This window comes from Electrophorus electricus, chromosome 22 (genome assembly GCF_041902795.1).
Source record: "Electrophorus electricus isolate QZ-2024a chromosome 22, ASM4190279v1, whole genome shotgun sequence".
Classification (NCBI taxonomy): Eukaryota; Metazoa; Chordata; class Actinopteri; order Gymnotiformes; family Gymnotidae; genus Electrophorus; species Electrophorus electricus.
Genome location: NC_137518.1, coordinates 7,478,612 through 7,600,507, shown reverse-complemented (window position 1 = coordinate 7,600,507; position 121,896 = coordinate 7,478,612). Strand labels below are relative to the sequence as shown.

General features: G+C 37.8%; 2 protein-coding genes across 22 annotated transcripts; one reads left to right on the top strand and one right to left on the bottom strand.

Annotated features, from left to right (window-relative positions):
- Positions 1–211: 211 nt before the first annotated feature.
- On the top strand, positions 212–60,654 carry elmo2 (engulfment and cell motility 2). 10 transcript variants are annotated; one of them, XM_027002010.3, is made up of 23 exons: positions 212–333; positions 2,063–2,130; positions 12,457–12,559; positions 14,055–14,095; positions 24,433–24,505; positions 24,665–24,715; positions 25,147–25,316; positions 25,569–25,668; positions 32,211–32,356; positions 32,596–32,674; positions 37,201–37,236; positions 38,475–38,525; positions 38,818–38,940; positions 39,215–39,334; positions 44,445–44,549; positions 45,363–45,471; positions 45,553–45,689; positions 47,288–47,451; positions 52,067–52,179; positions 56,220–56,327; positions 56,461–56,543; positions 56,998–57,075; positions 57,767–60,654. In XM_027002010.3, the coding sequence occupies exons 3-23, from the start codon at positions 12,461–12,463 to the stop codon at positions 57,965–57,967; spliced, it is 2,187 nt and encodes a 728-aa protein (XP_026857811.1). In that variant the 5' UTR covers positions 212–333; positions 2,063–2,130; positions 12,457–12,460; the 3' UTR covers positions 57,968–60,654. The 10 variants fall into 10 exon arrangements, 9 of the variants coding, with proteins under 9 accessions (XP_026857811.1, XP_026857807.1, XP_026857809.1 ...); XM_027002006.3 differs by having other exon boundaries at positions 32,211–32,362; XM_027002007.3 differs by lacking the exon at positions 212–333 and adding an exon at positions 366–498 and having other exon boundaries at positions 32,211–32,362.
- An 8,190-nt stretch (positions 60,655–68,844) lies between these two features.
- On the bottom strand, positions 68,845–109,576 carry itga7 (integrin, alpha 7). Of its 12 annotated transcripts, XM_081705110.1 has the most exons (27): positions 109,115–109,576; positions 98,348–98,475; positions 97,738–97,817; positions 96,956–97,211; positions 95,121–95,252; positions 94,523–94,627; positions 91,961–92,168; positions 91,530–91,723; positions 91,307–91,395; positions 88,307–88,434; positions 86,757–86,852; positions 86,132–86,193; positions 85,849–86,018; positions 85,484–85,633; positions 84,902–85,017; positions 84,516–84,699; positions 83,764–83,838; positions 83,485–83,564; positions 82,724–82,801; positions 82,454–82,556; positions 82,145–82,348; positions 80,494–80,616; positions 77,600–77,713; positions 77,380–77,478; positions 73,777–73,902; positions 73,155–73,313; positions 69,881–70,018 (listed from the first exon to the last, which is right to left on the bottom strand). In XM_081705110.1, the coding sequence occupies exons 1-26, from the start codon at positions 109,360–109,362 to the stop codon at positions 73,200–73,202; spliced, it is 3,462 nt and encodes a 1,153-aa protein (XP_081561236.1). In that variant the 5' UTR covers positions 109,363–109,576; the 3' UTR covers positions 69,881–70,018; positions 73,155–73,199. The 12 variants fall into 12 exon arrangements, with proteins under 12 accessions (XP_026857850.2, XP_026857851.2, XP_026857853.2 ...); XM_027002049.3 differs by lacking the exon at positions 73,155–73,313 and having other exon boundaries at positions 68,845–70,018; XM_027002050.3 differs by lacking the exon at positions 73,155–73,313 and having other exon boundaries at positions 68,845–70,018; positions 80,494–80,613.
- Positions 109,577–121,896: the final 12,320 nt, after the last annotated feature.

Here is a 121,896-nt window from a genome sequence, read left to right as displayed (position 1 = left end):
TAACACGAGATAATCATTACCTTGGATTCTACAAGAATAATCTCAAAATTAAGAAATGCTTCTTCTTTGCTAATGCGTTATTCCCGGTGCATAAGTGCGTAAAAAACCCTCTTAGCATACTGAAGTGACATTAAAAGCAACCTATAGCAAAGAGCAAATGATAGGCTCCCGCCTATGAGGCGCGTTTTTCCCATAACGCCGCGAAGGAAAATCATCCATCCTTAAAGAACGAGGAGAGGATCATAACGGCGGAAAAGGAATTTCGTAGATTATGCAATAAGACCGCTTTTTTTGGACACCTTATGTCGATAGTCAACTGATAGAACTAGAAAGGTAATTATACATTTTTTTATTTGCAGAAATGAAATCAAAAAGGCCTATATTGTTCTTGAATAGATGGCAGGTCAGCCGAAGCTATTAGAATCCGTTGTTGTCATTTGAGACATATTTTGTATTTCAAGATCGAGATAAATCTAAGACTTGCTGAGCTTCTGAAAGGTACCAATTAGTATACTATAATGCGTTTTAAACGCTCATTTGATAAATTTGTTTCTGCATGTGAAGTCCTAAGCTAACGATAGCTTAAACTGAATCAACGCCAGTGATCTCACGAGTCTCACTAGCTTGAGTCGTCCATTCCAGCAAGACTGTGAGGCTTACCGAATAATGGAATGCATGCGAATACTAGGTTAATATTCTTGCTCAGGTAGCTATGCAGATAAGAACTGTTGTAACTGTCATAATGACTTATTTAATTAGTTTATGAGTATCATTGGATTTTAAAATAAATATTCATACCGCCTAACTGCAGTTTAGTTTAATTGTTAATAATTGGGTATGTTGGCAATAACCTGTAACCTAACATTTCAACGTAAATTAAGCCTGCTTTTCAGATCTTGTACAGAAACTCTTAACCAAACCTTTCAAAGCCTGTATCCTATCTTATCTAAGATATCTGCAATGGATGACTCAACGTGTTGTGCACGTTAACCCATTATTTAAAAGTCAAGGTCAGTTTTTTTCCAAATCTACATAGTCGTTGTCACAAAACAGATTGACAGATGACCGAGCCAAAACCATTGTTTGATTACTGTCATATTCTAACTGAGACAGTAAACCTATGTTATGCATCCTCACTTTTGGACTGATATGAATGAAAAACAAATGAAGTTAGAAATCTGACGAGACATGTTAAAAGTCCTGAAAATTTTAATTTGTAGTGAAAATTATGGTATCCTACCTTAATTTGTCTGTTTCCTGGTGGGGAACTATACCATAATTCAAGAAAATATATTACATTTTTAACATAGATATGTGAAGATATTATTTGATGTTTGCATTTCATCTGTAACGTCGACATAAATGTCAGTTATATTATATACTCATTTTTTTTAATAAAGACCATCTCTTTAATTTGGTTTTCCTTTTTTCCCTTTTTTGTGTAACCTTATTCATTAATTTTGTCCACCATTACTGATCCCAAAAGCCATCAAATTATGTCTGTCATTTAGTATAACAATCAGGCATCACGAACAGTAACAGATTATGCATGGTGAACACAACAATCTTGAATTCCGCAATGATGTATGGATTTACTACAGTTTTACTGTGGAACTCACTGGAGTTATACTGATTGTTTGCAGGCCTGACAGGAAAAGCTATCAAACCCTTATTTCTCTCATTTCTGAGTCATATTGTAACAAATTTATTCTTCCCCAAATGTTACTGGAGTGCCTTTGGAAGCTATGAGATAAGGGCACCTAAGAATTGGTGTACTGCCTAACTGCTTTTTTGTGTGTATGCTGTGATCTCACTGTGCAGTTTCACATACGCTAACTGACTGTTCTGTTAAGTACTTGGGAGTATGAGTAGATGACTATGAGTGGGTGCACACTACAATCTTCATAAAATTCTTTAAGATGTTGTCTGAATTATGTACTCAATACTATGACTATGAAAATCCATCCGTCCATCCATAGCTTTATGGATATTCTGTTCTAGCAAATAAAATGTGTGAGTGAATCTATGACTTCATTAATGCTTCTGTATAATTTTCCTTTAGGGGTGTCAACAATAGATTTAAAGGCTAGGAAAAACTGGAATCGGTCTCATTCAGCAATTTCAATTCAGGTAACTTTAAAACATATCAGGGGGCTTTTGTTGCTAAAATAATGGGGTTGTTTTTAAATTATGTCAGTAGATTTAATTAAGGATTATAATACGAGTATGAGGGAAACGTACCTAATTGTTTTGTTTTTTTTGGGTTTTTTTGAGGGGCGGTGGGGAGGTTGGTGACAGGGATCTGTAGATTTGTGTGCGCAGAAATATTAACTACCCTTCCAGGACCTTTGAGGGGAACTTTATATGTTAATATCAAAAAGGTTCATAGAGGTCATACATTGCATGTGTGTCTTCACCATACTGTGTAGTCATTGCCATCACATGACAGTTACCTGGAAAGGTATTCCATTCCAGCTGTACTTTATGATTTTTAAATAACACACATGGATTCTATAAGTTCATAAAACAATGCAGGAGTTGTAGGCTGATGGGCCATAATTTATATATCATAAATTATCCATATTTGTGTACCGCTAGGATCTTAGATGTGTTGTGTTGTGCCCTGGAGTCTTTTGTTGGAGGGAAGAGTGTAGCATCCCCTCATTCCTAGATCAAATGCAGTGTTATTTGCCCATTTTCTTTTAATGTTGCACACCTTTTAATTTGTTCAATGTGATGCTTATACTGATAGTATTTGTAAGATGCCGTGATCTGCGATAACTTGATATTTGATAGGCATATATATTTTATCAGTATGTTTTCTTGGAATCAAGCCCACAACCCCACCACCTTGCAGGTGAACTTTATCCATAACAGTTGTGCTGTGAGAGGTCAGTAATAAATTGCTGACTGTACTTTTGCTCATGGTTTATTATTTATACTTCTTGTAAAAGAAGCACAAGACATTTTGTTTTCTGTGTATTTAGGTTCAATGATTTCAGTAAACCAAAGCATGACCTGGAAGTGTAACAGTGCATTTACACTGTTCCAGCACATTAATGCTATTCCAGTGTATCTGCATTTGTAAATTGTCTAATTTACTTTCTAATGCCTGATGGTAGCTGTGTGGAAAATCAGAGGTTGCAGCATGTTGAAAAGTTGATGAACTAGAGGAACTTTAAATGAATCTGTCAAACATGACGTAGTTGCGCAGTCAGAGAACAGCAATTGTGTGAACATTATCTCATGTACGAAACATTAGTTTGGCTTATCAAAGTGTCCATGTAGATTTTGAAGAGGAGCTAAGTAGTTCCCAGTTTTCCTTTGCTTTATGATGCTATAGCATTTTAGAAGGAACGAGACAAGAGGCAGAATGCAAATGCAGGAGGTACTTTAATGATCGAGAGAACAAAACACGGGACAAACTGACACTGAGGCAAATATACACATGAACTAAGCAAACGGCAAAACATGGATGATGACGGTGATAGCGACAAGAACTCTAAACATGACCGAACATACTAAAATAACCTACAAACCGGAAGACAAAACCCAGACCCAAGAACCAAGAGCAGAGGCAGGAACAGAGAAACCGAGGGAACAGGACAAGGACCAGGAACAAAACCCACAATGGCAAAAAAGCCAAGAGGGAGAATGAGGAAATGCAACAAGACAACGAATGACGAGGGAAGACTGGAGGCACAAAAGGACGAGGAAAACAAAACGCAAAGCAGACCAGGCCAGGGGCAAAGGGACAGGAACAAAAACAGACAAGGGCACTGGAACGGACACACGGATGAGTACAGGGGCAGAAACAAGGGAGAAACAGGAACGGGCACAGACAATACAACAGGGGCAACATGATGGGCAAAAGCATGTCACTGGATGACAGGCGAAGCAAGTTCTGGGGCAAGGTGAGGAGCAGGAGTCAGGTTAGGACCGTAGAGCCAGTACAGAGACAAGGTAAGGCAGGGACCGGCCACAGGACCAGGGGTGATGCAAGCAGCTGGGACTGGAGACGACATACGACAAGGAAGTTCAGGCAAGACAGAGCAGGAACAGGAGTACTACATGAAGCATAGACAGGGACAGTACGAAAAGGAGGAGCTAGGGATGACTAGGCAGGACAGGAAACAGAACCAGAGGATGTCAAGGAAGCCGATCTGGACACAGAAACCTGAGGGACACAGGCGGGCACAGAAACAGAACCTGGTTAAAGAGTAGAAACGGATGAGGGGACACAAGAAGTAAACAAAGAAGAAGGGACAGGTCCAGGGGCAGGACTACAGACAGACATAGGAGTCGGGGCAGAACTACAGTCATGGATTGTGACAAAACTAGAAGCATGTATGGGACTTGGGGCTAAACAATGGACAGGCACAGGAGTTGGGGCAGATCAAGGGACAGAAGCAAGATGGGGAAAGTAGGACCAGTAGCATGGCTGTAACAGTAGGCAGGCACAGAGACAAGAGAGGAGAGGAGAGGAGAAACATTGGTCTTAGGCATAGCTGTGGAAATGGGAACAGGAACAGAAGCAAAGTCAGAGGTAAGTATTTTCAGCACAACTGAGACAGACACTGGAACAAAATACATAACAGGCATGGCTACGGGTACTAGAACAGGTAATGGGATATTGATACCATTTGGCGCACAGGAGAGCCATGAGGAACAACCAGGAAGAGGAACAGGACGGGCGGCATCTCTCACGCTGGTAACAGGAACTGGATCAGGACAGGTGGCATCCACTATGATGGGAACAGTTACAAGACACGCAGCATCTCTCACGTCGGGAACAGGAACTGGATCAGGACGGGTGGGATCCACTTTGCTGGGAACAGGAACAGGAGCAGGAGCAAGCTGGGTGGAGTCTTCCACGGTAGGAACAGGAACATGAGCAGATTGCGTGGCATCTTCCACGCTGGGAACAGGAACATGAGCAGGTTGGGTGGTGTTTCCCCACCGGAGACAGGAACAGGCAGGGTGTCTAAGAGGGCAGTAGCTACAGAAGGCTGGTTAGGTGAGGTTGCAGCAAATGGTGCTGTTAACAGCTGAAAGAAGCCTTCAGCAGTCCTTGCCTCTTGAGCTCTGAGTATAATGTCAGCCCACTCTTGTGCTCTTCCTCTGAGAAATGTTCTCATGAACAGTACTTTAACTAGCTATGGCAGATTAGGGCAGGTCAGGTTCTGAAGGTATATAAGGCATTGCATAATACATTTCCCAACAGAACTGTCCTCCCCATCATATTCACTATGAGTTGCCATCAGTGAAGGAAGAACCAAAAGCTTTGAGATAATCAAACTCCTCTCTTGGGAGTAAAACAGTGTCTCTTGTAGCGTCACGTGAAGGTGGCTGAGCTGAAGCGGATGGAACATGTCGCAATTCAGTGAGGCCCCCCTGCTGCATTCTTGTTTTAGCGGTCAGTTATTCTATAGCATTTTAGAAGGAACGAGGCGAGAGGCAGAATGCAAATGCAGGAGGCTCTTTAATGATCGAGGGAACAAAACACGGTACAAACAGACACAGGGAAAACACTGAGGCAAATATACACATGAACTAAGCAAACGGCAAAACAAGGATGATGACGGTGATAGTGACCAGAACTCTAAACATGACCGAACATACTAAAATAACCTACAAACTGGAAGACAAAACCCAGGGCTTATATAATCAAGACTGATGAAAGCTAACCATACATGGGTGAACATAATTACAGGTGGGGATACAGACTGGGGATGGAACAGAACGAAAACAAAACAAGGACCGAAAAAGAGGAACAGGTAAAAGCAATCACAGGCATGGAGAAAACAAAACTAAAGACTGGAGCAACAAGGAAGTAAAGGAAAACAGAGACAAAACAGGGAAACCATGGAAACAGGGATGCCAGGAGGGTGACCAGTCGTGACAGATGCCTCTTTGTTGACCTACAGAGCCAGCAGACAGAAAGTTTGGGCAGAGGAAGGTATCAGAAATTGTTCAGAGCTTAGTTGAATTAAAAAGGTAGCTGAAGGATGCTCTAAGGATGACAATGCAGTACTCTTATAGACAACTGTTGCTCTTCCAAAAATGTAAAAAGCACCTGGGAAGAAACGTGGCAAATCACTGATTTTTTGGCAAGACACTGTTTGTCCACGCTCATTTAGTAGCTTGACAGCATTTTCATTGACCAAAAAATCACTAGCCCATTTGTAAATGTATGTGTCAATTAATTTACTAATTATTAATTAATTACTGTGTCTGTGTGCATTTTTCAATCTTGCTAAATTGGACTTTAAACAGCAACTGTGCTAAATTCATAAAATGTTATATCTTGTAGTTTTACCCTGTCCTATAAGAGTGAGTGGAGTACTCCATAATGTAAAAAAATATAACTTTCTTTGACATCAGTATGAGAAACCATCACTTCATATTCCTTGCCTTTAAAGCTGACATGGGAAAGTTCTTATGTGACTGACAGAAGCACCATGGCTCACATATCTAGTATTGTTAAGTTATTTTGTTAAATATAATTATTTAATATTTAATAACAATATTTAATATTGTTATTGAATATTATTAACTGAGCTGCACATTACTCTGCTCCTCTATGTTAAAAGCTATCCTACAGAGATACATCTAGCTAAAGCTAATGGTCATATTTTGAGTGTGTGACGCATTATCTTTGCCATTATTAGAATTTTGCTCTTCAGTTCTGAGATTAATGTCATTCTTGGGATCTTTAGAAGCCACTATTCCATCTTAGGTGTTGCAGTCCCAACTGCCCCTACTGGGTTAACTTGTGTGTTAGCTTTCCACTCTCCACTTCCTCTTTCAGTCCATGGTATTTCTCCAACTTTTTATATTTCTTCCTTATGATGTTTCTATTACTTGGGACTGCCACATATATTAGCACTGCCGGGCTTGTTTGCCACTTCTTTGTTTTTCTGTGTGGACCTGGTCTGAGCATGATTCCATTTGGACTTGGGGGTGTTCAGCCCATATGCTTTGCAAATTTTCCTGTATATGATCCCCATCACTTGGTTGTCTCTCAGTGGATGATTTTCCCACCAGCATCTTGTATCCTGCTACTAAGTGCTGGATTGTCTTCTTTGCATAGTCTGCATTCTCACATGTTATACACCTCATGCTTTAACTGACCTTGCACTTAGAACTTGACTTTGTGCTGCCATTATCAGTGCCTCTCTGTTGTCTTTCAGTGCTGCCTTTTTCATCTATTGGTAGGATTCATTTATGAAAGCCACCTTTGCTATCTGTTAGTTGTACATTCCATGGAGGGTGTTATCCTGCCAAGAAACCATCTCTGCATCTATGGTGACCATGTCGCCGATCTGTTTGAGGCACTCTCACATCAGCTCAACCTTGGATTTATTCATGGATGTATTCATTGCTTGGATTTATTCATGGATGTTTCATGTTTCATCCTGGACTGTGAATTTTAAACTTTATAGGCCCCCTACCCTTCTCTTCTGTTTGGTGGACATGTTGGAATTGAATGCGCATGCAAGCAAACACTCTCTCTCTCTCACACACACACACACAAAACAAACAAACAATAAAAAAAAAACATGAAACATTTTTGAACAATATACTGGTTCTCTACCCTTAAAATATCTGAAATACGCTGATAACATATTTTTTTTTTTTTGGTATGGCTACATGCACATTTCAAGAACTCCCACTGTTTATTTCTTCCTTCTCCAAGTTTCAACAAGCTCTGGAGTATACATGAAATATAGTATGAGGATAACTTTTTAGATGTTTCAGCTAAGTCTGAAAATTCTGGTTTAAATACCATCTATCATAAACATATAGATTCTCATTCTTATTTCAGTACAACTTTTCAAGGCCTGCAAAACTCCATCCCCATAGCTATTAAGATTTAAATGCATTTGTGAGAGCGCAATGAGTGAGAATGAAGATTTCCTACAAAATAGTATGGAAATATGTGAATATTTTCATAACTGTAGATTTCCTAAGGAAGTCAGTTGATGCCTGTGCTCATGTTTTACTTGTTCAATGGATGCACTCACCTATAAACAATCTGCTGTTAAGCCAACAAAAATTCCTTTGGTGCTAAATTGCCATCCTACTAATGAAATAGGCTAATAATGTACTTAAACACTTAAACACAGAATTCTCCAGGATGATTCCAAGCTTTATTGGGGAAGCTTACTTTCCTCAGCTTTCACTGGAGCTTTCACTTTGACAAGGATCCAAATAAAAATGTAAGAAGTACTGTTCACATAAAAGCTAAGACCTTTTAGTCACAGGATCTAATGTTCCTTCTACCTACTGGTTGCTGCTCTTGTAAAACTGCTCAAATTTGTTCTCAGATTCCTTTAAAATGTTTTAAGTCATTTCTCATTTTGCCCTAAATGCTGGTTCTAAAGACTAATCTGGTTTTAATTCCTAGATATGGGGAAATGGAATGAAAGTTTCAGCAGTAATATCAAGAGTTACCAATTGAGGACCAATGGTAAAAGAACTAAGGAAGTGGTAGCTCAGTAGTTATGCTACTTGACTTGTAATCAGAAGGTTGCCAGTTCAAGCGCTGCCACTGTTGGCCCCTGAGCAAGGTCCTTAACCCTCAAGGTGTATTTAGTCATAATTGTAAGTTGCTTTGGATAAAAGTGTCATGTAAATATACCACTAGCCTATGCTTTCCCCAACAGCTATACCTCTTCTCAAATAAAATTAGTATGAATTTGTCATTTATACCTCACTCCTGCATCACTATGTCACCAAATGCTACATGCAGATGGTGACAATGAATATGACTGGCTGTCACTGTTTGAAGAACTTGGCCCTAGTGATTGGCCCACCTAGAGCCAATGGTGTGGAACACACTGTAATGAGGAGTGTAACAGTTGTTCACCAACGCACTCCAACAGCCAGCCCCATCTGGTGGCTGATAGGTGGGCTAGTTTTCCCTTACCTAAGGGGGATATAAATCAAATCAAAATGTATTTATATAGTGCTTTTTACAACAGATGTTGTCACAAAGCAGCTTTACAAATGTCCAAGTCCAAGCCACCAGTGAGCAAACCAAGGGTGATAGTGGCAAGGAAAAACTCCATAGAGCATGAGGAAGAAACCTTGAGTGGAACCAAGACTCAAAGGGGGCCCCATCTTCCTCTGGCTGACAATGGTCACCACAATAATAACAATAAAAACAAAACAAGCAATTAATATCTAGTCCAACTTTCTAGAGGTCCTAGTCTTGTCCCAGAGTGTGCATGTGTCCGAGACCCATCCCGCAGGAGAGCGTCCATTAAGGGCAACAGAGAAGTAGTTGTATAGATTGGTGGGCTACAGGAAAGGACATCAGTCAGCTGAGACAGACAGAGGCTCAGTAACATGATTATACAGACTCATCTCATCCCTGCTGAAAATTCCACTGCAGTATCAAAAAGGGTGTCCAACTGTGCATTTTCTTAAGGTTGGGCTAGATATCACTCCAAATGTCTGCTGGTAGTGTAAATGGATATGTTTTCCTTCTCTGATATGTGACTTCAAATGACTAATGAAACTGGGTAAGCTTTTATATCTGACTTGAAAAAATGCCATGTCACATTTTATAAGGTAATGTGAATGCTCTTTTTCTAGGATATCTCTCTATGTGGGCTGTAAATGTAGTAAAATTAATGTCTGAAATTCAATAGAGTTCTCATATCTTGCTCCTGCCTCACTATGTCACAAAAGTTTTAAAGATACATTTAAACAGAATTCAAAACAGTCCCGTGTATCCTTCTGTGCAGAAAAATAAAAATCCTTATTGGAGGTACTCAAAAAATTGCAAAAATAGAAGTAAAACATTGTCGCATGGACACAGCATATGTGCTTGAATAAATGTAGAGTTGAAAGTGCATCTTCTCTAGCTATGTCATAGCAGTTGTAACGCGCGGTGGCCCGAGTGCCGCAGGGCGCGCCCTGGCAGGACGCACAGACTCCTCCAACTGGGACGAACATTTATTAACATTTAAAGATATAAAGGCACTCACACTTATCACAAACAAGAAACATGAAACGGTTAACGCTAAACAAACACGATACACAGGAATATATCTAAAAAAAACGCGTTACATCTAGACATTATGCCGACAATAACGAACACCCTGCACACTTTAACAGGGTTTTATATACATACTGACGAACAAGGTGCAGGTGTGGTTACAAACAAGACCGTCCTCCCACTACACGTGGCGGGCCGAACCACTCGCAGGAGGCAAGCGTTCCGTGACAGCAGTTATCTTGCTTACTCACAAACTGTTAAAGCCTAGCATTTGGTCAGTGAAATTCCACAAGTGCAAATGTCTGTTAAATATATTAAAATAAAACCAATAGTATTTCAATTGGATGTGCTTAAAAAAATGCTGAACATTGTTCCTACAGTTAAATATCTCATAACTCTTATTAGCTACACAGTTACAGCACAGGCAAGACAGCTAATAGTTAAACACTAAATTAATACTAATTAAAAAAATGAGCTTTAACCTTAAATGTGAAATTATTTACTGTCATATATAAATAAATGTCCACTGTTTTTAGATAATCCACTATCTTGAGCCGATTCAGCCACTGTTGACACATTTGAGTGAACTAATGGTCATTACTTTAAAGTCTAAGCACCAGCTAATATGAAAGTGTCAAACTCATAAATACAGTGAAAGCTGAGTTTCTAACTTGTGATTATTGATAGTTAGATTTTATTATTATTATTATTTTACAAACTCGAGGAATACGGCTTAAGCATTGTTGGTTAGCCCCACCTGCTGTCTTTGGAGTCTCATAAACATCATCCATGTGACGCAGATGGTGGATAACAACACAAAAAGTTGAATTGTAGTTGAATTGTAGGTGATGGAAATTAAGAAAAGGGTGCATCTTTGGCTGTAATAATAAAGTGTACAGTGAGATCCATGCACAAATAGCCTAAAGATCCCAAAATATCCAATAAATGGACAAAATATGTAAACTTTAAAAAGGCACATTGGAAAAGACCATCCACATAGTTCGTTATCTGTAGTGCTCATTTCACTGTGTGATGTGGAAAGCTGGGCTCACATGACTTGATCATAAGAGTGCTGCTTTTCCAAAAAATATGGGCATGTAAAGACACTAAAGAGATGTGTTGAAGAGCTTCTGTGTGCATGGAAGTAAACAGGGTAAGTGCAATTATTTTGCCTATTTTAGTTGACATTAGCTAACATTGGCTAGCCTTCCTAGGTAGCTAGGTTAGTAGCTAACTGAGTGATTTGCTCATCTTGGTGGCCAAGCCATACTAGGCTAAAAACTACTCCATGTAGTTGCATTACGGAGATTTATAAAGTATCTTATGAATGTGAATTCGACGTAGATCGCTTTTACAGCAATACCGGTAACTGAACATTTGCGATTAGCTAGATAGCTATTGTCATTAATAGCTCAGTATGACGTTTGTAATGTTCGTTATTTAGCTAGCTAGCTACATTTGTTATAATAATCCAGCATCTTTCCGAACACAAGTTGACACATTGTAATTTATTTCATTTTTTCCCCCTAACGAAATTAGCACTAGAAATTCACTGGTCAGCCACACAGGATCGAAGGTAATGGTAATGCAAACAAGGCTAGACACATATGATTAACCTACCAAAAAACAGATTACTAAAACAAATGCAGTAGTTAGCTATCTTAGCTAAGACATTGATTATTAGCAAAAGGGAGTACTGCTAACTATTTAGTTACGCTAGGTTAGCTACATGACAAGTTATTAAAATGAGAAATATCAGTAGCTAGCTAGCTAATCAAATGGCCCTGTTATAAATAATTGTTAATAGACAAGATTACTTTTAGTAGTACCTTTTACTTTTAGGATCAATTTTCATTATAATGGCTAACATGACTGGGTCATGTTCGTTACTCTGGTGCAGCTTCTTTTAACTCTGGCTCAAATCGAAAGGGTCGAATTTCACTTTTATGACATACAGTCACACCCACTGTCACTGCAGATTCATGATCTTCATCAAATTCTAAAATATCTGAAGAACGAGTACTGGAAAATTCACAGTCCAAGTCAGTCATAATGGTCTACGGAGTTGTTCACTGTTGTCCACCAGTGACGTCACTCGGTAACGTTCTGGAATGTCCAGAGGCATCGGGTTTTTCCCTTGAATTTGCTTGAATTCGTCATTTTCAAAGAAACAAACATGTTATTTTCATTTTAATTCACATAACCATTTTATTTTATTTTTATTTTTATTTTTGTAGTAACTATGATGATGTGAAATCTTCTGGGAGGTCCATTAGCTAGGTTTTATTATACAGCTGCTAGTCAGTCAACATTCTTTATTATTCTGAACTTTCACATTTAACTGTTTCTGTGTATAGCACTTTTGTGAGATTTTGAAGCTAAAATGTATATACATTTAGTGCTATAGTTGAAGTCCTTGTCTGTTTTCTTTCCTCCCTCTTTTCTAGTGGCATGCCCGAAAGGAGAGCAACTATGCCACCACCTTCGGATATTGTAAAAGTGGCCATTGAATGGCCTGGTGCTAATGCTCAACTCATTGAAATAGACCAGGTTTGAAGAATTTATTTATTGTTTCTAAATGGGTGTCTGGGTGTGGGTGTGTGCGCGCGCTCTTGTGTGTTTCACTAATTCTGTTCTTGTCATATGATTTTAGTGTTTTTAGATTGTTCAGGTAATATAAGGATATTTTTCAAGATCTTCTGAACTTATGCCACATTTACATATGGTATTAACATGCATCTCGAGTGATTGGATCAAAAGTTGTCAAGCAAGATGCTGTTTACACCTGGACTTTTCATGTGTCTCACATGTGTCTGGGTTGACCACATTTTGGATTTTTTGCTACTTGTATAACTTCCACAGGTGGGTCAAAGAGCAACATGTACATTTTTGTTTTACATTAGTAAAGACAGTCCTTGGTTTTCCATTTTGAGCCCTCATCCCAAATTGAAATGAGGTATCTACACGCAGAAGGGCTTCAGCCACAAATGTTGCACATTTGACATTGGTAATTTTTGTTTTTCAACATGGCTAATTAGTAGGTTTAAATTTTCAAGTAGCTGCCTTTCTCAACCATGCTTACATTTTTACACTGGGATGCATTAATATGGATTTGCATTTACAGTACAAATGCAATGTGCCCATGTGTGTCCATGACCACATGGCTTAAGTGATCATAATTTTTCTGAGATGCATATGACTCTTTTCACACTTCTGCTTAGGGCTGACCAATTGAGATGCAAGTTGGCTGGGATGCATCAAGGTTGATTTGCATTTATAGTACAAATGCAGTGTGCCCGTGTGTGTCCATGACCATGTGGCTTAAGTGATCAGAATATACATATAGATATAATTTCTCTGAGATGTATATGACCCTTTTACTTAGGGCTGACTATTTGAGATGCACGTTAATACCTGGTGTAAACAGGGTCAAAGACATGAGCATGTGGCATGACAGGGTTTTAGGGACATTCCAAAAACATTTTAAATAACATTTAAAATGATATTATGAGAAGAAGGTTGTAGTTTTACTAAAACCTAATTACAACAGCATTTTAAGGTTTTAAATAAAGAAATTATCTGATTAAACAGTTGAGATGCTACAGAAACAAAAATCAACTTGAAATGTCTAACTTCTTGAGAAATAAAGAACACTACACACTATACCTATTTTAGAGAATTTGTATAATTTTCTTTTTTTGGTCATACAGAGTGAGGTCTTCTGTGGAGCATTAGCTTTTGCACTAGTGTAATTTACCTAATTTCAACACCTCTTCTGCCTATTCTGCTGTACCTTAAGGTTTAATAAGCATGATCAGTCTAGTTTTACCTTTCTATATTATTCCTGTAATTATAACAAGCCATGGCTGTCCATCTTGTTCTAAATCTAAATTTTTAGTGGCTGCTGACAGTAACTATTGTAGGTTATTAAAATTTTGAACAGGTGCTGAAATTTTCCAGAAACATTTTTGTTTTCATGTTATTTGTTCCTAAAATGGTCTATTACACAGACTCTGTCTGTATGTATTTTTGCTCTGTCTTGCAGAAAAAGCCTCTCTCCTCCATTATAAGAGAAGTTTGTGAGGGGTAAGTCCACATTCTTCCACATATCTCTACATACATCCGATTTTGCATTTTTTAATCTGTTTTCTGTAGATGTACGAAACATTGTTTGTGTGTGTTTGAGACCTACTATCTTAAAAGTGCTGGTAAGGAAGAAGTCAGAAATTAATGCTCACCCATCAAATGTCTATGGGTACTATGGTGGCTTGGTAGTTAGCACATTTGCTTGTCAGGGTCTTGAGTACGGGTCCCTATCTGAGTGGAGTTTCCATGTTCTCCTCGTGTCTGTGTGGATTTCCTCTGGGGTCACTGGTTTCCTCCCACAGTCCAAAAACATTAGGTTAGGTAAAAATTGGCTTCCTTAAATTTGTCCTTGTGTGTGTGTGAGAGAGAGAGAGAGAGAGTGAGTGAGTGAGTGAATGCTTACATGCCCACTGTTAGATGATGCTCTGTCCTCTGTGTTATCCTCTCTCCACTTTGTTTCCTATGTTGACTAATTTATTGGTTTTTTTACCTTTCTGTGCTCTTCTATGTTGTTTCCTCCTACCTCTGGTTCTTGAAATACTGTTTCTCCTAGACTCATAAAGGAGAGCTAACTGCCCATAGATCGTATCCAGACTACACCCTGGAAATCTTTAGTACTTATGTAATAAGTCTAATTTAATTCCACCCATTCTCTCGCTCTCTCTCTCTCTCTTTCTTTCTTTCTTTCTTTCTTTCTTTCTTTCTTCCTGTGTGTGTGGGTCTGTGTAAAACTGGATTACTGCACCTCACTCTTGGCAGGCCTCCCTGCAAGCACAACTAGACACTTGCAGCTGATCCAGAATTCTGCTGCACGACTCATATACAATCTTTCCAAGTTCACACACATCACTGCTGCATTCCCCCCACTGGCTTCCTGTAGTTGCCCACATCAGATTTAAAACCCTGATGCTAGCATTCAAAGCCAAAAATGGTTGTGCTCCTTCCTACCTGTAAGCAGTTGTCTCCCGCCCACATCATATCTTGCAAGGGTGCAAGAAATGAGTCTTGAGGCCTGTCTTCCCAGTCTCCTAATGAAGGGTCATTAAGAGACTGGGAAGACAGGCCTCAAGACTAATTTCAGTACTACTCATTTTGAAGATGGTGGAATGAACTCCCACTACCTGTCTGTACAGAAGAGTCTCTTGCTGTCCTTAAACTAAAGACACACCTCTTGAAGAAGCACTTGAATGATCCATAGACATTTGAATAATCGCCATTCCTTTACTTCTGTACATTAAACATAATAAATGTTTTGTGCCTTCTTTGTTTTCCCTCTGGCAAGGTTCTGGCTCAATGGTATCCTTAGATTCAGGACTATTATACTAGCATAAGTATTTCTTCCAACTAAGTACTATTTTAAGATGAGCATGTGTGAAATCCTGTAAATGAAAATGATACTGTCCAAATACAGCAACTGCTGATGCACCGTCCATGGAAATACCAGATCTCAGGAATTTCAGAGTGTATAATGAACACGTTGTGTAGTCCATCTGTTGACAGTTGATCATGACTAAGCTAACTAGCAACAGCTGTAGGCTCTCCTGACTTAGTGGCAAACTACCTTGAGACAGTATGCTAGCAGATATGAATGCAGTAATAAAGGCAATTCCAACAATCAGTATAATGGAAACTGAAACCTACAACCTGGTATATGTCATTGCAACAGTTCTGCTTGATCTACTGCGATACAAAATACAAGCAAACCGGTCATACTTAGTGATACCAGATATAATATAGTAAACAGCAAACCTCAGTTGGGAAGAACACACTACTAGGAATGGTGAAAACACTGCTCCACTCCCAGGCCTCTAGTAGAAGGCCCAAGTGTGAGGGAAGTTATGACCTCCCACTGGAAGGGTGACAATTTTTTAATTGTCTCATGGACGTGCAGAAAGAGAAGTGTTTAAATTATATACACTCACCAACCACTTGATTAGGCTCACCATTGTGTTTTCAGTGGAGAATAGGAAATGGTATGTGCATTTAAAAAATATGGCACAAACTTTTCCATCCATTATGGGTTATGCCAAAAACAACCAGAGGGCATAATATGACATGAGGTAAAATGTACAAAGTACATGACAAGTCTTGTGTCTGTAAAAAGTATGAGGCCTGGTGGATGAAAAAGCATGTAATGAAGATATTTAATCCTGTATTCACTTCTAGTAGAACGCCATTTACAGTAGTTTGGCATTTGCAGTATTAGTTGTCTATTCTCGTAATGGGGCTTGAACCCAAGTCAGATAGTTGATGACACCAACATTCCACTGGGTGAGTTACCATGCTTTAATGAGAGTGGGCCTATGTGCAAAACAGTTAGATCTTAGAACAGGTAAAACAAGATAAGTAAATACCCAAAGGTGGGGAGTCAAACCCCAGCTGCTTTGTTGCAAGGCAAAGGAGCTCCTGCTAGACTGTGGCAGCCATTAAACAACCTGCGTGTATATCGCACGTCAAAGGAATGGAGGACGAAAAATGGGTGGGAAAAAAAGTTTTTCACGCCAACCATGAAAAAAGGGGAAAACAAAAGGATGCCATGGGAAGAATGGCAGCCCCGATGCACTGGGGAAAACAAAACTCTAAAACTTCCCAAACAAAACCAGAAAACAGGGAGGTGCTTTAATGACTAAGGGAAACCGAGAGAGAGAGAGAGACTTGAGAGGGAAAACTGGAGAAGAGAGGAGCTTGGCTCCTTTAGCATAGACCCAGCACCAAGTGACTGGGTCACTGGGCATATATAGACCTAACACAGCTGTTGGGCATCAAGCCTGATTGGTAATGTGCCTGACTCGAGGCCTCCCCATGGTGGCCGGAGGGGGCGTCAACCTGGCACCAGCCCTTGCAGGACCCCCCCCGGATGGGGCTGCTCCTGATGTCCCAAGGCCAGCCACACGATCCCACTGAAAAGCCCGAATGAGTTCATGGTCCAGGATATAACTGGAGGGAACCCAGGACCGCTCCTCGGGCCCATATCTCTCCCAGTCTACCAAATACTGGACTCCACTTTGGCCCTGCCGGACATCAAAGAGATGTTTGACTGTGTATGCTGGTCCACTATGTGCGGACCAGGCAGGTTGGAGGGGCACACTAAACACAGTACGGACTTAAGACGAGACACGTGGAAAGTTGGGTTGACTCGTAACGACGGGGGAAGGGCAAGGTGATAAGAAACAGGGTTTATGTGGCAAAGAACCTTGAGTGGCCCGATGTAGCGAGGAGCGAATTTGCGATGATAACCACGCAAAGGCAGGTCCTTGGTCGATAGCCAAACCCGCTGTCCTGGCCGATAAGTAGGCGCTGGTTGCCGTCAGCAGCAGATAAAAGAGCCCTGCGTGCCCTTCGCCAGGCTAAGCGCCAGTGCCTGACTGTCAGCATCTTGGTCGGGGAACATGGGCGGAGCATACCTGAATTGGCATTCGAATGGTGAAATGCCTAAGGAGTGCCACAGGGCGTTGTGGGCAAACTCCACCCATAATAGGTGCTCAGACAAAGAGGATGGACAGGAAGAGGCCAGACAGCGGAGGGTGCGCTCCAAGTCCTGGTTAACCCATTCGATCTGACCGTGGGTTGGGGACAGAAGCCAGAGGACAAGCTGGCTTCTGCCCCCAACAACCGACAAAAGGCCCCCCAGAACCGGCTAGCGAATTGAGGCCCATGGTCTGACACAATGTCACTAGATGAAAATGGACAACTTGTGTAAGTAATAGCTGTCTCCTTCTCAGTAATTAGCTGTCTCCTTCTCAGATGGCAGTTTTGGCAGTGCAAAGAAGCGGCCAGCCTTGGAGAACGACTACCAAAATCACCATGTTGCCCCTTGTTGGGGGCAGAGCTGTGATAAAATCAAGCAACAGGTGAGACCAAGGGCACGAAGGGACAGCCCGTGGGTGAAACAGACTAGCGGGCCTTGTCCTGGGGTCCTTGCACTGAGTGCAGGTGTGACAGGAGTTCACAAACACTCGGACGTCTGGTTCCATGCAGGTATGGCCTGCTGTATGTAAGCCAAGTTCTTGTGGTCTGCCTAGACCAGGAAGGGGTGTTTTACTCCCTCCAGCCAGTGCCTCCATTCCTTGAGTGCGAGCTTGACCGTCAGTAATTCGCAGGCGCCTACGTCGTAGTTCCTTTCTGCAGGGGACAGACACAGAGAGAAGTAGGCACAGGGATGCGGTTTTTTTGTCCTCTCCTGATCGCTGGGACAGAACTGCACCAACACCCACCTCAGATGCATCCACCTCAACAATATATGGAAGCTCCGCATCAGGGAGCTGAAAAATAGGAGCCGTGATCAGATGGCGCTTTAGTTCTTCAAATGCCTGCTGGGCTTCGGTGGACCAGCAGAACCAACCAGATGCCTTCCTGGTCAATGCGGTCAGTGAGGCTGCAACTGTGCTAAAGTTCTTAACAAACCTGTGGAAATAACTTGTGAACCCCAGGAAGTGTTGGACCAGACGCATTGAGGTGGGTCTAGGCCAGTTCTCTACAGCCCGTACCTTGGCGGGGTCCATGCATACCTTGTTGTGGGAGACGACATCCCAAAAAGGAGATGGTTTGTGCACGGAATACGGACTTCTCCAGCTAGGCGAAGAGGTGGTTCTCGAGTAGAAGCTGGAAGATGCGCCTAACATGGATAATATGTTCGTCTACTGTTTGGCTGCATATTAAAATGTTGTCCAAGTAGACGAACACATACCTGTCAGGGGCTTCCCTTAGGACCTCGTTGATGTACCATTGGAAGACGGCAGGTGTGTTCATCAACCCAAATGGCATGATGAGACATTCGTAGTGCCCAGAGGGGGTGATGAACACTGTCTTCCACTTGTCTCCCTCTCGGATACTAACCAAATTGTAGGCGCTGCGCAGGTCCAGTTTTGTAAAAATGGAGCCCTGCTGCAGCACCTGAAATGCTGAGGTCATGAGGGGCAATGGGTAGTGGTCCTTGACAGTTATTTTGTTAAGGCCCCGGTAGCCTATACAGGGGCGTAGGTCGTCATCTTTTTTCCGGACAAAGAAAAACCCCACACCAGCTGGGGGAAGTAGATGGCCGGGTGAACCCTAGGGCTAAGGCTTCCTGTATATCTTCATACATTGCCTGACGTTCAGGCCCCAAAAGAGAGAATAAGCGGCCTCTAGGTGGACTGGTGCCCGGGTGGAGGTTTATGGCCATGTCATATGGCCGGTGGGGAGGCAATAGTTTGGCCTTCTGTTTGTTAAATGCTTCCCTCAGGTCCCAGTATTCCTGGGGGACTTGAGACAAGTCCAGACCATAGGGATTATGACCAGCCCCAGACCGAGGCTTGGGTAGTTGTAGACAGGAGGTCTGACATGTCAAACTCCAAGACAGCACTGACTGACTCAGCCAGTCTACATGAGGATTGTGTCACTAAAGCCAGGGGTACCCCAAAATCAGTTGGAAGTCGGGAGCATGGATAACAAACAGTACAATCTATTCGGTGCGTGGGCCGACTTGCAACGTGACTGGACGAGTCTGAAGGCTAATAACCCCTGGCTCAAGGGACCAACCATCAGTGGTGGCAATGTAGGGGTTCATCCAGTGGGACCAGCGGCAGGGCTAACTTGTTGGCTAACGTAGCGTCAAGAAAGTTGCTCACTGCTCCCGAGTCCACAAATGCCTGGAGACGTGTTTCAGACATTCCTCAAGGAATCGTGGTACTGAGGGACAACCCTTGAGCTCGGGGAGGACTGGTTGAGTCTGTCAGAGGTCCTCCCTCGCCTGACGGATGTAGTCTTTTCTCCTGGAGCTCAGGACAAGCTGGGCGAAGATGACCCAAGCTTCTCCAGTACAGACACCTCCCTTCCCACATCCGAGTATCATGCTCACTTTGAGAAAGGCGGGTGTGTCTGAGCTGCATTGGCTGGGCTCTGGACTCTCCCTGCTTGTCAGGCACATGAACAGGACTAAGGGTGTGCAGAGCTCTGCGAGAGCCTCGACTGACCTCTGGTCCCCGTGCTCTGCGCCTTACCCGTATGCGATTGTCAATTCGCAACACCAGATCGATCAGGTCGTCGAGAGAGGTAAACTCCTTGCTGAGGCCCTGGTGCAAAGCAGCCATCAGCGCTGTGGGGTTCCATCCACCTTCGGCCGCCATAGTGAGAAAATCAATGGCGTAATCAGCCACCGCTCTTTTTCCCTGACGTATATTGAGGAGACGGGAGGCCGTCTCCCCTCCAGCGACTGGATGGTCAAAAGTCCACTTTAGGGTATCAGTGAACTCTGCCGCAGTGGAACATACATCAGTTTGGTGCTCCCAGACCAGGGTGGCCCATGCCAGAGCCCAACCAGTCAGAAGGGAGATGATGTACGCCACCTTCGCATGCTCTGTGGGGAACTGAGAGGGCTGTTGCTCAAAAGCCAGTGAGTATTGGAGGAGTATATTTCACTTCAAAGGAATGGAGGATGAAAAACAGGTGGGAAAAAAAAACAACACCACCATGCTGAGCATGGAAAAAAGGGAAAAAAACAAAGGATGCCACGGGAAGAATGGCAGCCCCGATGCACTGGGGAAAACAAAACTCTAAAACTTCCCAAACAAAACCAGAAAACAGGGAGCTGCTTTAGTGACTAAGGGAAGCTGAGAGAGAGAGACAGACTTGAGAGGGAAAACTGGAGAAGAGAGGGGGAGTGTAAAAACACCAGCACCCTCGAAGAGCAGAAGGGAGGTGTAGCACAAGTGCTCACAGACATCAATACCCAGAGTTACTGGCTAGGCGCTAGGCGCTTGGCTCCACACTTTAGCAATGACCCAGCACTGAGCAACTGGGTCACTGGGCTTATATAGACCTAGCACAGCTGATGGGCATAAAGCCTGATTGGTAGAGTGCCTGACTTGAGGCGTCCCCCTGGTGGCCGGAGGGGATCTCGACCTGGCACCAACCAGTTATTGTAGAAGTCTCATGTGAATTGTACCCTTTGTCTAAATTTATTTAAGGAAACCTTTTACCGTTATTATTTTTAATAGTTGTATTTGACATTACAACCTTTTCACATGATCCAAGGGTTAAAAAAACTATTTTATGATTCATGGGTGTTATTTTGAATTTCTGGTTTCTCCATTCATATTTTAGTAGTTATACCTCTAGGTGAATTATATACTTGTGTGCAATTGCAGTATGATGGTTTTTTCCATGTATGCGTCTTCAATTTACCATCCTCACAGTTATTGGCTCCACCGCATTCATTATCATTCTTCATTTTTCAACTGTTTCCTATTGTGTTTCTAATGTGCCTGTGTAATTAAATGCCAGCATTTCCCCATGTATTTCCAGAACTGTGGGTGTGTTCCTACATGTCTGGTTTTGCCTTTTATTTTCATTTCAAGAATGTGGAGGTCTTTGACTTGGAGGACCTCCTCTATGAGTTGGAACCTGAGGCCATGTACCAGCCATGGGCATTGTGTGCATTTAATAAAGCCTCTTTGCCATTCTGTTTCCTGCCCTCTCCTGTTTTTATGTCTGGCTACCTCTAGCTAGTGATGCTGACCATGGCACACAGACTGTATTTGATTATCCATATTATTTCAGCAACTCTCCATCCCTTTTTTACTCATTTATAAAACCTCCAACTACACTGCAATTTCTAATACACTTATATCAGTGAAAAAAACTCACTACCTCCACTCTACCATGCCACAACTATTGCAGATGAACTTTACATTTATGGAATTTGGCAGACACTCTTATCCAGAGTGATTTACATATTTATCAGTATGGCAGTACTTACACTTTCAGTACTTCCATCCATTCATCATATGGAGCGACCTGTGGCATATGGGGGAGGAGGAAAGCTGATACATTGTGTGTAATAACTGATCAAATACAGTTTGGAATTTTATATATATATATATATATATATATATATATATAGAAAGCACCTATAATATAAACGTGCCTATTTAATAAAACAGCAACTATAGGTTGGGGTTCCTGTAACGTATATGAAGGGACGAGGCGAGAGGTAGAATGCAGATGGAGGTTTTTTTCATAAATGAGGGAAACTAAACAAGGGAGGTAAATAAAACGGAGACATGGGGAAAACACTATGGTAAAGTAATACACGAACTAAGCAAACAAAACAAGGAAGATAACAACAACTCCACACATGACCAAACTTACGAAAATAACTGACAACATGGGGATCCAAACACAGGGCTTAAATAAGTAAGACAATTAAGCACTAACCAGACACAGGTGAACATATGAACAGGGAAAACCAAAACAAAGACTGGAATTAAGGAACAGACAAGGGGTAGAGAAAACGAAATCAAGAAACAGAACAAGGAAGTAAAGGAAAACAGACATGACAGGGAAACTATGAAAACATGGACACTAGGAGGGTGGCCAATCATGATAGTTCACAAATTGCTTTTTTAGCTTCAGCCTCATATTATTTAATATTATTCAGTAATTCAACAAGAGAAGTGACAGTTGTGGGCTGAAAACGAGACCTGAATTTTGGGTTGTGCACTATTGTAGCAATGCAAAAACACTGATCAAGATGTACACTGGAAAGTCTGTTCCTGTTCTGGCTTTTGTTAATGTTCATTGTTAAAAACGCTGGTTCACAGATACAAATGGAGGGAGATATTGTAAGAAGCAGCATTGCAGTCACTTTTGCATGTCTGAACTGGGTAACCATGTTTATCCAGAAGGCATTCACACTAACACTCTTGTTTTGCTCTTTGACAAAATCTGATTTGGATGTTTCCAAGATTTCCAGTTGAAGAGATGATTCCTCCAGAGATAGAAGTAGCCTTTTGGCCTCAGCAGTCCACTGTCCATCTGCATAAATGGAAAATGGCTGTTGTGGAATCAAGAGGATTTCACTTGAGAGTCTGAGACTCTTGAATTGCCGCTTGAAATTCTCTATCACTCTCGTCATGAATACTCACATCAGGGAATCTTCCCACATTTTCTTTCTCTTGCAGTGTTGCTGCAGCTTTGGAAAGTGCAAATCTTTTGGAAAGATTTCTTGCCTGCACATCTTGTTCAAACATGGCTAGGTTTAAGATAAAAACTTCAGTTATGTCAGCAATGGTATGGTTCTTGCCTTGTAGTGAAGCTGATTTTGATGACACATGATGTCACATAAAAAAGGCACATATGCCATTTCTTTGTTGCTGTTCTCAAAAAATTCTGAAAATCTCTGGCCTTTTGGCTTTTCATGTTGCCAAGAAAATAAGAAAGCTACTCTTGTAATTCATACACTCTCTCTAACATTTAGCCCTTGCTAATCTGCTGCACATCATTATGCAACAACAGATCATGATGTTATTCTGCCATTTCCTCCACTAGAGCTCTGAAGAGGCAATGCAGCAAACTAGAACTGTTGTGAATGACGTTCACAAGCTTCACAGTATCCATGATGCCTTTTATTTTCCCACACAGTATGGAGCATAACAATTTTATTTCCATAGATCTGGGTCAGTTCATTAAAAGTGGTTTCACCTGTAATGCACCTGTGTAAGGGAATAAAACCAAGCAGCTCTTCCCTAAAAGCTCTGCTGTCAAAAATCTCATAAAAACATGTAGCTGTTCCATGTCCATCCTATTACAAGATGTGTCAGTGGTGAGTGACTTTCTTTAAATCAGAGAGCAGCATAGACAGGCAGTCCTCCCCCAAAACGTCTAGTATTTTCACTGCAATATTGTTGGATAACAGTACTTGTCTCAGCAACTCTATGGCTGTTTACTGTTTTTTTGTTGTGACTTAAAACCTTTTCATCCATATCAGTTGCACGTCTTTCTCAACTCAGAAAGGATTTTTAGTCTTTGCTAATTTCTAAGACACATGCAGAGAAGCGGCTGTTGCATTATCTTGGGCAGATGTAGTTTTATGGATGCAGTAACAAAATGACTATAGACATATATCAGATTTGCAGTCTTTAGTTTTTCACTCTCATTTTTTGGGAAGTTGTCATTAAAGTTACTGTTGCATGTTTCAAAGTCCCATTGAGCATTTAATACTATTTGAGAACATAGCAAACAAGTCGACTTAGCACTTCAGAGTTGAATTGTCTGGACACGATTTTGTTGTGCAAGAATGATTAACATTTGCTATGTTCCACAGAATTAGGTTAATTGTCTCCTACCTTCTCAGTTAGCTATGTTGCTATCTTTTTAAAAAGATTTGTTAATTTAATGCTTTACATTCATGCAGCCTACTGCCTTTCCTGCATTACAAAGATCTTCCAGGTCTATGACTTTGGTGTCAGCTGGCTACAAAAAAAATGTTTAGGATTTAAAACACTCACTATCTGACTACCTGTCTAATGAACTATTTATTTGTTTAATAATTTCATTATTTTTGTATTTTTCTTTTTCAGTTGGTCGCTATCTGGTTCCGAGCAATTTGCCCTCCGTTATGCTGATGGACCACAGCTTTATATTACTGAACAGGTAAAATCCACATGCGTTCTTATGTGTACACCCACTGCTCACAGTGTTTGCTCTGAGTATAGATTTGTATCTAGTTTCTAGTTTTGTATCTAATATTTAGTTAAGAAATGTCCATATAGTATGTTATCACAAGTCAACATACTTACCTTCTGTTTTCAGAGTCGTGGAGAAATCAAGAATGGGACCATACTACGATTAGCCATCTCTCCAGTATATCTTCATCTTGCCTATCCCTAGATTAGATATCAAGCTGAAAACAGCCATTAAGAATGAATGATGATACTTATCATATATTACAGTATAGAATTTGCAGTTCCATAAATAGAGAATATCATATTATTGTGATGTGGTGTCTGTCATTTCTTGGCCTTTGGTGCCTCACTGCATCATATTCACTCAAATTGCATAACTGAACTGTATATTAGTCAGGACTTAGCATTACATACAACCTTTACTTTGAATAAATAACCAGGGCAGATACATAAATCAAGGTGATGTATTTTTATATGAAATGTTTTATCATACTTATTGTAATATTAGGTTGGTGGTTTAAAAACTACTTAACTACAAAAACACTGATACAAATATCTTATGAACAGTGAAGTAGATCATCATATTGATCTCTTTGTTGCGTGGTCCAGACAAGAGCAGCTAGGCAGCTCCTGGACCGGATCCAGTCCCATGGTATTGATGCTCGCCTTGAAGCTTTGAAGGAGCTGGCTAAGCTCTCAGCTGACCCAACTTTTGCCACAGAATTCATTAACATGGAGGGCATTGGGACCCTGGCACGGCTGGTTGAAAGTGGCACACAGTGAGTAAAACACAGCTAAGGTTCCTGAGCATAAAGAATTTAGGAGTAAATTGAATAGAATTTATTTTGGGTTTTTGTTTTGTTTGTTTACTTTTATTTATTATATATGCAAAGCTTTGCTCATGTGTATATAAATAGTGATTTTTATACTGTTCATGTTTGATTTTATGGGTAGTGCCCTTTGGTAATATTTCTTTTTGAGATTCCATTTGTTTTATATCTTTGTGATAACCAATCTGTTTTCATTCTTAGTTTTGGAGAGATGTTAGCCTTCACCCTCACAGCATTTCTTGAGCTGATGGACCATGGCATTGTTTCCTGGGACCTAATCTCCTTGTCCTTTATCAAACAGGCATGTAGAAAATATCTTTCACTATCATTGAAAAGGTTACAGAAATACAGTTTTCACACATTGATTCTTTTGCTAATGATGAACTGAGAGTGTTTTTATAGATAGATAGATAGATAGATAGATAGATAGATAGATAGATAGATAGATAGATAGATAGATAGATAGATAGATAGATAGATAAGATATAAGCACTTCTTTATATGTCAGACTAGACTAAGGAAGAACTAGATCATCGCAGGAAAAAATATACACTGCTTGGCCAAAAAAAAGGTCACACACACTAATATTTCATTGGACTGCCTTTAGCTTTGGTTACGGCACGCATTCGCTGTGGCATCATTTCCACATGCTTCTGAAATGTCACAACATTTATTTCTGTCCAGAGTTGCATTAATGTTTGGACCACTGGGCAAAGTCTTCTCCAGCACATCCCAAAGATTCTCAATGGGGTTCAGGTCTGGACTCTGTGGTGGCCAATCCAAAAATGTGAAAAAGATGTCTCATGCTCCCTGAACCACTCTTGCACAATTTGAGCCCGATGAATCCTGGCATTGTCATTTTGGAATATGCCCGTGCCATCAGGGAAGAAAAAATCCATTGATGGAATAACCTGTTCTTCAGTATATTCAGGTAGTCAGCTGACCTCATTCTTTGGGCACATAACATTGCTGAACCTAGACCTGACCAACTGCAGCAACCCCAGATCATAACACTGGCCCCACAGGCTTGTACGGTAGGCACTAGGCATGATGGGTGCATCACTTCAACCGCCTCTCTTCTTACCCTGATGCGCCCATCACTCTGGAACAGGGTAAATCTGGACTCCTCAGACCATATGACCTTCTCCCATTGCTCCAGAGTCCAATCTTTATGCTCCCTTTAAAATTGAAGCCATTTTTGTCGGTTAGCTTCACTGACAAGTGGTTTTCTTAAGGCTACACAGCTGTTTAGTTCCAATCCTTTGAGTTCCCTTCGCATTGTGCCTGTGAAAATGCTCTTACTTTCACTATTAAACATATCCCTGAGTTCTACTGTTGTTTTTCTGTGATTTGATTTCACCACACCTTTAAGTGATCGCCGATCACGATCATTCAAGTTTTTTTTCTGGCCACATTCCTTCCACGAAGATGATGTTTTCCTACTGTCCTTCCACTTTTTAATAATGTGTTGGACAGTTCTTAACCCGATTTTAGTAGTTTCAGTGTAATGTGGGAGGCTGAGCAAGATGCGAAGAGGAGCTGTGATACACACGATGACATTTATTTACATCACTGAAGACAGGGTAGCACTACAGCTATCGTGAGATCAAACACTGACAATCCCAACAATTACACCCAGGACATATATACGCTCACATTAACACAACGAGGAACAGGTGCGAAACACATGGGGGCGTGGCCACATGGACGAACACACACACACACAGGTAGACGTTTGGGGAGAGGGGTCGTACCGTGACATTCAGCAATGTCCTTAGATGTTTTTTCTGCTTGATGCAAGCCAATAATTTGACCTTTCTGAAACAGATTAACATCTTTTCCACAACCACAGGATGTGTCTTTCGACATGGTTGTTTAACAAATGGGAAGCTACTCACTGCATCAGTTAGGGTTAAATAACTTGTTGCCAGCTAAAACATAATCACCCATGCAGTAATTATCCAATGGGAGGCTCTTACCTATTTGCTTAGTTAAATCCAGTTGGTGACCTTTTTTTTGGCCAGTGTCACGAATGGCCACCCTCCTCATGTCCCTGATGTCACAGTTTCCCTGTCTTCCTGCAGTCCCTTGTTCCATGCCTTAGTTTTGTTTTCTCCGCCCCCGTCTGTTCCTCTATTCCACTCCTTGTTTTAGCTTCCGCTGTTCCCGTGTTCACCTGTATCTGTTTAGTGTCTGATTGTCTTGCTTATTTAAGCCCTGTGTCTTTGTCTTCTGGTTGTGGGTTATTATGGTAGTTGGTTATTATCAGGTTTGCCTTATGCCTTATGCCTTATGCCTTATGCCTTATGCCTTATGCCTTATGCCTTATGCCTTATGCCTTATGCCTTATGCCTTATGCCTGTCGTCCTTGTTGCTTTTCTGTGTACTCCAGCCGTGTGTTATATTACCCTCAGCACCCCTTAGCCTCTGTTTGTTTTACCATTCGTGTTTCCTCATTTAATAAACTGCCTCCTGTATTTTGCCTTCTACCTCTCTCCTTGTTCCTGTTGGAAGTGTAACAGCCAGGCAGTGTATAAAGGTTGTCTGTTTAGCTCCAGGTTTTGTAGCATGCTGTCTCTTTAGAAACTAGCAGGTTGCTCATTCATTTTACAACATTCAAATGTTTTTTTGAGATTTAAGAATATCTAACAGTAAAAAAAAAATGTAATAGTAAATTAAACATAATAGGAATATCTAACTTTTTGCCCCCTCTGTAAAATGTGTACAATGTTTCTTGCACATGCTGTCCACTGGTCACATTCATAATTCACATTGTGCTGTAGTGGGTAGTGCATAAATGCATAATTAATATAATCTGTTTGGAAATGTAAGATTAATGCAATAAGTAATAATAATGGGTAAAAAAAAGTAAGTTATAATTATAATAAGTATTAAAATAATACATTCTAATTAACTAATAAGCAATTGGGTTTAATTAGTAATTAATTATAAGTAATTGGAAAATTTACAAATCCTGTTATAGGATATATAGGTTTGCCTCAAATGTTCACTAGATTGCAATGAGATCACAATAAGATAACTGATTTGCAAAGAGGCAGCATAGTGAATGCAGCAGGCAGCAACCATACCTGATTTCGCTGCCCACTCCTTCAATTAATGACAATCTCTTTCACACTGCACCTCCATCATCTCTTCTTTGGCATTCCTTGTGTCCATTGATCTTTCCCCTGAAATTCAAGGTTAAACCCATGCCCCTAAACAGGGGTTCACATTGAACTTTACACCATTCCACCACAGAAGGGGGGTGGTAGCTCAGTGGTTAAGATGCCTGACTTGTAATTGGAAGGTTGCCATTTCAAGCCCCACCACTGCCAATTTGCCACTATTGGGCCCCTGAGCAAGACCCATAACCCTCAATTGCTCAAGTTGTACTCAGACATAATTGTAAGTTGCTTTGGATAAAAATGTCAGATAAATGCTCTTTTGACCATGGTTAAAATACCCTATGGCTTCATGATAACTTCCCACTCCTGACACCATCTATAGATAGGGCAACAACAACACCTGATTCAAACAAGGGTCTTTAAACATGTTCTCTGACCAACAGACCAAAGAGCCAGCTCACTGACAAGACAGCTAGAACATAGTTTTTGCAAGCCACAGGACCCAAGATTGAGGTCAGCGTGGTCCATGCCCTCTGCCTTCAGTGCACGTAAAGGGTGCAAATTGTCTTTTGGCACTTTATTTTTTTCTGCATCTAAAAATAAATTCCTTTCTTACCCTTCCACCGGGCAGTCATACTCTGCACGGAATTTTAATAATTTCTAGCCTTGTGATATTCTGAGTAAAATAATTGTTGTCATTCCTAGGACCTGTTCAAGCCTAGGGAACACTGTAGAGAAGGTGGTTCATTTGAGCCTTTACAGCTGTAACTCTTAGTCCCTGCTGAGATGGGAACTATTGGACGAGAGACTGACTGAGGAGCACGGGTGACCCTTTTCCTGGAAGACATACATTTTCTTTACCGTTTCCCTCATCCTTGATGATCCCTGTATGTGGACTCATTAGAGATGAGACCAACAGAATACTATCATTAGCAAACTTAATCAGTTTAACAGAGTCACCATTAGAAGTAGTCAATAGTGCATAGAAAGTAGAGAAAAGAAAAGAGTACAAAGCCCTGCTGAGCACTTGTACTCAGGCAGATAGGGTCTGAAACTTGAGCACCCATCCTGACATACTGTTTCCAGTTGGACAGGAAGTCCCATCAGGGATCTAGTAGCAAACATTAGGAGGGAAACTGACTTTGTCTAGGAGAACGTAGGGGAAGAATGTATTGAAGGCAAAGACAAAATCATCAAACAGCACACAGGCTATCCAGCGCTAGATGTAGTGTAAAGCCAAATTGATGTCATTATCAGCTCTAAAAGAATCAAAGCACTTAATTAGTACTTAATTAGATCTTAAGGAAACTGGTCTGTAGTCATTCAGGCAGGAGATTTTCTGATTTTTAGGAAGTGCTATGTTGGTATCCCAGGTCTCCAAACAAGCAAGTACATCACACTGAGTTAGAGACTTTATTGAAGAGATTAATGAGAATGAGGGAAAGATGTTCAGCACAGAAACTGTCTTAAATTGGGTGATGGTGATAGGCGGTGGAGAGAGGGATGTATGTGCTGAGGAGGTGAGACTGAGAATGGGTGATGTGTGATGAGTCTGAATACCAGGGGTTACAAGCTGACTGTAGTTAGACTGGAGAGATGGAGAGAGCTAGATGTCATTTTGTTTTTCAGACCTTGAGTAAAAGGTATTTGCTGCTTTTGGTGCAAGGTGTCTGCAGTTACATTTGGTGTTTTTGGCTTGTAGTTTATAATTGTGTGCATTGTATTTACTGTGTTAAGGTTAGCTAGCTAGCTAATAGTACCTGGATTCTTTTAAAATATGTGGTGGATATAAATGTAAGATGCCAACCTTTTAATTGAATTGATACCATGAAAACTATAATGTGAATGCCTAAATACTAACTTATACAAACGAATGATTTTCTAAGAACCATCTTGTAAATTATTCAATTCAATCTTTGCTATGCACATTAAGTTAAACCCTAAATTAGGCTACCTAAATATGTGTCAATATATGGTCAATTTAGCTATCTACAGAGAATTCAGTAATTAACAATGACTACTATATTAATTCTTGTCAACTTTAGCATGGTTAAATCTTTAGGTGAAGTTGTGTGCATTAACTTAGCAGCATGTAATATCTATTAAATGCAGTCATAAAATCACAAAATTGCCAGATGTCCAAACCAAAAACCTTTTTATTTGCTTTATCAGAAGCCCTTGTTACCTGTAAGTTATGGTAGCTAGCTGCCACAAACTGTCCTTTGTGCTGAAGTATATTTTAAATATTTTTAAGATCCCTAGTAACATTAGCTCGCTAGCTAACCTCTTTCCTGAATCACAGTAAATAAAACTGTGACTATCACCTCATATTTTTTCAGCTGTAGTCTGAATGGAAAGAGGACAGTGTTTCTGATTGTGTCTAACGTAGACTGAAAGTCAATTATCAATATATGATATCGCTAAAATAGACCCACTCCCACTATGCATTTCCATTGAAGGTTGGTAGGTCTGCTTCACTTAAAACATGTATGTTGCTCAGTAGTTTCTGAAGCATCTGTGAGAGAGGAACTTGGAACATATGCAACATATGTTTTGTTGCCTTTCTCCAGTACATACTCAGTAGTCATTAGTGGAAAAGACCTATCTTTTTCTTTTAAAGATTGTGAGACATCTTTTCTGTAACATGCAGTGACTATGCTACTTTAGTTAGTGTCAGCTATCTTACAACTGACTCTACCTCTCTAAAATACCTCTGTAAAACATTTTTAAAAATGTAAAAAGATTATACTTTGGCATGGTTTGAGGAACAGCTGACAAAGTGTAATAGATTGCTGAGACTGAGTTGTTAAATGAAACTGGGATATGTGAGTCTTTGAGTTGAGGGAACTGAATGTGCATACATTCTCCTGATGTGGACAAGAAAATTGCACATATAGTTATGTACATGGCATGTAATGTTTCAATATGTACCCTATTTTGTCACCATACTTTGTACTAATCATCTTTGTTAGATTGCCTTAATCTATTGTTCCAGTTTAACTATGACAAAAGACCTGCATTAAGATTTTATATCCTAAGACTTTTTTTAAAATGAAATGGACAGTTAGTAGTACTGTTGACACACACTGTTTAAGACCTTTGTTCTCAGTCTGTCACAAACCAGATAGCTAAATGTTGCACTACAAACAAATGAGTGAAGATTCATAACTTAAGGGACATAACTTAAGATCATGCATTGTCATTCATGACATAAATATCAAGCCACATGCTGTCTACTAATTATATTTATTGTGAGGTTCTATGTGAAATTTGATGGAAGTTATAACAAGATGAGTAGCAATGATGGAAGAACCAGCAAAACATCCTAAAACCATGACCACTCCTCTGCCTGTTTAACAGTTTATTCATTAGTTTGAAGTGATTTATTATACTGCTATGTAGCCTTATTGTAATATGATTCTGGAACACAAGTCTATGTCTCTGAAGTAGCAAACTTTGTTTAGTGGTATGGGGGCTAACCACCTATTTGTAAATATTAAAAAAACAGTGAAGAGGATATTTGATCCCAGGATCATCCGGAAAATTTAAATCTAAGTCCCTTTGTGCCATTTATGAAGATTAATACTCAAGGATATGGTACCTTGGAGTGTTCCCACAAAGACCTATATATTTGTATTCAAAGACATAACATTTGCATCAATGAATGACTGATGAACACTGATATTTTTGATACTAAGTGATAGTGCCTGTGTGACAGATTGCAGGCTATGTGAACCAGCCCATGGTGGATGTGTCCATTCTGCAGCGCTCGCTGGCTATTTTAGAGAGCATGGTTCTGAACAGTCACAGCTTGTACCACCGGGTGGCCCAGGAGATCACCGTGGGACAGCTCATCGGACACCTGCAAGTGTGAGAACATACACTCAAACACACACGCAAGCACAAGTAGATCAACAAATGTCCATATTCTTTCTTTCTCTCACACATGCATTTCCACAGCTTTCAGTATGACTACTTCAGGCATTATTTCAAGATCTCCTAAAAAGATACTCAAGTGAAATACACATTCATCTCTGAAGCATTTGAGCAGCCAAAGAGCAAGATACCTCTAACTGTGTCTGTCTGTGCCATTGTGATTTCAGGTCTAATCAGGAAATCCAAACCTATGCCATTGCCCTTATAAATGCTCTGTTCCTTAAAGCACCAGAAGACAGGCGGCAGGTACACAAACACACACACACACACACACACACACACACACACACACACACACACACACACACACACACAAATATGCATATGTAAACAGAAAGTTGTGGGAGAATCATCTGAGCCATTTTTTTCCCATATTTTTTATATAACTCATTATTCACTCCTTATTTATCTACAAAACTTTAAATACATGTTCAGTGTCCTAAGAATAGTGTCTTTGTAAGTGGGTATTAATAATAGGCTACAAAAAAAACAACAAACCAAAAGACAGCTTCCTTATAAATGTAAATGTGTTATGAGGAAATAATTTAGGCTGCAGCATCAACAAGTTATTTTTGGTGAGGGGTACAGCACAGTAACTAGTACATTTGATCAGTATATATATATATTTTTTGTATTTTTGCATTATTGACATGTAACCAAGGGCAGTCTCCGGATACCAAACTTTCATATTTGCTTAGTTATTTTATTTTGATATGTTATGGCACATATAGTTGAGTAAATAGTGATACATACAGCAGGCATTTGAGTACATTTGAATAAGTGAATAAGCTTTATAAATATTACAGTCTCACAGTGCAAAAAAATCTATGTGAATAAGCTTTGTGATTTATAGTATCACAGACTCACAGTTTAAATTAACCTTAATAATCAGAGATTAAGGGCTAATTGTAGCCAAAACCAAGGGCAAATACAAAGAGATTTGCTGATTAGACAAACAAGAAGGGTCTGGAGCACACTGATACATTTTCTACGTTTAATTATTTAATTGTAAAAGAGACTAACATTTCAACACTACTGTATCTTCATACTTTGGCATTTATTTTAGGTCTGAGTATGTTTTGATGATTTTCATTTAAAAAAATATTGAAACATTAATGGAACAATTTTTGTTCTTTTAATGTGAATCTAAAAAAGCAATAGCTTTGGTATATTGTTTCACTAGTCATAAAATCGAACAATGAGCAGTCAAAAATTTAACTAGTGGTAAGTATTTAATTTAATCCATATTAAACTTCTTACCACTTCAACTGGAAACCATGTGCATGTTGGCAGTTCTATTGATTGCACACATGGTCATATAAGCAAAGACAATCACAGTGAAGCACAATATCAGTGTGTTTGTAAATTCAGCTGACACTGCTCTAAAATGGGAAATAGTGTTCTATTTCTTAATGGAACAAACAGGTCAGCATTTGGTTTTGATTAATTAAAATGGAAGAATGAAATTAAAATGTAAGTCCTGTGAATGTGTATTATGCACTACAAAATCAGAGTAGAAGAGTTTGTCTGTGTGTGTGTGTGTGTGTGTATATATATATATATATATATATATATATATATATATATATATATATATGTTCAAAATTGTAGTGAAGTATGCAAGGTTTCCAGAGAAACAGGACGTTTCAAGAGTGTAGGATCAGTTCTTTTTCTTTGAGCTTCCTAATCTCATTGCTGCCATAGCAACAACTGTTACAGAAAGGCAATATAAAAAGATATGTCATTAATGCAATATCCTTTAGTATTAAAATGCCTTGCCACTGGAAACAACATATCCTTAATTCTGATGGTCCGAATGTGTTCAACAAACTGATCAACAAATCTTGGTTTCTCTGATATGAAGCTTATTACATCTCTTGTAAGTACTACAGTAAACAACTCTCACAGTAGCATGAGGAGCAATGGGTGATGACAATTGATCCTTTTGTGCCAGTTATTTTAGTGGCTGTGTTAATCTTTACATTTCATTGTAACAATGGACAGCGTAATGGCATCCCTCCCACCCAAAGAGCAGCAGCAATTTTCCTTTCCTGGCCACAGATGGTTGTAGATAGAGAAAACAATTTACTATTGTGCTACTCGGGAGATTATATACATTTTTATATTACATTAGGCTGGACAAAGTGCCATAAGAAAATTTTTGAACCCTTTAGAATACTATGCATTTCTGCATACATTTAACTATAAAACTATAACCTTTTTAAAATGTATTTTTGTTGAGCAAAATTATTCAACATTTAATTTAATTGGAAGAAGTATGTGAACCTCTAAGAATCTCTTACCCATAAGTTCATTTAAAGCGGCAATTAAAATCAGAATCAGGATTTACATACAATTTGGATTTGGTCTTGGTTACAGTAGCTCACACCACACAGTTGCTTATACACACTATTACAAAAGACATATGTCTACCACACAAAACACACAGTCATATCTGTAAACCTTGCACATGCATCCAGCTTCAACTGTTACAAGTGCTGAGGGCAGCAGAAGATGTAGTTCTGGAATAAGTAAATCAGGTGTTTCAACTAATGGGATCGGAATCAGGTGTGCATTTAACAGGCCCTCCATTTTTTCAAGAACATAAACCTGGGCCTTCATTATCAAAGTATTGTTTTCATCATGTCTGTCACATTGGATAATGTCTACCTCAGACATTTTGATACAGGAGCAAGACACGAGTGGGGATAAACAAAATAAGTGAGATTCAGAGCAGAGGAGTGGCTGAGGATGGTGATTTATGGTGATTCGAGGGTGCGTATGTCCATCTTGGCTGGTATTGGCTGGGGCGTGACACGACCATAGGGCAAACACAAAACAGGAACATACATGGCAAAGAGAAAGCCACTACTTTCAAAAAAAAAAAAAAAAAAAAACCCACTGCTGCCCTTCTTATGCTTGTTCAGGATCATGTGAGGATGAGCCCTTGGGAAGAAATATTCTGTGGAAAGATGGGCAATATAGAACTTTTCAGTGTTAATGAGAAATTTCAGGTTTGGTGAACACCAAACACTGCATTCCCTTTTAAGTGAAATAAGTGAAAAAGCATTTTGTTTTCTGTTTTATTTGCCTGGGCTCTCTTTATCTAGTTTTATGACTTGGATGAAGATTTGATCACATTTCAGGTTACATTTAGACATAAATACAGAAAAGTCTAAAGGCTTCACAGACTTTCTAGTGGCTTTGTATATGATGATTACATATAATGTTATGCCTTTGAAAATAAGTTAGAATAATAGGCTTGTTGGAATTAAACCTGGTAAAATTGTTAACAGGTATCTTAGCTAAACCATTTAAAAGAGAAACAGGAAACCTTAACATCTAAATTATTGTAGGTTAAATAGCGCCCATTCAAACAGAGAACGGAGTGGAAGGTGATTGCCATCTTCAGTTGGCCCTGAGGACACTGGATGTTCTGAGCATGCCATGGGGCTAAGTTTGGGGCTATACATACAATGCTATAATGTACAAGTGAACTAGTTAGTCTACCTGTGTTCGCTGCTTAGATACCAGAATTCAGTCAGTAATGTTGGAGCTTATAAAGTTTTCTGACTCTCCTGGCAGAAACCCTTCCTGAAGCCAGAACTGAGACATAAGGACATAGGTGATGTCAAATATCACATAGGTACTGTTGTGGCAAATATTTGTAGGAGTAATCATGCAGATACAAAATGTTATTAGAATTTACTTAATGTTACGATTCTAATGTAGTCCACATACTGGGTTCTATAACATACTGTCTTCACTGATCTATAATCTTTATTCTAGCTAGATGAGTGGTGGTCTTAACCATCTTTACAAAATATTCTGAACCAACATTCCAATTTTAGAAAATGGCCTATCATTGAAAAATACAAATGGCCAACAAACAAGATATCAGCAGTTCTGTGTATTTTTGTAAAAGCGTGTCTGATTCCCTAAGAGAAAACATTTTGACTATATGTAAATCAGCCAGTGTTCACAAGGTTGTATTGATGTGACAAGAAAATTTGGATAATAAAACATTTTGGTACTTTTATTATTTAATTTGAAGATTAGATCAAGAAAAACAAAAGTAAGCTTTTTTTTAAAATCCACATTAACAAAACCAACAATGTTTTTGTTTTTCATTTTTCAATGTTACATTTGATGTTATAATTTGTTTTGCGTTTTCTTTTTTTTTTATGCTCTGTTGTACTCTGTCCATTGAATTTCTGCATAGTACACTGTTAAGTTGCACTTTCATTTATTTCTTAATGACCAGGCCCAATTGTGGTATTCGCTCTAGGCTTAACCTCAGCAAACATTTAATTAATATGGTTTTTCTTAAAATCATGCCATAATCTTTGTTCTCCTGAGAGTAATTATAAGCATACCTCAATATTCACAACCTTTAATTAAAAATAGTGGACATCTATAACTAGGCTATCATTTGAATCTTAGCAATATTCAACCGGATTTCTCGTCTTGAGTGCTGTACTGTGATTGGCTGTATTTGTCCTCTGCTTTTCTAAGACAAACAGCTTTAAGCTAGGCTGTCATTTGGCATGATAACTGCAAGATACTCTGCCTGTATCCTTCTAGCTCTACTTTGCCTGTATTCTTCTAGCTCTTACTGTGTGCTTTTTCTCTCATGACATGTTTTGTTTTATGGTATGTGCTTTTGTATCCCATTGCTTATATGTAAGCGAGTGCATTTTCTGTCACTATCACTGTTCCACCTACACCACACCTCACCTCCCCACCCTCCTTCAAAACTCTACACCCAATAGGAGGAGCATACTAACCCACTGGACCAGTGCCTTACTGTGAGTATTCAGCACATCAACAGGACTCATTACCTCATTCCATTTTAAACTTCCATTTTAAAAACTCTTAAAATATTAGAATTACAGACAAGTAGAACAAAAGTTTATTGTTTTTTAATCTAAGGTATTACACTAAGATATTAAATGTAAGAAATTGTAGGCATTTATGAGAACATTTGGAAGTAAATTTGAATGTCAGGTCTTCTTACAGAATGTGCCTTGCTTTGTAAATACAGACCTTCTAATTTGTTACATTGGAGTGTAAACTGATTTACATTGAGGACGTTCACAAATCCACCATGTGTAATCAATACAATGTGTCCATGGCTGCAATGAATGGATTATATGGTGATTTTGCATGTCCATACAAAGCTGCTTTTTTTGGGGGGGGGGTCAGCTAAACTGTTTTGTAATGTTTTGTATAACACTTGAATTGTTGGTCAATATCTGTACAATTTATAGTATCAGTTTTGAGCAAATGTGGTTAGTTAGTTTGTTGGTTACTTTGTTTGATACGGTTTTGTATTTGTATTTGGGACCAAATTACAGAGAGTTCGTATGTATGGTTAACATAGTTTAAAGAAAAATGAAAAAAAAAACAAAACCTTTTTATAAATGTAAGAATATTTCCCATTTTATGTTGTGTTTTTATCACATTTGGCAATACTACTGATGGTACGACACACAAATGTCATTTAGTGATATTCATTTCCCAGTTTACTATAATGCAGTCAAATGGATCAGTGCAAATTAACATGCTTTCACATGCACATTTCGACTGACTCCATCTGTAGCACACATATAAATAATCTGTATAATATTCTATAGTCACAAGTTTAAGAGAAGCATCCTGCGTCTGAGGTTCTAATTTTATCTGTGCTGTTCATAAGCCAAGTTTGGAAGGATTCCTCTTATATCAACCTCTTTGGTGTCTGCATTACAGAGTTTAGCAGTTAATGTATTTTACTGAGTGTTTTGCTTCACTTGACAGCATAGTATAAAGATGCAGAGCCAGTTCTCAGTGTATGGGAGTAAGCAAGCCTTCAATTCTGCCTAATCAGGACCCTCTCTTAAAGGCATGTCAACAGCAATCAAATTTCAGCTCCTAAAGTACTACTTAAGCAATGTCATGATAGATGACATTGTGATAGATGATGATAGATGACACAGTGTGTATCAGTAAAGCACAACTAACTATTGCACTTTTTAAAAATTGTGTATGTGTCTGTGTTTTTCAGGAAATGGCCACCACACTGGCACAGAAACATCTTCGATCCATCATCCTCAATGCAAGTGTCATAGATGTTTATGTATAGTAGCTCTTAGTAGACGTTTTTTCTGTTTTACATTTACATCTATTTAAAAAACTGTATATGCCAGAGCACTATTAAAAGATTATGGTTAAAACATTTCAAAATGCTTAATCTGTCTAAGCATGTTTACAGTAAGTACTCAACAGAATTATTTGACAAGTCTTGAAAAATGCTGTCAGTCATCTGATGAAATAAGCCCTAAATGTGAGTAAGGTGATTTCAAATAAAAAATTAAGAAAATGATAATTTTTTGATGCTCTTTTTACAGCATGTAATTCGTGGCAATCGACCAATCAAAGCTGAAATGGCACACCAGCTATATGTGCTGCAAGTTTTAACCTTCAACCTCTTAGAAGAGCGCATGATGACTAAAATGGATCCCACTGATCAAGTAATAGTTCTGATTTTTCAGAATTGTTTTAAAGCTAATAATTTGCAACTGACTTGCAAAAAGGTGGTTTAACCTTATATATTATTATTATTATTATTATTATTATTATTATTATTATTATTATTATTAGGAACTTATGCATCATTATTATATTGGTAGTAGTAGTAGGCATCACTTAATTTTTAATTGACTAGACTGTAAAATGCACTAATGAGTAATATCCAATGTTACTTTCTATTAAGTAAATGACATCATCCTTCTAACCCTTGGATAGTCACAGAGAGACATCGTCTTTGAGCTTCGCAGGATTGCCTTTGATGGGGAGAATGATCCTATTGGCACAGAAAAGAGAAAGGCCATGTATACAAAGGACTACAAGATGCTAGGCTTCATTGTGAGTGCCCTCATGACCCTCTAATGGTCTTTTAAATTTTATTTCAAATTCCAGCCCTTATGACGGGGTTTCTAGCCTTGCATCTGGAGGTCTGACATCCTTCATAATGTAATTTCAGTCCTCATCCAGGAGTATACAACTTTTATAACCACATCATTACATTAATTCACTAGAACTATTATTTGTAATAGATAAATTAATTACAAATTAATTAAAAGAGTATTTGTAATTACCACATTATAGTTTTTTGCCTATCTGTAAAGCTAATTCCAATGTTTTCAAATAAAATTTTAATTTAGCTGTAGGAGTCTCATGATAAATTTTTTTATATCTTACAAAACAGATCATGAGATCATTGTCCAGTGTCTCAACCTGGCAACTTTACTGTCTACATTTAGAAAATTGTGTCCAGTTACATAATAATTGTAACATTACAGTGAAGACACTATTAGCTAAAGACGGTTCTAGTTAAAATGTTCACCCAGGTCCTATTAGCCACTAAATTACAAAGATGTATTACCATGTTGTTCACTTGAAAGGATGTGATGTACCATTTCCACCTCCTGTGACAGGGAAATGCAGTTGGATTTTAGGAATCAAAACTATTTACAAAAACGTTTGAAAATAGCTATTTACAATTTTTTATGATGCCACACACTGAAGCAAATCACATCAGGAACTGATAGACAGGAACTTTGCATGACCTGAACATATACACATATGTTTTCATCCTCCTCTTCTTCATTAACCACAGTGCAGTTTTCTTTCCTCGGTTGCTTTCAATCTGGGTTCCACAGCAGGTGTGTCTGTGATTGCTAGTCAATACCATGTCTCTGCCCATGCTTCTGCACTCGTCACTGGTGACTCCTCTGTTTGTTTTGGGTTCTCTGCCAGCCAAGTAGCATCCTCCTGCTTCCCCCAGTCTGCAACATTGATGGCACACCAATCCCCAGAATTTTTGCCTGAAGCATTTTTTTCCTTTCTTGCAGTTCTCTATATACAGTATGTAGCTGTTAATACTGCAATATTATGAAGTGCAGAAACAGCTTCCTGCCTCATTTTCATGCATTTCTGTGACACTGTAGTACTTAATCAGCACAGCTGAGAGGTCAGTCTTACCTGTGTACCTGTTATACCTGCACTGGTTTGTGGCACCTGAACCATTTTAGTTTTTGACATGATGCTGAACTGTCTCACCAGACATCTAGACTTTTTTGGATGGTTGAGCAAATTGCTACCACCCTAGAGCAGTGAACAGTACTTGATGTCTTGCTGCTTTGTTGGGCAGGATATTCATCTTTGTCTGTGGGTGGCCAGCACAATTCTTCCTTACTGTCCCAACACTCCTGATCTCTTCATGTGCTGGTCCTGGAACAATGTAACACTTGTGTAAAATATGGTAACAAGTACCCAAGGGAGGCACACGTAGCAGGTCCATCACAGCATCATAACTGAGACATGAATGGTACTGCCCTTTCCCCTGATAAATGCTGAAGTAAATTTTGTTAATAATTAAGAACAAACAACTTGTAGCCCAATTTTTGGGCTTACCTTTCATGTATTGTTTATGCCAGTGTGACTTTTGGAAGCTACCATGCATTTGTCCACTGCCAGGTTCTGATGTGGGTAGTGGTCTAACTTACATGCTGTCAGGATCTGTTCCAGAAGAGGCTTGACCTTGAAGACCCTGTCTTAATAATTCACCCCTTCAGTGCATCACTCTTCATCAGGGTCACTCATGAAGCTTCAAAACTATCCCCTGACATGGCAGTTGGAGAAAAGGAATGCCTCTGTAGCCTGTCAGTTTTCCAGAGATCTCTTGGTCTTGAGGCCTTTGGAAGGCCACAGTAAATTACTAGGCTAAGGTAATAATAAGTCTTCAGGGAAACATGAAAACATCTTGCTTTGGTGCAGTCTCTTCTCTGTATATGTGTTTGTATGGCTGCAGAGAGTACTCTATCATCATCTAGAAATTACTGGAAAATTCCCTTAGAAGTGTATTGCTGCAATAAATCAAGATGCACACCAGGAGCCCAGGCTACAGTAGCAGAAGATGCAGGTTGATAGGTTTTTCTCTTGTATTGAACAGCTGATGAGGCATGAGAACACAAAGGTAAGGGAAGACACCGACAAAAACAGAATGGGCAAGACGCGGAGAAGGGACAGGACCCAGACGAGACACAGGAACAGACAGGCCAGAAATTGGAGCCAAACATGGGGCACGACAAGGAGCAGGCACTGGAGCAGAAGAGACCGGAGACACAGAAACCAGAGACTCAGCAGGAGCAGACAATGGAACAGAAACAGAAACCAGGGGAACAGGAGCAGATGTAACAGAACAAGAACCAGGAACAGAAACAGGCTAGACAGAAAAAGACACAAGAGACAGGGCACACTCAGGCACAAGACTTGGAGTCAGGGCAGGTGATGTACAGGGGCAATAGAAGCAGAAGCAGGTCACTAGATGACAGGCAAAGCTGGTACCAGGGCAAGGTGAGGAGCAGGACACAGGAACTGAAACACAAGCACACTACCAGCAATAGGTGAGACCTTTAAAATGGAGCGTTTAACTAAATAGGGGGCAGAGAAATACTAAACCAATGCCAACTGCAGCTGGACAATGTAACTAGGAAGAAAACAGAAAACCCAAAAGATAGCTGGAAACTGAAACAAGTGATAAAGAGGCGCCAGCATGGGACCTGTGATACGACGGACGGGACAATCCTGACAGAGCCCCCCCTCCAATGTGCAAAACTCCAGAAAAGCAGAATTTAAAAAACAAAAGGAAAACAGTAAACTAGGATAGGAACAGAGGCAGAAGTTCAGGCAAGAGAGAGCAGGAAATGGAGCAGGACCAGGAGCAACAAATGAAGCAGAGACAGGACCAAAAAGAGCCAGGGATGATGAGGTGTGACATGAAACAGAACCAGAGGACATTGAGGAAGCTGATCTGGACACAGAAACCTGAATGACACAAGCAGGCACAGAGCCAGGAGCGGTTACAGGAACAAATACAGAGAGCACTAAACACTTAGAAGTAGACAAGGGAGCTGAGCATGAACAAGGTACTGGGGCAACCACAGAAACAGATCCAGGTGCAGTACATGAACCAGAAACCTGGGTAACTGTGGGAGGAGACACAGGAACTGAACCTGAGGAAAGAAGGAGTTGAACATGGGGCAAGGTAAGGAACTGGCACTGGAGTGTGAGCAGCATCAGAAGATAAACCTTGTGGAGTGGACAAAATGAGTAGACAGGAGGACAGGCCTGGGGTGAGGTGTGGGGACAGTCTGGGCGGTGGTCTCCAAGTCGGGATCAAGTGTCTGACAGTGCAGCAGCTACTGTTAGGGGATCTGGATAAACGACCGCTGCAGACGGCGGTTCCTGGGGTGTGGCAGCAATCAGTGGAAGATTTGGCTGGTCCAGAGACGCAGCTGTGGTCTGCGGCATGTCCAGGAGATCCAGAGGTGCATCTGCGGCCAGCGATGGCAGTTCTGGGAGGTCCAGAGTTGTGGCTGTGGCCAGCAACGGGTCCAGGAAATCCGGAGGCATGGCTATGGCGGGTCTGCAGTTACAGGAAGAGACCTGGTACAGGAAACAGGAACAGCAATAGGCAGAGTGGCTTCCATCACACTGGGAAGAGGCTGTTTGGTGTCTCCTACACCGGGAACAGAAACATGAGCAGGCTGGGTGGTGTCTTCCATGCTGGGAACAGGAAGTGGCAGCATGGAGTCTTCCACACCGGTAACAGGAAGAGGCTGTGGCGTCCTTCACACCAGTAACAAGAACTGGCTAGGCGGTATCCTCCACACCAGAGACAGGGACTGGCATGGGTTCTGAAGGGCAGGCTGGTCCATAGACATGGCTGCTGCAGACACCAGATCTGGGGGAGCAGATGATGCAGACGATTGATCCTAGAGTGCATCTGCTGCAAACAGTGCGTCAGGAGGCATTGTGTTGGTCAGCTGCAGGTCACGAGGCATAGCTACCGCTGATGGTAGATCCTGTGCTGCTGCAGCCATGGCCTGAGCCTCTCTAAGTGCGCCGGAGGCGGCCTGAGCATTCCCGAGCATGGGGAAGCTTGGAGGTTGTTGCTATGATACCCAAGAAAATCATGTTAATAGCAGCTGGAAGAAGCCGTCCACAGTTGTTGCCTCCTGAGTTCTTGAATTTGAGAATTAGGTCAACCCACTGTGGTGCTTTTCCCCTGAGAAATGTTCGCATGAACAGTACCTTTGCATTGCATAATAAGTATCCCAACTGAATTGTCCTCCCCATCATACTCACTAGTTGCCATCAATGCCATCAATGAAGGAACAACCAAAGAAGAGCTTTAGGATAATCCAACTCCTCTCCTGGGACTAAGCCAGTGTCCCCTGTATCATCGAATGAAGTCTGAACTGATGAGGATAGAACATGTTGCAATTCGTGGAGGCCCTCCTGCTGCATTCTTGCTTTTGTTCATTTATTCTCTAACGTTTAGCAGGGATGAGGCAATAGCCAGCATACAAGTGCAAGAGGCTGGATGCAAGTGCAAGGTTTGTTTTTTTTTTATAAAAGGAGGCTAACATGAACAGGAGGCTAATATGAAGGTTAAAACAGATGCATAGAACTATAGCAAACCAAAACATGAATCATACAAAAGGACAAAGGCTGATTAGCAAAACATCAGCTGCACAGAAGTAGATAGGATTCAGGAATTAACCAGTAAGTGATAGAGACGACAAACAACAGCTTTACTAAATCAAAACACAACCAAACAAACCAAAATAACTAGCAACAGGGGAAACAAAACACAGCTTAAATACATGATCTAATGGACACTAAACAAGCTACAGGTGCAAATCATCAGGGGCGAAGAAAATGAAACTACGGAATGGAATCACAACGAGGATGTAAAGGAAAACAGACACAACAGGGAAAACATGAAAACTTGAACGCCAGAAGGGTGGCCAATCATGACAGTATTATTGTTGTAGCCTGCACACTATTCATTAACTGTATGAGGATGGACCTCATTCTTGTTTAGTGCTAGAGAAATATTTTGTGGTTTCTGACCTAGAAATTTTTATTTATCTGTTTTTTTGTTTTGGTTTTTTTTTTGTTCCAGAACCATGTTAATCCTGCACTCGACTTCACTCAGACTCCTCCAGGAATGCTGGCTCTAGATAACATGCTGTACCTGGCGAAACTGCACCAAGACACCTACATCCGCGTAAGCATATTATGTAATAAGGAACTTTTATTTTAGTGTATTTCATAAATATTTTCTTACTATTTAAATGCCTTACTATTAAATGCCTTAAATGTAAATGTATTTGATTTGATTTCATCTTTCATGTTTCTACATTTTAATTTATAATCCGCTAATATATCAGGAATCACTTACTCCTTAAACATTAAGTACTCTCAGTTGGGGATAACATGACTAACTGTATCAAGTAACAGCTAAATATATCAGCTAATGCTATCTCTTTCCAAGATAAAGGAATTAGAAGATCATAATGGTCACTTGGATCATAACAGCTCAAAATATTAGCCACAGATTAGGTATTGATTATGTATTATGGCTTTAATGTCGCCTTGGAGGTTATCTCACATGTATGTTGACTAGCAGAGTAATTGGCTGTAAAAATGAACACCTCACTCTGCTTTACATGATGGAAGTCAGTGTTGTGGGTTGTATAAGACAATTTCCATAGAACATGACAGTTAGACTGATAGGAAATAATGCAAAAATACAGGTAATCAAACAGCATTTCTGAAACATTTTTTTAATTGCAAATGGATTTACATTATGCCAATCAACTGAAATCAAGGCTAGTCTCTCCTACCCTATGTTTGAGACAAGTAGAGAGCATGTAAAGCACTTTCAAATTAGCATTGTTTTAAACTTTTCTAATCATAACTCTATTTCAATTAACTGGTGTGTGTGTGTGTGTGTGTGTGTGTGTGTGTGTGTGTGTGTGTGTGTGTGTGTGTGTGTGTGTGTGTGTGTGTGTGTGCGCGCACATGTGTGTTCTCCCAGATTGTACTGGAAAACAGCAGTCGTGAAGACAAACATGAGTGTCCATTCGGTCGCTGTGCCATTGAGCTGACCCGCATGTTGTGTGAGATTCTACAGGTTGGAGAACTTCGTAAGTGCCACCCATATGCTATTTATTTCAACTGCACTTTGGTAATCTTGATATGAACTAAGACCTTTTATATCTCTGCAGCAAATGAGGGTTGTAACGACTACCATCCCATGTTCTTTACACATGACCGGGCCTGGGAAGAGTTCTTTTGTGTTTGCATACAATTACTAAATAAGACCTGGAAAGAAATGAGAGCTACCACAGAGGACTTCAACAAGGTGTGTGTTTGTATTTTGGGGTGTGTGTCTTTTGACAATAAAATGATACTGGCTGACAAATAGGCACAAAAAGCATGTGGAAAAAAACAATAGGCATTAAGGAAAAAAAAGAAAAGAACCATGTGCCTAAAATATTTGGTAACAATATAAAAACATGATCTTTGCAAATTTGGACCACACCTTTAATTAACTGATAATGGCTTATGAAGTGAATAAAAAAATGCAGAAAGTGAAGTTCAGAACTTCTTCTATGCCATCAAAGGCCAGTCCCCATTTTCTGAAACTTCAAGTGGAGGCTAGAAGTAATGGAGAAAACAGAGGAGTAGGGTGTTAAAACATTCAGTCGCAGTGAGTAATCTAAGAGGGAGGAATTTCAAGCATGGGTTCTCTCTCAAACTTCAGTTGTTATATAACTCTGTTCTGTGAGTACAGACCATCTTTAATTAATTGTGCCTTGATGCACAGTTTTACTTTTAATTTAGAAGGAAGATGTCAGAACTTAATTCAATATAATATTCAATAGAATCTAATGTTAACAGTAGCTCCTGCTGAGCTTTTTTCAGATCAAACGTGTTTGATTATGGTGTTGATAAAGGAGGACCCAAAGTGAAGTTTCATCCAGGAAACAAAAGGGACTAACACTGTAAGGTGGGCAATAAGGCAGTGTCCCTGAAGTAAAATATGAATGATGGTCAGTGTGTTCCAGGAAAGAGGGAAGTGGGAGTTTGATGCATCATAATGAGTCAGCAAGATCAGCAGATGCTGATGTGGTTAAGCTAAAAAACCTGAAACATTTCAGGCAGCTCCAGTGTGGTTAGCATTAGCATGTTGACATATGGTAATGAATCACACAAAAACCATGTATGGTTGGTAAATGGCTGACTTAAGAGACATATCGTCTGGGTGGTCAAAAAGTGGTGTTTTAAGAACCATCTTAACCAACCAGATACCAGTACAAAGTAAATTTTTCAGTAATCAAAATTCATTGTGGATTTCAAGGTAGTTGGCACCAAAACTAGCTAAATGTTTATCAGTTTGGCGTTATTATTACCATTCTCTTCTGGATATTCTGGCACTTGACAGTGATGCTATTGGTTGCTATAGACTATATAAAGGAAGATTCTAAGAAGCCTAATTCTAACAAAGCTATAAGGCAACAGTCAATCAAAACATATTCCCTAAAAATTTGAGTGTCGCAAAACTAAAATTCCAGTTAAGCTGGATTTGACAGTACAAATGTTAAAAATCATCTTTTTCTAAATGTGAAGCAAATTCAAACTGTAGTTTGTTTGGGTTTGTTTGTTTCTTTTTATTAAATATTTGGCAGTGTAGTGTCATTCAAATAATTTTGCATTTGAACACCATTATCTAAAGTCAGCTAAAAGAACACATCTTAAGTTTCAAAAGGAGATGAGGGTTCGGCAAGAGCATGGTTGGCTACACAGTGTAACTCAGTTTATGAGTGTATCAAAGTTAACTTAATATTAACCAAAAAACATGTGTGGCTAAGTGTGGCTGGGTGACGCTGGATGTGTGCATGCATACATGTAGATGGGCCAATGTGAGTGCTCTAATGCAGACTACATATCTATGTTCAGGTCATGCAGGTGGTGCGGGAGCAGATCACCAGAGCTCTAGCTATGAAACCTTCATCTCTTGAGCAGCTAAAGAGCAAACTGCGCAGCCTCAATTACTCTGAGATCCTACGGTTGCGCCAGTCAGAGCGGATGAGCCAGGATGATTTCCAGTCAGCACCAATAATGTGAGTATCGAACTCAATTTACAAGAAAGCTGTTATTAAGGCAACTACTGACTGGGACTGTAAATCTACACTCTTTAGATAATTCCACCCATATTGATACCCAGTGATGAGCCAGTATGTTTCTGTTCTTCATACAAACAGAAGGAAATAAAAATAAATGTTTCTTCAATTTACATATTTGTTGGTACTATGTCTATGAGTACTGGGGATTCAAATCATACTTTAGCCCTCTCCTTTTGCAAAATCAGGTTACCACTCACAGAGAGTATCTTTCAGTACTGGTGCCAAGAACTGGTTATGTTCTTTTGCACTGTGAAACAGCACCATATCCCCAGGGATTATACTGGAATTGGAAACCTTATTTATTTAATGGCTGCCAATGCACCTCAGCACTTCACAGCCAAATATGAAGTGTCTGGGATGATAATCATAACCTCCAAACAAAAATAAGAACCTCTAAGATCATGGTACACTCCTGGAAAAGAATGTTCCTTTCAGGAGAGATGAGCAACCCTGCTCTTCGTTGGGCAGTTTAAGTATCTTGGGATTTTGACAGAGTTGTGGTTTCTGAATTGGTATGTGGTGGTGAAGCAAGAACTTTGCCCTAGGATGGAGGCCTCCGTGTTCCAGAGAATCTACATACCCATCCTCACCTATGGTCATGAGATATGGGTCATGACTGAAAGAATAATAAGACTCCAAATACAAGTGGCAGCAATTAGGATTTTCACAGGGTTGCTGGACTCTCACTGCGTGATAGGTTGTGGAGCCTAGCAATCCAGGAAGGCCTTGGTGTAGAGCCGCTGCTTCTCAAGATTGAGAGGAGCCAGTTGAAATGGTTTGGGTATTATAAAGATGTCTTTAGAATGGCTTTGCATCAATATTGCATAAAGCATTTAGACTAATTTCTGAGAAAGGGGCTATTTAGATGGGATTCATTTTCCAAACATATGTGCATAAAGTAATTTTACCACAGAACTCTAATGTTTATGACCAATTGAATTGGTATAAGAAATCTTGGTATAAATTACAGCGACGGGAGTGGCTACTTTGTGTATTTCCACTTCACAAAAATTAGGTTTTGGTTAATAGGGCAAGATACTAAAAACTACCTATACTACTTAAAGCTAATAAAATCTTTGCTCCTCTGAGAAAGCCTTTGGCCTGTCCTCTGTATTTTAATGTTTTGTATTGAACTTTTGGAGTAGTTCATTGATTTGAGTGAGCAGCTTGCTTTGATCTATGTATTTATAATGCAAGTCAGTTCTTCCTCAAGCACGTCCATGTGAAACCTCCTTTTTCACTGGAATATTTACTGACATGGTAAATTGAACAGAAATAAAATAACCTTATTATTACTGAGCATTTTATAACGAGAAAAAAAGTTCCAGAATCTTTACTGACAAAGGAACATGCATTGTGTAAAAATGACTGACATGGCACATTCAGATGGGACTTGAATCACTGATGAATGCTGTGAAATCTCCTTTTTCACTTGAATATTTACTGACATGGTAATTTGAACAGTTATAAAATAACCTTAATATTACTGAGCATGTTATAATAAGAAAAAGGTGCCAGAATCTTTACTGACACAAGAACCTGTACTGTGTAAAAATGACTGACATGACACATTCAGATGGGACTTGTATCACTGTTGAATGCTGTTAAGAATGTCATTTGATTAAATTTCATTAATTACACTTACACTTCTGGTTTGCTTCCAGAGTATATGATTTGTGCTCACGCTCTGTTTCCATCTTCTACATTTTAGTTACTTTTGGCTTTATATTGTGTTTTTGTTTGTTTGTTTGTTTGCTTCTTATAAGTTTTCAATAGACGTTTTCACTATATTCTGAGAAATGGTACATTCCTGAATCTAGCTATGCCACCTACCATATCACCATCTTCCACCAGCTTCCTAGACTGTCACCAACTTTCACAGAAAGTTACCAAACTACATGAGAGGATTTCCACACTACATTCTATAAAAGATGATGTAGTGTCTGAACTCTCCACTGGTTATGCCTGCTCAACTGACCAATGCAACTGAAACTGGGGTAACCACAGTTCCTTGGAATGTGGATATCACTGTGTCAAATTAGCTAGAATTAGCTAGGAACTGTATCAAAGCTAAATCTATCCTTTACTCCCAGGGCTGATAATAGCAATATGTGGATTGTTTATTAGGGTATGAAGAACAAAAACAGAAAAGAAGTCTTCCACACTCCTGATGGAAAGCAATGCCCCGCTTGTCCCCCTCTGCAATAAGAAATGAAGTTTGAGAAAAGATTTGAGGTTTTGTCTTCTGGATTTGACTCTGCAGCATTGTCTAGCTCACCAGGGGACAGTCATGTAGCCTCCTCTGATTTGGTGCATCAACACTTGACTGGCCTCACCCAAAAACAGTGGACACTATTGAGCTATCAGTCTGATTTAACAAGACAGTCCCACTGTAGAGATAATCGTCATGCATGCCAATTCTAGGGACATCCCCAAACAACAGTCAGAAATACTGAAGGAAAACTCTAACTACCTGATAGATATACTCGACTTCTCTCCTACCAAACTCTTCATCTAGGCACCTAAACCTACATTGGGACGAGGGACTGGCCACTTTAGCCAGCTGTTGCCATTAAACAACTGACTCACCTCAAAATGTGCATTTCACATGTTGAACTTTGTAGATAACTTTTTCATCTTCTGGGAATGTGGTGAGCTATTTTAAAGAGGATGGCTTCACAACATTGCTTATCTGCTTATGACACACACAAACAACGGCACTGTCCACCACAAGAGTCCCCAGTCACCAGATTGGCAAACATTCTGAGAAACAAAACTGATGAAGTGAATTTCTTATCAAATTCTGCTCGCAGAGTAGCATAGAACAACATGCATACCCTCCTCCCTCCTCCACTGAGAAATAACACACAGCCTGGAACCTGGAATCCATGCTATTTGGCAGAATAATATCCCTGGTGTATGTAATAGCCATTGGCATGGCTACAAGAGACAGAATAACAAGCTTAACCTATTACCCGTAAATTAAGCAGAGACTCTAAAGCTTGGGGGGAAAAAACAGCACCAATTCACTAAAAGCTGCTGTACTCAATGTAAGGTCATTAATAAGCAAGTCTTTTATAATTGATCAGTTCAATGATAAATATGAACTAGATTTTGTTCTCGGAAATCTGTCTTTGTGAAAGTTGCAGCTCCCCCCATTTATAGCTTTTTGCGGGCTTCTAGAGTTAGTGTGCTAGAGCTATCTATTCACCTCACATTAGGCTAGATGTAAAATTATTTTAAATATATTCATATTTGAATATCTTGAAACTAAAGGGTTCATCCCAAGGAATCACATACAACGAATATCTGGTGATGGTTTATTCTACAGTCAATATCGTGGAGATGCCAGCACACGTCTCCAAAGTACTTCACGCACGCATCTTTTTTTGTCCACACATTAGTTGCTGCCACCCTGTTATTCTTGTTTTTAACACTCATGGGTGTTGACCTCTAGATATGCTCAGCTACCTAGAAGGCAGGGCCTATCTGTTCTAGTTTCAACAGCAAAAAACCAACACATGCCTCTGTATCAACTCATCTCTACTGTAACAATCTTTCTGGCCTACCTATATCTCTGGCTTCCAGAATGTAAAATGTTCCATATTGAGATGTTAGCATGCACAATAATAACTGAGCACATTTCTGCACTGGCTACCTGTGTCTTTCAGAATTTATTTTACAGTACTCTTAATGACCTTCAAATATATCTATGCTCACGCCCCTCTGTACCTCATTGATTTGATTATTAGGTATGCTCCCACAGGAGCTCATATGCACTACCCAATTAAAGAGAGGCAAAGCTTCTTCCTATGGCCCTAAACTGTGGAATTCCCTGCCTAGAGCTCTTGACAATCTAGGCACATTCAAGAGGATAGCCAAAACCTGTCCAGCCTAACATAATCCCTGCATTTTCCTGATTTCTAGAAATTTCAAGGAAAGAATGGAACCATCATCCCTCACTTTCTGTCTGAAAGTCATGATCAGCTTTATTGATCAGGAGGCTTTATTTTACTAGGCAAAACTAAATATGCGTTTAGAAGGTTTTCTTTTACAGTGATACCTTGGTGAAATAAATAGGTTGACAAGGTTGGGCTTCTAGTGTGTCTTATGTCAAAAAGAGTAGAGACAATGGCCCATAAAGTCTCACTTCATCTTAGGAATGCTGCCAGTTACATTCTCTTTGGAGTTTTGGCCACTGAAATTATTGCACAGCTTGCATTTTGTTTGCAATATAGCGTAGCTCTCTGCTTATAGAAATACTTATTCCGTAGATTGTGTCAAGACTCTTTAGATAATTGAGCCTTTGCCATGAAAAACCATATCCTTTTACTGTTCTTCTGCATTCTATAAAATAAATACAATATAAAGCATTATGGCAAGTTTTATTTTGAAATGAAAAGCATATTTATTATGTAATTTAATGTAAAAGTTGTACAAAATCAAAACTAAAATAACTTATTACAAAAAGGCTCAGTAATCACTCCTTTAGTCTCTATATGAGTTCTGCCTTAACATCTATGTGGTATGTGTGTGTTTTCCTGTTGACCAGAGAGCTCCGAGAACGTATCCAGCCAGAGATCCTGGAGCTGATTAAACAGCAGAGACTGAACCGCCTATGTGAAGGAAGCTGCTTTCGTAAACTGGGTAATCGACGGAGACAAGGTGACTCCTTCTACTCACATTGTCAGTCAGACCTAACACTTCAGGTAAACTGATTTCCTATAGCAGCTCCTAATGTCTTACAGCAAATATGAAAACTCTTCATTCTTTCTTTGCAATAAAGTTTTCTCATTCATAAATGTGGATTGCTGGCACATTTAACCACTTGCAAGATATATGGCGCTAGTGCAGTTTTTCTTCATTTGCATATGGCATTCATAATAGACTTTTAATAGAATTTTCCACGTAGAAATGACAGAAATTTCAAGGTAATAATCCAATGTGGACCGGGTCATCTTTTCCCACATGCAAATATCAACAAAATTCTGCACATGCAACCATTTAGCTAATTGACAAATTTATTTAAGAGGAACATTTTTGTTTTTTTGGAGTGAGTGACACCTCTTTAGCCTTTATGTGACCTCCTTATACTTTTCGTGACTCTGTCACACAAACACCAGTCTGTCGCACAAAGCACTTATCAGTCGTTTGTTTTCCACAAAGGTCTCCTGTGAGCAAACTTAGTTTTGCCAAAGAATTTGAAAAAAGAAAATAACAGTAAAAAACTATTTTTAAAAATTCAACATTTCAGAATCATAATATGGTTTATTTCCCAGGTATGTTAGACATGACAAATTCGTCTTGGTGAATGCACACATTAAAGACCAAACAGTAATTGGCACACAAAAAAGAGACTACAAAAATTGTCTATAAACTTTATTTAAATAAAAATGAGATAGCTTAAAATAGATTTAAAATGGAGATGTTCTAGGAGTATAAACAGCATTTATATGGACAGAATGTAATGAATGTTTTTTGCAGAATATACTTTATGCTACCATATGAAGTTTGCCTTTGTGTATTGAGTTGGTTTTGGAGCATTATGACACAAATTAAATTTTGTGCAGAACAATGTGAAGAAATGGAGCCGTGTGCTACTGTGATAGAAGGATGCGAGGTTATAACATAAAGCACCAGGTTTTGACTGCTGTTAGGGGGCACAGCTCTGGAAAAGCTAGAGGATGTCTGTCCTTGTGTATTCTTGTGCTGGCCATGATAGCCTTGAATCAGCTTCCTAAAGGGAGGGGATGGAAGAGGTGGTGTTCATAGTGTGATTGGTTGACTGAGATCTTGCGAACAAGTGCAGAAGTGTGTCATCAGACCCTGTAGCAGATTTAATTTCTTAAGCTGCCATAGAAGGAACATCTCTACTGTACTGATGGAGACTGTGCTGACTTCCCATCCTAGGTTCCTGGATATAGTTTTGCCCAGTTACTCGACTGACTCCACAGAGCCACTGATGTTGAGGGCAAGTGGGGAGGGGATATGCTATCTAAAGTATACAACCATCTTGACAGTCTTTATGGTGTTGAAAATGAGTTGGTTGGAAACGTATCAGAACTCCAGCTTCTTGACTTCCTTTCTGTAGGCAGATTACCAGACCAGCTACAATGGTGTCAACTGCAAACTAGGATTTTCATAGGTGGTTCTTGTCATCTGTATAAAGATCAAAGAGAAAGAATGAGAACAGGCAACCTTGGGGTGCACCAGTTCTGAGGGTCAGTTGGCCTGATATGTGTTTGTGTAGCTGCACCTGCTGTCTCCTCTCTGTCAGGAAATTTCTGATCCACTGATAGATGGGATCTGAGACACAGCTGGGTGTGTGACCCACAGGCACTCTAGAGCAATGGTGATAAAAACCCAGATGAAGTCCCAGAACAGAACAAACATAGCTATTCAGACTGTTGAGATGCTGTAGCATGAAGTGCAGGGCCAGGTTGACTAAGCAGGGCCACAGGTCTGTTTGTACACAAATAACAGACGGTCTGAAAAAAGAACTGTGATGTCTGTGAAGACTAGCACCAGTTGAACACAGCAGTACTTTAGGGTGGATGGTAAGACTAGCTCTGGCCCTGGAGCCTTCCCCACCTGCTGGCCTCTGAAGAGCCACACTGACCATTATTTGGAAGTCTATTAGAAATACTTTTGTGCAGTCTGTAACTCTTACACTAAGTATTTGATAAGTAAGCACTGTAAAATTATTTTATAATAATCTGAATGCTGAAAAACATTTCAATGTATGTGGTTTATTGCTGGAATATTCCTTTAATTGATAGTTATTGACTTCTAACAACTGAAAGTCCAAAGCTGAAATGTCCTGGAGTGCAGAATTCGCATTTCCTGACATCATATTTCAAATTTGTCTATTTAGACAAACTATGACAGTTTGTGTATAAGTCAGTATGTATAAGTCATACTGGTATCTATTAGATTAATGAGTTGCATCCATAAATAGTGAAAAAGTAAAAAAAAAAAAAAAAAGTAACTTCATTTTCAGACTGCTTAGTATTACAAGATGTGTTTTGATGTGATTGACAATCCTAGGAATAGTTGAATAACTGCTAATTTTATTCAGTTGATTAATGTGAACAAACTATATATTTTTGAAAAGCACTTCTAATTGCAGTTGTTTGGACCGCAAAGGATCATTTGAGTACAAATTTTGTTGCCAAGTGACTATCTAGGAAATATACTGGATTTTCTAGTATAGCATTCCCTTGAAACTTGACTTTTTCATAGAGAGTTTATATATGACCATACCATTCAAGTTTCATGTGGATTGAGGAAGCCTGTGAAATGTGTACTAAAAGCTGATTGGCCAATGGCATCTGCCATTTTGGAGATATAGAATCCCTGTTGTAGTTCGTACAGGCATATAGATGTTGTGTACCAAGTTTCACATTGATTGGACAATTTGTGTATGTGTGACAGTTTCTTGCCTGTTATAGCACTCCCTATTAAAGCAGGTGTGCCAAGATAGTTGACTTGTCCCATATCCACTTGGGATACATGTCTGTAAAGTCTGGTGTTATTGCATTGAAGCGTTCATGAGTTGGAGCTATTTATGTTCAGTTTTAGCAGTGGAATCTCCATGCCTACACAGTGTAGAAAGCAGATTTTTTTTGATAATTATTAAACTCCAGACTCTTGTGAATGTTTGGATACCAGTTTTGTATGTTTGGTGAAAATACTAGCAAAACTTTGTGCTCAAAAATGTATGTGATTTTGCATATTATTCAGATTATCTCAACATCTAAGTGGGCGGAGCTTATGAGTTCTTGAGGCTTTTTTGTAGCGTGGAAGACTAGTAATGACTGCAAAAAATAATTTTGTCTGTATAACGTACAGTGTATAATGTACAGTGTTATAGACTGGAATGCATTTGTGTGCACTGTAGCGCCACCCATATTCCAGTCTGGCTGGCATCTTGTGCCTGAATAATGGAAGGGACTACTACCTGTTGACCAAGTTTCATGTCTGTAGGATTTACGGTTTGGTCTGCAAAATGCGTTTTAAAGCAGAAAAAGAATAATAAATATAGCCGCAAGCAGCAATTCCAGGTCCAAGCACAGTCTGGCCAGTCTGACATGAAGCAACATTGACATGGAAACCACCCACCATGGACACATGACTTTGTCCACTATTTCATGAAGATGCCGTGAAAAAGCTGGTTTAGGTTAGGTGACAAAGAGAGATTGGAAATTTGATTAAGGAGCTTGCTAAGTTAATAAAAATTTATAGACATAGACAAATACATGTATATATTAGGATATCCCCTCTCTCCATCCAGTCATCAAAAGCTGGTGACTGAGTTTTTGATGATGATGTAAAATTAAAATGTTCAGTGCTGCTCTATTGTTTCTTGCACCACACTGCACACACAGCACCTGGAATCCAATCTGGCTGGCATCTTACGCTTGAGTAGCAGGAGGGACTACTACCTATTGACCACGTTTCATGTCTGTAGGACTTATGATCTGCACAATTTATTTTAAGGGAGAAAAAGAATAATAATAACAAGAAGAAAATCCTAAAAAAAACCAAAAGAGGTCCAAGATAGTGGTTGGACCTTAAAATTCATAATAATTCAAATAGGGTTCCTGCACCTTTGATGCTTGGACACTTAATAATTCAGTAATAATTAAATATTAATAATGATTTGTTTGTATTGATTTAATTTAACTTTTTTTTCTCTTCCACAGAAAAGTTTTGGTTTTGCCGTCTATCTTTGAACCATAAGGTTCTGCACTATGGTGACCTTGACGAATCTCCACAGGGTGAGGTGCCCTTTGAGCTGCTCACAGACAAAAGTGAGTGTATTATAAAAGATATGGTTCAGGTGTCTTTTGTCTTTTATGTACCTTAACATGCTTATTTGTTGCTTATTTTTATAGATGGCTAAACCATTTTTGATTGTTTGGTTCTATTTTCAACCTCTTACAGTTCCCGTGTCCGATATTAAATCGGTGGTGACGGGTAAAGACTGTCCACATATGAAGGAGAAAAGTGCACTTAAACAGAACAAGGTACAGGAGACAAACCATCATAGCTCTCTTTTTACAATAGCACACTGTGTTGTGATTATTACCAATAACTCCACACATCTGTATCATGTATCAGTATTAAGTATCGTATCATAGATGTCAAACTTTTGTGGGGGAAATAAAAAAGCTGCATTATCTATACATACAATAATTATATATTTGAAGATTATTCTTAGAATGGCAGCAGACCTAACCCCTTACATATAAAAAGGTGTACCTGAATAGTTTTATTTAAAATGTTATACTTTTGTTGAAAATGATGTAATGTATGCATGTATTCATTCAAAATATTTAGCTAATTGATGGGTAATCAGAATTCAGTTATGTTCAAAATTTATTTTAAAATGCTAACATCTCTCCAGAAAAACATGATATACAATAGTGACTTATTTGTGTGTTTGTTTTAATTAACTTGCTGCTGGTGTGTGTTGTTTAGGAGGTACTAGAATTGGCATTCTCCATTCTCTATGATCCTGACGAGGCTCTTAACTTTGTGGCACCAAGTAAATATGAGGTTTGTTCACCTGTCAGTACTGTTAAATGGATATATAATTGGGTTTTCTGTGGTCTCTACTGTTCACTTCACAAATGTTCATATTACATTGAATAATTCTGCATAAACTATTCACAATATTGATTCTTATAGCAAAAGCATTTTTTAGAACAAAGTTTCCCTTTATTCATTAAAAAAGCATGTCCACAGAAATTCAGTTTTTAATTAGTATACTGTCTGGGGACAAGGCAATGTATTCCTACAATGTAATATTATGTCTCTATTTTTAAAAATAATTGTATAATCTTTACAGCTGCTTTGTGAATATAATTAGATTATTTCGATTATTCTACTTTATAGCTTGTTTTGGTTTACATTTCATTATTTGCATCTATGAATTTCTTTCTGAAAGTGAGGCCACATAATGAAGCATGAACCACTAGAACAGAGCATTAGCACTGGAACAGAGACTGTCAAGCAATGCATAATACATAGGTCAGCTAAATTCATAGAACACTACTGAAGCACAGTGCTAGAGTCAGTAATGTCATAATTTTATATATGTACAATATGTGTGTACTGTAATTTTATAATATATATTTTATAATATATGACAGTCTACATGCGACAGAATGGTTGTATGTTCTAAATGATGAGTATTATTTATTTTAGTTTATTTTCTGTTAATTCCTGCCATTTTTCTGTTGAACAGTATTGTATCTGGACAGATGGACTGTGTGCACTGTTGGGGAGGGAGATGGGGAGTGACCTTACACGAAGCGACCTTGACACCCTGATTAGTATGGAGATGAAGCTCCGCCTACTTGACCTTGAGAATATCACTATTCCTGAGGCTCCCCCTCCTGTGCCCAAAGAGCCCAGCAGTTATAACTTTACATACAACTATGGATAAACAGTATGCCTGTCTCCATGTATGTCAATTGATGAGATTCTGAGTTACCCTGTGGTCCGATGTGTGTGTGCGTGTGTGTGAGTATGCATGCTTAGTTTTAGACTGTATGTGAGAGCATGAGTGTGCGCTACCTGGAAGACAGAAAAGGGAATTATTCTAAACTTTTAAATATCTCAAAAGCAGACCTGTGTGAAAGAAATGGGGATTGCTGTAAACTTTTTCAAATGTTTCCAAGTCTGAAAAGTATTAGTGACTTCTACCAACTGATGGAAGTATGCAAACATTTCATTTCCCATATTGTTAATTCTCAAAGACTTTTTCTAGACATTACAATAAATCTTGCTATATGGCACCATATGAAAATTATGGGCATTTGCTAGTAATTCATATTTATATATCCACTTCAGGAGGTGCTGACATCAATTTATTTAGAATTTTTGCATTTAAGCATAAAGATGCACAACAATAATAGCCAGGCATTCTTGTATAGCTACAAGCATGCCCACCCATTTGGACACAGTCCAATCATCATAAGGGTACCAAATGTTGGCTAAAGGGTGATATTGAACTAACATCAGTATGGTGACGTATAATCAATTACTGAAACCAATGTGGCATGACTATTTTTGTGTGACTATTTTTGCTTTGCTTTGCAAAATTAAAATGGTAAATTGTTTAATTAACAAATTCATTTTAACGTTTATGTCTATTGAAAAATAGAAAGTTGTGGTCTGTCAGCATATCTAATCTACTGATGTTTGTTACTAAGAATAGAGGTATATTTTTGTAAGTGATGTGATGTCTGACAGATATGACAGGAAACTATAGGATATATGCCTACCAGCCACTTTATTAGTAACACCAACCTTGTACATGAACTAACTGGCCACTTTATACACTTATTTTAAAGATTAATTTGATAAGTTACAGACTATAAGCCATATACTGGTGTACACAACTCATCAACCACCCTCTCCCCCATACGCCACAGGTCAGTTTCTTACCACAGGTCTGAGGCTGGGCAGATATTTGGGTTGTGGACCATTCTCAACACAGCATTAGCACTGACATGGTAGTGGCAAAACTGTGGGTGTTAAGCTGGTACAATATATCAAGCAGAGCAGTCTGGGTTTTTGAATGCATCAGGATCATTGCTGGGTTGTGAGCAGTCTGCCTCCAACCATCCTATGGTCAAATATTTAACACTGAAGAAGGGTTTAGAGGCCTGATATACCGTTTTGGCTCATGGAATTCAGAAGCCAGTCCAGGTTTAGTAGCACTGAACAATTATCCTAACTGATTAGACTACTCACTCAAAGTCAGGGAAACAAGGATTGAGTATCAGAAGATGCCTAACAAAGTTAATGGGTAACAGATGGTAAGAGACAGATGATATTAAAACATTTACATACAAGATAGGTGTTTCTAATGAAGAGGCTGATGACTGTATTGTTGTGGAAACAATTAATATAGAAAATAATATGATAATTAATATATAAATGTAAATATAAAATTAAAAGTAAAAGACCTTACCGAAGTAAATACTAAAAGGTTTTATGTCCAGTTTGAGTTGAGGTATTACCTGTAGGTACAAACTGTTTGTCACATGTATATTACAGACATTACATTAAAGATGTATATTGATTTAGGTTTCATTTATAATGCCTAATTCAATATTAGTAGTTTGGTATTGTTTAATCTGTATTTTCCACATCCATCTTGATCAGTTGCTCATCTTGGGTTTATTTGGGCAAAGTATCTTTTTGTCTAATTCTGTTAACTGCAGAGAATAGTTTTTTATCACTGAAGAAATAGAGCAGAGCTGTAACTGCTATATCATTGTCTCAGATTCTTTTAACAATTATTGTATTTAGGCTTGTAGTCATAGTGATTGACATGTTAGTGGAGATGTAAGAACATTTGAAACTGAAGTGTGTGTGTGTGGGTGTATATATATATATATATATATATATATATATATATATATATATATATATATGCACACACATTTCTTTGTGTATATTTTGTGATGATTTTTTAAGACAGTTATATTGGGTTTGTGTGATTAAATACAAATTTACTGTTTAAAATATTTTAGAATTTCATATTTCTTCATTGAGTTCAATTAATATTCCAACAGTGCGAATGGAGGTATATTTAACTTTTTGCCTTGAAACCAAAGTAACGGAAGTAACATTCACAGTATTTCAGCTTGGCCTTGTTACACGTAATGAGTATGCTTTGAAATAATTTTTCTGAGACAAGTGTGGACACAGACATGATTGACTCTTTTTATTTCTGAACATATTTAATTACTGTTCATGGCAATATGGCTTTTTCTAAATGGAATGCATTTTTTCATGTCATTTTAAATCCATGAGTGAAATCGAAGTACATATTACATTTTATTCTTCATACACAGTAAAAGTTCCACAAAGAAAAGGAAAGCACTCTATCACCAGTTCCATTCCTGGACTTTGATGGAATCCACCTTATTTATAATTGTGTATGAATTTTTTTTTCTTACACAATTGTTTGCATTTTCAGAAGGTTGTGAAAACATGCCAAGTAGGAATAATTTTTATGATGCTTCAGACAGATTTCATTCACATTAAAAAAAAAAGGTTCATTTGAAAGGAAAATCAAAATGAAAAATTATTAATGAATAAAATTAGCAGCCAACAGTACATGTCTCTGTCATGATTGGCCACCCTCCTAGTGTCCCTGTCTCGTGTCTATGTTTTGCGTTACTTTCTTGTGGTTCGGTTCCTTAGTTTCGTTTTCCTCGCCTGTCATGTCCTGTACCTCATTCTAGCCTTGTTATGTTCAGTAATTAAGACCTGTTCGCCATGTTTCAGGGCTGGTCATTGTTAATCCATGCCTTTTTTGTGCCACTGTGTTACTTAAAGCCTCCGTGTGTGTGTGTGTGTGTGTGTGTATTAGCCTTTATATGTTTGTAATTCCTAGTTGTTCGTGTTTCCTAGCCTTGTGTTTATTCTAACCTTCGTTTATTCCTAGCCTCTTTGTTTTAGCCAGCTTCCCTTCTATCCTCGTGTGTTGTTTCCTTTTGGTTAATCATGAATTCCAGGACTCTTCGTGTTGGCTCTATGACCCTGGAATGTTACAACGATTACGATTCAGGATTTACCCATAATAAAACTCGTTTTTCTCAGCCTATGCGTCCGCCTCCTAACCGCTCGACGTTATAGAATGACCAGCCTACTAAGGACGCAGCAAGAGAGCGAGACTCTGGTATGTGGTTATTCCCCTAGGACTCCGGCTGTTTCTACACGGTCTGAGTCTACCACGTCTCAGCGACACCAAGCCAGAGACAGCAAATATTTTCAGTGAGACCAATTTTTACACTACATGAAGCATCTAAAAAGCCCATGACTGCTGTTATTGGTACACTTTTAGGTCAAACCCATATTTCTTACATTTCTTACCTTGCTTGTACCATGAACATTCTATTATCTTATTTTAGTGCTTTTACCACTATTCTATATTTTTGTTAATATAGCCAGTAAAAACAAATGTTACACATAATGTAGTACCTAGGCAAAGAGCATATTATGAATAATGCGGTTTGTATGAAATAAGGTAATTTAATGTTTCTCTGGAACTTGATCCTGGAACTTGAAGCCTGACGTCATCAAGCTTGTTCTCCAGTGAGTGGATGTTGGCTAGCAAGATGCTTAACCCAGAACATACATCCAAGGCATTGCTATGGCACACAGGTTAAAAGCAGTTACACATGGACAGTGGTTGGCTGACGCATTGGAAATCACAATTCAGTCTTTTAATATTTTAAAAGAAAACTCACTTAACTGTGAGTTTTCACACAGTTTAATCTAAACCTTTCCAGCTTCAGTAATGAAATAAATTAAGTTTTTCTTTTTTCCATGTATTGAATGGTCTTTACTTATTGTCAGGAATGACTGCCCTCCTGGCGTCCCTGCTTCCATGGTTTCCCGGTCGTGTCTGTTTCCCTGCGTCCCTGTTCCTTGGTTTCGTTTTCGCCGTCGCTCGTCTGCTCCTTCGTTCCGGTCCGTGTTTTGGTTCTCCCTGTTGCTATGTTCACCTGAATCTGTTTACTGCCTAATTGTTCTGGTTATTTGTACCCTGTGTTTGGACTTCTAGTTTGCCATTTATTTTGGTAAGTCTGGTTTGTTCGTCGTGTCACTATTACGCCTGCTATTATTGTCGTCACCCTTGCCTTGTCATTTTCCTCGTTCGTGTGTTACCTCGCCTCTGTGTTTTCTCCTTTGCCTCTGTTGATTTTGCCCTCCGTGATTGTTTCCTTCATTTAATAAACCACACTTATCAATATTATAAATGATTAGTTCTATATTATGATTAAGCCCACCTTTATTAGAGAAATAAAATACATTTTTCATTATAAGTCGACAGTTATTTTTTAAAAAAAGGACATATACAATATTTTGGGGTAAAAAATACTTTAAATACAGCACCACTCTCCAGATGATTAGGACAGCTTGTGTCTCCGTTAGATCTAGATTTTGAATTGAACAATATTTGTCTTGCAAATGTAATTTAAAAATAGATAATCTCATCTATTTTTTTTAATAGTTTGCGGTTTTGATTTTTCCCCCTTACTGTCAGCTGGGGTAGGTTGAATTAAGGCCTATCAGCCATATGTGGACCACAAAAGGGCCATTATACATTAACAGAACACAAGAACACAGCAGTCCATTACTTTTCCAATCTGGCTCGCTTCTGGTGGAAGTTTGAATACGTTATCATACAGATCTGGCTGTTCCGATATGGGCCAGATTTGGACTATCATTCACCTTCTAGTTCACAGCTGCACATCTGCACTCAGTAGGCGTAACCACAGTGAAGCTCACCAATTGTGATATCACATATACATCCTCCCTGCTGACTTGCTGTATTACCTCACACCTGGTGTTCCACTGCTAATCTTTTACAATTACGCACTGCTTTGGACTATCTCTGGATGTTGTCTCTCGTCCCTGTAGTGTTTGTTTTATAGTTGGTTGTTGTTTGCTATGGCTAGCCTTAGCAAAGTTGTCATATTTTCTGCCATTTTGTTTTTTTTCTAAATGCTTTATCAAGTTGTATTGAAGGAAGCAGGTGCCATATCTCCTCTTGATAGTGTGGCAGAGCAGAGATTGCAGTCTGATTTGATGCTGCTACAATCATTGATTTTAAAGTATTTCCACATTACTGAAATGTACTGGAACTCCTTGAATCTGATGTGCCAATTAAATTGATAAGATTGCACTGATGTAGCAGTGGTTATATTGGGGCATTTTTACAAATATGACTACAAGTACATTAAGACAATATCAGGCAAATAGCCAATACTGGTATCAGTGTATTCCTAATAAAAATCAAATAACCTGGGAAAACAGTACCTTCCTTATATATGATCAAAGACACTGGCACTTAGGGAAGTATCAGGGGCAGTTGGCGATGGATGTGCTCCAACTCCAAAATTCTTACATTTACGTGCTCCTTGGAAAGTTCCATATAGTATGAGCACATATATTATGGAACAGAATAAGGTTATTTTACCAACATAAATTTTTATACACAGCAGTAAGCAATTTTCACACATAAAACAACAACTCAATCTATAACAAGCTAATTAAGGTATAATGTTAGAATATAATATTACCTAGTATCTATGTAGCAACAAGTTATTTTTAAATGCATAATAGCTAGCTAGAGAAATTTCAATTTTAACAAGGGTAAAGTAGCTACTGTTATATCTGTTATATTTTGTTAGTTAATGTTAGATTTAAATGGATAACTAGCTAGGTAGCTAATGTTAACTGAGCATAGCTTGACTGAACTGAAGGCTGAATATTCTAGGACAGCCAGTGGATGTTTATGGTAATTAGTCATGCAACTTGCCAGGGGACCTATTATACTCATTTTCAATTTTCAGTTTTGTTTTGAGGGTCTAACAGAATAGATTTACATGCTTCAATATTGCAACAGCAAATTATTTTTCTCATAGTGTACATCTTTCACCATCTGTATGAAAAGCTCTGCGAGAGCTCCTGTGATTTTAAGACCCCCAGGCTGTCCTTAGAAATAGTGTAAATTATTTGTTAGGTTCAGCCATGACAATAAATTATCTTCAGTTTATGACTCAAGAAGGTTTCGACTGAAAATCAGTCTCTTGGCATTTCTCTTGGCAAACTCGTTTTGTGTCTTTAATCATCCTCCACACTTGAACACTGTTCAACATCTAGTAAACATAAATAAATAAATAAATAAATACATACATTAAACATTTTTAGTGGAGCATTTAATGACACTCAAGGTCACCTTACACAAAATAAATAATAAATCATATACATATAATAAGCAAAACAAAATGTTAGTGGACTTGGTCCTATAAAATAAAACAAGTAACAATTAATAGCAAGTTTAAAAGGTTTTTTATAGCAGTTTTAAATTCTGCAATTGAGTCAAGTATGGAAAAGTGAGAGAGGAGCGAACTCCAAAGTTTGGGATAAAGCTCTGGCACCCGTGGTGCTAAAGTTAATGGCAGAATGTGTCGGTAAACCTGCTGAGGATGACTGCAGAGTGAGTCTGAAGAAGATCTGTGAATAGACATGGGAAAGATTATGAAGAATTTTAAATGTTAATAAGATTTTAAATTTAATCCATTGTGACACACAGAGCCAGTGTAATTGAATTAGCAAAGGTGTAACATGGTCAGTATATTTAGAACTAGATTTGTATATCAGTAAGTAAGTTTATTAGGGATGCCTACCAGGATCACATTGCAATAGTCAATGCATGATATGACGAATGTATTGACTAAGACTTCAGTAGTGTTGTGTTAAAACAGGATGTAGTCTTGACATATTTCACAGCTGAAAAAAGGAAATCTTGGGGACATTGGTTGTATGACTGGAAAAAGAGAGAGTACTGTCCAATATAACACCAAGGCTCTAGGCATGTGTAGAAACAGGTATGATGGGTCCAGCAATGCAAAATGAACAAATATTAGGTTTTGAAACTGTGGATTTAGAACCACGAGGAGTAGCTCAGTCTTACAGCTATTGAGTTTTAAATAGCTGCTTGTCATTCATATACGTATAACACAGAGACAAGGAGTGAGGGTAATTACTTGTTTTTTTGTGTTTTATTCTTTTGTCTCTGCTACAGAAGTAGCATAAATGTATGTATAAATGTCTTTTTTGCGACATGCCTTTTTTTGCTGATTTTTCCATTAACGCAAGTAAGAGGACTGTAATAAAACTTTAATCTTACTGTCTTATGCATCAAAATGCAGTTAACATCCATTATAGTGTGCATGCACATGCATGTAACACCACTTCTGGGAGGCAGCAGGAATTGATTAAAGTAGTAGCATTAGCTTGCCATCCATTAACATAATATTGTGCATTTGTGTGATTACCATTGACAAAATATAATGTATCACTAAATATATAAATAAATAATATTCAAGCACTCTTGGGGGCTCTGCAGTTGCCATAAATGCCCTAAGCAGGTGCTTAGCTTGCTTATGTGTCAGGTCAGCACTGTATATATTTATACATTTATTATTTGTCTTAGCATTTAAGTGCAAACGTGTTACCTGGAAATTTTAGAAAGCAGTTACCATTCATATGCGCAGTCTTAGCCTTACAAAAAAGCCAAATCTTTTCAAGGCAAGAAAAATAAAAGTATGTTCAACTGATAACCAGATTTAGTCTCAGCAGTAATATTATCCAGAACTGCATTGGTTAAGAACATCCACTAAATGCTTTAAATGTAAATTTCTATTAGCACTGTATTAAAGTAATTCCTTAATAACATTAAAGTATTTGTATATTTAGTCAGCCAGTGTATGATGAAACAAGCTCATAATGATTTTCAGAAATTTAATTATATCCATATAAGCAGAAACTGTCATTAATATTCATGACCATGATAAGGTAGACAATTAGTGTCAGCATCTGAGTCATGTGAAAGCCAAATACTATTATGTTTATAGATACTACACTACTGAATATGTCTTGCTTGAAAGTAACTGTTATAACATCAGAAGTTCAAAATTCAAAGCGTCAAAACATGACTATGATGGCTTTCTTTCAAACCAACTCAGGTCCAACCTCAGGCATCACATAGAAATTGCACTTTATTTCCTTCCTTTTTGACTATGTGCCATAATTTCTCTTGTCAGCAGAGGTTAAATCATCCTGTGAAACACAACCCATTCTCTGCAAAGTACTGAGAGGATGCTTTGACCTTTCCCAACAAAGTTGTATATATATGTTTGTAGAACAACAGATGTTCGTCCTTGGGCTCTTGTGGTGCAGTTGAATGATATTAATAAAGTGTCAATATGCTAGATGATCTGGCATAAGGTTTTTTTCCAAGCGACAGCAAATAACTTCTGTAAGAATGTTGGACCAAGGCCCTCATTTGGTAAATACTGTGTATGTAGTGCTGCTATATGGTTGGTGTTGTGAAAGAAAAACGTCCCTTCAGGCAGGTAGCTGATAGATACAATGTACACTTGATCAGAAGTTGAATGAACAATAGGACATTTGTCACATTATTCTTGGGACCTCCTTGTCTTGTTTTTTTTTTTTTACAGCACCATAATTATTAGACAAAATATGTTTCTTATGCTTCTGCTTCCTTTTTCAAACATGTTAGTCTCAATAATCTGAAGCAGTTGATTATCCAACAGACCAGGGAGAGACATACAATACAGATTTATATACAATACATACTGCATACAATACAGGCAAGTACACGCAGATGGTAAGCACAAAGATGATAAGACCCAAGAACAGGATGATGTAGCCAAAGCTACCTGGGCAATTCTGAATCAAGAACGAAATGTCAAACATCTGATGGGGGAACTGGCTCACTATAATGTACTCCTTGCTTTGTAGAAGCATGCTGAAAAATTCAAAGGTATTGCATGCCTGGTTGTAGTTGAGAGAAGAATATTCAACAATGATTTTTGCTCCTCAGTGTGGACTGAATTGTGTTATATGGAAATGACAAAAGGAGGAATGGAACATGTCCAACATGGCTAATGTGTGTTTTGAAGAAACTGATGATTTACCTCAATATCAGCTTCACTGCAGTTTGAACCTCAAACAAAATATTTCTGGATGTGGACTATATTTGTAGCTTATTGCATATAAACCAGCCTTATATGACAGTCATAACAAGAAAAGAAACAGGAGTACCTGCATCAGCAAAATGGGATTCTAGAAAATTTTCAAAAAGAAAGTAAAACCAACTGATTCCAGCTGCCAAATGCAATAGTTCATTGATATTATTTATCTTGATATATCTCATATGTCTTTTTATTTGTTAACCAAATGTAAAACAGTATAGTGAGCCAGGAATAAACAACTAATTATGGGTCATGATCTAATGGGAAGCAAGGTCTATCATGCATCTAATATAAGATTTTCCAGCAAAATACATGCCACAGATCTTTCTTGGTAACGTATTGAGGGAATTCGAGACTTGCCAGTGCTTTAGATTTCTGTTTTTTTAATACATTAAGGCAGGGGGTTTCCACAAAATAATTTACCATGCATTCAACAGATCCATTTTGAATTTTATTTTTTTTTTTATCCATTGCAAGATAATCAAGCATCCTTTACTTTATAGTAAGTCTTTTCTAAGTCATGCATTGAGGTACTAGGATTTGTAATGAAACTAAAACACCAAAAACTCAGACTATTCCACTACAAAGACAACTTCAGCATGTGAGCGTTGTCAACAACAGTTTTGATGTTCATTAGGCTTCTTTTGAGATTACAGGACAGTTTGTACTAATTAGCATAAACATCAGTAACATAAACTTATGATTAATGTATGTATAAATGTTAAATCTGCTCACCTAAACTCCATCTGAGGCAACTTCTAATTCATACTTAAAACTGTATTGAGAATAAAGAGGAATATAATAGAACTGCTGAGAAGAAAAACAAACACAAAAAAACAATAACTACACAAAGTTGATGAACTGAGTGCCATGGCAATCCTAGTGCTAGCTCTGAGTTTATAATATCCTGTGTTTTATTGGATTATTTGTTTATATTCAAAGCATTTGTTGTTTCCATGTTCAAATGGCCTGCCAGTCACAGCAAAATGTTCCTTGGACATAACTGGGTCCCATCTAAAAGGATATTGTGTAGACTAGTGTTTTTACAAACCAGATAGTCCACGTTTTTCTGTCTTTAGCTCAAAGCTTAACCAAGCAAACAAGAGCACTGAATCCTTGTTCATATGCATTGGGGGGTTGGGATAGATTGCAGCAGTGAAATGTTTACATGATGCAGAACATCCAAATAATAGGTACACCTCAATTTTTTACTTAGAATTTTAGTATGCTTTGTATTAAGGCACTTTCATCAGAAATTACACCTAAAATACAACAGAACCAATAAACACTTAAGCATTAATTTTTGAGGTTCACATTGCTATAAGAGTTTAAAAAAGAATTGCAATGCATTTTTGGTTAAATACATAAATTCTAAGAAGAAAAACTAACATTCAGAAGTATAGAACTGTAGTCTGATGAATGTCAGATTTTCTTCTTAGAATACTGAATGTGTAAAGTTTCTCAAATACACATTTGTTTTCAGTACACCATGTATGTCAAGGCGAAGGCATTCAGTTTCTAAACTTTTTGGACATTGGTATTTATACAATGTTTAATATTTCATATTGTCACAGATTGCTTCCCCCCCCCCCCCCATGAGTCACATGGTCTGACTCACCTCGGAGGCAGACAGCCTCTGGGGTGCTCCTAGAGCAGCTGGTGGAAGAAGGACCATTAGGGGATGTAGCACGTCTGGAGCCGGGGCAGACGTGCACCCCCGCATGTCCGTTGAGGCCAAGGACACATTTGGGGCTGATAGCGGGAGCTACGTCACAGTATCTTATGTTTCTGTGTGTAGGCGCTTCTATTTGTATGTATTTGTGCGTCTTATGTGTTTTCAGGCGCAACGTCACTAGAAGCATACCAGACTGTCCTGAGAGAGGCAGGGAAGCTGCCTTTCTCCCTCCTGCCAAGAGATCTACCTTGGTGGCGGCACCTGGCTTGCCTTGTATTGGGTGGGCACCGGGCATTGCCATGTTGTGTTTTGTGTGGGTGCACGGCGGCCTGGGGTTTGCTGTCCTGGAATTGGATGCGTCAAGAGCCTCGCCCCTTGGGAGGGGGTTATGTCATGGAATGCTTTCCCCCCCCCACGAGTCACATGGTATGGCCTGCTGCGTGCAGGGGACTTTACGTTTGTTGCCATGCCGTCTATGATGGCACGCACCTGCACGGGGTTAACGTTGAGTGTATGTCTATTTATTTAAATCACTGTCAGTGTGGGCCTCATTGTTGGTCATTGTTAGCATCATTGTTGAATGTTAGTGTCAATGAGTGTGTAGCTACTGTTAATGTAACCCAGCATTTATGTCATTTTATGTTGTCGTTGTTACTGTTTATACTGTTTGTGTAATCCTGTCTATTAGTGCTATTATGTGTGAATGCCATGAGTGTCCTTTATGTTTTATGTTATTAAATGTTTCACATCGTTTAAGGTGTCTGTGTCCTGCTCAATGCCCTGTGACACTCGGGCCGTGACACATATTATAATTCTTATACCATCTTATAGCATTTATTGCTAAATGACAAATAACTGATCTGCTGAAGTCCTTTTTGTATGAACTGGTATTTGTTTCCTTTTCCTTAACTGAAAACTGAAAATTTGAATATGTAAATTAATAGTTAAATATCTGTAGTGTCTTAAAATGCTATGTAAAGCGCCTTGGTAATGCAACATGTTTTGTGTACCCTGGAAGTTTTTTGTGCCAAGTCTACTGTGGTTGGAATCAAAGAAAGAAGGTACTTTCAGTACATCAAGATGAGCCATCACTCCAATGGGTTACCCATTCCTTCTTGTGTAAAATTATGGATTTCTTGTCTTGGAATTGAGAGCGTTCTTGCCGTGGGATCTTCACAGCATGGTACTGAGGCACTTTATCTTTATAATGGGCCCTCTGGAAGAAACCACACTGAGAGAAAGAAAAAGAAAGGGAAGGAAAAAAAATAGTGTGTACATTAAAAAGAAAAAATGAGGGAAACAGAAAAGAGGGTGAAGAGAGGCAGAGAAAAGGTGCAGATAGATAAGAACATTACATTTAATTTACTGCTTAAGCAGCAATAAAGACACAGCTTTCTAAAATAGTAATCCTGGAACAAAAGCAAAACAGTTTTAGAAGTGGCATGTCACAGTCGCTAGTATCCATGAATGCATACTTATTTGATTGAAGCTGGTTGTAACATTCTGGATTTTTTTTAACATTGTACATATCTCTTTTTTATAATTTGAAGAATAAATGTGATGTAAATGTATTTGCCAAACAATATAATGTAAATAGAATCAAATTCTGATGTGACATTAACTTAATCGAATGCATTTTGCCTTCATCTGCAGACAGCGATGCCTTTAGCCCTAACCACAATCCTAAACCTATCTAAGAATATTAAGCATCCTTAAGTGTGGTCCTTAAGATTTTTCTTTCCTCTCTATTATAGGCACATATATACAGACATTTATAAATGGTCATCAAGGTAATCATGGGTAGGGTTATCTCATGTGACTTCTTACACATGCCAATAATCTGACTACAGAAACACCTCATCATCTGTTCATTAAAGTATGCATAAAATTTGTGTGATTTTTGTGGACTTGTTTAACCACAGCTGGAGGATGTATATTTTTTAGTAGTGAATTCAGCAAGGATAGTGATATTTCTAAATCAGAATCAGCGTTTAATAGACAAAGGCTACATATACATTAAAAGCAACATGGTTCAATTCCAATTATTTGTTAAAATCATTTTTTGCAGGTCTTATCGGTTTACATTCATAATTGCATGTGACCTATATCTGTCGGTAATGTGAATGCATCTGTCCTCTAAAGCAGCACGCATGCACACATTGATAAACTTACACTAGTCATGTGTGTATCCAATATCGAAAAGTGTCATATTTGTGAAATTACTCATTTTACTAAAACCTAGGCACACTAAGTAGCTCAGATAAGCATCAGATTTTACTCTCCAAGACAGCAAACATCTTATCAGATATAATCAAGTTGAAAAAGCAGAAAAAAAGATAGCTTTTGCTGGTTTCTTAGCCATCTCACCAATTACTATTTATAGGTCCTTGCTCTGAGTTCTTACAGGAGTTTGTTGATTTCCTATCATATTTGGTTATCTTTATTGATAAAATAATAATCCTAGGAGATTATTATTCATTTAATTTTCATTTTGACATAGCACCAGAACCACAGAGAACAACATTCCTATCTATCCTAACCCCCAGTGTTTTCACACAAACCTACTCATTACTAATCATATGCTTGACTTAATTTTGACTTTTGGTGTCAGTGTAAGCCATGTCTCCATGTATGTTTTGCAAGTGATAAAAAGAAATTGCATTATAAAAAAATATATGCATTTTGCTCATGGGCAGCTCATTTTCATGACTTTTATGGTATAAAATGTGTTACATAATGACACAATAACAATGATTTCCTGAAAAATACATAAGTAAACTTTTGCTTTACTGAATAATAACTGACACGTTTTTCATCAAGTAGTTAATGTACATCACAAATGCATGTTTCTTTCTTTTTCTTACATTTCTGGCCACAGTTAATAACATAACAATGCCCTAGAAATTAACCATTTTCTCATAGGCTGACAAGAAAAAATCCTTTTCATATTCTATAGCCCACATTTATATGGCCATATGCATCATATACATTTTTACTTATTATATTTATGAATGCATTACTCTGAAAGGTCTTTCTCTGATTTCCCAAATACAGATATCATGTTACTATCTAGAATTAAACTAAGAAAGCTACCACTCTGCTCCTATCCTCCTTTCCAAACTGTGGTTTGGTTCATTGGTTCATAATGGAAGAGGTGTTTGGTGATAACCATGTCACATAACACTAAAATCTATGCCTAACTGCAAATTTGTTTTACTATAGCATATCATCATATCCCCCAAAGATAGTAATTTTATTCAAAACCTTCCAGATTTATCAATTGCTTTAATCTCTCCAGCTAAATATGATAATATTTAATATGACAGAATACTTTAGGTAAAGAGACTGCAGTAAGAAAAAAAGAAGATTGGTACAATGAGTATATTCAGATGCTCATCAAAACTATGTGAAAGCTAGAATGTAAGTGGCAGAAATAGCCAGTCTGCTCAGAAGGTATATTTTAATAGACTACAGAAGGACACTTCCTTCTGCATTCAATTAGGAAGCACATAATTCAATTAAAATGCAAATAATTTATGTATTTGAAAGCAGCAAGCATAATCCCAGATTAATAGTCTGTGCAATACCTAAACTCATGGGCATGAGTTTTGGGTAATTAGCTGCTATTCTGTGTCATCCTCTCAAGTTTTCTTCATTTAGCTATTTGGTGTGTTGTTCAGTCTTGCGTGGTGTTGAATACACTATATTCAGCATGAAGCAGTATATTCTATACATTCAATACATTTTTAGAAGCAATCCATTCTAGTATACATTATGGAATTTATAAATGTTTGGTAATGCATATGCTGTATATGTTTTATGAAATTAACACCAGACTTTTTGGAAGCGTTTCATGCTAGTAATGCTGGAGAAATGTCACATGTATTTAGTACATGTTATAAGAATCTGAAAAAAGTACACATGGGACTGCAAAAATACAATTAAAGAACCCTTTAATGCTATTTACACATCTACCTTGTGTTTATTAGCATACATATCAGAAGAAATCCTCATTTATTATACTTTGCTGTTATGATAAAAGATAATCTCATTAAGAACAAACGTTTGGTCTGAATTATCATTATTGAGTGTGAAAGAACACTGTGCCAATGACTTGATGACTAGTAAGCAGTCATGAAAGGTATTAAATCTTTTGATAATACCTAAAGAACCTTTTGCAAAGGTTTCATCTAGTTTTTTTTTAATATATTTTATGCATTTTGTTTTCTTTATTTTTAAAGTTCATTTGATTCTTTGGCTTTTTGCCATGTGCCTAAGCAAACCAATTCACAGGTTCAAAGGTTCACAAACAGAGCCTCAAATTAGGAAATCAGATGCAGTCTTTTGAAGCTAGAGTGCGGCTTTACCGCTTCAGCAGAGGGGACGGAGTCAACAGGATGAATGGCAGGGGCCTATTGGAGCGCGACGGCCTGCTTCTCAGCTTCAGAAGGCTGAAGCTGGAGGTGAGCACGATAATATTCTGTCTCATATTCCGGATGCCTCTCTGTACGCTTGAAAAAGCCACACTGCCTCAGCATCCAGGAAAATATCCAGTGTAATTGAAAAGGAATACACAGCATAAGAAAGAAGGAAAATGCAGACAGTAAGGAGAACAAAAGGGGGAAAGTGATGTACAGATGACAAAAAAACTGTAATTATAGAAACACTAAAGACATTAGATGAAAATTAAAATGGAAATGCTTGAGAGAAAAATAATGTTAAAGTGTAGAAGGCATGGGAAGGAAGGGATGCCTGGGAAATCTATGCTGCCAAATATCTCCTACTTAAAGCACACACATACCCATCTACCCTATAAAATATAACCTTAACCACAGATACAAAAAATGTCTTTAATATAATAACATGCTTTTTTGGTGTGTTTTATGTAATAATGAATTGAGCAGGGAACAATCTTTTGTAGTACCCCATTGTCAACACTGTTCATTAAAAGAAATAAGACCAGGGAAAGGAACTTAAGTGATATCCTACCTTCCAAAGGATGCAGACCAACAATGCTAAGACCAGGATGCCAGCCAGGAACGCAATGAGAATGATCCACCAAGGGATTGAGTACTGGTCTGAGGGTCCATGTTCGGGATAGATCATCACTGATACCTGAGGGCACATTTCACACATTTCAATGGCATAAATCCACTCACTCATTAGGTATACCAGTATATATTTGGTAGTAATTTTAATATAGATTAAAATAAGGGTGGTTAAGCAATACTGATAATACAGTTATCTTGTGAGAACCATACCCAAAGAATTCAGGCTTAAAAAAATCCTAAAAACCTTTCCTTAGGAGGCAAAAGGAGTTACACAATAAAAGGTATTGAGGAAATGCACTATTATATAACATGAAACATATTGAGGAAGCGCATAATTTTCTAAACTGTCTTGTTACTTTGACATTGATTATGGTCTGAACCCATTAGGTTTATTTTGCCTTCAAAACACTTTGATTATTGTCACGGAACGCTCCCACTGGTCACGTGGTATGGCCCGCCACATGCAGTGGGAGTTCTTTGTTGAATGTGTCTCATTTGTAACCATGCCTATGTTATTAAGCACACACCCACATCAATTTAGTCTTGTCATGTTTGTATGTATTTAAACCCTTGTTAGTGTGTGCATTATAGTCAGTCATTGATCCTGTTCATGTTCATGTTTGATCCTTTGTTCACCTCATCAGTGCCCATGTTTGTGTTCACTACTTGTGTTCTATATGAGTGCTGGTGTGGTAAATGTGTATCAATAAACCTCTGTCTCCATCGAGACCTTGCTCTGCTCCTTGCCCTGTTGCACTCATTACAATTATTGATCTGGCACATGGGCTTTTATTTAACAATAATTTGTTACTTCACAATTGCAGTGTGCCAGGCAGGCAAATATTCTCGTCAAAATAGCAGAATAGCCGCATCCAATTTTTGCAGTTAATGCATTGCAGAACATGCTTTATTGATGTTTATACTCAATAAAATCAGTAGACTATGCAGGTCAAAACATTTTTTTTAATATGAAAAATTCCATTCTCATTTTTAAAAAAGCAACTGTGATGGTTTTGCTTTGCTATGTAGAACTGTCTTCCCTTCCTCCAGTCATTTTTCTAAAACAAACTGATTTTGCAAATCCTTAAATTCAAGATAGGCTTTTTTTTTCATTCTCCAACCTTCTGTGGCAGTTTAGGGATTAACTCTCTCTATTCTAATACAGATGTAGTGTTTTCAAGTCACCTGATTACATAATCAATTAAAAACCCCTAAGAGCACATTCAGATTTATGCACATTTTTGAATGATTTGTACTTGTTCAATTTAACACTAGTTATCTGAAATTTTACACATAGCAGAAGGATCATTCAGGATTCAAATTAAAGTAGACACTTGAGCCAAGACATCAATTCACATCTAAGCTTATTTTTCCATCATTTAGGTTCTATTTGAGCTCATTCGATACAGAAGAAAATATCAAAAAAACATTTTTTATTTTTGGGGTTTATAATGTGTATTTGGATGCTGGAGATTCATTTTCAGTCATGCTCTACATGTGCTGATTCACCAGGGACTTATCAAATAAAGTAAATTTTGAGCATATACATAGAATTATTCAGGAGCTACACAGTGTTTTCCACTAGGTGTCTTATACATCTTCAAAGTGCACACAAAGTCATCAGTCACTATATATCAAATGTGCAAGATTTTTTTTTGTGTGCCAAAAACACAACAATGTTCGACAACTTACTAAAAGACAATATTAGCTTCATTATAGCTTCATTGTTAAAGGCTAAACAATACTAGCTTCATTGCAATTAGCTTCATTGCTATTAGGCTAAAAGAATATAGGTTATGCTGGGTAAAATATTCTTTCTCATTTGTACTAACAATTTTTAGCAGGATAAAAAATTTGTCCAGCAGTGAATGGAAACATCCAGTGATTTGCTATGCAAATATCATACCTACTCCATACTAGAAGCCACTGAACTGTCTCTCATCTTCCAGCTCATAACTGCACCCAAACAACTCCACACAAACTTCAGCTAAAATAAGCCTCTTCCTTTCCATGATGTTCAAAGGTATTGGTGATCAAATGATTAACTAAAAACAATATCCATGACTGCATTAGATTTGCCAAACAGTTTCACATGCATGCACTACACTTGATCTGATTATGATGCACAAGCAATGTTTTGCTGTGTGCATGCATGTGAAGTTTGTATGTTTTTGTCTAAGCGTCCTCTATTTGTGGAAACAGCTGCCAATCTGTTTCCACAAATGCGTGTGTTTGTACAAAAACGTGAGCAAGCCAATAAAGAACTTTACCTTATATACTTTTTAAACATGTCTTGCAGTTGCTTTGATGGTAATTTAATGTTCTATGACAAAATCTGAAGTTATCTTACACCGGAAGCATTAAAAAGCCATTTAAGAGCACATGCATGATTGTTGTGGAAATTTACCAAAAAAACATGGTGTATTCAGCATGGGATTTCTGGCAAACGGTTGCACATAGACAACTGAAAATTGGTAAGCAGGTACTTTTTATTAGTGCTAAGTAATTCTGTATTGATAGATGTACTGTATTTTAAGAATATTCAATGCCATCAAGTGATTTATTTGATTATGCCAGATAGAGGGTGCAAGTGCAGTAGGAGATTAAAGGGGCATCCTATTGTATAAATAGCTCTGGGGAAAGTCAGTAGAGTATTAGCAAATGACAGCATCCCTGCTTGTTACACTTCCATGCTGACTGCACTATTGTCGCAGATAAGCCAAGTAGTGGCTGGTGGTGTTATCCTTTTGAGAACTCTCACCAGGTTGTGGGTATTAATAGGCTGAGCCCTATTTGGACCTCTGCTGTGGTAAATGAAAGAGAACTGTAGTGCTGCCAAACCTTTCTATTGGATCAGTTAGAAAAGTGGCTTGGAATATCTGAGGTGTCTTAACTGATTTAAATATTACTGCATAAACCATCCCCAACTTCTTCTCTTTGGTAATAAATCTTATTCTTATTATTAAATGTTTGGAATATTTGCAGTGTAGGTAATGTGTTATTTTGGGGGGCCTTATCTAGCTATGCATTGTTCTCATGCCCTATTATTTTTTCTGCATGGCTTGTGTATGTTAATACCTACTTATTTTATTTCTTTGCTTTGTTTTATGTTGTCTTGCTTTAAATTTATGCATGAAGAACTTTGGGTCTAAGAAAAGCATGTTACAAGTATAAATTACTATTATTATTATTGTTTATGTGGTTTTATATATCATTATTGCAGCACCTTCTATTTATAAACATAAATCACAATTTTATGGCTTCCTTAAGTTGCATATATGTATATCAGATTTGGTTACAATATACAAAAGCATTATTTCCCACTTCCTGTTTCGTGTCTTCATGATCAACCATAATCCCACATTATGAACAAATACTTCTGGATATTAAAAATCCATTTGATAATTTTTGTAAGTCTGTCTCATCTAAAGATTGTTGGAGAAATACTGAAAAAACAGTTTCACATAAACAAATCACACTTAAGTCTATTATGTGTGTGTGTGTGTGTGTGTGTGTGTGTGTGACAGAGAGTATACTTTACCTGTGCAGCAGCATCCCTCAGCACAAGATGTTTAAGACTTGACTTTACAGTGATGTTGGCTCTAACCAACAGCTCCAGCACACTGACAAAGGAGAACTCCTAAGAGAGAGAGAGAGAGAGAGATACAAACATTTGGGTGATGTCTACTATTTTGTGGTGTAGCTGGTCAAACGTAGAACAGTGATTAGACAATGATAAGTAAAAGGAGCTGAATTATTACCTCTATGAAAGTACTGTTCCATAAGCGGGCTTTGACCTTAAATATGCTTGTCCCAGTGAAGCTGTGTAGTGGACACTGGAAAAGCACACAACGTGTAGAGCCCAGGAGGCAGTCCTGTAAAAAAAGTGGTCCATCACAGCCCAAAAATATTTTACTCTGGAATGCCTCGCAATACTTACTGTTTGACCTTGCTGAATATTTTTAGCCTTGTGGCTGTGATAAGTGGCTGCTGCTAAAATTGATGTCAGCAGTTTATTTTAAGACAGACTAAAATGTGATTACATCTTGATAGCTATCACTTGTAGTTGCTATGACAAAATAAAAACAAGGTCTCTGTGTCTGACTGTAATTAGCAACTAAACTTGACAAATCACAAATGAGAAATATTCTTTTTATTTAGGTTAATTATAGGTTACCTAGTGGATTATATATTATACACGCTTAAGAGTGAAGCATTATTTCTTTTGCTTGAATCATGTGTCATGATTAGTCACTCCCATATTCCGTGTTCCGTGTTTTTCTGTTTTGTGTATTTTAGTTCCATTCCATAGTTTCGTTTTCTCCTACCCTCGTTTAATTTTCCACACCTGTCCCTCGTTTCTAGTCTTGTTAAGTTCATGTATTTAAACCCTGTCTTGACCCCAGTGTTTTGCTGTTCATTGATGGTTGAATGTATATTTTATTCTAATGGTTATATTTCTTTGTACTCCATGCCTTTGTGTTATCCTAGCTTCTGTGTTTGCTAGTCCGTTATAGCCTGCTTAACCTGTGTGCTTCTGTGTGGTTAGTTCTCGTCACTGTTTAGTTACTCAAGTATTCTAGTACTTGACTCATTTGTCATGTATCCCCATGCTGTCTGTGTCGGCTCTTTGACCCTGGACTGCCTTAATGATTCTGTTTCTGGATTTGGCCCTATTAAATCTCGCTCTTCTCCGCACGCGTCCACCTCCTTACTGCTCAATGTTACAGAACGAACAGCCCAACAAGGTTGCAGTGGGAGAGTGAGACTCTAGGAGGTGGTTGTTCTGCTGGGACGAAACTCCGGCTGTTTCCAAACAGTCCAAGTTCGTTACGTCTCGGCATCATCAAACCAGAGACAGAAAATCCCCTGGTGCTGCAGGTACACGTGTATCTCGTCGTTCCCGGAAAAAGCAGGATCACGTTTATTTTGCTGATGATGTGATCTGAGGTAAGCGCCATGAAGCTGCCCGTCTTGACCAATGCTGCAGGGAGGAGTGGCCTGCAGCGCAAGAGGTGAATAGGCAGAGTGATTGCACAGACAATCCATGGTTTGGTACTCGATCGCACTAAAGCGCAACTTCAAGCTCCTTATCACTCGCGTGAGCTTTGGGAGCTGCTGAGAGGGTTCTGAGTCTGTTCCTCCAGGGTCACCCCACCAGTGCTCGTGGCTATCCCACAAGTCGCTCGTCCTGGTCCTGTTCCCAGCGTGAGAGATACCGCCCATCCTCAGCCGGTTCCTGTTCCCGGCGTGAGAGAAGCCGTCCGTCCTGAGCCGGTTCCTGTGGCTAAGCCTCTAGACCAGCCTCCAAGCCTGCCGCTGAGCACTGTAGCTGCGCCTCTGGACCTCCCAGACCCACCGCCTCTGATGACCGCTGCCGTGCCCCAATGGTTCCTGTTCTTGGAGTGGAAGTCACTCCACGAGCCCCTCTGCCTCTTGCCATGCCTATCCCCATGCCTCATGCCAGACTTGTTCCAGCGGTTGCTCCTCGAAACCCTCCAGCTGCCTCTGCCCCTGGTATGCCTCCTGTTTCTCCACTGTTGCCTGCTCCTACTGCCCTGTTTTTGCCTTCTCTGTTGCTTGGTTTTGTTTTTGCTCAAGTTGTGTTCTGTCCCTGTGCCCGTTGCTCCTCATGTCCCGTGTTTGATTCCTGTTTCTGGCCTGTCTGCTCCTGTGTCTTGTCTGGGTCCTGTCCCTGCTCCGCATCTTGCCCGTTTTGCTGCTATCGGTGTAGCGTCCTAGTCCTGATTTTGTTTTTGATTTTGATGGTCCCTGTATTTGTGCACCACGGTGTTGCGTACTTTGGGGTGGGGTACTGTCTTGATTAGTCCCTCCCAGATTCCATGTTCCATGTTTTTTCCGTCTTGTGTACCTTTTAGTTTAGTTTTCTCCTACCCTCGTTTAATTTTCCACACCTGCCCCTTGTTTCTAGTCTTAAGTTCATTTATTTAAACCCTGTCTTGATCCCAGTGTTTTGCTGTTCATTGATGGTTGAATGTATGTTTATTCTAATAGTTGTTTCTTTGTACTCATGCCTTTGTCATCCTAGCCTCCATGTTTGCTAGTCTGTTATAGCCTGCTCTACCTTTGTGCTTCTGTGCATTTAGTTCTTGTCGCTGTTACTAGAGTATTCTATCCCTTGTCTCGTTTGTCATGTATCCCCGTGCTCTCCATGTCAGCTCCTTGACCCTGGACTGTCTTAACAACTCTGATTTTGGATTTGCCCCTATTAAATCTTCTCTGCACATGTCCGCCTCCTTACCACTCAATGTTACAATAAGAAACATGTATATCTTTGCAAATTCAAATGTAACTTTTTATAACAGGCTTCATGTGGGTACCCATGTGCCATTAATAAACCTAATTTTTCAAAAATGTTGAGGGAAATTGATGACCTTACACTCCCCTTGACCAAGTGACATTAAGTACAATATTTCCAGGTGTGATGCTGTAAAAGCTATAATGGAAAATGGTAAGAGGAGTGCAAAAAAATTGAGTGAGAGAGAATCAAACATTAAACCAAACAATTAAAAATTTGTTGTAATAAACAATGCTGAATTCTTACACTCACAGAAGTAAATTATATACTCTGATTCCGCAGAGTAGTGTGTAACTTGATGTACACACTACTGTAAGTTGTGACTTTGCTTCTTACCAATTTCAGAGACTTCCTTTTGTCAGATGCAGCCACAGCTGGAGTAATGTTGTCCACTACCTTGCTTTTGGTAATGGATTTTCCTTCCTCCTCTGCATGAGAGCGGGTCTTTCTCCTGGCCTCCTCAAAAGAAACAAACATAAATCACTTCAGCTGGGTCCATCCATGATTAATTTAGGACTCTTCATAATTGTATATGATTTCAATTCATGGACAAATTTGATGTTTGCAGTTTTGCACTGCTTATTGGGATTGTTAAATTGACTGCTACAATTGGTTAATAGGGTGTCACTTTTTGTACCATCTCTATTCCACCTATAGCACCCTGTAAGAGGAGAGAATCTATTACATATCATTTTACTTCAAAAGGCCCTGTTAATTAGCTAAAACTGCAGTCCTATAGATAATTGTACAAATGTTTCTCTTCCTATACCTGTCACTAAGCCAACTAAACATTTTATGCTGTTTAAAATATAGATGTAGTAACTATAGATATATATAGTTATAGTATAGTTTATGTCTGTATTGATTGTTCTTTAATGCAGTTGCCTTTATGAACAGGAATATCCAGTCTAAGAAAACTAACTTAACTGCTACATTACAGCTGTCATGTAAAGAGCTTTGTGCGTTCTCTTGGGGAATGTCTGTAATCTCTGTAATCAATTAAATGTGCTACACTATCCATGTAGAGTCATATTTGATGGCTTTGGCAAGTAGAAAAAATCAGTAAGCTTCAATCCTCACTGTAAACATATGTTTTCTTATGTGTAGTGTGTTTAAAAGATGACGAACGCATATACTGATTTTTTTGGGGGGCGGGGGGGTATTAAGTCATGTAATTTAATTTGCAAGTGAAATAAAGCCTTATGAAAATTCTATATAGTTTTTTAAAAAACTTCATTAAAATATGTGACTTATGATTTTTAAATAAAATATTTAATTTATAATACTGACACTTATAAATTGGAAACACAATTAAAATTCAAAATACATGCACCAGGAGCTATGCTGCAGCTAGGCTTCTCAGTGGCTCCTAGCTGTATTAATTTGTCTATGATCCTAGTGGTACTGTAGCTCAATATGGATGATGAACAACCCTACAGATATAGCTGTATAATCAAGAAGAGTAAAATTTAATGTTGCCAGTACTTATAACTGCCCCTGTCACAAAAAAAGAAATTTGATAGTTGAAAAAATGGCTTGCACTTTACATTACAAAATTAGTAGCCTACGCATTTACAGCATTTAGAAGCCTACAGAAAATTAGCACACTATTTGTTCAGGTTAGTATCAGGTTAGTATCATCTCAGAATCTTTAGCCTCAGTTTAGTGTTATATATAGGCAACACAAACTTGTGTTGCACAAGAGCCCTGGTTTTGTTTCTATTTATGCCACTGGTGTTTTCAAAACATGATACTCTGTTTGCTCACTGAATGCTGCAGGGTGAAATGCTGATGGGTGTGATGATGAACAAATAGAAATGCCATGAAATGTAGTACTAAAGCAAGGCAGCAGCCATTTTTGCATTTGTTATTTTTTGCATCATTAACCTTTTTAATATAACATAATTTATATGCATATGCAAGGCAAGAGTGTGAAATTAGCATTGCAATACATTCAAATTAATTTAGTGTGGTTTAATCTCTTTACCTTGAGAAGTGCTGAATTTAGTTCACTGGGGTGCAGACCACGTGGATTAAGAGCTGAATTATGGGTGCAGTGGGTGTGTGGCTGACCCTCAATATGTAAGCTCGAAGGATACAGCAGCCATTTCCCATTAGCCAACTCATGAGGCCACATGATGTTCAAGAAGGCAGAGCCAAGAGTTTGAACAGACTGCCCAGTGTTGGAGACCTGGATAGAAACAATATGTATAGAAATAATAGGTTATTATGTGAATGGTAAATTCAAATGATAGGCAAGATTGACACCATATTAGTATGGACCTTTTGATCTTACCGTGAATTCATACTGAACTTCACTACCCACGTCATCCAGAGTCTCCATGGCACTTTCTCCTTTCACTGTTCCACTGAAGAATAACTGATGAGGTTGTGCCAGACTGAAGCCCACACAATAAAAATAATTATCATATTCTAAGGGTCACAGTGACAGATAAAACATTATATTTGATGGATGAAGCTAGATCTTTTTATAGACAAATTCAAAGTTATTTTGATCACAGCAAATTAGTAAAGATGAACTGGTAGGTAAACATCATGTGCTTACCCACTGACTGCCAGAGGTAGCTCAATCACCACTCTTGCAAATGCTGTGACTGTGGTCATACCAGGCTGCTCACTTATTCTGTGTGTGAGAGAACCATTTATGTTAAAAACAATGGACTGCAATCCCAACATACTTTATAGTTTAAAAAAATCTGATTTTATAATAGCTATCTGGTTACTTAAATGAAAAAAAAAATATTGCACCAAGCACCAGTAATTTATTTGTTTTTGTACCAAGCACCAGTAATTTATTTGAACATTTTGGACATCAAAAATTAAAATGGGGTTCAGCTTTGTTTATGTGGGTTACTATGAAGCATCCATGGTGTTGCAACTCATCAGCTTTTTTATATTAGATTTGACTTGTTTAATTTTTCCAGTGTGACCAGTAAAAATATCCTGAAGTAATGTATCAAAACAAAAGAGGATGGTTTTGAAATTGACTCACAGCAGTCTCCCTGTGGCTTTTCAGTTTACTTGACACCAACTGCCTAGTGGTTGTCAAATTGTGGTACCACTGGTAGTATAGAGAGCACCTCATAACTTCCTAGATGACACTGAAGTTTTGTTGATAGTTTGTTGTGGTGTAACATGGTTTTTAAACCTAACCAGTTTACCTCCTGCATGTAATAAAATCACTCATAAATAATGCTGAGTTCTAATAATTTTTTGCACAAATGTTTTGTACTAACTTTGAAAAGGGCCTTTAAAATGGTTGGTTGTAAGCCAAAGAGTTTTTAAAGTCAAAGTGAAAAAACTTACGTTGACATCAAGAGGTATACTGATAAAGATGTAGTTTCAATTGTGATCCCTGAAGTGCTTAAGATAATGTAGAATTTCAGCTAAAAGATAATAAGAAATGTTAGCTAAAGAAAAATGTTAAACAACATACAGAGTCTACTGCAAAAGTCCAATATTGTATCTTCTTCTAACTGTTGTAGGTTGAATGTAGGTATCTATGATCAGAAAAGCCTGAAACCTTAATGTGTATATTATGCCAAAATCCAATATAAAATGTGTGAAACATTTATGTTAGTGTACCACAGTGTCTCTTTTGAGAGGATTTCCCAGCTCACACTCCACCTGGGAGCCATTTTGATTGGCTTGACACACAACCTGCAAAAAATACACACAAAATGGTTATCATGACAAAGTACATGTGACATCCCCCATGACAACAGGTCTTATCTTTCTTTGCTAGATATCATCATCATAATTTACACAAATTACAAATTACATAAATAAGAGGTATATTCACTGTACTGTGGGTAATGTCAGAAGATAATATAATTTCACAGGTTTAGAATATACTGATGAAAGCAGGAAACATTTTCACATTTTTTAAACCCTTTTTTGAATAGGTTTGAGCTATAAGATTCCAACAATAACATGAGCTACAAGATTCCAGCAATAACATGTAAGAGAAAATCAAGGAACTTTAAAGTTTGCAATGTAGAATTGTTGGCTCACTGAACTGCTGAGCACCAGTCCATTTCAAGCACTATGTTCCCTTTCTTGAGGAGGGAGAGATCATGTTGTCTGTAATTGGTATGCATCCATTGTTTAACATTTTGTCTTTGGTATTTTTAAGTCTTTAAGCAACTCTACTGATGAAATCAGAAAAATGTAAGCACTTTCTGTTTTTACTAAAACACCTTATTATTTGATCAGTGTAAAAAACATAAAAAACAATGCAACACAAAACATAGTAAGAAATGTCTATAATATTGTCTACTGGGAATTTGCTATACAATATCATGTTCCCTGTTATTTCTGGAATGTTACAATGTTACCTGCTGTCCTCTGAAGCCAGAGTAGGATAGGGTGTTTGGCAGAGTAACAAACAACTGAGCAGCATGTGCATCATCACCATCCTCTTGTGGGTTCTCAGGGTCAGATGGTATGTTAGTGACTATGACCTCCAGCATTATTGATTTTTGATCTGACAGTGAGAACACTGGAACTCCTTCCTCATCTCTGTGTACATAAACAAAGGAGACATGGAGAATGTGAAGTAGCTGTGAGAAAGCCATAAAAAGCTCTCTTTTCCAAAACCAGAGATAAGCAGATAAAATACATTGACCAAATACACAGAAGAAGGAATAAGCCAAACATTTATTGAAACATCTAAAACTGGTCAGAATAGTGGGCTTTTTTACACAAGGAAAAAGAGACTTACAGTGGCAAAGGGGTAAAGGGAACCGAAATAGGGGCTCTTATGCCAAACTGGTAGCTAAGCTTCAGGTTACTCTGGCAAATCTTATCATCACCACAACCTTCTCTAAGGAAATTAACCTGGTGAAAAAGAAGGGAGACAAAAAACAGGAATGTTAAAGCTACTTTAACAAACATTTTGGATACACTATCCTGATATGCATCACTAAATAGTTGTGTGTTTTTAGAGAAAGTTTTGGATATAGGGTGTGGGCTTTAAGGCAATATGGACTCTTACTTTGGCTAAGTGTGTCAAAAGTTAGGAAAAACTACAAAATTGGTTACGGTAGCTTTAACCAAATGCATATAGTAGAATAAACAAATTTCAAGTGTAAACAGCAATACTATGGCACCAGTGGCTTAAGTTAAATGTGATTTTGGTGCAAAAAAACCCCCCAAAAAACTGCTTCCAACTGCTATGAGAGCCATTTTTACACATACTGAATGCAAAGAATTAGTTTGCAGACCAATAATTCTCTCTAAAACCAGTCCTATTAAAAATATGAGCTTTTTTTCACCCTTAAAATGTCAGGAGAGGAATCCATACCTCAGAATAAAATGTATTTGAAGAGCTAATGCCCAGTACAGGACTCAGCCAACCCAAGTGTTTATCACTGACATGGCTGTGATGTTGGGTCCTCTTTATTGTGTGTGTGATTGCAAGAGAAATGGGACGCAGCTTGTCCCTAATGTTCTCCTGCAAGTGAAGAGTATAAATATGAAGGTACATTAAGGAAAATCAGACATGATTGGTCAATTATTTTACCAGTACTGTTCAGAAATAAAGGCACTGATGCTTAGCTTTAGCTTATGGCCCCGGCACTGTTAGCCTTTAAACAAGCTTCAACCTTCCAGTGAAATGGTAAAGATATGATGAGGATTTGACATTTGGCTATCTATCTGGCTTCATACCTGTAGCACAAAGGTGGAAGTTTGGCAGGCTGGATGCTTTTGACCCATCAGTTCTATCTCTTCAGAATGAACATACTCTGGTTCAGATGCAGTCCGTCCAAGGAATTGAACTCTGTGGGGCAGACCCAACTTCCTTCGCTCTGTGTCTGCTTCAAAATGCACATTGAGTGCTGAAATAAAAGTTAGAGGGAAATGTGCAAGAAAATATTGTGTTAAGTTGTTTTCTCTTTCTTCAGTTTTTAAGACATACCAAAAGTCATGTACATCAGGATTTTAAACTTACTGATATGTGGTGTGTAGGAGTCTATGTGAGCTGTGTAGGTGTAGCAAGCCTTGATCTCCACACTATCAATCAAAAAACATGCACATGAGCAATCTGTATATTAATAAAGGGAATCTCAAAATTCATACTTTGACCTCCTAAACTGACCACTGAGTAAAAAGCTGTAAATATACCCTTCATTTTTATTAAAAAATAATAAACTCTAGAAAAGCACAAGATAGTATGCAAATATGATCACACACACTGGGTGTGAAAGAGATTAAGGGACATGTAGTAAAAAGTCATTTAAAAAATGTTGACTACATTATTGTAATTGGATAAATTAGAGACAAATTATAGTTCCTGTTTTGCATTTTATTCCAAGGGCATATAGTGTCAGCACAAATAACATTATATCAGAATGCTTAAGAGGCACCTCGGTGGATATTCAGTGTATGCCCTCTGTACTTTATAGATCAGTCAAGTGATTCATTTGTGTGTCAACCAAACAGGTCTATAGTCTTTTCCTATTAATAACTGAATGAAAACAGAATTTCATTCAGAGTAATTGTACTATGTAGTCTGAGGTAAAGAAAATATATGCAATTTGTTCTTTAAACTGTAAAGAAAATTAATTTAAACATACCACATGCCTTCTCTCCCCTTGCAGTTGTGCAATGCCAGGTCAATATCCTGAGGTTCCATGGAAATGTCCCGGATGACATGGACCACTGGTCTTGATCTAAAAGTCACACAGTAAACGAATTAGAGAATCGGTTAACAACAAGTTACCAAACAATTTCAATTTACAAAAAGATCACTGATTATGATAATTGGATTCAAATTAGTTTTTAAATGTGTATAATTTATACAATTGCTTGTGTAACACACTATAAACAGCATAATTGGAAGAACAAAAATTCACACATGCTGTAGGATACAGAAAGCTTGGGTAGCTGTTTACACCCGATGTAGGATACAGAAAATGTAAGATACAGAAAGCTTGGGTAACTGAGTTTCTAAATGGATTTGTGCTTTCATTTATTGTTTATTTGACTGTTATATCAAGATCACATTTTATATCTAAACCACAAGTGGCAATCATCAAGTTAACATGGAACTGAGAATGGTACTGTTTTCCACAAGGCCATTTCAACTATATTTGACATGTTTCTTCAAGTTATTAATTGTTAGTAATTGTGGTGACAATGTATAGTTTCTTAGAGTCCCTAAATGTACTTATTATTTAAGGTTTGGAAAGCCTGTCAAATTCAATCAGAAGCCTGTCAAATTCCTACTGGAAACTTAATGATTAATAAAGGCCATGCTTTTGGAATTACCAAATCATCTGTAGGAACCCTCCTACCAGGTGTTCCACAGAAAAATCATGCAAAATATTAATTCAGTCACATCAGCAGTTGCTGAGAAACAGTGATTAGCATGTTATAGCATCCCCCATTGATGTCAGTGCCCCAATTTTGGTAGCCTACCTCAGTCATGTGATGTATGTATATATCAAATTTGGTGTTGCTGCACAGGAGGATTCCTGAAATTTGGCCTCAGTTCCTCTTTAGTAGCTACTGTATCAACTACTGTCCCCACATTGTGGGCGAATAGTTGTAGAAATGAAAATTAATTCTATAACTTTTGTATGGCTTAGTTTGACCATCTGACTCAAATTTGACTGAATGAAATTTGCAGGAGAATGTTTAAGAAAACTAGTTCAAAATCTAAGTGAACTGAATTTAACTGAAGTTCTTGAAGCTTTTTTGTTTTATTTTAGCCAAAGAATATTTTAGGATCTTATGATGTAGAAGATTTGGTCAAAATCTAGGGCCAATACAATGTAGTGACTCCTTCAGGTTGATTGGGCTTCTGTCACTTGCTTGAGTATCATGAAGGAGTACAACCTATGCACTAAGTTGCATGTGTCTTAAGATTGGTCTGCATAAGAAAAATAATTGGAGAGAAACTTCAACAACTGTATTACAGTTTCAGTAGCTTCAATGATTAACCCCTAATTAAAGCCCTTTTTCTATTATTAATTAATATTTTAAAAATATAGTTGTTTTATGCTTTGTCTCACAACCCCTTCAGAGTGTGCCATTATTCAAGTTTAGGTCAGGATTCAGAGGTTAAGAAACTTGAAACAGTTAAGATTTTGTCAGGGAGGGTGCACTAGTAGATATTATTTACCTGTAAATAACCACCTGGTCACTGAGGGACCCCACAGCTAGATCAGGGTAAAGGTTTCCATCAATATCTAGACCTCCTGATATGGAATAGCCAAAACGTGACACACCTGCATTTAAACCATCAAGAACCTATGGAGGAACAACAGTACATGGACAGGTGAGTGACAATACAGAAGGTATATTTTATAGGATTTTTCTGATCAATGTACCATTATTTACTTCATCTACATGGTTTCAAATCTTACAAATTGGCATAAAGGTAAAAGTATGTGACATGGCTTTTTTCAGTTATGACCACTCATATGCATTTTTTTCATGAAGTCTTTTTTTAAGTGCAGGTAGGATTCTGTGAATAATAATAATAATAATAATAATAATAATAATAATAGTAAATACAGGTACATTTACATATACTGTTATTGTTGGTACATTCTCAAGTTTTCATTTATAGTTAATTCCCAAACTATATGTTATATGTATTCAAATCATAACACTTTTGTGTCCACTTCAGATTATCTTAAGTGTTGGGGCAGATGTCTGAACAGTTATATTAATTAGTTAGACTCAACATCAACCCAGCTCACATATCAGAACTATCAGGTATTCTTAGTTTCAGCCTGTTTATTTTGTCTTTGCTATCAGCCAGCAGTTAGTAGGCACATATATTAGAAAGCTATCACAGATTTTATTGGAAACATTTTTAGAAACACCTTGTAGGTTTTCGGTTAGAGACTATTACACCTGTGTGGCCATACCTAATTTATTAGCCATCCACCATCTTCATCAAAGGTCAGTTCCTGAGTAGAGGACTACTTTTAATCCAACATCTAAATTAGTGTCACTGCAGTGTTGACAATGCTCTACCACTCAAATAATTTCTGGTCAGCAATGATTCTATGGTCAGAAACTAACCAGTGATGGACAAGGTAGAGGGTGGCCAAACAATTCTGCATGCCAACAGACGGTCTATGATTTGTAATTGTTTATCCAAATTCATCGACAATTTAACCTAGAAAGGTCCCATAAACAAGATAAGTGTTTTTAATTAAATAAGTGATGTTTTGTAGGAGGAAGAACAGCACGTAATTCTGATATGTGCAGTTTTTGAAGAAAATAAACATTAAAATAAAACCAAAGAAAAAAATTGAAATCAGAGCAATGGTAGTCTAAAATTGATATCCTGAGTATGGTTTTGCTGTATAATGGATACAGTGCCCATTGATTGTGGCTTATTATAGTAAATGAAAGTGTAATGGCAGAAAAAAAGAGCAAAGGTTAAAACCAAGACTGTACACTGACAACATGACTGTACATTACAGCCTTGAACAGAAATATTGGCACTCTTGCAGTTTTTCCTGATATTGCACCACTTCTTCTGTAAAACTGTTGAAATAAAAATGCCTTATTCTTTACATGTGCATTTCCTTTGTTTGCAATGGAACAATACAAAACAGCTGAGCAAAAAACAGCTGAATCTGATCTTATTTGACTCAGAACTCTAAAACTGGACTGGACAATATTGTTGGCACCCCTCAGAAATAATAAAAGATAGTTGAATTTCAAGAAGGTAAACTTCGATTACTTTGTAATTAAACACATCTTTGGAGATGTGAGCAAAACAGAAATCAGTTTTAACCAGTTTAAAGAGAAAAGCTGTGCTGTGTCAGTGTGCATCACTTCAAGTATGTAGAAACAAAGAAGAGGAAAGAATTGTCTGAAGATCATTTCCAGAGAGCTTAATGTTCCTGTGCCCATTGTACAGTGAGAGGTAGTTATCATGCAGCAGTGGTTCTCCATTTGCACAATAACAGTAGCAACATAATTTGCTAATGTTAACCCATTGTTTATCTTACTATAGTTACAGAAAAAAAAATCAAATGGTACTATAGTACAAAGAGTCTCAAGAGCATAAAGTAGTGCTGCTCAGAACTAACATTGTAGGGTCTGTGAGGCATTATCCATGATAGCTAGACATTTGTTTAGTGTCCTTCATTCTGCAACAGCCTCCTGGTGGTCCAGATGGACTCTTATGACTAAGCCAGACTTCTTGATTATTTTTTTAAATTTTAGCAGTGCTAGTTGTAATGCTCTTGCTCCAACAGCCAATAGCGTACAACACTGGCAATTACAGACTGGTAGAAAGCCCAGAGCATAGACATATACACATTGTGACCTCAATTTGGGTTTCTTGAAAGGTGCTATACAAATAATTGCACACATTGCATGCACCTGCATGGGGTTTAACCTCTTGCATTTCTTTGTCTATTTAAACCTCTGTTAGTGTGTGTACTGTGTTGGTTGTTGTTAGTCTGCTGCTGTATGTTAAAATTTGTATGTAGTCAGTGTTAAACATTATTGTAGTTTGTGTTTAGTTAACTGTGTATATTATGTCTGTCGTTAATGTTGTGTATGAGTGTCACCGTTATTCATATTTTTTGTTAATAAATGTATCACTTTATCGAGGGAGCATGTGCATCCTGCTCCACGCCCTTTGGCAATTGGGCCAGCAGAATCATTACTGTATGGTTTTTCGCTCATATGTGGCCTCAACAATATCCTCCATATTCACTAAACTGTCCACTGTATGCTAACACAGAGGGACTCAACTGTCCTTGGCAGTGCTTTTCCATACTATACATAATACTATAATATGTGAATGTACTGGAACAAAAAGCATGAGTGATAGAGAAATTGTGAAAATATATTTGGATACAACATGCAAAAATACATATGAATAATTTTTTTTTCTTTTCTTTTTTTTACATGTGGCATTGTCCATACCATTTCTTAAATATATTAAGTTCTGAGTCAACAAAGAAAGTACTGTAATATTATTATTATTGATAAAAAATATATATTTAGTGCAATTCAAGTTAATCAGAAGGATAACTGCAAGGGTTCTTATATTTCTGGCCATGATCATATTTGTTCCCAGTTAGTAAAATCAACTGTTTTGACTTCTGTCCCAGTATTGATGGAGAGCACTGTAGAGATCACCAACTTGAGAGGGCTTGGTGTTTATGCCAGTAGCAGAACCTCTAAATATAAATACTTTGCCAGCTCCGTCAAATGGGGCCCCAATAGCAACATCTGTTTAAAATACATATAACAAACTGTTAGCAGGACAACAGTAGGATTAATAAATAGGTCAATAAATAAATAAATATTCTGGACAGACTGAAATACTTCACAAATCAGTAGAGCATGTATAATGTTCACCTTACCTCCATAACCATCTTGATCCAAATCTCCAATACTGCTTACTGTCATACCAAACATAGAGTCATAGGTGCCATTAAGGCGAATTGGCCGAGCCTTCTCCCAGTGGCTGGCTGGGTTTAAAAAGATGTACACAGCACCTCCAATCTCGGCTTTACGATCAAAAAAGTTTGGTGCACCCACTATTAGATCAGTCCAACTGTGGGACACAGTGAAAGGGTGGTCTATTCAACATACAGCAGGAAGTAATAAAACAAACCAATTTTTCATATAATCTTATGTTCTATATAGGAAATTGTATATAGTAAATTAGCAATATCTGATGTATTTGCTGATTAATATGTTTAAAAGCAACATCAGCATAATTCATATATAATTTTATAATATATAATCTCCATTATTAACATGACTGTAATTATCTTTTAGAATATCTCACCCATCCTGATTAAGGTCTGCAGTGGTCACTGAATAGCCAAAGGAGGAGGCCAGTTCTTCCCCCCATAGTATATGTTCTGGTACTAGTCGATATATGTTGTCTTTCTTCAGCAAAACTACAGCTCCAGTGTGATTTGCTCTTGGTGCCCCAGCCACAAATGTCAGTTCCCCCCTATTCATTATTCCTTTTGCTGAATCAACAGAGAAGCCTGTGCCAGAATTCGGAGGGGCAGGGGGAAGTGGATTTCAAAAGATTAATGTTGACCTAGCCTGTCATTTTATTCTTATAGTGATAAAATGTGTCTAATGATTGGGCACTGATTTTATGTCAAATGTATGTAATGATCATGCATGACCATGCAAGCTTTATTTTATAAGGTGACAGGTGTGATGCAGGGACTAACGTATTATGTTCTCAAAAAAAATAAAAATAAAAAAATAAAAATTATATATATATATATATATATATATATATATATATATATACATGAGAAGTTTAAACTTTAATATTTCTTCAGTTATATAAAATATTGTCCTTCTGATGTTTAATGATAATAGATAAGGGATGGAAAATGGGGCAAAATCATTGAAATATCACTGAACAAAAACAACATGACTGAACATGCAGTGGTTATTACTGAACAAAGACAAGGAAACTTTTGTTAATTCAGGGTTCATCATGCAGCTGTGAGAGACAACAGGTGCTCAGGCAGTCAAAAATATTTTAGCGTGGCTAATGATGAATAACTTGTTCCCAATCTCCAACAGAATGTTTTAGATAGAGGTCCTTCATTAGCTGTGCAAGCAAACTGCTTTTTAATTAGTATTAGGAGGAGCCAGTTTATGTATGAAAAAGTAGATGTTTAAATCAAACATTCATTCCATGGAGTTCTAAAGTTCCAAGAGTATTAGTAGTAATAGGAGCCAGTTTAATTTTAATACTAATGGGCACTGCTTTAATGACATATCTGTTTGTAATACCAGTTGTTGCTATGGCAGCAATAAAATTAGGAAACGCAAAGAAAAAGAACTCATTTATACTCTTGGTTCTTTAGAACCTCATGGAGGAATGTCATGATTTGTTATGATCTAATAATTCAGAAGCATATGGCTTGCACAGCTGATGAAAGACCACTATCTAAAACATTCCATTTCTCTGGAAACTGTGTACTATAGTACAGTTTTGAATATCTCTAATATCTTTGGATTTCTCTCTCTCTCTCTCTCTCTCTCTCTCTCTCTCTCTCTCTCTTTATATATATATATATATATATATATATATATATATATATATATATATATATATATATATATATATATATATATATATATATATATATATATATATATATTATAAATACCACCCTCAGAACTGAAAAACTCCTAGCAACAGTCCTGAACCTATTACACTCATACCAGCACAACACCTGCTGCCATGCCATTACCATGTCAGTCAATATCAGTTTTTGACCACAGCACCAATGTTGGCTGGATATTTTTAGGAGGCACTCTCTGTCTAACAGTAACTCATCAGCAGTGGTGCTGTTTGTAACAGGGGGGCTGACAAACTGAATAGCAGACCAATTATGTGCTACAGCCTGAAAGTTTCTGCAAAATACTTAATAAAGTGGGTCAGTAAGTGTATGTGCAAGGTTCCTAATAAATTGTGTATGTATGTATAAAATATATTGAGATTTATTCATGTAGTCTATTGACAGTTTTGAAAACAACATATTTACATGTGTGACACAGTTTATTACAGGGAATTGGCGGTGTGTGCACACTGGTTTATTTTCATTTAGCGAGGCATTTGCTGAAGATGTTGATGCAGAAGGATGGACTTCTGCATTGTGATGGCATGATTTATAAACTAAGTATGGTAATATATCAGATTTTTAAAATGATTAGTAGTAGTAGTATGGAATCAATACCTATTTGATCAATGCAACTATCAGAATTGGAAATGTTACTGTTTGTTTAAAGGAAAAGGTATTATGGGTACAAAGAACTCATTCAGCTACCTGATTCTGTGTGTAGTATGACTCCTTAATCTTAGATTTATTGCTTGGCGTTATCAGAAATATCATTTTAAAACCACCAAGAGACAGACAGTTTCATTCAGCAATATACATGCAAAGGTCAGACTACACTCTGAACACTGATACTACACACTACAAATAGCACAAAAGCACCTGTGTATGCCTACTGCGGTTCCTTAACTTCTCCAGTTTAGAGAGACATTAAATCCAAGTGTTACAATGAACAATTATGGATAAAGATTTCTGGGTCTTATTTTATAAATACTTGCATTTACTTTATCAAATAATGTGCCTCCTAAAGTGTTTGGCTTCATTTTAAGCATATATTATATTAACACTTGAATTGAAGTATTAGTTGTCTCTCTTTAAAGGAGAAGTTAGACTATAAAAAAATTGCAAATTCTACACAAACTCCAGAAGAACTATCATTAGAATCACATTCAAGTTTACAGACTGACAGGAATATACAGCACAAATGGAATGCATGTGTCCAATTTACAGAACACACACTTTTGCCTACAAACCTAGGTAGCTATTCTGAGCTACATCCTCAAACATGGGCTGGCTGGATGGCTCCAAAGTTTTGTACACCAATGCATCCTCAATGGGACTGGCCATGAACAAGAGCCCTGAAGCCCATGGGTAGGAGTGGGGGTGGTTGTGGGGTGGCGTGATGACAAACAGAAAAAGAAAAAAGGGGCATGTGTGAGAAAGACTGTGTTCTGAAAATGGTTTGGATTGCTTAAGAACAAGCAAGTGTTCCCAACAACCACCAGTACTAGCCAAAAGGACAACATGACACCACTGCAAACTGAACCATCCGCTCCTACCTTTAAATGTCATTTGTGAATTTGTTGACTAAAGTTTTTAAAAATCACATGAGAAATTGTTCATGTACAATAAAATAAAAATAAAAATCTTTAGAGTCTACCATAATAAGACATAAATTGTCTTTAAACTGCAAATATAAAAGAATTGAACAGGTAATGTCTCTGTGATTTATAATACTTATCATTTACAGAGTGGTTTTAGATAATGAGATGTAAATCGGGTTCAGTTTGTGGTTCTTGTAGTCCTTTCCCTGTGCCCGTTACAAAGGAGTGGGGCTCAGGTGGGTCATACCCAGGTAGCTGTGGTATGGCACAGGAATCAACGAAGCATTTAGTTGTTTTTCATCGGCAACCTCATAAGGTCCATCGTCATAAAAACCCAAGTCCAACAGGGTCTGGTTGAGCAGCTGAACTCGCAACTCTCCTGGGAGAATGTGAGGTGAGGACCAGAGACGAGACAAATGTATTCACAAACAAGTATACCACCCCCTGCCCCCCCAAACACACACACACACACACACACACACACACAGAAATACACTTATACACACATTCAACACTTATATACTCACAAAACACAGATGCAGAAATGTACATGTATACCTTGACAAGCATACCCTCACAACACACACTCACAAACACACCAAGACAGACACATATGCACATACACAAATACATTTGTATACATGTACATATGTATACATATATACAAATTCGTAAATGTACACATGGCAAACTGCATTGTGATTCACACTCCTTATTCTTTTTCAGCTTCAGCTCCTCCTGCGCATGCGCGCACACACACACACACACACACACACACACACACACACACACACACACATATATTCATTATATCTTCTTACTCTTCTTCCCTCTACTAGGTAAAGATTGATCCTTGGTTGACTTTTTATGACCCAATAAATCAAACCCTCCCCTTTCACCGTATTGTGTTTTTTACCCTACTGCCATACCTCGCCATGGCACCCTTAACAAGTGTTTATCACTTCTCACTTTTAGTTAATGTTTTGTTGATGTTGTTGTTGTTTAATTGGATAAACCTTTGTTTTTTTTTTTCAGGCAAAGGCTTTTAAATACCACTGTACAGTCATGGCCAAAATTTTGCTTTACTGCCTCAGTTTTATTGTCAGATGGTATATGGTATAGTGAAGTACAATTATAAGCATTTCATAAGTTTTTTAAAACTTTTTATTGACAAATACATGCAGTTTAAACAAAGACGTAATATTTACACTTTTGACCCTTCTTTTTTAAGACTTCTTCAATTTGCCTTGGCATGCTGGATATCAGCTTCTGGGTAAAATCAAGTCAAGGGCAATCCATTCTTGCCTAATCAGTGCTTGGAGTTGATCGCAGTTTCTGTATTTGTGTTTGTCCACCCTCTTTTTGAGGGTTGACCACAGGTTCTCAATGGGATTGAGATCTTGGGAGTTTCCTGGCCATGGATAAAAAATTCCAATGTTTTGTTCATCAGGCTATCTGGTTATCACTTTGCTTAGTGACATGGTGCGCCGTCATTGTTCTTCACCAAATTGCTCCTGGACCGTTGGGAGAAGTTGCTCTTTGAGGATGTTTTGATACCATTCCTTATTCATGGCAGTGTTCTTAGGCAAACCTTTAAGCACACCCACTCCTTTGGATTGAGAGCTTGCTCAGGAATGGCAGAAAGCAGGTGTGAGTGCATCTGCACGCACAGTGAGGCGAAGGCTTTTGGAGGAAGGCTTGGTGTCAATAATCTTGAGTCCATTCATGTCCCCTCTCATCCAAGGGAGTGGGTATGAAACATATGAAATGCATATAATTGTACTTCACTATACCATATAAACATGACAAAAGGATCTAAAAAAACTGAGGCAGTAAACTTTATGAAAACCAAAATTGGTGTCAGTCTCAAAACGTTTGGCCACGACTGTAGAGTCACTGATAAAAATAATAATATTAAAATCAAATACTCAACTAAATCAGTTATTTATACCATTTTTCCTTGGCAGTGACTTCCCTCTGTACAGAGAAAAATCTTACCTTTACACTTGACATCTCTAACCTACAGAAGAAAAAAATATTTTCCAACAAACAATATGATTTAGACTTGAAAATCTGCTATACCTTTCCAGTTGTATGTTCCTGGAGCTCCAAACAGGATGTAGTTGTTGTCAGGTGTGAAGCTAGCAGCCAAGCCCTGCTGACAGAAGCCAAACTGCTCATGGCCTTGTGGCCGTCCTTCGCAAAACTTCCACTCTCCTCCATCCAAGTCATCCCTCTCCGTCAAGTCCTCACTCAGCATATAACAGCGTCCAATTGGATCCCGAGTTTCAGATGGCAGACTGACTCGTTGTCTTAGCTCATACAGGTGGGCACACGTCTGTAGGATCATTGAAAGCTTTATGGTAGGTGATATGAGAATTATTATTAAACTATGGTGATCTTTTATGATCTTTTTTGCACCACCTTAATATAGTAATGTCAAATGGAAACAACATTAGTGGAATTATGGCACAAATGTCATAGACCATTCAAGAAATAAGGTATTTATTTATCAAGAAAGAAGGTAAATGTTTATTTTACATATATAAAAATATTTGTAAAAAATATTTTACATATATAAACACATATTGTAAAAAGTTATCAATATGTTGCAAGATGACTAATACAAACCTTTGAGGAGGTTTAGTTCCGAAACCTCTCCTCGATTTCTTACATGCAAAAATTTTTCAGGATGCTAATAACTTCAACACAATTAAAAGCTACAGAGGGAAAACCTACAGAATGGGCATGAAGTTGTGTGGAATCACTTTGATGTTGCCTAGGTGTTTTGCACATTACTGTACATATTAGGCCCAAATCTGTATGAACACAATCCTGAAAGTATGAACAGCCTGTAGACTTACCACCACTTTTCCTCCAATCCCCTGGCTCTTCACTGTAACACCCAGCCACTGGTTGTCTTTGCTCTCCTTGTCCAGCCTTACTATAGAAACCAAAAGAGCTTTCAGGATGGCTAACATAGCACCACTTTTAATAAATCTCAAGTTCTCAGCTATAATTACCACAGCTAGGGCAGTAAACATTGCTCATAGGCATTGGTGGAAGAAATGTATGTGTGCAAAATAAAAATCATGCATTTCATAATGCATAAACTCAACAATAAATATCTTATTTTAATCCCAGAATAGTGTCTCATCAGAGTAACAGTAATAGATAAATAAGATTGTTTACTTACAGTGACAAAACATATCCTTTTCATCTTATGACAAGTATCACATTAAGGTCTGGAGTTTACATTTACAGCATTTATTCAAAGGAACTTACAATTATGACTGAGTACAACTTGAGGGATAAGGGCCTTGCTTAGTGGTGGGGCTTGAACCAACAACTTTCTGATTATAAGGCAAGTACCTTAACCACTGAGCCAGTAGGGTAGAATTAGAGAGTATTTTCACAATCCTATTCCCCACTCCTGTTCATAGACCCAGTCATTGTTTTAGGTCTGCCTCTCACCATCTCCATCAATGTCCACTCGCTCACAGTCATATTCCTCTGCTGTAATTGGACAGCGATACAAAGCACCAGGATGACTGTTCCGCAGGGTACCAAGGCCTCTGGCCCGGGGCGCCCCTACCAGGACCCTAAAGGAACAGCACAGAAAGATAGAGAGGGTTCAGGGCTACTTATGCTGTGATCCAAGAAAGTTTTTTATAATGCTGGCACTGTTCATTATTAACACTGTTAACACCTGAGTGCCTTAATCACTAGGTCTTTTACATTCTTTACATGCATCCATTCTTGCTCTCATTAATAAGCATTGTACATCAAACATGTTTTGCTATATTACATACTCTCAAAGATTGCTTTAAATATGGAATGAACAAATATTTGATATATAACAGATTATGCATCATAAAATATTAGACTACTTTCTTGAGCCACAAAAACAGCAAAGGATAAATAAGCATTTCCCCATTTTATGGCATGGCTGTTGATATTTTTAGGTGGTGACACTGTTCCTTGTCCTGTTTGGGCATGGTGGTCCAGGAGGGCTATTTTAAAAACCCACTGTTAGTAATAATATAGTTCCAACTCTTTCAGATTACACAGCATGGGACAGAAGAAAAAAGAAAGAGGGATTGTTAAAGGAAATGTATATTGTGAATGAGTTGTGTGCCTAATTTACGAAAAAGCAGTTAACAGTTGTCCAAACATAAGAAGTTTAACATAAGGGTTGACAAGTCACCCACCCATGTTGCTAGCGTTATTTTGAAACAGGCTATCCTGGTTACATAAAGGTGGTACTTGTACTAATACATGCCCCTATGTCTACTATTGTGAGATAACTGTTAAAATTGCAACAGGCAAACAGGGAAATGGTGGGAACTTCCACTGTTTCTTGAACATAGCTCTCATTCAAGATGATTTTTTAAAGAATCATTTTGTTTATTATTTGTTTTCATAATCAAATTCTAATAAAAACTTCATAAACTGACTCAGCATTTAACCTATATGAAAGACCTAAATGTATCACAATGAAACACTACAGAGGTATTATTCTGAAAAATTCCAGTGAGTAACTATAATGTACTGTAGTAGAGATGTTGACATACTAAAAATTGTAGTGTATGACAAAAGGTTTACAGAGTACTATTGTGTCCATCTGTTTTTTTGAGCACAGCTAACATTCTGTTTTTAGTATGAGCCACAAATTTAATAATATCAGAATTAAAGTTGATGTATTGAACCATGGCATTTAAAAAAGAGGTCACGGTTCAAATTCTTTATGTGTTTAATTTTGGTTTTAATATCCCATTTGTTTATGGATTCTACAATTGTAGGTGCTAACTGTTTGCCCCATAAATAAAGTTTAGCTGGACCCTTTCAGAAAAACATGCCGCCTAAATGAGATATTGTTAATTGTTATGAAAAGCTTGAGTACAAAACTGAATGTATAAAATGATTAGCCAAATGAGAGGCAAGAGGCAAACGACAGGCAAGAGTGTGAGTGAGGCCTGCAATAAAGACTGCAATAAATTGAGGGATATCCAATAACCATAGATGACAGTCCAATGTCAGGCACCCACTAGAAAAACATGCAACAGAGAAATGGAATGGAATGTTAAATAATGACGAGAAACACAGTGCAACAACCAACAATACCCACTAAAACATGGAGGAATTCAACAGGTTTCCAACTGAATGAATGAAGTTACATTTATATACATTAAGTAGATTAACTAATAAGGGGATATCGAGAAACAACTGAAGATGATAAAGGGTGGGAGAACAGCACACAAGATGAGGACAGACAGAAACAAAAGTAAAACAAAGAAATACATGGCACAGGTAAACAGATGCACTGACTTAAAAATCAACTTTAATCTACTTAAGATAAGAAGAATTCCTTTGGTGCTCATGCATCATCCTACAAATAAAACAATGGCTAATATTCTTAAACACCTCAAAAGTCTCTAGAATGATGTAGATCCCGTTTTAAAGATCCCCCACTAATCTCCTACAGGTGAGGCAAAAACATCAAATGCATGCTTGCCAAGAGTAAAATAAGTGACCAGTCAAATAATAACAGTGGTATTTTAGCCTGCAACTGTTCTAGATATGCTATGTAAAATTTAACACAGCCACAAAAATAACTAGCAAGAAAGGATCGATTATTATTATCACACTTTCCATCTTATTGCAGCAGTTGCCTATTGTATTCCTTGCAAAAGATGTAATTATCTTTATACTCAAGATTCCAAGAGAAGGCTTGCTGATCATTGAGGCCATCAGAAGGATTTGTCATTTCCAGTGACAAGGCATTTTAAAGCTAATGGACATTGCATCAACAAGAAATCTGTTTGTATTACCAGTTGTTGTGGCAGCAATGAAGTTAGGAAACTCCACAAAAAAGAACTGATCTACACTCTCAGAATTTTAAAACCCCATGGAATGAACATATAGTGGTTTCATGTCCTACAACTTCAGAAGCACTTTGATTGCACAGCCGATGAAGCACTTCTGTCCCAAATATCCAGTTTCTCTGGAAACTTTATCTACTTCACTGCATATTTGACTACCATAAGTCAGAGTGACACAAGTCACTTTGAGTTTCTTCAGGGGAAGCATCTCTTTCAACAGCTGGCTTCGACAGACCTTTGACAGACCTGAAACAACAGCTGTTGTGCAGCTATGTTGTTTCAGCCCTGTCCTGGCTCTTAACAGTGCTAAAAAGATAGGGTGATAAAGAAGACAGCTGTATGCCCCTTATGCCCCTCCCCCAATACTGAGTACAGTTCACTTAGCTTGTCTCTTTTTAATTTTTTTTGTACCAACCAGACCTTTACTGAATGTATAGATGTTGTTTTTTGCTGTTAATCTCTCTCTCTTCCCACCTCCCCAAATCAAATAAAATCAAATGTGCTTTATTGGCATGACAACATAAAATACCTATGTTGCCAAAGCAATACAGTATTTGTAAATGTATTATTAATATCCAAATGAACAGGTTTTAATAGAGGATAGAGAGTAAAAAAAATAAAGTAAAAAACAAAATAATACAGGTGAACATCAGCATAAACCATAATGGAATACAATGAAGTAAACAATAAGGGTAACTAAGAAAAGGGCATTAGATTTCAAAGTCTAAAGAATTGTGAGTGTAAATGTAAATATCTATCTCTCTGATCACTTCTTAACCAATCAGAATGTGAAGTCAGAACTAACTGTTGTATAAGCATATATATCTAACAATGCCAAACTATTATTTCTGTTCTTTAGTCTTGTTTTTTGAGTATAGGTGTTAACTATATCTGACAATCTCTGTCAGGCTCCCTCCCCCATGTGCAACAATATCTATGTCCTTAGCCCTTTCCTCCTCCCATCTTCCGTTTATCATTTCCAGGCAATATTAAATTAATTGTTTCTATCCAATAAAGGTTTAATCTACTTTATCAGTGTGTGTCTCTGTACAACAATAAGTCAAAGGCAACAATAAAGGCAACAATCAGCTAGACGAGCATTTCTAACATCAAGTGGTCACAAAGAGTACTGATGTACTGTACTGATCTGCTTTTGCAGAGAGAGAATGGTAGATTATTGTCAGAGCTGTCAATGTACACAATGAATGCAAACAGTAAGAAAGTCCTGAATCCAAAAGACCCTACATACACACCTCACTGAGATGTGCCTTAACCCAGTGGTACCGGACCACACCATCCAACCAGCCAAGTGCCTCTTGGAAGCACTGCATGAGGCTCTAAAAAACCAACAGATCCACCACCCACATGCAGCTCTCATGATAATGGGGGACTTTAGCACTGCAAATCTTAAACAGGTAATGAGACATTTTCAACCAGCACATTATTGGCCCCACCAGTACTTAGAGATCACAGTTATACAGTATTTAAAGTTGGCTGCAAAATTTCATCTACTGCTGGGAAATTGAACCATGCCATCATCTTACTCATGCTTGTATACAAACAAAGGTTGAAACACAGAGCTCCAGCTCAGAGAAAGGATACATGCTGGACTGACCAATATGTGGCCACTCTGAAAGACAGACATGTTCTGGTGCAGTTCTGATAACATCAGCATATTTATGGAAGCGTTCTCGGATTTTATCAGGAAACTGGTGGAGGATACAATCCCCAAAGTCACCATCAGAATGTTTCCCAACGAGAAGCTGATGGTGGACAAAACCATCCAGGATTGAGGAATGTAACAAACTACACAATTCTCTCTCCAGCAAGGTGAATGCTTGCAACTCTAGCAAACAAGCTGAACAACTTTCTTTAAGGCTATGTCTAGAAGCACTAACAACATTAATGGTGCTAACAGAGCCCAAAAGAGAGGAAAATGTTTTCACCATCACGGAGCATGATGTGAGGAAGGATTTCAGGAGAGTGAATACCAGGAAGACAGCAGAGTCAGATGGCATTGCTGGTCAAATTTTAAAAGTATGCATCAACCAGCTAGCACCAGTGTACACAGTCAAATTCAATCTCTCTCTCTCTCTCTTAAAGTCTATAGACCCCATGTATTTTAAATAGTTCTTTATATGTTTCAAGTAAATGGTATTGAAAACAACTCATCTTTTTTCAGACAGAAATATAATTTATTCTAATCATTCTAATAGTCGCATCTGTTGATGAAATAAATAAAAAGAATGAACAACAAAGAACTCACATACATTGTATATACCAAACAATATTCTGAACCAAAAATAACTTTTAGGGTTAACTAGAAAGATAAGAATAAAATGTATATACTCTTAAACATTTAGACAAACATTGATAAAGGTCAACAAATCATATAAAACTATGACTGATTGCTAGCCAGAAAATCACTGGCTCAATCCTTTTATTATCTACAAAATGGAAAACATTAGCAGTTAATACTTTGCTGACAATTCCACATGTCAATCTTCACACATTCATGTGTAAAATGTTAAGCACTAGTGGAATGATTTTACTTAATGTATTTATATTCTACCTTAGTGTATTTGTGTTCTCACTTAATGCAGTTGTGTTCTGAAGAAGGTCATGAAATGTCATGAAATGTCATTTGTGACTTCACAAATTTTAGCAGATATGTATGCTATCTGAGTTGGCAGTGTTTCTTTAAAATGGGTTTTTGAATTCCTTTCAGTTTGGATTTTGAAAAAAAATTACAATAACAGTATACTCTAGTGGCTACCACTAAAGTGCATAATGACACAATTTATGCTCTTGGAAAACACAAGCTCTTTACAGATTTATCCAAGGCCTTTTACACTTAATCACATGTTATTGCTTCAGTTGGTCTGTCTGATTAAGCGTTAAAGATGTTTTAGGACTTATTTAACTGATTTCTATCTGAGAAAGTTATTGTTGATGCTGGGGTGTCAAAGTTTTATTATGAGGACTCATATAAAGATAAGATTGCAGGGAGTAACTGTGGTGTAGAATTGTAGTGGCAGCAATGAAGTTAGGAAACTCAAAGAAAAAGAACCGATCTACACTGTTGAAACTTTACACCATGGAATGAATGAATTAAACATCTGCTTTTTCTAATACAAATTGGTTCCACCTCCTAGAACCTCAGAACTTTGCTTGCACAGCTGATGAAAGACTTTTGTCTGAAACATCCTGTTTTTCTCAAAACCTTGTGTACTTCACTGCAATTTTTACCACCTCTACATATAAGTTTTAAAATGTTAACATGCTCTTTTATGCAGATAATACCTACTACTGTTCTGCTTTATTGCCAGCAGAAGCTCACTCACATTCAAAGAAAGAATTTAATACTAGAATAAAAAATTAAAAATAAATTTTTTTAAATAAAAATATTTCATTCTCAATTCTGCACTCTTTGGATTTTATTTGACATTCACTATTAAGACATAATCCAAGGCAAACATTCAGTTATATGAAATGTGAGCTTTATGACATGATGGGTTGGACACCACTTGGACGACAAATGCAAAGACAAATATATAGAAAAGTATTATTCATCAGCTTCCTTTACATTTTTTGTCTGTGTTTTCATTAACAAATAAGACTTGATTAACTAGAGCAAATTTATCAGTACAAACCAGTTATCTTTAAATTATATTAATTTAAGTAATTAACTGTTACAGTTTCAAATGTTTGTAATATGCTCTTATTCTATTATTCAATTTGATGTACTGATAGTTTGGCCTAAATTTGGTATGGCAGCGTTTTTTGACTAAACTGTAGAAACTTTTGATGTTAGAACAATTCATTTTTTGACAGATTTTAAGATAACTGGTTTGTATTATGTATGGTCTTGCTATTAATTGATAGGTGGTCCATCTCCCTCCTTTGTTATAATGTTCTTTTAATTGCCCTGTGGTGTTGTGTTCCACTTTCGATGCCCATACTCACTTGTAAGAGACATTTTAATCTCAATGTGACTACTCTCACTAAAGATTGTATACAAATAATATGGATTAAATAAAAATAACATGGCTTGATTAAAAAATAATATATGGCTAGAAGAACAGAGAAGTTGTAGTTCAAGCAAGATATCTGTTTACAAAATGGTATAAGTGGAATAAAGAAAACTAGCCTGAGGAAAGAGGTCTGAAAATAGCCCCTGAGAGGTTAAATCCTGGATTTATCTACAAGCTGAATGCCATCCTTGGACATGCAGGACTAAAACCCTTGAAAGTCACAAGAATTGCCTGTGAAACATGCTAGGCGGTAAGACAACAGAAAGGATACATTAGCTATAGAGAAAGTTAGATATTAGATGTAGAAAAATGTCAGTGGACATTTGGTGGGCCAAATTACACCTAGGTCAATAAAAGGTAACCACTGTTTGTTGGTATGTAATGTTACTGCGCAGGCTATGTAGTGGTTAAACCTCTACCTAATCAAATGCACAAAAAACAGAAGGGGCCTTGTACGAGAACTGATTTTAAAATGAAACTACTGTTACCATGGCTTACAACAACTTTAACTGGTAGGACCGTAACCAAACAATCAGTTGGGACCCTAAAAAGATGCTTGTAAAATAAATTCAATGTTCCTTAAATCTGATAATGTTTAATATTCTTTATCATTTCGATCCCTGTCCAAAACTCTGAAATGAATAGAGATACAGCTCAGAACCCTGAGGTGATTCTTTTTAACCATTAGTCACTAGATAGCATTCAATGCTCAAGTTGCCTCGGTAACCCCCTTCGTCCTCAATAAAATATCTGAGTGAAACAAACAGACTCGCGATTAAATCTGCATTGTGGAAAGTCACAAATTACTATTACAGTTGCATTAATTGTTCATATATATATTATTTTTATTTACCCATATAGAAAGCATTCAAGAGAAGGCAATCCCATTTGGCATTATGACACGCCCATGTGGTGCTACACCCCTCCCATTTGGAGTGGGTCCCGCCTGCAGGAATACATACATAGAACAAGTCTAGCATTTAATCCTGATTGTTGGGAATGTTGAATTTAATAAATAAATAAGTAGCCTATAAAGGCAAAGGAAACAAGGAAACAACTGTGTATTATTCAGGCTTTTGAAAATAGGAAGCCTACTTCACTAAGCAGTGAAGCAGCAGAGCACCAAGTCTGCTAAAATTAATACTAGCATTAACGTTGTGCTAGCATTAATGTTATGAACGAAGCAAGCATAACTCTACATATCCAGGCAGCAAAGCCTGATGCAACTGGGCCTACATCTCTCTTCCTAATGATCTACATTTATAGCATTTGTCAAGCACTCTTATCCACAGCCTATCAAATATTTATCAATATAACACCATGTGTACTCACACACACTCTGGAACTCAAACTCATGACCTTGGTGCTGCTAGCTGTTGTGTTTTTGTCTGCTAGTAGCATCACACTCTCCACAAAGGTCATGCCCTGCAGTTCCACTCATTTAGGACTGCTGGCTACAGACTTGACCTCATTCGAAAAAGAGGTATCCTCTCTATCTGGGGCAAAGTTTGCATCAGTGACATCAGGTGGTATTAACCCAATGTGGAAGATATTTTGTCATGTTTTCTTGAATTTCAAGGGGGATTGCTATCCGTAAGAGGTTCCTTGAAGTGTTCACCTTTGCATGAATGGGAATTATCATATATATATATATATATATATATATATATATATATATATATATATATATATATATATATATATATATCAGAATTATTACTAACTGTAAAAAAAATGTTATTAGGAGTAGGACTGCTTGATTATTGAAAGCAGCTACTAGGCTCTGAACTTGCCAAGGATGTTGTCTTATTTGTTCTGGTTGCACTACACAGACAGAAACAGTTAAACTTAATGTAATCAAGCGTAACATTTAACACCATTCTTTCTGGCTGTTGATTAACAGACCAGGCTTTGACTCTTGTTTAAAACACCTTTTTTAAAGAGTGTTTTATTTACATTTTGTCTTAAGTCAGAATCATCAATGACCAATTATGCCATTATCAGTTAGGAATCTACTAGTACATACTGTTTTAACCTGTTTTAATATTTTTTAACCTTGGCAAGTGAAGACTTCAGATTGTGTCAAACCGTCAAACAGCTATCACTATTCACCATTTTTTCAATTGCACAAAACAACTGATGAATTAAAAATATTAACTTTACTACAGGCTAAAATTTCCAAAGCTTCTAAATACATCTTTTTACTCCTCTCTGAACTAAAAATATAAACCCAGAAAAAAATCCAGCATCAAAAGTAATGGTACACTAGTAGTAGTCGCCTACATCAAGCTTACCAACAAACTGATAAATTAATTTATTCATAAATTAATTATTAAGATAAATTAACGTAAATCATAAAGAGTTTAACGTATTAAAATGTGAACCTTACAGATTACCATGTTACAAATTAATTTTAAAAATTAATTGGAAGCATTTAGATATTTGAGGGACAAATTCTTCTACCTACCCTTTTAGAAATCTGGAATTTCACCTGTTTTTGCAACAGAGCAATATGGGATAGGAGCTCTTCTAACAGTATAAATAAACCACACACATAGACATACACACTGCAAGACCTTGCTCAATGGCATCTCACCATACAGGCCACATCAATACTGCTTCACATATGCCAGGCCCTCTAGCCCTTTTGAGAGAAGCATTTTGTAGCAGTGCCATATGAAACACTACTACATTTGTCACTTAGTGATAATAAAAAAAAAGTCGGGTGTCTGTGTGTGAGAAAGAGAGAGCGCGCGAGAGAGAGAGAGACAGACAGACGGCAAGCAAGAGATATGGAGCAGTCCTCCATAGGAATTTCAGAAGCTTTAAAAAAAGCCGATCTAAAAATGAAAATTATGTTGTACCCGCTACATGACGTACATGAGGGGTTTATTTTAGACTGGGCTGGAAATAAACCAAAGTCTCACTCCTTTGTTCTGTCTATTGCATAAAATCCAACTGATAACTAATGAAAAACAACACCAGAACCATGAGATACTGTAACCCTTTCATAAAGAAAAGCACAAGATACAGATGAGTCAGGCAGATCTGATGACCTCTGCCTAGCTTTAGGCTACATATTTCTGGTTAAAGGAAGATACAAAAGGGGGAAAAAAAAGCCTGACACTAACCTGTGAACATTACGTCATATGTTGCACACTTTTCTAAAGTTCTCATTCTTTAATGCTAAGTCCACAAAGGAAATCTTAAATGAGATCTGCACAGTAAAAGTGGAGATTACTCAGTGTCCAAGCAGCCTTGACCAGCTGTACTGTAATCATTGTCCCTTTTGAGGAATCAGAGAGGAGGCACACATGCATGAAATCTCTAGTATAAGTAAACTAAATACAGTTGTTGCATTTTCTTCATTACTGTGTGTTTTAATGAGCCATGATCTACAGAGGTTGCTTTAGGATTTAAAACTACAGTTATCTGCAAACCTTCTGCAAATTCTACAACCCCAAAATAAGTCTAGGTGTTGTCGTGTTATCTTATGATTATGTACAGTTTAGTTGAATCTCTACTCTAATACCTTTAGTCTTTCTTTGATACCAATATTTTTGTTTGATTTTGACTTTATGAATTTGATTCATTCTTGATTTTGCAAATAAAGTAAAGCAAACCTGACATAGTTTTGGCATCTGCTTAAACCAAAAACAAAAAAAGATCATTTTCTAGACAAATGATAGCTACTGATACAAGAGGTTGACTAATTCTTACATCATCTTTTATTCATGGTCTGGATGAGGCTGTAGGTTTCATTTGTTCCAGCAACACTAACACTAATCAATGACGTGAGCTTTATGACAGAAGTTGCTTTTAATGCACAAACGCATACACCTTTGATCCCTCCCTAATACTCATCTTCTTTTCCTCTCTTCCTATGGTGCTGATATATAGGGTACTTTGAAATTCTGAACTATACCAAATACTAATGGGTGATAAAATAGCAGATTTTTATACATACTTTATGTCCATCGACATCAACACTCAAAACACTATTGTACTTGTATGCTTATAGATTAAAATAACAATAGTAGAAATATAGCTAGGCTTCTCAAATATGTATCAGTCACACTGTAACACAAGCACACACTAACACACATACACAATACATATCCATAATGAATTGGGTTCATCCAGTGCACTTTGCTCAATCACTTTAAGTGATTCAATACCAATAGCTGACACAAGGGAAAATGCTGAGCAGACAATCAAGAGTATCCATTCCATCAGTTTGCATATATAGCATTTCTATGCTGTATAAACATATAAGGACACAAAAGCACACGTTAGAGATATATTTTTAGGGTGTATTTACTTACCAACTCCTTAGCTCTGGTGAGAGCTGCTGATGAAGAGCCACAGAGAACCCAAAGAAACTGCCCTTCTCTCCTTCCTTGTTCAGAGTATCTGTAGTATCTAGGTTAAATCCTGAGACTAGGGCAGAGAAAGCCAGCAGCACCAAGACCAGTCCAGCCCCATGGCCCATAATCAGAGACACACGACTTCTGTGTGTGTGTTGGAGATCCATAGCATAGTACGGACGTCCACTAAGCAAAGGTTCCCACATCCTGATATGGATTCCCTGTGTGGTCCTGAAGACTTACTGGTACAGCAAATAAAACCAAAACAAGTGTCCTGATTTCTCAGTCCTGCACTTTACTTCTTATCAGCATGTGAGAATACGACAGTGGCTGTGGTAATGACTATACTTGTTTGCTAATGCATGTGTGTATGAGAGTCTGAGGGGCAGAGCATGCAGTACACCCCCCTGGGTTTTTGCCCTCGTTCTGAGGCGGAGACACACAGAGGACAAGTGCTTTGAATAGCTTACTTACTCCTCCCCCCTTCTCTTTCCCTCTTCCTTGTCCTCCCTCCCTCTCACCCACTCACTCTCAGTCCCTCCCTCCATGTTTCTTTTTCTTTTAGCTGACAACAACACACAATGGACTACTGCCAGAATACCAGAAAAGGTTGTCAGGATACTTGGAGACTGCTGAAAAGAAAAAATAAAAAAATAAAGGGATGCCAAGAAGCAGAGGCTTTTGCCTGTACTTATATAGGAGTGAGTGGACAAAAAGGAGAAAAAGAGTCTGACAAAAACAAGAAAGCAATGAGGAACTGGTGAAAAGAAGAAGATTTTCTAAAAGATACTAAAACATGGGCGGAGCTTTAATGTAGGATTCACTGATATGAAATTAACCGTAGAAACAGTCACCACTCTAAATTGCACACTGACTCAGAAGATGAGATCACATAGCATAGTGGCAAGAATATATAACCAGTACTGAAGATAAGGGCCGAATGAAAGAAACAGATATAACTGAGAAAATTAGACTACAGTAATACAGTAGTTAGCATGAATACAATGGAAATGAACAAAATAACAAAAGGGCACTTCTTTTTTTATAAACTTGTATTAGTTTAAACAAGAATTAACACAAAACACAAAGAAGAAAAAATATACAAACAACAAAATCACTCAGTTCACCAAACATAAGTGTTCTTAATTTCTAAAATGTTACAGTTACCACATGGGTCAGTTATAGTATGTGGATGGATGTGTACAATTTTTGCCTTTCATAAATATTATACAAATAATAGCAGATATATTTAGATAATAATTTAAAAAAAGGTTTCCATACTTTATAAAAGGCATCTGATCCCTCTCACAAAAGGGTCATGCTCCATTATTAATCTGTGCTATGCCATAATTGAAGGAACCTTATCTGGAATCCGATGAAGGGATATATTTTTTCCTGACACAAAAAGTTAAGGTTTTATAGAGCTTTTGCCTGTGTATGTCAACAATATATTTACTGGGGAGCCCAATGACAAGAAAAAGTGAATCAAACTTTAGTTTCACCCCCAATGTTGTCTGTATTTCATGTAAAATGTCTAATATCTCTGTGGTCTGGATCGTAATCAGAGACAGTGGGTGAAGCTTCCTTTGCCTATTTTGCATTTAAGACACAAAGAGACACCAGCTTTGAATTTGGACAAACGAAGAGAGGAAATATATACTCTGAGTAATCATAAACTGTAAAGTTGTATCTGCAATTTCCTTCGGGATCAATAAAGTCTTATCTTATAGCTCTTGTTCAATTATATATTAAAATTTTGTCTTGCACTATCCCAGATGTCTTCCCACATCTCTTCTGTAATTTCTACTACAAGCTACCCCTCCTACGTTAGTCAGTGCCTTCATACCAAGACATGAGTAAGACTACAAGATGCCATAGATACAAAAGCCATATTAGTCACACCCTAAATGACAATCATCTTTTGTGGAAATGATGAGGAATGTTTTATAGGGAATAACAACTGCACTATTCCGAACATTTTTCATCTCTTCTATATGCAGTGGTCTACTACATACAATTGGAGATTTGCAAATCCGCCTGCATCATGGAGAGATTGACCACAGCTGCTTGGGGCTTGACCAACTTTTTGCAGGCGTCATTTATGCAGCTGTCATTTAGGGCCTCTAAAGACAACAGTGTTTTTTTCCATAGGGATGGAATTAATGTTCCACAAGAATTCTACAAGGAACATTCTTGTAACATAAAGGGGTCTACTGTAACATAAAGGGGTAAACACACATAAACAAAGAGTATACCTTGATCTGGCTTTAACTCAGTCTGAATTTCAAAAATAATTCATCTTCCACTTATGCATTTTAATAAATTAGTTATTTCAGAAAAAGGTGTTTCTAATGGATCTTATTCCTGGAGAACATCTTTAAAACCTGGATATTTGACATTATATTAATAGGGAAAAAAGAAGCTCAATCACCTGAAATAAATGGGATCTCATGAAGGTTAAAAGAGGAAGATTCTAATGTTATAACAGTGATAGCAGTGTTAGCAGATAACAGTGATAACTCTATGATCATAAAGGTGTCTTGTATTTAGTCATAGTGGTATAAGCCATGGCTGGGATGAACAAGCTCTCATCACAGCTTTCCACCAAGGGCTAATTGATGATGTAAAAACTGATGAGTCTTGTTAACTGGATGGGTTAACCTCCTTGGTCACATAATTTGCCAGACTACTACATGAGCGCAACTCCACGTCACTGCTCATGCCTGCCCTGCTGGTTTCCCTGAGCCCATAGAAGTGGGCAGAGCCCACCATTCTCCTGAGGATCATCAAAGTGTCAAAGAGGGCTGTGCAGTAGTCTCTGTCTATACTGTGAGGGCTTGAGCTACCTCTGCTCTGGGTGCACCAAACATCCGAGTGCAGCTCTGTCTTCTCCAAGTCTCCTTATCAGTGAATCAGTCTCCTCATCTTACACTCATACTTTCAATGTGTCTGTTACACTATACTAGGGACATGATTCTGCTCAGATTTCATCACTAAGGGTCTGTGGGCTGATTCATCGACTCCCACCTGGCCCTCCACATTCCACTACAGTCCTGCCAACCTCCTTCACATTTCCACCATGACTGGCAGTCCAATAACTTCAGGGAGGGGCCAGGAGAACAATCAACCTCTCCAGCTCCATGTTGGTCCAGATCACTAAGAGCTCATCACCTTGCATGTAATAGACACTCCTCATCTGATGATTCTGGGAAAGAGGGCTAGGTCACTGGTCTAAGTTTCCCCCCTGGGGTTAGTACTCTAAAAACTCCTTGGTCCACATGGCCATCGGATTTACCACTTTCACTCGGTTTCCAGCCACCTCTCTTCTCCTCATCAACGGAGAGGCAAGATGACCCTGCAGTCAACAAATTGTTGGTGTCTTTCAACCCACAAACCTCCACATCTAATATTACATAACCATTAATGGGCTTCTGTTCTCCTTTTTTGTCTTCACCCATGATGCTGAGAAGTAATTGTGTTGGTTTCCATTTAACATTCAGTTTCTTTTGCAGGTCTTATGTGAAGAACATTGCTGTGCTTCCCAGGTCCATAAAGGCATTTGTTTCCACATATTTGTCACTCTTGTTTGCCTTAATCTTGACACATACATTCATGCATTCTGGATCTTGTGAGGCTACAGGACTTTTATGTGATTGAAACTTGAGCACACAATACATCATCTCCATGAGCACCATCATTCTTTTCAGGTGAGACAGAACTTTTTTTCTTTTATGATGTGTAGAATGTCAGGATTCTTAAATCCATATTCTTTAAATTCACTTTTTCTTTTGCAGAACTTACCAAGGCCTGAACCTAAGCACCAAAATCATGTCCTTTGACTTCAAGAACCATGTTCTTTGTGTGGCCGATTTTTTTTTTGCTGCATGATGCTAGGGTGTGACATTGCTGACAGTCCAAATGTGGCTTCTCAAAGGCACTTCTTGATTTGCTTGAGTTTACTGGCTGTACCCATGCTCCTTGAAGCCTTCTGTTTTCAGTAGAAACAATAGTTGCAAAACTGCTCCCACATGCCTCTCTTTGTAGGATGTCTTTGCAGGATGTCCTTTTAATCAATTTTTCCAGTTGTAGAGCAAGTGTCTGGTATATTACCAAAGAGGTGGTCTGTTATAGCTTGCCATTATAGCTTGGCAGTCTAATTCACTCTTCTACCTCCTCTCTGTTTGACATTGTAAGCTTCACCAGCATTCTTTAATTTTGTAGGGTAATGTGGACCCCGCCATTTGTAGCTTCTATACAGTTGTGACATCCAGCCAAAACCATTGTGTTTGCCATCATAAGACTTAATCTGTGGCCATTTGAGGGCTTTATTAATATATATGTTGGTGATCCAAAATTCATCCCCATAGATCTTATGAAGCAGCTTCTTTGCTTCATTGTAGCCTCTACTAGGTGGTATGTAAGTGTAGCTGCGAACAGGCAGTTCAGGTAACTCTAAAGGTAAATTGGCCCAAGATGTGCAATTTGTGTTGATTATTTTCTCTCTTCAGTTTTACTGAGTCCTTGAGCGCTTGAGGTGGTAGCTAGATGGTTAAGGTATTTGCTTTGTAACTGGAAGGTTGCTGGTTCAAGCCCCACTACTGCCAAGTTGCCATTGTTGGAGCCCTGAGCAAGGCCCTTAAGTTGTATTCAGTTATAATTGTAAACTGTTTTGGATAAATGTGTATGCATGACCTTCCATCTGTTACATCCTCAAAAATTCAATTTCATCAGCCATCTTATAAATTGTAAATGCTCAAGTGGCATGCAAATGTTTAAACGCACTTTGTTTCAAAGTTACTTTTCTTAATAAACATAAAAGGCTGATATAATGCCTACAACTCCACACTGATTCCAATTTCTTCATCCATCGACTGTAACCTTCTCCATAATAAATTAGATTCAACTGTCAAGGTGTAGTACCCATCGACTGGTGGCTGACCAAACAGCACAAACAGAATAATGCACTCCAGCAGAATTGAAGTTGGATCACTGATTTACTCCCGGAGAAGGATTGGTAGGTCACTGACTTATTGCCAGGGAATGTTACAGTCCACTTGGATGAAGAATTCATGGAGGTCTGGCTATCTGTGAGGTTCTGACGCATGCACTACATTCCGGAAACACGGTGCAAATTCAGAAAACGCCTGCAAATGGAAAGCCAAAGTGGTCTAAATTCGCCTCAAACAAAAAAGTGTTGGCCAGTTGAAGTACTCTAAAACAGTGTTTTTTATGCCACTTTCACATCCCTCTAACAGCGTTAAAAGCGCCGCTTTATAGTAAGATAATGAGCTCCACTTTCATGTTTCAACAGTCAATAGAACTTTCTTTGCCCAATCACTCATGAACAAAGTCAGACCAGACCAGTTCACTACAAATCGTATTGGCTGATAAACCAGTGCTCAAGTTTGTTTATTTTTGGGATTCACATATGTGTTAATTCATACAGTTATTAGCAAGCTAGGTTAGCTAGCTAGCTAGACGTTTAGTAGACCTAGCAGCAGTGACCATTGTTAGATACTTGGGACGTCATACATTAAATGGCCAATTTAAATGGGCAAGTATTTAAAATATGCAATTGTCTAATTTTTTAGCTAGCTAGCAAAATTTCCTACAGCTGGAAGATGGTGAAGAACTTCATTTTGCATTGTAGATGGACACAGAATGACCGCACTCGACAATCCGGGACCCGGTGTAATTCAATCAGCATTAAATGAGTTAATCGCTGAGTTTGTTAAACTGAGACATAAAATCTAAATGATTAATTGTTAATAAGAATTATTTTTGGTTCCATGGCACTTTGGGAGGACTTCATTTAAATCTGATGTTATCACCAATGGTATAAAAAAATGTAGTTATGAGCCAATTAAAGATAAGACAGGAGCATGCAGTAATTAGTAACATATTAGTGAAACAAACAGACTCCTCATGGTAATAAAATTGTTTATTTCATTTAAATCAGCTCATGAGCATGTCCATGTGTCATGCAGTTCAAATTTACTTATATAGTACTTTTCATTACAGATGTCATCACAAACCAGCTGTACAGATATCAGAGTCCAATTACAAGACAACATTAGTAAAGGAAAAAATTCCTTTCAAAGTTAGGGTTACAGAAACCTTGAGAGCAACCAAAACTCAGAAGTGGATCCCATCCTCTAGTAGACCCCAAATATCACAAGCAATACAAAAAAGCAATCTGAGTTAGGAGCCAATTTAAGAAAAGATGGGAGCATAGAGTAATTAGTAACATATTAGGAAAGAAAGACAGACAAACATAGTCATTAAACAGAAATCTTAAGATTAATCAGAAGAGACCACTGAGTATTGTGTAAAAATGATTGTCCATCACAGCTATGTCAAAGGGTGAAACTACTGCTATAGTTGGAGTGTACAGAGGACACAGTCACCAAATCAGACAGAATAAAGCTGCTGATGATGATCTAATTACTAAACCCTCCAGCCAAGGCTTTCAGTCTCTTCAGGACAGTGAGAGATCATACAGGTGAGGCCATTTTGTTTTCAAGCACAGCAGGAGTGGCACTGGCACATGCTGGTGACTCCACTGTGGTAGGGATTAACCTGACCAAGAACATATATGTGAACAGCACACAGAATAGGAGAAAAACAGAAAAACAAAATGAGGGCACACCAAACATTCTTCAAAAAAAAAAAAGTAATGTTTTTTATAACTCTTTATAACTTCACACCCCCCTCTCTTAATTCCGGCAGCAAACACAACGAAACCATATGCTCTTATACATTAGCCCATGATTGTCCATAATCAGTAAACATGTGCCTTTATTTCCATCAAGTGTGTTCTGGAATTAAAGTTGTCATTCCTTCATAACAAAATTATCTTAGCAACTTAGCAAGCTAGCTAAATAGCCTTACATTAAGTATCTTAAGCAAAACTTCCATGTTCAGTCTTTCAAGATGAGATATTTAGCTAATAATTGCCTATTATTTTTATTTTAACAAATTACAGGACATTGTTCACATTATTTATTTTAACATGGCATGATGAACAATATTTTAATACTCAAATATGTATTGCTTAATTTTTCATTTTATTATTAATTATATATTTTTCATTTAAAACTGCTGTTATTGTGGTGACCGTTGTCAGCCAGAGGAGGATTTGAACAAACGCAAATTATGCTATGAATGATAACCTGATAGTCTTGTGACACGCATACATAATTGACTTCCAAATTATTGAGTTTGGGAGAAAAACCTTGCCTGAAACTCCATCCTTATTTCTCCCTACATAAACATCCTAACTCCACATTTTCTGGGGAGTTTGAAGAATCTTGCACTCTGACTCCTCTTGTAATTATAGTTATTGCCTCCCAGGAGGCCCCCTAGAACTCCAGCACAAAATTCTCCCTCCCTTAATCAATCACCTCTGTTCCAGTGCTTATAAAAGGAGTGGTCTGCACTAACACAAGACAAGCTAAAAGCACAAAGGCACACAGAGTTGAAAATGTAAATTAACTTTAGTTTTAAATAGAACAGAACTGTGCAACATTCATTATTACTGAGGAGGGTTTTGGGGGGGTGGGGGGGGGGCAGTTTATTTTTACTCTACAATTGTTAGTTATTTTTACTGGGCAAAGTGTTCTAATTGACAGGATGATTATAGCCAACATAAATATTTGTTCTCAGACTCCAAAAACGACATAGTTATGTCTTATGTCTTATTTAAACAAATTAAAATTCAAGATGGAGATTTCTTAGACTAATTAATATATGTCTAACTTGTTATTTAAACGTGAACTACTAGTCAAAAGTTTGTACACACCTTTCCTTTATTTAACTTTATTTTATTTTGCATTATCTACATTATATATATATATATATATATATATATATATATATATATATATATATATATATATATATATAGTGTGTATATAAAGTGTGTGTGTTTGAAAGCATATATTCAGTAAGGTTTGTCCAAAGCTTTGACTGGTACTGTACTCATTTCTATGTTTGTTTCTCATTGAAGTATGACATGAGAATTGAAAACTTTGGCCTCATGGGGGCACTCTTTGTAAGTAAATTGGATTCCTGATAGCAATATGAGCAATGTCATGGGATATGACAAAACTCTGTCACTTAAAAACTCATGATTCTGTAGCCTACTTGAATTTAAAAAAAAAACAACAGAAAATTGTTAACTAAATTATAAGAGTATATGTACCGTTAATCTGTTGTAACTGGTAAATTCTAATTTATTTAGACTTTTTAAAATCTGTTGTATTCTGGGTTAAATTACATTAAGCACATGGGCTAATTGTTGCCAAATTAATATCCGATGTGCTGAAGTAGTTGGGGAAAAGAAGAGATGAGGCATTGCCTAATAATGTACACAGTCACAATAATCACAATGGCCTAATAATGCATACAGTCACAATGATTGCAATGACCTAATAATGTATACATCACAATGATTACAATGACCTTTTTGGGTAGAAATATTCAAATGTTTAGTGCTTTTGAAGTATACGCTACTAAAATTAAAGTGAAAATATCAAAATGGTCTAAACCATCTAGGCTGTTCTAATGATTAGTTGTACACAGCAGTATAACTGAGTTAGAACCGAGAAAAAGAAAGTGAGGGTGATTATTCACACAAATATAGCTGTAAGATGTGCTGGAAGATGTGCTGGAGAATGCACAGTATTTAAGTTACATTATATACAAGTAAACATAGGTGAATGAGAGAAAGAACAAGAAATCCATAATGTTATTAACTGTAATTTTAAGCCAGGACATGCTGTGATTGGTATTTTGGTAATTACAGTGCTCTGTATTTGTAAGTTGACAAAATTGGCTGCCAAAAACACATCTGCAAAATACCTTACGCCCAAAGCACTTGCAACATTCATGCATTTTCTTGCACACTCAGCACTTAGTCTTTTTCTTGTAAACATGCACACACTCTTACAATACATTATTATTTGAAAGATTGAGGCAGAAAAATACATTTTGATATATACAAGAATTTAGGTATCACATATTTAGGTATTGCATATTTATGCTTTATCAGGTTTACTAGGTTTACACCCAGCATATGCCACTGATTAAAAGAGTCAGTGCTCTTTTTCAGCTAACTTCTCCTCTTCACAGGACTCTTCTATGGGTACATTGATCTTGACATTTCTGAGGTCTCTCCCCTGCCTAAATGCACCATAAATAGATTCCATTTTGCAGTTGTCACTAATGTTTTTTAGGTCACCTGAACTGAGAGGCCTGTTGTCTAGTCTTAGTGGTGCTCAAAGGTTTAGTTTTCCTGCATATCATTTGTTTTACTGAGTTTTGGTTTTCTTAAAAGTACCTGGAAGTGGTCTGCTATGTGTTTTTCAATCTGCTGTGCAAACATCCCTTACACTTACTGCACTTTCTGTTTGCAATGTTTTTTTTTCACCTTCCCAGGCCTGGATGTTAATTCCATTCCAGTTTTCTCACAACATTATAGTTGCAGGAGTATTTCGGCATATTTACAAAGATATAGTGGTAGGTACCGTAGTGGTGCTTCTCCTACAAATTTTTAATGTTGTTTGGGGGATACATATTTTTGGACACTTCCAAAGCCTCATACTTTTGGAAAAGGAAATAAATGGAAGCTGAAGAAAATTAACTGCTCATGAATGCCACTCTATCTGCAGTGTTTGGTGGCTACTACTACAGTCATTTTTGCCCACACACTCTACTGTTCTTTTATTTAATCTGTAGTTTTTGTTGTGTAGCTCTGGGCATGTCAATGGACTGACAAGTCTGTCCTCATTTTTTCAGACAACACAACCATTGAAAAATGCATTAATAAAGGATGCTCAAATTCATGACTAATGTGGGAATCAGCTTGTCAATTTTGGATGAAGATTCCAGGTGTGAAACTGTAGTGTTCTGTAGTAAAAGATGTAGAGATATACACATGGTTTCCAGACATTTCAGATGTCAGAGCTGTTCTGACTATAAAAACTAGTATCAGAAAGCTGTTTGATTGCTTCTATTGCTTCCAGCCTTTAAAAAAACAAAAAAACAAAAAAAAACTGTTAAAAGATTTAATCTACCAAAGGAAGAACACGCTGCACTTAAAAAAGGAGTGACATTGCTCTTAAGCCAGCTGATAAGGGTGGAGCTGTTGACATTTGGAGAAAGGACCTTTACAAAATGGAAGCAATCAAGCAGCTTTCTGATACTAGTTTTTATAGGCAGAACAGCTCTGACATAACTCCATATTTACAATTTACCATCCATGCCACTATTAATCATAATCATACTATTAATCATACCATTTCAGCAGGACACCTTCCTGAAATCTTATTGTAGACAATCTCGCTGTAGCCGTTTCTAACTTCTCACTAAAATTCATTAGGACAATAATCCTGTACGTCCTATTTTATCTTGTTCCTGCTAAACAGAAATAATATCCCAGTTTCTTAATAACATTTTTCAACCAATTGTTCAGTTCTTACCTACATATGTTACAGACTCCTCACACCTTCTACAAATCTTTGAATGCCTAAAAGACAAACGCAACCTACCATCTCCTTGGTTTTTTCAATGGACATTAAAAGTTTGTACACAGTCAAGCTATATGAAGATGGTTTGAGAGCTTTAAAACATTTTCTTGATGCAAGACCTGATAAAAATCCACCCACAGATATTCTTTAAGACTCTTGGAACTTGCATTAACTCTGAACTGCTTCACCTTTGACTCTAAGTACTATTCATAAATAAGAGTTAGTATGGTTACTAAAATGTGACCATCCTATGCAAACCTCTTTGTTGGATTCAATGAGAAAACATTCTGAGCAATCTACTGGACCTGTACCCTTACAATTTCTGAGATACATTGATGACATTTTTGGTATTGCTACATGTACATTAGAAGACCTCTAACTGTTCATTCTCCACCCAGCTCTTGAATATACATGGAGTATAGCAAATCCTGGCATGAAGATAGCCTTTTTCGATGTTTCAGTGAAGTTTGCTAATTTTTGTTTAAATACCACCATCTATTATGAATGTACAGACTCTCATTCCTATTTGCAGTACAATTCTTCACATACTAAGGCCTGTAAAAAGTCAATCCCTTACAGCTACTTAGACTTAAATGCATTTGCAGTGAGAATGGAGACTTCCATCAGAAAACTGGATAAGTGTTCTATATGCAGACACTCATCCAGTCATTCAAAGCACTTTTCCCTAAGAGCTGGCCACCTAACACACATCCATCTCCAAGTGCTGGCCTACTGTATGTTGATCTGGAGAAAGGTGTCTGCTAAATGCTGTAAAATGTAAATCTATTCTTTATTCTATCCATTTCTTCCTGCAACAAGAATTCCAGTACCTCAAAAGATGTACCTCAAAGCTGTCATCTGCAAATCCAGATACTGCAACCTCATACCCCAGCCATTCTTTTCTTGCTACTACTCCTGCAAATAATACAATATCAGAATCAATGTAACATTGAGCGGTTAGGAGGCGGACAAGTGCATAGAAGAGCGAGATTTATTATGGGCAACTTGAGAATCAAAATCATTGGAACAGTCCAGGGTCATAGAGCTAATATGTAGATCATGAGAATACATGATTAACTAAAAGGAACTAAACACACAATGACAAAAAAGGGAGCAATTTTTAACAAAAACACAAGTAATGATAAGAACACTAACACATGCGAATAAGAAAACAGGCAGAGAAAATACAAACAGCAGCTAGAATTAACACAGACTAGAAATCACCAACAAGGCATGGATTACAATAACCAGCAAACACACAGGCAACAATGACAACTGACCTTCACTAATCACCATATTCATGTTGCTGCTATGCCAACCATTGCAGATATGTGAGCAAATGTGATTACAGTCCAAACAAACAGATCAGTTTTATGGCATGTAACTTGCAGTGAGGAAACTCAAAGAAGCAAACTGTGGCATATTCAGGTAGTGTTAAATGGAAATTAAAGATGATGTTGAAATTGAAGTTGGTGAAAATAACAGGCATGTAGCATTCCATTGTGAGCCTATACATGGGTGTAGAGTTGTTGCAATGCAAATAGGTGGTGGTATGAGGAGAACTAATCACACTGCTGTACTTAATCAATCACATTGTACTTAATCACATTGTACTTAATCACTCTGCTTGCCCTTCACTACATATTTGTTGGTTTGTTGTTATTTAGTTGCAAGAACCAGATAACAGCAAAGCAGGTTAACTTCATGTGCTTGTAAGATTTTGACCTTACTTGTAGCACTAACTTTCTCACTAAGGGACCACCAGTGGTCGCTATAGGCTTATTTCCACAGGAATTACTGGTGACCAAAAACATTTCTCACTTGCTGACCTGCTACTTTTGTTCTATTAAATCAGCATTAAATCAATGCCAGGGTTAAGCATTTGATAATAATATGCAGAGGTATTTACATTTATAGAATTTAGCTGATACTTTTATCCAAAGTGACTTACAATTATCACTGAATACAACTTGAGCAATTGAGGGTGAAGGTCCTTGCTCAGGGGCCCATCTGTGGCAACATGCCAGTGGCAGGTCTTAAACTGGCAACCTTCCGATTACAAGTTAAGTACCTTAACCACTGAGCTACTGCTGCCCTATATTTATTGTTATCTTAAAAATGTACAGTCAATAAATAGCCGAGTAGGGTCTGACTTACACTTCAGCTGGCATTCCTGCAAAGGCCAAACACTGGCATATTGTAATGAACACT

Coding starts and splice junctions, on each gene's coding strand:
- elmo2 (XM_027002008.3), top strand. CDS start 12,461: ATGCCCGAAAGGAGAGCAACTATGCCACCACCTTCGGATATTGTAAAA. Junction 25,317..25,568: donor CTGGTTGAAAGTGGCACACA/GTGAGTAAAACA, acceptor TTTCATTCTTAG/TTTTGGAGAGATGTTAGCCT. Junction 52,180..56,219: donor GGGTAATCGACGGAGACAAG/GTGACTCCTTCT, acceptor TCTCTTCCACAG/AAAAGTTTTGGTTTTGCCGT.
- itga7 (XM_027002049.3), bottom strand. CDS start 109,362: ATGTGGGAACCTTTGCTTAGTGGACGTCCGTACTATGCTATGGATCTC. Junction 88,435..91,306: donor TAAACACCAAGCCCTCTCAA/GTTGGTGATCTC, acceptor GTTCCTCCATAG/GTTCTTGATGGTTTAAATGC. Junction 82,349..82,453: donor AAGTTCAGTATGAATTCACG/GTAAGATCAAAA, acceptor GTTTCTATCCAG/GTCTCCAACACTGGGCAGTC.